The 129,166-nt window shown below is 45.7% G+C and overlaps 3 protein-coding genes and 1 long non-coding RNA gene across 5 annotated transcripts in view; 2 read left to right on the plus strand and 2 right to left on the minus strand.

The window, feature by feature from the left end:
* The window catches only part of LOC125947170 (uncharacterized), a 3,123-nt gene extending 1,296 nt beyond the window's left edge, over positions 1-1,827 (plus strand). Inside the window, exon 2 of the long non-coding RNA XR_007468137.1 lies at positions 1,510-1,827. This is a non-coding gene — a long non-coding RNA (uncharacterized LOC125947170). The remainder of the gene's footprint in view (positions 1-1,509) is intronic.
* Positions 1,828-1,870: 43 nt separating this feature from the next.
* LOC119433354 (palmitoyltransferase ZDHHC3-like) lies at positions 1,871-33,754 on the minus strand. Of its 2 annotated transcripts, none has more exons than XM_037700524.2 (6): positions 33,637-33,754; positions 31,058-31,370; positions 28,763-28,984; positions 26,849-26,930; positions 15,492-15,622; positions 1,871-4,302 (listed from the first exon to the last, which is right to left on the minus strand). In XM_037700524.2, the coding sequence occupies exons 1-6, from the start codon at positions 33,654-33,656 to the stop codon at positions 4,144-4,146; spliced, it is 927 nt and encodes a 308-aa protein (XP_037556452.1). In that variant the 5' UTR covers positions 33,657-33,754; the 3' UTR covers positions 1,871-4,143. The 2 variants fall into 2 exon arrangements, with proteins under 2 accessions (XP_037556452.1, XP_037556444.1); XM_037700516.2 differs by having other exon boundaries at positions 15,492-15,649.
* Positions 33,755-52,444: 18,690 nt separating this feature from the next.
* LOC119433377 (cyclin-dependent kinase 2) lies at positions 52,445-54,303 on the minus strand. The gene has a single exon (XM_037700547.2). The coding sequence runs from the start codon at positions 54,199-54,201 to the stop codon at positions 53,287-53,289; it is 915 nt and encodes a 304-aa protein (XP_037556475.1). The 5' UTR covers positions 54,202-54,303; the 3' UTR covers positions 52,445-53,286.
* Positions 54,304-54,477: 174 nt separating this feature from the next.
* On the plus strand, positions 54,478-117,360 carry LOC119433365 (GPI ethanolamine phosphate transferase 3-like). Its single transcript, XM_037700538.2, has 11 exons — positions 54,478-55,385; positions 59,842-60,017; positions 65,548-65,716; positions 67,166-67,348; positions 68,072-68,248; positions 78,177-78,377; positions 78,894-79,018; positions 87,405-87,699; positions 90,819-91,035; positions 98,171-98,466; positions 114,154-117,360. The coding sequence occupies exons 1-11, from the start codon at positions 54,798-54,800 to the stop codon at positions 114,331-114,333; spliced, it is 2,607 nt and encodes an 868-aa protein (XP_037556466.1). The 5' UTR covers positions 54,478-54,797; the 3' UTR covers positions 114,334-117,360.
* The last annotated feature ends 11,806 nt before the right edge of the window (positions 117,361-129,166 follow it).

A 129,166-nucleotide genomic window follows, 5' to 3' on the forward strand; every position in this document is an offset into this window, starting at 1 on the left:
AAAGGTCACGCCCGCGGCGGCGAAATCGCCGGGTCGAGGGATGCAGGCCCACCTCGCATACGCTCGCACGCACACACACGTGCGGTCACTTCGCAGTCCGTCGCGGCGGAGAAGGTGCTTCCGGTTGCGGCTCGCGCAAAAATGACTAAATTTGGGGCGAAATCTCTAGGTTGTCGGCGGGGAAAATTTGTTATATCGAGGGGGTCTCCCGCTGCCACTTCGTTACGTAGGGGTCTCAAATACATGTGCTTCTATGGAGTAACGGCGGGGAATAGAAAAACTTCGTTATATCCAGGAATTCGTTATATGGAGGTTCGTTATAAGCAGGTTTAACTGTATAACGTAAATTGCCGGAGTCGTGAATATCCGCACTATAACCAAAATAACTATTTTATTGGGATAACGGACACTCCAGGCGCATTTCTGCCATCGCTGTCACCGTGCTCTAGGTTCCGTATTCGCTTACTAAATAAATTAACAAGCACGGTATCACACGCGCACAAGCAAACATGAACACATCTCGTTCGTTGACCGCGGAAACGAACTGTCAAAACGCTCGAGTGACGAAGCGCGGTGAGCGAATTGACCTTCGTGCTATCATGCCTCTCGCTTCAACGCGACTTATAAGTGGCGAAAACACGGCGCGTGGCGGACTTTCCCCATCGCAGATTGCTTTCAAGATGGGGCCAAGGCGATCGTATCGCCAAAGTGGATCGTCACAGATTACGTCCTGCTTCGGTCCACTGAAACAGTTCCGCATTGCTTTAATGGCGAAAATTCTCTTTTTCTGTTTGCGCCAGTCCCGAACACTGCTTCGGATTCTCCGAACGCCCATGATGCGGCCCGATTTCCGTCCGTCATCACACACATGATCACTTTCCATGCGGCATCATGATGAACTCGGTACTTCATGCTGATAGAGCAGACGCAGAGAACGTGAAGACGGACGGTAGACTATTGCCTAAGCACGTGTACTGCAGCACATGGAGGAAGTTACGGTAGCTAAGCTCGAGAGTAGCTAGGCTCGACGCGTGAGAGACGGCCATTTTGAAATGCCGACGGCTATATGGTAACGCAGATTTAGGGTCGTACTCGAGTCTAAGCGCACGCAATTTTTGGACCTGTGTTAGATTAGAGTAAATACGGGATTTGTGGCTTGAAGGGTGCATTTGCCGTCTAGGTTTACTGCCGAACTTCCAGGCAGCCGCACTGTAACTGGTATTTCGTGTCCCGCAACTGCACTATTAGCGAAAAGCGTATACATAGAGCGCTATGGGAAAATTAACGGGAGTCTGAAAAGACCGTATTATATCCGGTCCTGCACTATAAGCGGTTATGTTATAAGTGGTCTATACTGTATAATGTGTCAGATGGTAAATACCATATAGACTCATGTAATGGCCATATACGCAAATTTCGACAAAATATTCTCCCCCAAATACTTTCCAGTTTGACTTATACATTGTATAAGTCAAATTTTATAAGTGGGCTTGGTGACACCGCTGGCAGACGGAAAGCAAGGCACCCCTCTCTCTATTCCTGAATTTTGAATTTCATTTTTACACACGAAAGCACAGCTATTTGTTTTTAGAGTGTCAGGAACAGCACTTCCATAAGCAACAAACAGCACTTTCAGGCCACATAGAAATGCATATGAGAGGGGAAGGTAGCTCATTCGTATATGGGCTTACAACCAAAGAGGAGAAGGTATGCAGTGCAGTTTAACTAGCTAACAGCCTGTAAAAAGCGCACACCAGTTTCAAGCAATGCCTTCCTGCCAACTGAAAAGACACCCAATAAAATCTTGAGACTTCTCAAATAAAAAAAAATGTGCCTTAGAGACTGTAATCACATACCCAAGACAATTTATAAAGAAGAAGAGTGCCCATTCAATACCAATCACAGGATCACAAGTCTAAAGTATGTGAAAGGAGCAAGAATGGCTACAAGAATCAAAAAGCCCATACAAGCAATGTCAAGCAGTGACATGGAAATACTTCTCCGCAAGCAAAAAAAAAAATGCCTATTCTCAAGTTTGTCTGCTCTGTTGGTCTTCAGCAGCTAGCACAGTCTCACATATTTAAAATGACTATAACTCACAACAGGTGCTAGATGTGCTAGCAACATGCAAATACAATAAAGCACTATGGTTAGGGTTTGGATCAGACATTTACCCCTACCTTAGCTGCATTTTTTTTTCCAAACGCGTAAAAATGTTCCACACAACTTCAGCTAATTTATAAATGGCTTTTAAGGAAGCATTTACAAGCATATTTGGCAGGTCTTTGAAGAAGTGTGTGCAAATGCCATAACAGAATGGTGGTATGTCTTCTGATGCCTACACAAGCAAAAAAAAAAAAAAAATTCAGCTTGACAGCCAAAAGAGTATAGTGCCCTGATAGTGTTGCATATGTATGTGGTGACCAGATTTTGAGCAATAAATAATGCACTTTTCAAACAACATGTACGACAGTGTGTTCTTGTGCGACGATGCTATAAAATTTTCACAGTAAAGGTGCAGAGCACATACACACATTATACAACTGATAATGTCATATCCATGACAAACTATCAATTTTGCTGTACAAGTGGCATGCAAAGTACACCATTTCATTTGTGATTTCATGCATTCTGACACTGTGTCAATACGCAAACACAGAGCATCATTACACATGCACAGGTATACAAAATCTAGGTTCTACAGCCTTAAGAATTCTTCTTGGTCATATGTGTTTCTTTACATTCACATAAAATAGCTTTCAATAATTTGCACTTTTGTCAAGTTAAAAAGCAGACCTTCAAAGACACTTTGTGCGTTTTTATGCTGCTACTACTTTAGACTGGCAAAGTGCTTTATCGTGGCATTATTCCATATAAACAATATCATACAGACATTCAACACAGCACAAGGTAACGAGCAAGCTAACAGATATCAATGGTTGCCTATGAACAAGTTTAAAACACCCAAGTTCCCAAGCCCCACGCAGGTGTGCTCCTTCTATTCACTTCATTTTGACACCACAACTGTATCGCTATGAATATTTCAGATCACGCAACATGATTTCTGCTTTCCGTAAAGCAGGCTTCTGTGAACGAGCTTCATGAATAATTCTGACCTTTTGAAACATGGGACACAAAGAATATGAAAAAAAGCTCTTCTGTTCAGCAGCAGCGCAGTTCTCAAAAAAGTAATCTTAAGTCAACACCATGAGTACTATCAAACTGCCACAAAATTTGTTCTTAAATCTCGTAAGGATTTCTACTGCAGCCTTTAGTTGATTTTAAGACCCACTGCTTAAAAATCTAAGCTGTTCAGGGGCAGTATTCTCAGAGATCACTTGCGTGGTAACCTAGCCTAACCTAACCTAACGGGGTCACTTTCATAAGATTTCGTGTGACTAGCACCAGATGCACCAGCGTACAAAGACAACAGCATTCTTGGCACTGTGCCAAGGCAGCACACTTGGGATTGTGCCAGGAACACTGTCACCCATAGACACCAACGCGTCTAGCGCAACACCTCATAAAAGTGACAGTATTCCCAAAAGTGATCTCTGCGAATACCACCCCAGGCTTAAAGGAAGAAGCAGACAATCAGATGACATGATAAAACATCTTGCAGTAAAAAGGCTAACGTCGAATGACATCAAGTATGTTACTGTTTCACAGTTTACAAGTCTAGCAGTTCATGTACTAATTTACAAATACGCAAACCTCCAATAATGTACCACATTAGTTGGGGGCACATAAACACGATTTCTGTCACTTTTCATTCACCTTAATATGCACACTTGTATTCCAGCTTCCTTCAGCCTTCGCATAACCACAAGTATTTCAACCACTCAGGCAAAGTGAAAAGGCAAGCCAACACATCATGGTGTGCCACTGTAATAATGCTTCCTATGAGTGGCACCTGGTGTGGCTCCCAGTATCTCCCCGCACAACATTTTTGTTCCTCAGTGGACTAAAGCGCTTTCACAAGGAATGGATGGTTGTCCTGAATCAAGTTTCCTCCACAAAAAGACTTAGATGCATGTCTTGCAAGACACTGGGTATGACCTAAGCCTGAATAGCAGCACTGGGTTCATAAGGAGGTGTGCAATGTTCACCACGTTTGCATTCACGTCACTTCCAGCACTGGTGCTACACAGCGTACAGGTAACCTGGAAGCAGAGGTGCATCTCCAGCAGATGTGAAGGGCGAGAACCAGGAGAGAGAGAAGCGCCCAAAGACAGCCCGCATGCTCCGCCATGGAGAGCGTTTCTGCCATCTGGCCACTTCCTTCTTCAGCTGCTCTATGCCCTGCCCAAAGAGATAGAAGCTGTGTTACATCATGAACACAATGTGTGTGTGTATGCATACCGCTTGCAAATCAGTAAATGCACACCAGCAACAACCCTCAATTTTCCTTCACCTATATAAAGCTGGGCACACCAAGTATAGGTCTCAACAATAACAAGTATGTCGATTATAATGTGGTTGTGGGTAGCCTAGTGCAAGAAAACAGGCCCTGCATTATACACACTTATGTGCCTGTAAGGTTTGTGTCATATGCCCCAAGTTATAGCCTCACTTGCCACTGCCTCCTCTTCCTGATTAATTACTTTAATTTATACTACTACAAGCTATAGCTAAACATAATTGTAACGAACGCAGTTAGAGAAATTTATGATGTAACAAAAGTTTTGTCATTGCATGTAACTCTCAAAGATGGCCTTGTATACTTTTGCCTGATGTGTAACCAAGACAAATTTAGCATCATAGCTTTAATTCGATGAAGTCTATGCACAGTATCGTCCACAGTTGAAGGGGGACACGGTGCAAGAAATTGCTACTTTCAGTGAAATAAAAAAATGCATTTCCAGTTTCTTGCAGTTTCAGGTTCCTCAACGATTCAGGGGAAGGTACCAGCAAAGTTGTAGCCACCTCTACACAGTAAATACGTAGAAATTCACATTTTTACTTGTGCTTCTGGCACCTTGGAGAAACAGGGGCTCTTGACCGCCATTTTGAAAGTGTATTCATGACTCAAGGAAAAACGCTATCAATGCCACCACCTTGCAATTAACAGGGACACTGCAATACTACTCAGTCCCCTTTTAACAAGCTTTCTAAAGATGACCCTTCTTAAGCAGTGCTCATGGATGTGAACATGAAATGCTAACAAATTCTTCAACGGACTGGCATGGGAAAGGTTGCTGAAGACTGCTGAAACAGCCACAGCCCCGGCAGTTAGAGAATGCAATGCTGGCCTAAAAGTGACACGCACACAGCATACCATTTAGAAAAGAGTTTGAAAGAGTGTGTTGTCCCCGACAAGAGTGAACTCAGCAGAGAAATCAAATCCTGCCCTCCCCCCCCCCCCCCCCCCCGCCCCAAAAAAAGAGTGGAAGCTTGAAATAATTGCAATAGAAGAATGCAGGATAGAAGAAGAAGGCCCTGCATATGTTCCAGGGTGATTTAGGGGCCACATATCAAACGCAAATAAAATAGTACACTCCTGAATCTTTGAAGTCATTTTGCTCATTTCACATCTTTTTAGGAATGTCTCAATCCACAAAACCTATCACTTCGACATTACATTCAACAAGCTCAGTTATAGAGAGCTCTCTGGAGTTAAATTTTATGCAGAATGCAACTATGAAGTCATGTTTCTAAATCTTGCTTTTCTTCTTACAGCCAAACTGAATTTTTACATTCAAGGTACAAACGCAAATGTAGCAATCATATATGTATGCAAGAAAGTCAAACTGCCTAATAATTTTGACACATTAGGCTTTGTTAGACACCAGTCCTTTACATACTGTTATAATAATAACACTTTTGAAATTCATATTAAACTAGAGCAGTGATATCTAGTGCATAGCCTTATATCATTGCAGTAAATGAACTGCCCAGTTTTCAGTGATATCGAATGAATGTTTTCAAAGTTTATTATCTTGGGCCACATCCCCCATTAGTTAGTATTTCTGAATTGCGACATGAAGGCTTGCAGACTATTTTTTCAAACATATATGTCTGTGATGCTTTGTATCACCTGTATTTCCACGTAAATTTGAAATGTTCCATTTTTACTGGCTTTATAGAAAGCTATGTGTTCCTTTTAATGGTGAACCATACTGCGCATCATATGCACAACACAATATCAATCTCTGCAAAAAGACATTTTCTTTCCATAAGACGAAAAAAGAAAAAGGTAAAGCCTATTTCAGACACATTCCATTGTGTAACCCCATATTTCGACATTAGAAGGCTATCAGTGTGACACAAGGATATTGTTACGTGAACGAAGAATTAAGTACAGGAGACTATTTACAAGTATATTTACAAAAGATAGCTGCAGCGCTGGCCAGATCAGCCGATAGCTCGAGAGCCCAGAGCAGTTCGTCTTCTTCGTCTAGGCGCCCGCGCGCCTCGTCGCCCGCGCGCAAGCCGTGCCGTCGTGAGGTGGTGGCAGGAGTCTCCGCAGATCTCGGGCACCTCTAGTGCTTCGATGCGGATTCTGGCGTTGTTGAGCCAGTTCCGTAGCCAGCACTCCACGCGATGACACCTTCCTTGCTCAGACGGCTTCTCGCTTCCGAAGGCATAAATAGCGAGCTTCTCCTCTCCTGTGACGCGAAGATTGAGGCGCCGGGAAACTTCCTGTCGTATGAATATTCTCTGGCTGCCACCGTCGAGCAGCATTCTCACCAGAGCACTCTTGTGCTGGCCTTCCGCATACGCTCGCCCGTCTGTAGAAGCACACGGGTCGCTCCCCGTGTAGGTCCCACCTGTAGCGACGATTGCACTGTTGTCTCTGCTGGTGCAGCATCTTCTAATGAGGGAGGTTTCGTCAGTCTTTGATTGAATTCACAGACGCCTGTTGCATGTGTGGGGATGCGCGACTCTCACGCGTCCCCTGATGTTGTTTTCCCCGCATGTCTCCTGTAGTCCGGCTTCTCTGCGTGGCTAAGCCCGGCGGTGGTTGCGGCGCGTTGCGAGAGATGGCGCTAGTGTCGCGATGCTAACGCCACCGAACGGCGGGGTCACTTGGAAGAAAAAGGTCGGAGGCGCTCTCTCTTTGGCTGGGGATCGGCGGCCAACACGCACGAACGCTTCGCGCGACCGTCGCGCGAGGCTAAGAGCAGGACACCGGTATGGACGAACACGGATCGTTCGAGCGCGCCACCGTTCGCGTGACTGTACACGTGAACGACTAGGCGACGGTGTCATGGCATGGGGCGAACGTATTCGCTCGCTATCGGGTTGCAGTGAGTCGGACATCCTTGATTTGTCGCGCGCCCATGTGTATGTTCTATTGGTTGTAATTCGGCTAGTATGTATTAGTGTATGAAAGGTGCAATAAATGCCCTTTTGATTGTCTGCACTACTGCGTTGTCGTTCCTTTGGCCCAAGAGCACATGTGTGAGACCCCACATCTGGCTGCCCAACGTGGACCTCTTGGGGCATCGGACGATAATTTTAACAGCTTTGCTCGGTTCGAGATGTTTCAACCGAAGCGCAGTCCTAGCGTGGATTTTGATCGCTAGTGTCGGCGGTGTGCTTTCTTGAGCGAGGCGACGGTTGCTGTAGCGTGTTTGAACTTTTCAACATGCTAAGCCTTTTCGCGAGTGTTTTGAAGTACACTCGTCGGTACGAGAGCCACGTGGTCTGCATCCTGGGAGAGCGAGGCCTAGCGCCCGCAGGAGCATTGGCAAGCCTGAAGCAAGTGAGTACGGAAGCCTCGTGGGTGGTCCGAATTTCTTATGTAAATAGCTTCTTCTATATCTTTGACTTCGGAAGTCGAGGCTCAGGGAGCCGGGTGGCCGAGGGCCACGGGTGCCGCTACGGGCTGACTGGTATTGCGGCCTGGCACCAGGCGCTCCGACACCGTCTGGGACGGTGGGCGCCGTCAACTCGGATGCTGTGTGCACCGAGCGGAGTAGGACCACCTCACAGAGCTAACGTCTCTTCGCGGCTGCCTGTTCTTGTGCCCATTTTGGGTGTTGTTGTTTTTTTGGATGCCGGTTGTCAAAGTAGCGACGCATTAGGCCTAAGGCTTTACAAAGCCGCCTATCGCACGTTGAGGGAAACAACTTGATGGACTGTGGTGTTGAGGTGTCGCACATTGCTTCCCTCATTATTTTGCCTCACACGAATGGAAATTACTCGTTCGACTCAAGAAAGCAAGCTTTGTTCACGTGAACTTAGCATCTGCAATGCCATCCGAAATTTCGCTAGCCGAATTGAACATCGTACCACGCGGGCGATGCATATGCTGAATTCCTCTCCCTTGCACTACTTTAGTGTTTGTCGAGTGCGTTGAGTGTACGCAGCGTGAGCGGAGTCACCCCTGGTTTGCTGTCACCTGCACATCGTCAGCGCTGCTGCCCCGGACTACAATCGAGCTACCCCAGGCGATGCAGATGCCTGTGGCCAGTTCGTCCGGCTCACTACCCTCGGCGGCTAGGAAAAGAGCCGGCAGTCACCAACGGTTACAGCAGCTCTCGCCGGCAGGGCGCGTCGGCACGAGCGACGCTTGCTCGGGCCGACTTCTGCGTCGCCGTTTCCGGAGTCCTGGGCTGGAGTCGTGCCATCGAATCTACAGACGTGGTGCTGTGACCAACGGACGTCAGCGCTGAACCCCAGAGTCAATGTCGGCTCGCACGTTGTGGATAACGCGTGGACATTTACTCGGCGGCGCCACTGTCGCATGTGCTAACTTTAGTTCGCGACGCGCGCGTTGATAGGCCTTGTGACATGTTTCGCCAGCGTGTGTAGTGATTTAAGGTTGGGGGGATGTGGGGATGCGCGACTCTCACGCGTCCCCTGATGTTGTTTTCCCCGCATGTCTCCTGTAGTCCGGCTTCTCTGCGTGGCTAAGCCCGGCGGTAGTTGCGGCGCGTTGCGAGAGATGGCGCTAGTGTCGCGATGCTAACACCACCGAACGGTGGGGTCACTTGGGAGAAAAAGGTCGGAGGCGCTCTCTCTTTGGCTGGGGATCGGCGGGCAACATGCACGAACGCTTGTCGCGTGCGCCGGCCCGCTTCGCGCGACCGTCGCGCGAGGCTAAGAGCAGGACACCCGTATGGACGAACACAGATCGTTTGAGCACGCCACCGTTCGCGTGACTGTACGCAAGAACGACTAGGCGACGGTGTCATGGCATGGGGCGAACGTATTCGCTCGCTATCGGGTCGCGGTGAGTCGGACATCCTTGATTTGTCGCGCGCCCATCTGAATGTTCTATTGGTTGTAATTCGGCTAGTATGTATTAGTGTATGAAAGGTGCAATAAATGCCCTTTTGATTGTCTGCACTACTGCGTTGTCGTTCCTTTGTCCCAAGAGCACATGTGTGAGACCCCACACATGTCGTCCAGAGAATTTAGCGCACTTCAGCCACCTTGCAGTTCTGCACTCAGCGGCCCAGTGCTTCTTTTTCGCACACTTGTAACAGCACCGCTCCCTTGACATCACCTCCTTCTTCTTGTCTATGCTTACAGGGGCGACACAGTTCGCTGGTTGATGTCCTTCTGCATCACAAAATGCGCATTGCGCTTCTACACTGGTTACGGTGAGAACAGACGCTGATGGGTTATGAAGACGAACGTCCCCTTTGCTCGGTGCTTTCTGTTTGCTAGCGGCGTCCTCCACATGGCGTAATGCACTCTGGGTTCTCTCTCTGCTCTCAACTTCCCCTCTCATGAAATCCAGGAAACCGAGAAGCTCGTTTTCGGGCGTTTCAGGTGAGGCGGCCTTCCGTTGGAAATACGCCAAGCAAAGTTCACTTGGGATGCTTTTACGAAGGACTGTGAGAAGCAGCGTGCCGTATGTGCTCGACAACACTCCCAGCGCCTCTAGACTTCGGACTCCGGAGCGGATTTCATCGTAGAGGGCCCTCAGCCTTTCGATGTCACGCAGATTGTGCACTGGGCGGACGTCGAGCAAACGCAACATGTGGTCCTCAATTATGACGTCCTCTTTCCCAAATCTCTCGATGAGGGTCTTCACCGCGATGTCGTAATTTCGATCGCTGATCGACAACCCTTCTATAGCAGCGGCGGCTTTTCCGGTTAGGTAGCTCGTTAAGTACTGGAACTTGGCTATTGCAGGCAGGGTGCTGTTCTTGTGAATAGTTGATTCGAATTGATTCCAGAATTTCTGCCACGAGCGCAGATCTCCGCTGAATTTTGCTATCTCCAATTTCGGTAATTTGGTTGTTGCTGATGGTGGCTGGAACACCGCGGCTGGGACGGAACCAATGTGGTGTGCTTCCTGCTCTGACGTGTTGCCTGTCACTGACAGAGTTGTTGACCTGCTCTCGTTCGCTGTATGACTTTTGAGAGCTCTCTTGAGCTTTGTTTTGAGGAAGCATATCTTCTCCGTGTATGCAGCGCAAGCTTCTAATTCTGCATCTAATTCTTGCAGATCTATCTTCTTTTCGATGCTCTCGTTTACGGATTTTAACTGCTCTGCCTGTATAAGAAGAAGGTCGAGGTGTTCCTCAAGCTCACCGACTTGGATGGTTGGCGATTGCAGTGGTTCGCTGGCCGCTGCGATGATCTTGTCGATTGCTTGTCGCAGGGCGGCCTGCTTCTTCTGCAGTCGTTCCATGGCGCTTTTGATGTCAGCAGGCGAAGTAATCCCGGGTTTCGGCACCAAAATGTGATGAATACTCGCGCCGATGGACTGAATCTAATCACTGTCGCCTTTGAACGACTGCTAACTTTGCTGCGCGTTAACTTAAGTGGACGGCGTTGGCCGTGTGCGCAGGAGCCACGAAGGAAGAAGTTCACTCTTTGGGATCCGTTTCGAGACTGGTTTATTTGCAGTAGTAAAAGACTAGAGTGGGGAAAGGAAAGAGGAAAGAGAGAAGTAAAGAACAAAGTAAAAGGGCGTGAGTCAGGCACATGCAGTACCGTGGAGAGGGTGCAGTGGCCACGATCGGGTCGGTGACACGTGGCACCGTGGTAAACACGATTATTTGCTCGGACGGTGTCGTTAATGGCCCCCTTGGCTCTCGCTTGCTTCTCGGTAGCGTCTTCGCGGTTGGCAACTTGTAATCGTTGAAGGTCTTGTTAGGCGCCCCTGCCTCCACTCTCGCTTCTCAGCAGCGTATTCACGGTTGTCATCGCAGGTCTTAACACAGGGCACGCGAGTGAGTCTCGAAAAAAGGCACGCAAACAATCTCCTTTACTGATCGGTCGTTTGGGGGCGCTGAAATTTCGCAGGCTTTCTTTAAAGGCAATTACAAGACGCTCCATCAATGGTACTTAATTGCAAACACTCCAATCAGCCACTTTTAAATGTGATCTACAACTTTCGTATTGCCACTTTCTTGGTGAAGCCAATATTTAAAAAGTTAGAAAATTAGTTTATGCTAATTAATTGACGTTGCACGCGATCCTCAATGCCACTGAGTTGGTTTGAGCCTCCTAGCACACTTTGTCGTTTTTAAAACATTGGCTACATTTAGCTGGGACACCCTGTATTTATATATATAACTCGTGACATCATATTGAACTTCAGTCTCATTAACTTCCCTCCTTTCCTCCCCATAATACCCCTGGTCCCTACAACAACAGGTGGTAAGGAATATGTCAAATAAAGGACATATCACATTAGCATATTCTAGCTGTGTATAATAAACATATGCGGCTAACATAATGTGGACCACAGTCAAGTGAAAGCATGGTCGAAAAGATGTGCAATGCAATGTGGTGCACACAGAAGTGTTAAATAAAAGCTGCTGTGGACTAGCAATGGCACTTATAGCCAAAACATAGGTGCATGACCTCTGAAGTTCAAAGCAAGCCACATCACACTACATGGAGCGAATCAGTGCAAGGCTTTCACACCAATTAAATCCCTGGCATTGAAATCCAAGCACTGACAGCCGGCGGAAAAACTATTGTAGCACCATCTTTTCTGGTTTATAGTGGTTTTCACCATGCCTGGTGATCTAGTGAAGCCAGCATGACTTGTTGGACCAGCTAGTCACTACAACTCATCAGTGCCACCACAACACCATCATTTTCTTCTTTTGTTGGAGCACACAGGTAAAGCCACAAAGTGCTGTGGTTTCGCTGTGGCAGCTGAAATGTGCACATACTCACACTGTATTTATTCACACGACATAGATTCTACTCATAGCCCTAAAGGGGCCCTGAACCACCCCATGGGCTTGGTGAAGTAACATAGTCCGCAGGTAGCATACACTGCTGTGAACCTCTCAGCCAAGTTTTGCTGTCGTACGCGGTGCGTGGAGACCACAAGCGTAGCGCGAAGTCACTTTTCTCTCAAACACTCTCTTTTCAACAGAAGCCGTGTTCCTCACTCTTTTCTGGATGCTTTATTTTAACGCGATAGCGTTAAGGGCCCTGTGTCCCAGAATATCTGGCGTCAGTGTTGGCGTGGATGTCGGTGACCGTGTCGGAGAAAATCATCCCGAACCACTCCGACCGCGCAGGCCCTCCGCGTGGCGCAAGGTGTTAGTGCAGGAGAAAATCATTCAGGACCACCCCGACTGCGCAGGCGTGGTGCAAGATGTTAGTGAACAAAAATTGAATTTCAGTCAGAAAAATGGTCAAGTACGACTTAACCACAACCTACAGACATGGTGGTGTCAGACTGTTATTTGAATGTATGAGAAAACATAATTCTGTTACGAGGAAACTCAAACACAAACCCCTTTTGCCAGCATTTCTACCCCAGGAGGCTGAAAAAAAAAAAAAACAACCTTCTTGTTTCTACCATACCAACAGCGGCGCACTCGGATATGCTACTTGCGAAAATCTTATCCAGATGGCGCTCGCATCCTCAGCAGGTCAAATAGGTGACCTGTAAAATAGCGAGGGATTGTGGGATGCGCCGTCTGCTAGCTGCTTCCTGTTCAAGTCAGTGCAGCCGCCGCCACCGCTTCGCCGTTGAATTCCATTGATGCGCTTGCAGTCCGTTCTTCTTTCTGGGGTTTTACATGCCATAACCAGTCCCGATTATGAGGCACGCCGTAGTGGAGGGCTCCAGATTAGTTTTGACCACCTGGGGTTCTTTAACATGCACTACAATGCAAGCACACGGGTGTTTTCGCATTTCGCCTCCATTGAAATGCGGCCCCCGCGGCCGGGATTAGATACCGCGAGCTCGTGCTCAGCAGCGCAACGCCTTAGCTGACTGAGCCACTTGAGCTTGCAGTCCGGCTTTGTCCCACTCGAAGATTACCCGGTTGCAGGTGCCTAGCAAAACCATCGTCGGCTGTTCAGCCGTTGGCTGCTCAAATTCAAGCGTTAAAGGTGAACGCATGTAACTACTGCCTTTCAGCAAGCCTTGCTGAGTAAGCTGTGCACAAGCATCAGAGGAATGGCTGCCACTTCCAAAACTGTAACAAGGCAGAGACCATCCGTGAACAAAAAGAAAATGAACGTACAGTGCCACTTATCAGGCGGCGATTAGCTGTGTAAGGGCCGACACGGAATGATTCCCCAAGATATTTCTTTTTCTAACATTGACTCATGCAACCAGAACTATGTCAGTACTTGCATGCACATATAGAGGTATTATGAAACGAGGCTTTACGGCGCGAATTTCAGCGGGACACAGCGAGATACATACATAGCCCTCCTTAGCTCCTTCTGCACAGATAGAGATAATGCGCAGCCGTAATATGACGGCGATACGGCCATTGTTGGAAAAAAAAAGCGAGAACGTCTAACTACGTATCACTCCAAATGAACGTAGAGTTTCGACTGAGAAATGCCGTTTACAGCGCGCAACGTTATTTTCAGTGCTAGCTGCACTGTTATAACGACGATATCGGTTTCTAGCTACGATCACAGAACAGCATGCACCGCTGTGCCATTGCCTCAGCACCCGATTTTCTAAGTAATGCTTCTATACGCTTGATAATTTATAGGATAACAATAACTTTTTCACCTGGCTGACTGACCCGCAGGCAGAGCAGTCAGTGACGGTGCGTCTAAGCAACGGCAAATGTCGTAGAGCTAAACCTGGCAGAAACAAAAAAGGCCGCCGAAACGAAAACCAGAGTTCCTTTATGAATAAAAGCGTACCCTTGCCTTTCTTGGCTCGTCATCGTTGCGCCCAGAGTGAACTGAAACCTAGAAATCAGCTGCATGAATGGTACGACATTGATGGTCGACAAAGCCGACGGAAAGCTTTGCACGACTGACAGTTGAAATCGCGTAGAAAAACACGTGCGCCAGCATGCCGCTGATGCCGCCACGTCGTCCGTCGAACCGGAAGCTGCTAGCAGACAGCGCGCCCCACAATTCCCTGCAATTGCTCGTTTTAAGGGTCACCTATTGGGACTTGGCCTGCCTAATGCGTTTTGGACACGCGCACGCGTCGGGGCAATAGCAAACAATAAAATAATAAAAAAAATGTCCTAGGGCCTTCACATTTAACATATTTAAACGACTTATATTGCCCGTGGAAAAACGTCTTCCCAGCAATGCATTTCTGTTTAAAAGTGTAGCCAACTTTAAGGGGATCGGTGTAAGCTTGGTCTTTGTAAGCTGGCTTTCCCACGTTCTATGTTGCAGTGAAACCGACTCAAAGAAAAATGCGATGCGAACGGGTCCCGATAACGCTATCGCGTTCCACTCTTCAAGGCGAAGCTTAAGCGTCCTCCAATTTTTGTAATAAAGCGGATTCCCATACGCGGCTGCTATGGAAGCTGCGATCGGCTACGTAGCATAGGTCGCAGCCACCGCGGGGTGCTGCAACGAGCCCACTGACTACGTGCACTGTAGCTCGCTGAAGACAACTACGCTTGGCTTACGTTTAGCGCGTCAAAGGCACTAAAACCGAAAGTCGTGGCGTCTACATTAATATCCAAAATTAAATTTGAACTGCACGCCACAGTGAGATTTAGAAGGTGGAGCGTTATGGCCATGCCCTCTCTGCCGTAGCCTTCGCAGTGCAAGGCAATGAAGAAGGAACGGGAGCACAGCGGAGGCAGTGCTTGATTGCCAATAACTCCGCTTCTGCTGAAAGCATTGAATACCTTTTGCGGCAAAGTATTTCTGAAATAGCCTATTTTCACATCAAATGCCTTTCTCCATGTTAATAAAAAGTGGTTCAGAGCCCCTTCGAACTTTAAATCCAAACTGCAACTCCATGTTTGCAATATTTCATGAGAGACTTAAAGAAAGAAGAAATGCACAGTAAGCGAGCAGAATTGTTTAGTAATAGCACATCAACTTGAAACATGCTTAGTGAAACATTCTTGATACATGCTTGGCCTTTTCCTGTGCACTGTCTTCATGTAAATTTCTAATAAAAGCTGACTCTGGACCATGCGGCGAATCTCACAATGCATTCTAAGTTGGATAGACTTGTAAACAAACAAGTGCGAAAGAAGCTACAACACTTAGCCCAACAGCAGCTCTACCCTTGAATGCAGTGGTTTAAAAACTGTTGACAAAGGCAGTACATTCCTAAACAAGAGAGAAAGTATTACCATTCTAAGAAGGTTAATTAATTCCCATACCGTCTCATCATTCCAAATGGCTTGCAGCTGGGACGCAAACATGACCAGGGTGAAAATGGCAAACAGCAGCGCCTCGAAGATGAGCAAGATGAGCAGGATGACCGTGACCGCTGGGGAGCCAGCTGAGCATCCTGTTGAAGCATGAGGAATCCCACGGGCTTCCAACACCAGTACCCCACAGCATTAGCCAGCGATCATAAAAAGTCTCACATTGCAGCCTACCAATATATCCGCTCACATACAGCCACATTCTCCACTAAGGGCTGACTAAATTATATTCTGCAATTAGTACATTCAAAAGAAATGTTTGTCAATGCTGAGCTCTAAAGCAAATACTGAATTTTTTTTTAAGCAAACTGAATTTTCTAGCAAAACCAAATGTATTGCACACATCACTTGCAGTCCTCGGACAGTACAATGTACCGATTCCTTTCACTCAATTTGTTCCTAACTTATCAGCCACCACTCAGGACTAGACCAGTTGATCCAGGTGATAACGCAGGCATAGCCCCACATAGAAAACTGACAGAACATGAAAAGGAAAATAAATGGAATAGAATTGTTACATTATTGCATCTCTACTTTCTACTCCTGCTTGAGCCAGGTATTCACACGACAGTTTAAACAAGCAGGCAAACTAACAAATACACATAAGTAAACACTGAACTCAAGTTTAAACGAAAGAAATAGAGAAATGTTAAAGATGAATAAAGAGATGCAAAAGCAATTAAAAAAAAAATAATGGCAACAAACAAACTGATGTATACTGTTAAGGCACCTTCATGTAGAAGTAGAAGGTTTTACTGCTGAAATTGCACAAGAGTTAACAGAAATGTTGACTTTCACATTCACAAATAAAAAACTTCCAACAATAAAGCAAACAGTGCCTTATCAAAAGTTGACACTCAAGCATTATCAAAAATACCTATTGAATGATCCAACTCGAAAAGCTTCAGACTTTTAACTACAACCTACCCAATCAAATCGTGAAAGGCACCAAACCTGTTACAGTGTACACTGTTTATAACGTAAGTTACCGGTGTCGCGAATATCCGCACTATAAGTGGTACCGCACTATAACCAAAGCAACTATTTTATTGCAATAATGGACACTCCAGGCGCATTTCTGCCGTCGCTGTCACCGTGCTCTAGGTTCCGTATTCGCTTACTAAATAAATTAACAAGCACGGTGTCACGCACGCACAAGAAAACATGAACACATCTCACTCGTTGACCGCAGAAACAAACTGTCAAAACGCTCGAGTGACGAAGCGCGGCGAGCGAATTGACTTTCGTGCTATCATGCCTCTCGCTTCAACGCGACCTATAAGCGGCGAAAACACAGCGCGCGGCGGACTTACCCCGTCGCAGATTGCTTTCAAGATAGGGCCAAGGCGATCGTATCGCCGAAGTGGATCGTCACAGATTACGTCCTGCTTCGGTCCACTGAAACAGTTCCGCATTGCTTTGCTGGCGAAAATCCTCTTCTTCTGTTTGTGCCAGTCTCGAACGCAAGTTTCTGATTCTCCGAACGCCCGTGATATGGCCCGATTTCCATCCGTCTCCGTACACATGATCACTTTCCTTTCAAATGCAGCATCACGATGAACTCGGTACTTCATGCTGATAGAGCAGACGCAGAGAACGTGAAGACAGACGGTAGACTATTGCCTAAGCACGTGTACTGCAGCTCATGGAGGAAGCTATGGCAGCTAGGCTCGACGCACGTGCGAGGCGGCCATTTTGAAATGCCGACAGCTATATGGTAACGCAGATTTTGGGTCGTACTCGATTCTAACGCGCACACAATTTTTGGACCTGTTTTATCTGAAAAAAAAGAGTGCGCATTAGGTTCGAGTAAATACAATATCTGTGGCTTGAGGGGAGTATTTGCCATCTAGGTTGACTGCCGAACTTCCAGGCACCCGCACTGTACCCGGTATTTCGTGTCCCGCAACTGCACTATTATCGAAACGCGTATACATAGAGCGCTATGGGAAAATTAATGGGAGTATAAAAAGACCGTATTATATCCAGTCCTGCACTATAAGCAGTTACGTTATAAGTGGTCTATACTGTATAATGTGTGAGATGGTAAATACCATATAGACTCGTGTAATGACCATATACAAAAATTCCGACAAAATATTCTCCCCCAAATACTTTCAAATTTGACTTATTGTATAAGTCAAATTTTATAAGTGGGCTTGGTGACACCGCTAGCAGACAGATGCTGATCCCGATTCTTTTTGTCCAGATTGCCTGGCAGGCACATTTCGCCGTAGGATCGACTGACCCTGCCTTGAAGCGGGCTTCCTCTAATGAGCATGCACCAGCTGACTTGGTCATCGCAGCATCGTCATTGAATCTTCAAGATCCGACGCCCCATGTGCATCAAGCGTATCATCGTATCAGCTCGGTGACGTCATCAGACACGGATGAATTCAAGTATAAATACCAGAGGCCGTTAGAAGAATCTTTCAGTCGGCTTGGTGACACCGCTGGCAGACGGATGCCGATCCCGATTATTTTAGATGCGAAGCAGTTTATGGTCGGGGCTATGTCACTCCCTCCCTCCATCCGCCGTGCGGCGTCCACACCCACACTCTCCCTCCTCTTCTTTTATGTATATGTATAGTATATGTACGCCAAGCTCTGGCTTCCGGAAGCCGGCTTCTGCTTCCACTTCCGGAAGCCAGCTTCCGGCTTCCGGAGAACGCTTCCGGCGTTTTGCCCGAATGATCCCCCGGTGCCTCGCCCACTCATCATCATTCACTTCGTCCTCTCATTCTCCTCCCGCAACGCCACGATGAGTGCCACGGACAGCGCCAGCGTCAACGCCAGTGTCAGCGCCGTGGACAGCACCAGAAGAGGGCTCGAGCCGCTGCCACGAAACGGCAGCAGCGACAGGCCGATCTGAAAACTAATGGGAACTTGAGTCGACCCCATGGCTGCTTCGCATACTACTCATGGTTCCCCTACGGAAAGATGGTGCAAATTTTTTTGGCCAGGTTGGTGACAAATATTTAATTTCTTCTATTAGAGACGATTCTGTCACATTGACGGTGTTGCCAAGCCCACAGTGTGCTCGGTTTATTGTGTAATTGTGTGCATGTGATCAGGTTGTTGCTACTAACTTCCGGAGATATAGAGCTAAACCCTGCTCCTTCTTCTGACTCTGAGACACATTTAAACAGTGAATTACTCAATAAAATTTTGAAAGAGGAAACAAAGACAAATAAAAGTCTTGTCGTGTTGACTACAAACTTGAAACAGGTTGAATCAATGGTCGAAGGTATTCAAACTAAGATTACCACTATTGAGCAAGAACTCTGCTGAATCGAGGAAAGCAAGCAAAAGTTTGAGAAGTGCGAGGAAGCTTGCAGGAATACTAACAAACAAGTTCTTGAGTTAACTGCAAAAGTCGAAGACCTCGAAAATAGAAGTCGTCGTAACAACATTTTAGTTTATGGCGTAAAGGAAAAACAGGGGGAGGACTCAAAAGAACTGGAGCGGAAAGTAAAAGAAGAAATCTTTAAAAACATGCTTGGTGTTGAAATCAATTCCATAGAGCGCATTCACAGAAGTGGTCACAAAGAGGCACAGCGCCCTCGTCCTATCATTTTGAGGCTCTATAATTACATAGACAAAACTAAGGTTTTGTGATCTTGCTTCAAATTGAAGGGTACGGAAATAGCCATATTGGAGGACTTTTCTAAAAAAATTCGGGATATACGTGTGAAATTATGGCGTTCTGCCACTGAAGAAGAGGACAGTGGTTCTAAAGTTTCTCTCGTTTTTGATAAGCTGAAAGTTGATGGCAAACTGTATGTATGGGACACACTTAGAAATTGTAGAGTAGAGTTGTCCCGATCCACTGCGTCTGCACAACCCGAACACTTGCCTTATCAGTCTACTCAAGGGGCCACGCGTAAGGGCACTAAGAAATGACAAGTATCTAGCAAGACGCTCCGGCTTGTTTCGCTCAATGCACGCAGTGTTCTTAATAAGGTACAGTTCCTTGAAGATATAATTTTGACTTATCAACCATACATTTCAGTGATCACAGAAACCTGGCTACATTCTGATGTGCAAAATTCTGAAATAGTGCCATCTTCCTACACACTAATCCGTATTTACCCGCTTAGATGGCATCAATAATCACGAAAGTGTACTGGTTGAAATTGAAATTTTTTGGTAAGAATATAACTTTGGGTGGTGTCTATCGTCCTCCGAATGCTCCCCCTGAATATTTAGAAGCACTATATCATTACTTGCTGCAAAATACAAATTCACGTTCAAACATCCTTATAACTGGTGATTTCAACTTACCCGGCATTAACTGGTCCAGTCTTTCTCATGACGGCAAGGATTCTAAAAATGCTGAGCCACTACTACTAACTGCATTTACCTTTTCCTTAAACCAACTGGTTTCCGAAGCTACCAGGATTTCCAGTTCTTCTTCTGTTATTGACCTTGCGTTTGTAAGCAGCTCGCTCTCAGACTGTTCTGTTAGTGTCAAAGATGGGATGTCTGATCACAAGTTGCTCGTTTTAGCGTGTCCTATTTCTGGCTCGCGATCACCAGTTAAACCTTCTGACACTTTTATCAGAGACTATATGCATGCGGATGATGATGCAGTGCTTAGCGATATAGAATCCTTGTTCCCTTATTTCAGTGAGATAAGAGACATTAATGAGTTATGGTCACGTTTTAAATACATGATATTTCACTGTGAACGCAGTTATGTGCCTCTAAAAAAGAAACGTATCAACAGGAACTACCCATGGATGAATCATGATCTGATTCATCTGAAATGCAAGATTAAACGCTGTCGTAAACGTGGTGACAAGAAACAACTTCCAAGTCTAATACACACTTTTCAGGAAAAAATGCACGCAGCAAGAACACAATTTTTTTCCTGCACTTTGTCCTCTTTCATGTTAGAACAACCCAAAAAATTCTGGTGCTATTTGTCTAAAAATAAAAACAGTATCACGGAGATAAAAACATTGGGTGTAATCACTGACGATCCCTCTATAATTTCTAAAAAATTTAACGCATTTTTTCAGTTTGTTTTTACGCTGATGGCGTCGCACGCACACATGCCATCTTATGCGCTTCTTACACCGATGCCTGAAGTAAACTTAAGCAAAGATGGTATCCTTAACCTTTTGCGTGAACTTGATTTAAAGAAATCACTCAGTCCTGACGAAATATCAAACGTTTTTCTTAACAGATATGCGATTTGGGTGGCAGACTACTTGTATAAAATATATACAACCTCGTTAGAATCTTGTGTGATACCCGATGACTGGCGCTCCGCGAGGATAGTCCCAATTCATAAGTCCGGATCTCCATTAGAATTAAACAACTACAGGCCAGTTTCCCTAACATCCACAATTTGCAAGCTGCTAGAACATAATATATTTAAGGTGGGACATGGCTTTGAAAATCAACTTCCTGATTTCTTCATGGATTTTGATGAAAATTGGCACAACTGTTTAGAATGTGTCCCTGATACTTCCATAAAAGTTTCATAGTGATACCTTGAGAACATTTTATTGAGCAGAATTTTTCTCTCGAACTTTCTGGAGGGCCCGGGGAGCTTAAAAAACATGATGAAAGGCTCGTTGAGTATTGACTGCATAGCTCAATGCGTGCTGGAGGTCCGTGACAGTCTTACTTTTTTTTTTCGCAACACAAATTTTTTAGATAGTCATTTTTCAAGTTAACTTGGCACCAAGCACACTTTCGGGGTGAACGAATAGCCACACCATAACTTTATAAAAAGTCAAGATAAAAATGCGAGACTGTCTCAACCTGCACTGTAGTCCAAGGAACGTGACAAAAAAAAAACAATCAAAATAGGCAAAACGGTAACGAAGAAATCAGCTCCAGAAACTGAGCAGAAACGCGAAAAAACTGTTTTTGAGAAAACAGCTCTCAAAGTTTCACCTTCTCTTCAGTTCTCTAAAACGCACCAAATTTGTTATCTTTGATGTGTTTTGTGATGTGGGGCTTCTTGGACATGTGGCCTCTGGTCTGCTGTGCCTTCGTTCTGCCTTTTTCATGTTCGTATGGCATTCTTTACTGCTGCTCTACAAAGAGCATGGTGCCTGGGTTTCAAACCAAGTGAGGTGCAGAACTATGTGGGCATAAATATACAGTAGTTCTAGCGTTGTACCTGCAGACTGCCTCATTGATAGCAGTCTCTAGTACAGTCAGTGAGGCACTGTTTTCTTTTGGTAGAATCGACCATGTTATTGAATGAAGGTTCTCAGCAGCATTCTGGATCATCTTCCATTGACAATGGCTATGGATGTTAGGAGAGCCACTGATAGATAGGTAGCAATGCAGCTGCTAGGTGCTTTCCAGCCTGTACTTTTGTATGATTCCTCACTTCTGCAGCCAGGTGTCTGTGCCAGCCCAAGTGGCCTAGTAAACAGAGCTCACGATGAGGTTCTCTTTATGAAGGGGTGGTATGATAGGTATTGGTAGTCGGCGTGCGATGTGCTAAGTCGCGGGTCTGAGGTGCCGATGTGCCTGGTCGCGGGTCCAAAGAATAGACGCTCGGTGAGCTCAATCGCACAGTCCGAGATGCCGACGCGCGAAATGCCTAGCCGCGGGCTCGGGGAGTCGACGCTCGTGATGCCGACGCGCGAAGTGCCTAGCCGCGGGTCTGAGGAGTCGACACTCGATGAGCGATGTGCCGAGGTGCGAAATGCCTAGCCGCAGGCTCGAGGAGTCGACGCTTGATTAGCTTAGCCGCGCAGTCCGAGGTGCCGACGCGCGAAATGCCTAGCCACAGGCTCGGGAAGTCGACGCTCGCGATGCCGACACTCGATGAGCGATGTGCCGACGCGCGAAATGCGTAGCCGCGGGCTCGAGGAGTCGACGCTCGATGTGCTTAGTAGCGCAGTCGGAGGCGCCGATGCACGAAATGCTTCGGCAAGGATCCGAGAAGTCCGCGCGCGATGTGCTTGATCGCCGAGTCGGAGACGCCTACGCGCGAAAGGCTTAGCCGCATGTCCGAGAATTCCGTGCCCAAAGCTTGGTCGCGAAGTCCGCGTCGCCGATGCTCGGAATGCCTAGCCGCGGGTCCGAGACGTCCACAAAAAGCGGGATCGGCCACGCTACTGCGATGTCTGCGTAGCACCCGTTTTAACACTCGTCGAGATTACAGAAACTGGCCAGAGCTTGCGAAGAGACCGCAACAAGCGGTGCAGACGACGCTATCGCGGAGCGAGCACCGGACCAATGGCAAACCGCGCTGGAGTCGCGTGGCGGGCGCGGCCAATCGGTGGCTCCGGCACGACCTTCAATCATTTGCTTTTTGTGTGCTTGTTTCTGTATGGAGGAGATAGCTGAAGTGGCAAATTTGAAGATGGAGAAATGCGCTTTCCAGTGAGACCAAGATGGCGGCGCTCGGCTGCGCCGTTCCTGAGATATCGTGGCTTGAAAAACGCCGTTCTTTCGCGATTTCCGCGAAATTTTTCGGTACCTTAGCTGATACAACAATTTCTTTAGAGCACTTCTACTTGGTTTTCAGTGATGATATTGCGGAATCAGATAGAATAAGAGTTATAGAAACTGAAAATTTGATTTTCAAAAAATCGATTTTTTTGCCATTTTTCGCAATGCGAAAGCCGCGTCCCCCCTTAAGGCGATTATGATACATCTAGAAAATAACCAACTGCTTCACGACAATCAGCATGACTTTAGGTCAGGTCTGTTCACTGCAACTCAGCTAGCCGAGATAACTGATGATTTATTTCGTAAATTCACTAAATGTGCAGAGTCAAATTGACAGTGTTTTTAGACTTTTCTAAAGCATTTGATGCTGTTCCTCATGATGATTCAGTAACTAAACTGCATGCTATTGGTATTGAACACAACATTGTTCGCTGGATAGCGTGCTACTTAGCTTCAAGGAAACAATACGTGTCTGTTAATGACTACATCTCTGACACACTAGATGTGCACTCGGGAGTACCACAAGGGTCGGTGCTTGGTCCACTGTTGTTTTTGGTTTATATCAATGATATCTATTTATCAGTGCAACCACCGGTGAAGATCACACTTTTATGTATAGTACTAGCATAAATCAGCATTCTGATCAAGTTAGACTAAATGATGCATTGCATTCAATCAGTGCATGGTGTGACAAATGGGGCTTGAAGCTCAATACTTCGAAAACGGCGAGCATAACATTTAGTAACAAAAAAAGCCTTTAGAATTTGCTTACACCATTAAAACTGCTTATGTTAAAACCACTCGATACATGAAGTATTTGAGGGGTGTTACACTCACGAGCAACTTAAGTTGGGAACCCCATATAGATAATCTTTGTAGTAACGCACTGAAAAAGATGGCACTTTTAAAACAGAAACTGCGTCATGCGCCACCCACCGTAAAGTTAACAGCCTACAAAGCTCTCATCAGGCCAAAACTAGAATATGCAGACCTCATCTGGAGTCCGTATCAACAATATTTAATTACAAAAATAGGAAGGGTGCAGAACTTAGCCTTGAGGTTTATCTATTCTACCTATTCGCGTCTCTTGAGCGTATCTGTCCTTCGCGATAGGGCAAAGATAAAAAAGCTCGAACATCGTAGAATGGTGTCCAGGTTAAAATTTATTAGCTTTACCATGGTCACTTTAAAATACCGCGTGAATGTTACATAACCGAGCCGTCCATGTGCTTTGACCGCACACACCACAGCAAAACAGTCAGGCAACCATTTAGTCACCTTAACCTACATCAATATTCCGTTTCCTCATGCTATTTCACTATGGAATAAATTACCAAAGGAAGCAGTTAACGCTAATACGACACAATCGTTCGTTCATCTTGTGAATAATATTTCTTTTTGATTAATACTGTACTACGGCGCAATGAAGTAAGTTAATCAATTCTCGCGTGTGTTTTATGTTAATATTAGGTAAAATCCTAAATGTAGTGTACTGTTGTGTGTGTCTGGTATATCACTGCTTTGGTCTTAAGTTGTGAACTAGAACTCTTGTTCCTGCTTCATATTTATTGTTGACCATTCTGTATTGCAAATGTTGATGGCCCTGTATTTTTCTGTTACTAGTCTTGTTTATTAAAATTCATGTAACCACTCCTGCTTGGGCCCAAATAGGGCCTGCAGTATTTGTTAATAAATAAATAAATAAATAAATAAATATGTATTAGCCACAATGCTAAATTTTTTTAGAAAGGAAAGGATCCATTTTCCTGTAAAAATGAACTAATCCACCTTAGTCGTACATACACAACTGTGTTTCATACTTGATAATATCCACTACAGCCTATACAGTAAAACCTCGATAATTCGAACTCGGTTAATTCGAAGAATTTGAGCGGTCCCGTCATTCTCAATGCAAATTCTACCGGATAATTTGAATGGCCCGCGCGGCTCTATTCGGATAATTCGAAGTTTCTGGCTAGTAGCAACGTGCGGCGGTTAGGTTAGGGCACTCCGTACAGTCGCCAATCGATTTTCCAAGCTCGTGGGGACTGAAAAATAGTCCAGAAAATTTGTTTGGCCGAAAAAAAAAAAAGTTATTAGTGTGGCTTAAAAAAAATTTCCAATAATGCCCTGCCTCATACTATGCTTGGAGGGGATCGACTTGCTCGCAGCAATGACGTCGTCTCCGTGTACAGTCGACACGAACGTCACCGCGTTGGCGATCTCCGCCAACGGAGTTGGCCATGGAGATCCAAGAAACCAGCTTCGCACCGCTTAGCTCTCGCGAAGGTACAGGAAGTAGCGCCGATCACTGAGACATGGGTCTCCGAGACACCTGCTCAGTGTACACGCCACGTTCAAAATAGCAACCGAAACTTGAGAAAAAAAAAAATACTCACTGAATTAACAAGCGTGGTGTCAGCGCGCACGAACGAGCGTGGCCGCCGCAGCGAGCGAAGGTTCGTGCGGTCTATCGCTTCAACGGAAACTGAGCGGCGAGAGCACAGCGCATACAAAAGGTCAGAGCCGTCTGGAGATCGCTTTCAAGATACGGTGCGCGCGAGAAACCGCTCCGGCGCTAAGTACGCAGTTAGAAGAGTAGAAGTCGCCCCCCCCTTCCATACCCCCACGGCCTTTCGCACGAGGGAGGAAGTCGCGTTTACGCTCCGCCGTGCGTTCGCTCTCCATGAAAGCGCGCGTGCCCCGCGCGCTGTCACTCGCACACGGCGGGCGCGCGGTGATGATTTTATCGCCCTTGGACTTTGTATGGAACCTCAGGGCGGCGACGCCAACGGCGAAAATCCGCTTGAAGCGTCCATATAATTGCTGTCACAATAAAAAAAACATCCCACAATAAATGGTTACATCGATAGTGCTGAGCGCATATACTAGGAAAAAAGAAAAAGAGCAGTACACGGAGCGTTTTGTCAGCCAAGGAAGAGCGGGCATGGCCTCCGAGACTGGAGGATTGCGCGAGCTCTCTGTTGATAGCGCGCGTTCCAATCTTGGAGGCTATACAGCGAGCCACTGGAATCCAAGCCAGTGCAAAATCCAACATGGTGGCCTCCAAGATTGGGTAGCGCGGCTTGGAAAGAGCGAGTTAGTCCGCAAAATCGAACTTTGGAGTCTTAATTCGTCTGAAAAATTGGGTGCGAAAATGCATGAACTCGATGGGAACCCTGACGGTGCATTTTTGAAGTCCGGAATATCCAGCAAGTCCAAATTTTTGGAGTCAAGCACCACCACGCCCGCTTTCGCGGCAGTTATCGATTCCGTGAACATCGTCCGCAACTTTGTTGAGTGCAGTGCGGGTGATATTTGTATGCTACGTTTTTTGAGCCAGCTGGAGAGCATGGCACTAGGAGCGGTGAACCAGCGCACCAAGTAATCCCGCATCGGTGATTACATTACAGTAATTTTTCTCGGACATGGAAAATAAAGGTGATTTCTTTTTGCGGCAAGTTCTTGCTCGTTTTCTTTTTTTTATTATTCATTTCGGTTAATTCGAAAATCCGCTTAATTCGAAGAATTTTTGCAGTCCGGCGACCTTCGAATTATCGAGGTTTTACTGTACATGTCTATAGAGTCATTTCATTTTAAGACAAATAGTTTAACTTTTGTGAAGTAATCTTCTGGTAAAAAAAAACAATAAACAGTATTTTTATTCATGTAACAGCCAAACTCTGATCATCTACACAATCTCTAAAAATAAGATTGGGCTATTAAACAAGTCTGTACGATAATACGGTAAAAACACATTGAGCTGCAAACGTTGAACATGAGCGAAAATTTATTCCACCTTACTCCACTTATTGGCTAATAACCACATTTGCTCCTCTGCTTCTGTGTTCAATGCAAAAGAAAGAATAAAAATAACTCACTGCTCCACTCACTGTTGATGCACCCAACAAAATGGTTGACCGCCAGGAAAAATGCATGGCAGGAGATCACTGCTATGTACAACTGCAACACAAGAGCAAAAATTCTGCATACATCAACCATACTCCAAGAGTGATAAAAAAATGCTTGGCCAAGTTAGTTCTGCAGAATATGCACCAAGCATTTAACTCTTTCCTCACCAGGCCATAGGAAATCAATCAATTTGCTCTACTGCTTTTTTGACACGATAATTATTGCTGTCGGGGCTCTTCCGAGAGCAACGCCATGCACTGTATGAAACAAAAACTGCTCTTTTATTTTGGACAGATTTGGCAATATTTGGTACACTGGGTGGTCTTAAAAAATAAAACCAACAGGAAGGTATCATCAAACATGGCCTGCAGTGCTTCTCACACTTTCCAAATCAAATAAAACAAAATGTACGCTTAGGCCAACTCAGCTACATAATTTCTAAATGAGAGCAGCAGTGAAGATTAAGTTAGGAGCTACTGTTGGCTTGTATCTGCTGCTTTAACGATGCCTCAAATGCCGGCACACACTCAAGAGTGTGTGTCGTTTTGATTATTATGTTCGACTAATATTGAGTATAACTTCATTCTTTTCCACAGTAGGATGCCTTTATCTATTAGCATTTCCACAGCGTATTATGAAAAATCCTTTTTGTTGTGTGAAGTTTTCCCTCACACAAGAGCACACAGTCGATTTCAGACCAACCTTCTGCAGAAGAATGGCTAACAGCCTGATCTCTTGTATGAACGTGGCCTGTGCAAATGTCCTTAACAAGTACTATACTCCGCTTCATACATCAGGTGCAACGCTGTAGAAGCTACGCAAGAAGTACGGTCACCAAAATTTATCACTCCGCGCATTCCGTCTATGCTTCACTGCTTGCCAGCGGCGTTTGCTCGTGTGAGATTGCACGTGAGGCTGCCGCGACAGGCTGCAAATAAAGAACAACGAAAAGCAAATTGATCTAAGCGTGTTAGCAGCTGCATGAGTACACGGTTTGTTTGTTTCTAAGGGTAAATTCATTTTTTTCATTCAGAGCTGAGCTTATATAAAGAACATTTCACAAACATCGGTCAATAGCCGCTGAACTATTTCTGAGGGCAAATGCAGCTACTGCAAAAAGTATCTCTAGCCTCCACAGCGTTGCACCTGATGTATGAAACATACTGTACAAAGCATGCGAAGGCCCCAGCATCAGTTTAACATGCATGACTAGGCTAGCCTGCTTACACAGAGAACCTGACCAAGCCAAAGTATGAAGAGGTTAGTGTATGTTCCCCTAACTCGACCACCACTGCTTCAAGAGCCTAAAGAGTGCAAAAAGAAACTAGATGCCTGCTTAAAGGAGTCACAACAATGCACTCCGCAGAATAGTTGCATACCTGTTTTCACATTTTTAAAGTCATGGCTTAGCCGCATTGCAAAGGTATTACTATGGGTAGTAGTTAGAAACCAGAAGCAACATCATATTTTGTATATTTCAGTTTTTTTTTTTTAGATTCAGTACTTTTAAAAAAATTACAAATTATTGTTTTCATTCCCACTTTTTGAGGTGCATCTTTGAAGTTTCACATAAAAATTCTCAAAAGGTTTCTAAGAAATTAATATTTGTATTACTTCCATTCATAACACTGATTAAGCTACAATTTTACGTATTACAGTATATGTTGCAATTGCTACACTATGAAATAAAATGATAAAACATGAAATGAAACATTAAATATTCTGGAACAGGTACTTTTCTTCTCTGTAGGTTGCCTGACTGTTAAATTCAATGCTTATGCAGCTAACAGAGATTTCTGAAAGGACTTTAGCACTTCTGAAAACTGTTCATTAAGGGCTGCCTAATTAGGCTCAACTAGCTTGCTCCTGAGGTAAGGGCTTACAGTGAAGAGGACGAAGAACTTCTGGTTGTTCTCGCCAATGCAGTTGTTGACCCAAGGGCAATGATGGTCCATCTTGCGGATGCACCGCTGGCACACGCTGCAATGGTGAGCCCGCTCGGGCTTGAGGCAGCTGCACTTGGGACACTTGTAAACTAGCCGACCCTCCCTCAGGCCCAGTTGCTCCACGGCCTCACGCGTGGCTGTGCCCCGAGGCACCGCACCCTACACAGCCACAGTCTCCGTGTAAGCAAAGTTAATATAAGCAAAAAAGAAACTTGCTAAATACACAATATCACGTACCGAAATGAATCTCTTGGCAAGATGATGACACTAAGTAAAGACTTGGATTAAAAAGTAAGAAAAAAATTTCAAGCCATATTTTGTAACAATTCATTCCATTTTCTCTTCTTCTTTCCTTTCATCTGTCAAACCGAGTGGCCAATCCAAGTGAAAACGGCAGCATGATGGAGCCCAACCAATGGCAAAGGAAGAATAGGAAAATTGAGTGAAACATTACAATATATGGCCCCTGACTGTGACAGTCTCAATCAAGAGAAATGCTGAAAATAATGAAGGAAGTTCAAATAAGCTATGCGAACAAGGATCATTACCTGTCTGTCTCATTTAAGCAATAATGTGTCATTACTCAAGCAAAAACAGTTCGTCGCACGCATGCCCAAAAAGATCAATTGATGCAAAGGACAAAAAACAAATTGTGAGAATGAGATGCATAGGCATGACCGGTGACCTAAGATACTTCACTAACAAATTCTTGTCCGTGAAACTCTGTTACACCATTTATTTTATTTCAAAATACTGCAGCCTTCTTCAAGGCTTTTTCAGGTGTGGGTACAAAATTAACTGCCATCTGCAGTAAAAACAGGAACAGTACAGAAGCAGATACTACAGAAATTAAGCCAAATATGGATTCAGTAACAAATAAATTGCAGCTCAAAGTTACAGTGCAGGCAATTCTCGGTCACATAGCACCTAAGGACATTCAAGTGAATTTAAAAACTCTGGGAATGGCAGCTGTTAAATAGAACCAAGTAGCACATTACAGTGTTCAATAGTGCACAAGGAAAAACTGTTTGAAGTTGTTAGTCTTTGCAGAGGTTGGCTTCAGGTTAAGGGTGTTACAACTTGTGGAAGACACTCTAGGATACATAAGGTATGCCACAAGAAAAAGCAGAGAAGATGAGCGAACGTGGAATGAAGATTATTTATTGATTTATTTCGCCGTTCTGCGGCAATCAAAGGCAAGTTTAAAGAGGACAAAGCAGATGGTGAAAAATCCCACACGTTTAACGTACAATTGAACACCAGTGGACAGATAGCTTCCAAGGATACTAACAAAGATTTTGTCATGCCAACCATCATTTTATACGGCACTTCACTTAACGTTTTGCCGTACTACCCCATTGTGCTCCAGTCATCTTGGCACATGTGCCAGTACAGCTCCCAGCACACTTGCTTACAGCATTGGAATGGTCTGCCAGACAGTGTGTTAGTGCTATCTACCAGAGACCAATGGGATGACAATATTCTTCCAAGCAAGCAGTGCTGGAATGGCAAGCCATCGCTGGCCCTGTGCAGAAAGCCACTGCAGCAAGCAACAGGTCACACAATGAGATAATACACTAAGTGCCTCCCGGCCAGGTAACAAACATGCCAAACAATGTAATGGTTGTAAAAAGAGATCTGTGAAAGCCAACCGCAGTGCAAACAGCAAAAGTTCTGGTGACCAGACCACCTAGCAATGCATGCTCAAAATTGCCTGCCTTAAATTAGCCGCTTACAATAAGTAGTGCTCATGCAGTTCGGAGTGTACTTCAACTCATTCCCAATGTGTGCACAACACAACACAATTAATGCAGCATTGTCTATGCAAAGTTTCTCCTTTCGCACGATCCAATGACTTGTGAGGGCTGGCATACTAATGAAAGCTAACAAAGTAAATGAGCATAGCTGCTTATTATGCCTCATTTCAGTTATTCTAAAGCATGGCTGTCAGATTTTAAAAAATGTTAAACAAAATGCATAGACCAATGCTATAAGTATTTTACCAAGGCACTTCTCCATGTGCTGATACACCACCTGCAGCATTAACAGTACAAAACATACTCAGCTGCAGACCCTTTACAATCTTCTAATGCCACTCTATACTATATATATATATATATATATATACTTTTTTTTCTTTTTCTTATCAGGTCGTCTCTAATGTCAGCCGTAGGTAAACACTGAAAAAATGAAGGCAGCAAGGGGACAGAAAAACAAGATGAAAAAACTTACTGGGTCTGTTACCATGGTGCGTACGTGCGAGAAGACAGCCAGAAAGGCCAGCAGCTCGAAGAGCAGTAAGTGAAAGGCGCCATAGTAGGTGTAGAGTGATGGCAAGAGTATAACGCCTACCACGACATACTGGGCATACAGCACCAACAGCCATGTCATGACAGCACAGATGATGCCACAGATGTCCCGAACAAACCAAAACCGCCGACCACAGCAGTGTACTCTGTCGTCTGTTGCTGGTGACACACGGTCCTGCATAGCCATTGGCAGCACAGGGCCTGCCTGTGCCACACGGTGGCTACGTCGCAATGGACTGCAGGAAAGAAAAAGCCAAAACATTGATGCTATGCCAAGTTTACCTAAACTAATATTAATTAAGCATGGAAAGTATGAAGCCCTTTTTCTTTCCTTACAGTCAATTTCCATTATAGTAGTAGTAGTAGTAGTAGTAGTAGTAGTAGTAGTAGTAGTAGTAGTAGTAGTAGTAGCTTAAGTTAGTTGGAAGGTAAACAAAAAAGAAGGGGAGGGGGGGGCAGGGGGGGGGGGGGCAATATTCACATTGCCGAACATTGATTCCCAAAGTTCGCATTATTTTACTTCCTGTTGTCAAATATATAGTAGTCCCCCTAAAAGGTGAATGTCCACATATGCCATAAGCAGATGGCTGGTTGGCTATACATGCAATTTTTTGTATACCACAAATCACTGTAATTGCACATTGTGGTCTTTTTTTTTCTTTTTTCCTTTTCCCCAACTGCACCCAAATGTTCTCACTGGAAGCATTCTTTCCATGTGGAAACACACAAGCTACAGATCTCAGTCTCACACAATTCCGCTATGATCACTGTCAAGGATTCTATATTTGCCCCAGAAGTATGTTTGTAGATTGCAGTCTAACAACCACCAGCATCAACATATACCAGAGCCAGTGAGATGTGGACACTCCACCACAGTGCACTAGCCACTGATTCTTTCCGTTTATTAGCTTTATTGGTTGATTGTGTCATTGTTCGAGGGCTACAGTTCCGAGTTGCTGCGTGTATTTAACACGAATAGACCTGCATTGCAACAGTTTGATGTCACGCTACTTCAGCTATGCTCAAAGCAGCAGCATGGCCAAACTGCATTTGTGCTTGACACAGCATTTTCCTTCCTCTGCAACATGCAGTGCATGCAACAAATCTTCTCATGCACAAAATTCACCGAAAACACCACCACAGCCCAACCAAGACTCAATACATTCATTAGCAGGGGCTCAGATTTTGTAGTACTCAAAACCAATAAACGTGACATGGAGGGCGCTGATGGCCAGCCTTGTAGATGTGCTGCCTCAGCAGCGCAACAGGCATATAATGAAGTAAGCTCTGACTGTTTTGTATCTTGCAAGCAGCCAAGTACGGTGACAGAAGCTAGAAAACGGAGCTAACGCATGAAGGTGTATACCAAGGCTTTTTGATACGTCCAGCGTCGACAAAACGCAAAGAAGCAAATTTAGCCGAACCTAGCTAGCAAGAAAACACACAGCAGACGAAGAGAAAGAGGGGTAATTTACAGTGTTTCAGTGGCGCAACAACGGGGGGGGGGGGGGGGGGGGGGGGGGGGTTACCCGGAGGCCCCCTTAACCCCTTTTCTTTCCTTGCGCATTTGAGTACTGCAACTAAGATGTAACACACGCAATCGTCTGCACACTCGCAAACTTGCGTAAAAAGCGCAGCTTTTTGCCAATTTCCCGTGAAGAAATTGACATTAGTGCTGTTTACATGGTATTGGCAAATTTGTCAACCCCCCCCCCCCCCCCCTGGCAAAGATCCTGGGTGCGCTACTGCAGTGTTTATATATTCATAAGAAAAGAAAATAGAAGTAACGGATCGTCGGCGGTGCTCTTGGACTGTCCTGTAATTCAAATGATCTATAGCTACTTGACAATTTGCGGAACGTCCCAGGGATACGAGCTTTCGCAGGGTGAGCCAAGGTAAAATATCAAGGTATACACAATATCGGCACAACTGACAATGCACCAATTCGACTATATTGCAGAGACGTCTCATGACACTTCCTATGGAAATGCTCGTGTCCAGACAGTGCATAAGTCGGCAACAAGTAATGAATCTGCGATATGATTTTCATGCAGTGCTATCACCACCTGTTTGGCCGCGCGCTGTTCTACAATTTTTATAACACTTCATTGCATCTGACAGCAGAAATAAGACAGTTTTATTTATTGACGTTATTCTTTGGTAAAACAAGGCAAACATTTTTGTTTTCTTTTTCTCGTTCCAACAAGCTAGAAAAAACTGCGTAGGAAGGAGCACGTTTCTACATGTGACCGCGACCAAACGCGCGTGTCAATCAGCACGAACATCATGTCAACGGTTACATCGTCTACGCAACAGGTAGTTAAATATATCTTAACTGAACAGATATACGTTATTTACAGCAGCCGCTATAAATAAAAGAAACATCTTAGAGGTAACAGAAACTTAAGTTTAGCTTCGCTGCCTTTTCTCGCACAACATCGACGTATAAATACTTTTTATAAGTGTAATTGAAAGATTAAGAAAAGGTCTTCCGATACGTACCAATCTATTCGCATTGCCATACCATTATTCACAGTCCTCGAATAAGAGTTCGTCGAGGAAAATTGTCAAAATCAGGATCGCAAACAAGTATTCACTAGCCGCTACTGCCTGTTTCAGCCGAACCGCCCATGATGCCCGTAATGCCATTTATACGTAACTTAAAAATGACACCATTGGTACTACATTAATATACACTAAATTAAAAGTATATCTGTGCCAACAAATACATCCAAACTAATATGTGTATGTGTTTTTCCTATCAGGGTCACAAACATGCCGGAGCCAGCTCATTGGTCAGCGCGCCAGCGCGGGTGGTTTTCAAACTTTCAAAGGTCTGTATGCGCGCATTCTATGTGCAGACTTGACGAAGCGATATGTGCGCATTGGACATCGGCGGGCTCGCCGTGCGTTTTTACAGCCACGACATGGCTACGACGTCAGGATCGCCCACTTCAGACCGTTTGTCACCGTGCCACGAACACTGCTAACGTGCCTACAGTGTGCCACTTGCGATGCTGCTTGTGCAGTGTGCCCTCACGTGCTGCTGCCGAACTCGAAGTCATCAAACTTGCCGAGCTCGCCCTGCGTCGGTACGAACCGTCTTTTAAGCTCACTAGAAACGGTTATCGAAAAGCTGGTCTCCGGGGATGGCTCCCTCAGGATAGGATAGGAATAAACTTTATTTGTCCAACGGTTATGGCTGTAGGTGCCCGGAACTAGGCTGCCAGGGGTCCATCGCCGGAGAAAAATCTTTCGAGATCCTCGGCAATGGCCTGGCCCGCTGGACGGCCCACTCCTGGTCCTCGGGTGCCTCGCTGAGTAGGGCTGCTTGCCATCTCTCAGCGAGGCGCCCCGCTTCAGAAGGTCCTGCTGTTGTCTTCCCCCTTCCTCTTGGTCCTTCTTCCTCATGGCGTTGGCACTCCCAAAGTATATGGGCCATATCAGCCCGTTCGTGCTCACACCACGGGCAGCCGGGCGACGGGTGCAGCGCGGGCCACAGGCGGTGCAGGTGGTAGGGGTTGGTGAAAGTGCCCGTCTGCAACCGCCTCAGGTCGACTGCCTGGGACCTGTCCAGCCGCCCGAGGGGTTGTGGATATTTCATACGTTCTTTCCTGTAGTGTTCAAGAACCTCTCGGTACGAAGCCGGAAACTCCTCGATATCGCGGTCGGCGTCCCCGTGGCCCCCAGCTCCGTCCAGCCGCGATTTGGGTTGTGTTGGTAACTCCTCCGCTGGGGTCCCGCACAACAACGGCGGCTGCCCTCTGGGTGATCGCATCGCGGCAGGTAAGCTGCCTCGCGACGAGATGGGCACGCTCGTTGTGGTTGGGCGGGATGCCTGTGTGTTTTCGGCCGTTAGTATTGTTGTTGTCGCGGCGGTTGTCTTTTTTAGTGCCAAGCTCTCCGACGTACGCGGGGAACCATTTGAGGGACTTGTTCGTAATCGTGTCGGACCAATGCCTCCTTTGGGCTCTGGCGTTGAGCATGCGCGCCACATCCACGGACACCCAACCTTTGGTGTGGTTCCGGATCGCTGATTTGGAGTCGCTTATGATCAGCTGGCTATCCTCCGTACCTCCATGGAGTACCGCGAGGGCTATGGCCATCTCCTCCGCTGCTTCGGCCAACGGAAGCCTCACTGATGCCGTGACTCGGATCCTTCCCTTCGTATCTACGACCGCCATGGAGAAGGCGGGCTCCGCCGCCGTCAGCCGGCCGTGTCGTTGATGTTGCCACTGTTGCTGATGTTGCCGCTGTTGCTCGTATAGTAGTAGTAGTGATGGTGCACCAGTCTTGGCATCCCGGTTCGTTTCGCGCATTTCGTTGTAGTGGCGGTGGTGGTCGTCGTCCCTCGTCGCCATCAACGTTACCGGCGGGCCGCGGGTACCTGGCTGCATCGACGAAGAGGACGCCTTCTCGTCTTCCGTGCTCCTCGAGGATTGCTACCGCCCTTCGTTTACGTCTTTGCACGTCATGCGCCGGGTGCATGTTTTTCGGCATGTTTCCGTCTGTATGGCGTCCCTGACTTCCGGTAGCAGTGTTTGCTTTAGTCCCCGCGCCTCATGATATCGAATCCCGAGCAGGTCGAGGATTCGTCTTTCCGTTTTGGTGCCCGACATCCTCTCCAGCTGCGCTATCCGCGTGTTGTGTACGCCCAGCTCAAGGAGCCTGTGGGTTGGCGTGTACTGGGGTACCCCCAGGGCGGTCTTGAACGCCCTGCGGATCGCCACGTTCAGCTTGTCGGTTTCGCTCCTGTTCCAGTCGGCTGTATCAGCCTCGTCACGTTGTGTTCCTTCATTCCTTTCCTCTTGTTCGCGACCCATCGCACGAGCTGCGTGGCAGCGGCTACTTTCTTCTGCAGTCGGGCAACCAGCTCACGGTTGGCACCGTTCTTTTCCAGCCACTAGCCGAGCACTCGCAACTTGGACACCGTCGGTATTCGGGTCCCCTCCCTCGTAGTGACGTGGACGCCCAAACGACGGGCGTCGAGCACGCCCTGCGGGAGGGGTCCTTTCTTGCCCGGTCTCTGGAGTAGGATCTCTGACTTGTCGGGTGAGCAGACGAGTCCCGTGTCTTCAAGGTGCCGCTCCACCTCCCGGACGGCCCGCTGCAGCCGGCCTTGCATTTCGCCGACGCTCGTGTTCTCCGTGGTCCACACTGTCACGTCATCTGCGTAGATCGTGTGATTGATGCTCTCTATCGCGTCGAGACGCTCCGGCAGGCCGATCATGACGAGGTTGAAAAGCATGGGGGAGAGTACGGAGCCCTGCGGTGTTCCCGCACCGCCCATTCGGACCGTTCGCGGCGTGGCCCCGTCGATCTTGACCGTCGCCTCGCGCCCATTCAGGAAGCTGCTGACATATCGGTGGAACCTCGCCCCGAGATCGAGTCGGCTGATCTTGTCCAATATGGCCATGTGCTTCACAGTGTCGAATGCGCCCTTGATGTCTAGCCCGAGCAAGGCGTGCACGTGAGTGCTCGGAGCGCTCACGACCTGTTCCTTGATCTGCAGCATGGCGTCCTGCGTGGAAAGTCCCTTCCGGAAACTGATGATGTGGGTGCCAAAGGCGTCCTGCTTCTTGAGGAGCGTCGTCACCCTGTTGAGGCAGGCATGCTCGATCACTTTCCCGACGCAGGACGTGAGGGAGATCGGCCTCATGTTTCGGATCTCTAGCGGTTTGCCCGGCTTCGGTATGAGTATAACGTCCGCGGACTTCCACTCTTGCGGAATTCGGCCCTCCTTCCAGCATGAGTTGATGTACTCGCAGAGCTTGTCGATGGCGTCGTCGTTCAGGTTCCGTAGGATTTTGTTGGTGATCCTGTCAGGATCACCCTCAGAGAAATAAAAAACTACCGAATAATAATAATAAAATTGTGCAGAGATTCCACGCACTGTCTTGCAGGGCAGGTACCTGGAAATCTGGGGCGCGATCTTGTACGCGTTCCAAAATGGAACGGAGGCGTTCCGTTCCATCGAGCCGCACACGATTGGTCAATTTGAACGTCGCGGTTGAAATTGACCAATCGTGTGCGGCTCGATGGAACGGAACGCCTCCGTTCCATATTGGAACGCGTACAAGATCGCGCCCCTCGCATGGTTTGGGGTTTCGCAAAGCGATATGGGCGATACTAGGTGAACCAACGTGTTTGCGCAAATTGAGTAGTGTGTGTGGATCGCGAGCGTACGTACGTGTCTGTGACGACAGCAGCACATTGATGACGATCGTATGGCGGCAACGGCATGATTTCTATAACCATTTTCACGGCGATCACCTGGTGACGCGTCCATCGCTTGCCTCAGCTGCCTCCGTGTTTACAATAGATGTACATGACGCCCCGGTGCGGCTCAGCAAACCTGTTTCAGCGGATATCGTAGGTGACTTGGCGGACGACGCGAAGCTTTGGCCACAGCGTCAGAAGACATGTAAGCGCTTTCGGAACTCATTACGCCTTGTCCAAATGGCGCGAGCATGCATGTGTATACTGTGCTTGTACTAAAAGCGGGGCTAGAAATGTATTCCAAGTTGTACAAACTTTCCGCGTATGAGTTAAATCACGATCAGTGTCTTTTGCTCTTCTTCCTTTATTTGCCAATCATTTTGAAGCGGTGGCTTGTTATGTTTCTGACTCCGAACGTTCATCGGTGCGGTCACTATCGTATTGTTTATTGTCTCATCAGTCAGTCAACCGTGCGCGAAAACGCGTCGACGACGTGAAAGGTACAAAAAGACTACGAACCCTCGACCTTTGGTGGGAGTCGAACCTACCACTTTTGGTGGTAATTAAGGCACTCAAACCTACGACTTCTGGTGTTAATGAAGGCGAAGGTAATTAAGGCACAGTTAACATATAGAGTGAATTAAGGCACTCAGACTCACGAGCTTGGGTGGGAGTCGAACCCTCGACCTTTGGAATTAAAAGGGATGACTAAGCGAATTAAGGGGGATGTGTACGTCATGTGTCCGTCTTTGATGCACCGGCACTTGGGCTTTCGCCTTGAAGTCGTCTTAAGGATAACACAAGACACCCTGTGATTTTTTTCTGTGCCTAATCGCTGACGGGTGTGCTCAGTTGCGATAGATTTGTTCTTGCTACGCACAAAGCTTGGAACATAGATGTTCTGTAGTTTGTAATAGCTCGTAGCGAAGACGTACTATCGCTATATTCAGTCGCTTACTCTGTGTACCGTCATGAAAGGTTCAGCTTCGAACATTCGTGTGCTGTCGGTGTAGCCCTTCACCCATGCTTCAGCGCATTTATTCAAGAGTACGGTCATTCACTTATATTCCTATACGTTGGTGATAGAGTGGGCGTAAGTTTGCGTGTGAGTTGGGGTGGATGTGTTTAGATAACGTGCGAGAAACTTACCATGACAATAAGCACGCGACTCCCTTTGTCAATATATGTATCAAGCGGTGCTCATTCTTACCGATGTTCGGGATTCCTTTCTTCGGAGGTTAGCGATACAACGCTGACGGATAAGTGAATTTTTTTTTATCCTCAAGGAGAGAGAGAGAGAAAGGAGAGGAAAGGCAGGGAGGTCAACCAAACGAGCGTCCGGTTTGCTACCCTACACTAGGTGTAAGGGAAAGGGGGAATAGAAATAGGAAAATAGGGAGAGAGTGAGTACTAAGTACACGTGGGACGATGCACAGGGACACTATAAGCGGTCTCTTAAACCGCTGCACTTCAAGTAGTGTACAAGTGCCCGAATCGCTTTTTGTGCCAGTGACGGGTGTAGCCACGGTCCGAGTATCTTGGATTCAGAGAATGGTCTCGAGTCCAGTCGGTTTAAAGTTGTCCTGAGAGAGAGGCGTTGTACGTCGTAACGAGGACAAGTACACAATAGGTGCTCGGTGGTTTCCTCGCACCTACAGGAGTCGCACATCGGGCTATCGGTCATTCCCATACGATATGAGTAGGTGTTCGTGAACACCACTCCCAGCCACAAGCGGCACAGCAAGGTTGTTTCGCCGCAGGAAAGGCTAGATGGCAGTTGTAGCCGTAGCAAGGGGTCCAACTTATACAATCGGCACTTGAACTCCAGAAAACGTGACTTTTTGCGTGAAAGTAGACGAAGTTCTCTGGCAGTGTCCGTCCTCGCCAAAGGTGTTGGACGCGTCTGGGTGTCTTCGTGGGCAGACCGGCAGCCCTGTCAGCAAAGTCGTTGCTGACGATGCCACAGTGAGCAGGAATCCACTGAAAGATTATGTTGTGCCCTGTTTCCAGAGCATGGTGATGTACTTCCCTGATGTCGGATATCATCTGCTGGTAAGTTTTGTGATGTAAGGCAGACTTTATACTGGGAAGAGCTGCCTTAGAGTAGAGCACTGCATGGGCCTGATCTTTCGGCCCGTGCCCGTTATACGAGGCCCGGGCCCGTGGTTCCAAGCCCGGGCGTTCATTACTAAGCTTAACTAGGGCCCGCGTTTGCATGACCAGGCCCGGCCTGTAATAAAAAAAATTATTTTTTTTTTACTTACAGATTTTACCGTATCTGTCAGCCTCACCTCCTCGAGATTTAATCAGCTGGAGTATACAAGTTATAAAATACCGAAATCTTTGTTTCCCCCATGGGAACATCAGTGATCCGGCCTGTGCTGTTATTTTTCCGCTGGTGCGCATGCACTTACCTTGATTTCTACGATATATGGTTCTATGATGCCTCAAGGTAGGTTGACAGCGCAAGGCCAGCAGAGGGGACAGAAGAGAGAACAGAGCGCTATCAGCGCTCTGTTCTCTCTCTCTTTCTCTCTCTCTCTCTATATATATATATATATATATATATATATATATATTGTTACGGGCAGGAAGAAGCCTACTGGTATTTACAGATGGGCTTTAATGGCCGCGCAGAGAAGCGAAAACCCAGAATCTTCTTTGTCGTCTCCCAGGGCACCAACCATGTCCTCTTCTTTCCACATTACGCACTGTGACATTGCCCCCGTCGGAAGAAGCACCTTACTGGTGCGACTCACTGGTTCCAGAAAGGAACGGTTTGAGGCGGCTGACGTGGATGACGTCAGATAGAGGTGAAGGCACGGTAGCATCCAGTGGAGACACTTCATATGTGACAGGCGTCACCTGGCGGAGGATGCGATAAGGGCCGTAGTATCGCGAAAGGAGTTTCTCTGAAAGACCGACAAGTCGAGATGGAGACCAAACTAGCACAAGAGCACCTGGTTCGTATTCGACGTCGCGGTGGCGCTGATCGTAACGGCACTTCTGACGTGTCTGTGAAGCAGAGAGACGAAGACGGGCAATCTGGCGTGCCTGGGTCGCTGTGGTTATGACATCACGAGCGTACTCTGTCGGCGAGTCGAGTGTGGTCGAAAGAAGAGTCTCGAAAGGCAAGGTTGGTTCACGGCCATATAGAAGGTAGAAGGGCGAATAACCTGCTGTGTCGTGGCACGAGGAATTGTACGCAAACGTGACAAATGGTAAAGCAGTGTCCGAGTCGCGATGATCGGAAGAAACATACATCGCGAGCATGTCAGTTATTGTCCGGTTCAGGCGTTCAGTAAGACCGTTAGTTTGAGGATGGTAGGCTGTAGTAAGCTTGTGTTTAGTATAGCACAGGATCGAAGTAAGTCGTCGATGATTTTGGCAACAAAGTATCGCCCGCGATTGGTGAGAAGTTGACGATGTGCGCCGTGGTGTAAGATAACGTCGTGAAGCAAGAAGTCAGCGACGTCTGTAGCGCAACTGGTTGGAAGGGCTCTTGTAATGACATAGCGGGTGGTATAGTCCGTAGCGACGGCAATCCACTTATTTCCGTCGTTTGATATAGGGAATGGTCCGAGAAGATCAACGCCAACGCGAAAAAAAGGGTCGGTCGGTATATCCAGAGGCTGAAGCAGACCAGCGGGATGTACAGCTGGCCATTTTCGGCGTTGACACGACTCACACGCGGCGACATAGCGACGGACGGAGCGGTTGAGACGGGGCCAGAAAAATCGTCGCCGAATTCGGTCAGAGGTCCGAGAGACGCCAAGGTGTCCAGCGGTGGGAACGTCGTGCAGTTGCTGGAGTACAGTCTGCTGAAGATGAGACGGAATGACGATTAGCAGCTCGGGCCCGCCTGGGTGCATGTTGCGGCGATACAGGGTGTCATTTTGTAGCACGAACATGTGAAGGGATGGGTCCAACGGGTCAGAGAACAGGCGTTCGATAAGCTGCCGTAACGAGTCATCGCGTCGTTGTTCAGCCCCAATATCTTTCAAGGCGGAAAGCGAGAGAACGCAGATCGGTGCGGCATCCACTAAATCGTTCGGTGCATCGACGCGGTGACGAGACAGTCAGTCGGCGTCCTGATGTAAACGACCCGACTTGTAGATTACACTGTAAGTGTATTCCTGAAGGCGTAAGGCCCAGCGACCGAGGCGTCCGGTGGGATCTTTGAGGGAAGAAAGCCAACAAAGGGCGTGGTGATCGGTTGTAACCGTAAATGGTCGACCATATATGTAAGGCCGGAACTTGCCCACAGCCCAAACGAGGGCGAGACATTCCCGCTCAGTAATCGAATAATTGCGCTCAGACGGGGAGAGGAGGCGGCTGGCGTAGGCGATAACGCGGTTGTGCCCACGTTGGCGTTGGGCTAAAATTGCGCCGATGCCGTATCCACTGGCGTCAGTGCGAATTTCTGTCGGAGCGGAGGCGTCAAAATGGGCGAGAACAGGAGGTGTGGTGAGTAGCGTGATGAGGCGCGAGAAGGCAGTCGCTTGTTCAGAGCCCCAGCAGAAAGGAACGTCTTTCTTGAGGAGGTCAGTCAGGGGACGAGCAACATGCGCGAAATTTTGCACAAACCGGCGGAAGTAAGAGCAAAGACCGATAAAACTGCGAACATCTTTGGCAGAGGTCGGTACAGGGAAATTCTGCACTGCACGAAATTTAGCGGGATCGGGGCGAATGCCTGACGAATCGACGAGATGTCCGAGCATGGTTATTTGGCGGTGACCGAAGTGGCACTTGGACGAGTTGAGCTGCAGGCCAGCGGCGCGAAAAACAGAAAGCACAGATGAAAGTCGTTCAAGATGGGCTGCAAAAGTTGGAGAGAATACGATGACGTCATCCAAGTAACACAAGCAGATGGACCATTTCAATCCACGCAAGAGCATGTCCATCATACGTTCAAAGGTCGCCGGGGCTATGCACAAGCCGAAAGGCATTGCCCTAAACTGATAGAGGCCGTCAGGTGTAACGAATGCGGTCTTCTCACGGTCCATTTCATCCACGGCAATTTGCCAATATCCGGAGAGAAGGTCTATTGATGAAAAATAAGTGGCATCGTGAAGACAGTCCAGAGCATCGTCGATCCGTGGAAGCGGGTAGACATCTTTCTTGGTGATCTGGTTTAGATGTCGATAGTCCATGCAGAATCGCCAGCTGTTGTCTTTTTTGACGAGCACAACAGGGGAAGCCCATGGACTGGAAGAGTGTTCAATAATCCCTTTGGCAAGCATTTTGTCAACTTCGCTCTGGATAACTTGTCGCTCAGAGGGCGACACCCGGTATGAGCGTCGGCGAACAGGTGCCGCATCGCCGGTATTTATACGATGCTTCACAACCGTAGTTTGACCCAAATAGCGATCGTTCAGGTCGAAAATGTCGGCGAAGGATATTGTACCCGTAAGTCACAAAAGGGAGGACGTCGTCTCAATTGGAATGATCCGACGCAACGTACATTGTGAGCATGTCACCAAGAGTGCGGTTGAACCGTTCCGTTCGACCGTTAGTCTGTGGGTGATACGCCGTAGTGGTGCGGTGAATAGTGCGGCACGCTGCCAGTAGCTCATTAATAACGTCTGACAAGAAGGCGCGGCCTCGGTCGCTGAGCAGCTCTCGCGGTGCGCCGTGCCGTAAGATGAAATGCCGTAAGATGAACGCTGCGACATCGCGAGCAGCAGCCGAAGCAAGTGCAGCAGTTTCGGCGTATCTTGTTAGATGGTCTACAGCGACAATTATCCAACGATTTCCGTTAGCAGTGCATGGAAGGGGCCCATAAAGGTCGATCCCGACTCGGTCAAAAGGACGTGCAGGACACGGTAAAGGTTGCAGTGGGCCTGTTGTATGAGTTGTCTTGCGTCGCTGACAGGCTGCACATGACCAAATGTATTTGCGCACATAAGAATACATGCCTCGCCAGTAGTACCGCTGGCGGAGCCGCTCGTACGTTTTCAGGACGCCAGCATGTGCTTGTTGTGGGTCGGCGTGGAAATACGTGCATATGTCGGAACGCAAATGGCGAGGGATGACGAGTAGCCATTTGCGACCGTCTGGCTGATAGTTCCGGCGGTACAAGATCGCATTCTGCAGCACAAAATGGGCGGCTTGGCGACGAAGGGCTCGAGGGCATGTCTCCGTTGAAGAAGTAGTTATAATGTCAATGAGAGACGCAATCCACGGATCCTTTCTCTGTTCAGAAGGCATGTCAGAAACAGTAAGCGCAGCAACCGGGCAGTCCCTGGATGCGGGTGGCGTGTCGTCGGATCGCATGGGTGACTGGGAGAGGGCATCCGCGTCAGAATGTTGACGCCCGGAGCGATAGATGACGCGAATGTCAAATTCCTGGAGTCGAAGAGCCCAACGTCCAAAACGCCCCGACGGGTCTTTCAGTGACGCAAGCCAGCACAGCGCGTGGTGGTCTGTCACAACGTCAAAGGGATGGCCATACAAGTAAGGGCGAAATTTGCTTAAAGCCCAAACTATAGCCAAACACACTTTTTCTGTGACAGAATAATTGGTTTCTGCTTTTGTGAGGGCACGACTAGCGTAGGCAACCACATATTCCGGGAAGCCAGGCTTGCGTTGCGCAAGGACGGCTCCAAGACCAACGCCGCTGGCGTCCGTGTGAACCTCGGTCGGAGCACTCGGGTCGTAGTGACGGAGAATGGGCGGTGAGGTAAGTAGACGACGCAGAATGATGAAGGCTTGTTCACATGCCGGAGTCCAATCACGAAGGTCACCAGGCCCAGCCAGGAGCTTCGTCAGAGGTGCGACGATGCAGGCAAAATTGCGCACAAAGCGACGAAAATAAGAGCAGAGACCGAACAAGACCGTCGCGTCGGCAAGCGATGTACATGAAAGAGGGACAAATACAGCAGTGTGTGGAGGAAGGTCAGTATCTGAAGCTACACATATCCTGCTAACATCAGGAACTTGCAAGTCGTGAGATGGCAAATCGCACAGAACGGAGAACTGAACCTCAGCACGTGCACAGTCAATGACGGCATGATGGCGCGACAGAAAATCCCAGCCGAGAATCACATCGTGGGAGCAACAGGTTAGCACAAAGAATTCAATAGAGAACAAAATGTCTCGAATCAGCACCCTGGCAGTACACATAACGACGGGCTGAACTTGTTGAGCGGTGGCTGTTCGAAGCGATAGTACCGAAGGCGTCATGGTCACCTTCCGTAATAAACGACAAAGCTTTTCACTAATCACGGATATGGCGGCACCTGTATCGACGAGCGCGAAAGATTTGATGCAATCCACTGACACTTCAATAACGTTAGCGGGGGAGAAGCGAGGACTTCGATTTTCCGACGACGACGCAGTTCGTGCCTCAGGAACTGCGGAAATCAGTTTTCCGCCTCAGTACTGGCACTGGGCCGACGACGCATAGGTGAGAGGGAGCGGCGGCGAGGGGAAGGCGAGCGACGAGCACCAAAGGGCTGGTACTCCGGAGCTGGGACGTCATCAGCAACGTAGACTTCCGGTGGCGGCTGATGTGGCATACGAAATGGTCGGAATCCGTAGTTGGGGGCTCGCGTGGTGCCCATGAAGGCCGGGAAACGCCGGAAACGCCGGCGGCAGAAGCGCGCTACATGTCCCGGGGTGCCGCAGGCGTAGCATATGGGGCGGTTATCAGCAGTGCGCCAAGGATTTGTATCCTGCTGTTGTGCACCGAAGAAGTGAGCCGCCGGCTGCCGAGGCAAAGGCGCAGGAGAGAACAGCGGCGGGCGAGGCGCCGAAGGCGGAGGAGAGAACACCGGTAGGCGAGGAGCCCGTGCAGCCGCCTCAGCATATACGTCAGAGGTGCGGCCACGGGAGCCACGGGAGGTTCTGACTTGCACGTTTGCAACAATCGCTGTTAGATAACACATGAAGTGTTCTCATCCATATTGGTGGCAAGTGTACACGTGTGCACGGTAGCTTATTTGCTGCGCTTATATGGCGGTTGAAAATCTGTTCCAGTTCTGGCATATTATTGCGATGGCAATTATATGGACACTCTAGTCGAATTTCTGCCGTCGTCATCGCCGTGAGGTTCCGTATAAAGTCCGAGGGCGATAAAATCGTCGCCGCGCGCTGTATGTGCGAGGGACGCGTGCTTTCATGGAGAGCGAACGCAGGGCAGAGAGCAAACGCGACGTCTTCCGTCGCGCTAAAGGCCGTGGGGGGATGGGAGGCAGGGGGGCGACGTTGCGCTGCAGCACCAACTGTGTATCATGCGACCGGGCGCAGGGGGAACTGGCGACTCAATCTCACACGCGAAACGAGGAAAGCGGGAAGGCAGCGCGGGAGGGAGGGGGTGCGGCTTCTACTCTGCCAGTAACTGCGTACTTTACGTGGCTGCGGGCGGTTGCGCGCACTGTATCTTGAAAGCGATCTGCACACGGCTCCTACCTTTGTATGCACTGTGCTTTCGCCACTCAGTTTCCGTTGAAGCGATTGACCGCAGGAACCTTAGCTCGCTACCGCAGCGCTTGCTCACGCCAGCGTTTTGACAGCGGTTGTCTGCGGTCATCGAGTGTGATCTATTCATGTTTGCTTGTGCGCGCTGACACCATGCTTGTTAATTCAGTTAGTAAGCAAATGTGTCCAAGTTTATACAGCCAATAAAACTACTATCCTTACTGCGTATAGCTCTACTAATTTGCTGTCGCAATTGATGCTTCGCCTTTCGGGCGAAACTGCGACTTTTTTTAATTTGCAAACAAGCTGGAGTAGTCATTGCTACTGAGGCGGAGCAATACGTCATTGACAGATATCTCATGTATGCTCGAATTAAATGGCGGTTATTGGCCTGCTCTTCAATTATTTTTATGTCAGCACGATGAACATATTCCACATAGAAGTGAGAGCACCGACCCGTGAAAACCGGTTGAGTAAACTGTAAAAGCGCTTTGAACCTTGCACCGAGGCCGGCTACAGCTAGACTGACTAGAACACGGCATGTGTGACGTACTACCCGCCGGGGTGGCTCAGTCAGCGAAGGCGTTGCGCTGCTGAGCACGAGGTCGCGGGATCGAATCCCGGCCGCGGCGGCCGCATTTCGATGGAGGCGAAATGCAAAAACGCCCGTGTGCTTGCATTGTAGTGCACGTTAAAGAACCCCAGGTGGTCAAAATTAATCCGGAGCCCTCCACTACGGCGTGCCTCATAATCAGAACTGGTTTGGGCACGTAAAACCCCAGAAAGAAGAGAAGTGTGACGTACTACGCGGTTGGTGCTAAACCGTTTCAGGGTCACTTTTGGTAAAAGACATTGCGACAAGAGCGTCCGTCTGGCTTGTCGCCGCAAGTCGCGTAATCGCAGTTCCATAGCTTACTCATGATTAAAAAAGCGTGAACAGATAATGCGTACGGTACGCTCAAAATCCACGTGGGCAGCACTGGATACGGCTGTACAGTTTGCTGGAGGCACAAGAGTCGAGGTTGTAGCACAATTCGGCCGTCAGCAGCAGCGAACATGACATGCAGCATTAGCAGGCTATGTTTATACCTCTGTCGAACGAATTAAGCATAGACACCAAAAGCAGAAAGCTACGAAACCGCCATCGCGGGGCGAATAAACCGGAGGCGCAGTTACATATGTAGGATGGCCATACGAAAAGCGCGCTGATGGGTATCCGAGCGGTCTTGCATGGCTGAATTTTGCCATAGCAACTTGAGTGCTACCCGCCGCGGTAGCTCAGTTAGCTAAGGCGTTGTGCTGCTGAGCACGAGGTCGCGGGATCGAATCCCGGCCGCGGCGACCGCATTTCGATGGATGCAAAAACGCCCGTGTGCTTGCATTGTAGTGCGCGTCAAAGAACCCCAGGTGGTCAAAATTAATCCGGAGCCCTCCACTACGGCGTGCCTCATAATCAGAACTTATTTTGGCGCGTAAAACCCCAGAAAGAAGAAGAACAACTTGAGTGCTGTCGCAACAAAAACGTGTCAAGAAGGGCAAACACCCAAGACAAAACCGGATGAAGCTACTGTCGCTTAATCTTAATGTATAAAAACGATATCAATGCGATAGCATATCGTACAGGGCACTCAACGACCTTCGTTTTTAGTTTCGGCGCAAAATAAAGGGCCGGTGCCGGAGGCAATGTAATCAAAGGCGGGGGTGGCGAGCCGATCCTGATACCATGCAGCGCACGATGTGTCCTCGCAATGGTTTTAATGCGATAGCATTTTACAGTTAAAACGAGGCCGCCTTATGTATGGGCTGTGTCCTCGGCGGAGCAACTGGCGAGCAGAGAGCGAAGAAATAGCGAGAGGTGTAGAGAAGCAGCGCAAGTAGAGAGGTAGATGTACAGTAGTGAGCACTGTTAGGGTGAACACCTCATTAGTATTCAAGTTGTTATAACTTCAACATACATTCTACTTCAGGGGGAAAATGTGCCGAATACGACGCCTAAAGATGATGCCGATAACATAAATAATAGCTTTCTTTATTTTGAGCTAAACATCAACTGCTATAGGCTCGTGAATACTAATGAGGTGTTCACCCTAACAGTGCTCACCACTTTACGTGACAGGAGAAGCGCGCTTCTAAAAGCTGGATTCGCACGACGGGCGGATCGCCGGTTCAGTTATTTTATGGTTCAGTCAGCGGACGAGCACGACGTGGCTCAGTGCTGCTAAATCACGCTCCACGCAAGGAAGTCGCTGGCGAGCTACTTTCGCCACGATTGGTTGCAGCTCAGTCCACGTCACACTCACAATGAAGAGAATGGGCAAGAGCGTTTTTGGACAGATATTGCAGCAGTCAAAATGATTATTCTGAATTGTGATCGGCAGGACACGGACACTACTACTGCGCTGAATCGACCAGCACGCTCGAAAAGGCAAATGCCGCGCGTCCCCAGCGGTAAAGTCACACACACACACAACACACACACACACACACACACACACACACACACACACACACACACACACACACACACACACACACACACACACACACACACACACACACACACACACACACACACACACACACACACACACACACACACACACACACACACACACACACACACACACAAATGCAATAGAGTCGCGTGGTATGCAGGTTGGCCATTCGAGAGATATTTTACGCCTAAAGACGGTCTAGCTAGTAAAATGGCCGAACTACAAACACACTGCATTACGCGCGCACACACACATAAACGTGACACAGCAAAGCAGCTAATAACGAGCAAGGGGGTAATTAAGTTTCAGTTTGCTGACTGCACCATAGAATAAAGAACCAAAACTTAAATAACAATAACAATAAAGAACTGAGTGCACCACGAGCCACCCTACTAACCTGACGAGGCAACCTAAAGTTTGCCCGCGCGGCACCTGCACCGAATGCTCCCCTGGCGGACGGATGGAAGTGCCGAAGGTCGTCGCTGGGCCAGCGCGCGCCCGTGTTCTCTACGGCGCGAGCGATCATGCCCGTTCTTATCGCGACGGCGAGCGCGACCTCATCAACCAGGAAAGGTGGCACTTAATACTGCTGTGTTGTTGATTGCCACAACAGCCTCGAAAGGTCGAAAGCCGCCCGTGAAGTCCTACAGAATTCCGGGGAGGTGGTACGAGAAGGGGACAGACAAGCGTGGATAACTGCGGTGCGCCGAGTCCATTAAGTCACGTACTTTCGCATTCGCGTGCAATATTACGGCTGCTCGATAAAAACGCAATAGCAATGTGCCTGTATTTAGCGCATGGCCGTTTGTTTTAGACGTGTCGCGTAGTTGAATCGTACAGTGACATCCGCCGTGTTAGCTTAGCGCTAAAAGCCTACGAGTAGCGCCGCTAAGCTCGACGACGCGAGCTCGATTCCCGGCCACGGCGGCCGCATTTCGATGGAGGCGAAATGCAAGAACACAGATGTTACCGTGCAATTTGATTTTTGTGCACGTTAAAGAACCCCCGGTGGTCAAATTTATTCCCGAGACCCTCCATTACAGCGTGCCTCATAATGATATCGTGGTTTTGGCACGTAAAACCCACGAATTATTTTGATTGTACTGTTCGTTCACTCGCGATCGGCAAGGACGAGCTCAAGATAATTATATCCTTTTTCCGAACGCTGCAACTTAAATTACTAGTTGTGCAGGCAACAAAAGGGGCCGCGCGTTACTTGTCTTTTGTGCGGTGGCAATCCGTATTTAATGCAAGCTGCGGTCGGTAAGCACAGATCGGAAAGCAGCTGCCCGAGACGTGCGCGTTATGTTTGTTGCTTGGCCATATGCTTTCTAGGTTCACAATATCCAAGCATGCTTTAAAGTAACTGCCACCTTGCACATTCTTCCTGCTTCACTCTTCCTGCCAAAAATCTTCGTTTCGTGCAGTAGCCGGCCATCGGTGTGAGCTTACTTTAGCTTCAGCGCGGTATTCGCCCGACGTGAAACTATAGATTTGCTTTGACGAGGCATGTATCGCTAATTCTTGCGCCCGTGCTGCTGGTCCCAAGGTAATCGCTAGTTACCGTGATCTGGGTTCATTTCGCTGAGCAGTTTGTACGAGTGATTTCTTATTACCAGTGAAAAGATACCTTTGCTCAATAATGCAATGAGTTGCCATGACTCTAACATCTGCACTGAATAAGGCATGATACACATTAAATATTTATACAGCATGATATACGGCATTATGCGCATATGTAGTACTTACATCATTAATTAATTTTATTGGCTTATTGGTACCTAAAGCATGTGTGCTTTTCTGTTCCGACAGTGCTGATGCCACTCACTGGGAGCCAAAATGAGAGCAGCCGTGTGTGCGCGCCCAGCGACCAACGAAACCAGCCGCAATCGTCACCGTATCTGCACATCTCTGCAAGCATGCATGACCGCTTTGTGACTGCACCATAGAGAAATAAAAGTGACTAAATTACTGAACTCGGTGTGTACCTCTAACTCGATGTCGTATACAATCTTGTTGGACACTTCCGACACGCACTTGGCTTTCACTGTCACATCACCGCTCACAATTTGTTCAACGTCATACACGTGTGGAAGCAGACGCTCCCGCCTTGAGCTTGCCGCCACGAAAAAAAGCTGTCGGCGTCGGCAACCGTCTTGAAACCGCACTGCAGTCTTTGCATTGCTGTTCAGCAAGCAGGCGATCTGCCGCCGTCGAAAACGGAGCACCGTGAACACGAGCAGCAAAGGAAAGCGCGGGCGAAACAATGTAAACAAAGCGGAGACTGCACCATGGCGCGACCGCACTGCTTGACATTTCCACATTGGGGTCGCTGTCAGGAGGCGCAGTAGCGCCTTATGGCAATTATTACACCTCCCCCACCGAACGCGCAAAGTGCACGTCGTCGGTTGAGGGTCACCTCTCGCACCAAGACTACGCCGCCGGCTGACCGCGAACATGCGCGAGCGTGCACTGGATTGAATTGGCTCACTGACCCTTTAGCTCATTTACCTTTATGAATGACAGGAGATGGGACGGCGCTATTCGCTATAAGATGGTGGCGACCGCCACCTGATGTTCGCCACAAATCCGCTTCGCTGTTGCCTTCGAGAGTGCGCGACGCGTCCTGAAGCAGCTTTGGAGCAGTTTATCTCATTAGAAGCATGGATGTAGCACTTAACGGAATGTAGCAGATTATAGCAATTCCACCACTGCACTCGTCTGCGGCCTGAACCGGCGATCCGTCCCATCGTGTAAATCTAGCCCAATTAAGCGATGCCGATGGATAAATGTATTCAGAACGGAAAATAGCGCGAGACACATTGTTTTCTTTTCTGAATACCATGCACCAACTAGCCCAACAACAAACTCTTTAGGAGATAAGCACATAATTATAGGAAGCCATGGTCCTATCGCATGGCTGTCTCCCATATGTGTAGCACGAGGACGACCTGTGAGCTTTTCAAGCTATGAAGAAGGCGCACAAAAACATGAAATCGTAATAGCTGCAACGATTGAAATTTAAGCATTGCACGGGCCCGGGCCGACCTGAAAGCCCGGGCCTGGCCCGTGGGCCATCTGAAGCGTTTTTTGACAGGCTCGGGCTTCAAGCCATGGGCCCGGGCGGGGCTTGGGCTCTCTCATTAAAGGGTCTAAGTCGGGCCTTCGAGCAAATGCAAAAGTTATGCATTGCATGGTTCAAGGCATTCTGTGCCAAGTTTAACTGTCACATGCAAAGAGCTGGCTCTTAGTAAACCTTAGCACAGAAAATCAGAAAACGATGAAGTTCTAACTTTTTTCTTTTCCACAAAAACGAACATTGTTTCCATGTCAGGAAAAATAAATTAAAAACCGCTCTTCAAACCATTTCCCTGTGACCACTTTTGCGATTGCAATATTGCCACTCTTGACACTATTATTTTAGCACTAAAGCATGGAGTGTCTCTTTCTACTTTTTCGTTTATTTTATGCTGTATGCTCGCGAATTTGTCAGTTTATATATGTATGTATATTCGCATGCTAAATGACCTCACAGGACCAAATCGCATGATCAAGGTAAATGCACGCGCACCAGTGGAAAACTAACGGCACAGGCAATGGGCCAGATCACTGATGTTCCCATAGGAGAAACAAAGATTTCGATCTTTTTTTGCTTGTACACTGCAGCTGCTTAGACCTCGAGAAGTTGAGGCTGACACATGCGGTATAATCTGCAAGCAACATAAAAAAAAACTGTTATTGTTTTTTTTTCTTACAGGCCGGGCCTGGTCATGCACATGTGGGCCCTGGCTAAGTTTAGTAAAAAACGCTCGGGGCCAGGCTGGGCTTGGTCATTTACGCCTAGGCCCTGGCTGGGCTCAGGCTTCATAAAGTGGGCCCCCGGGCTGAAAAATTAGGCCCGTGCAGTGCCCTTGTTCAAACAGTACATCTCAGCAAAGCAGGGATGAGCAACTGTGGGTCCCTGCAAAATAAGTGCCACATTGCTGCAGAATGACAACACACGGATAGCTAGCGCACGAAAACCTCGGCCAAGCTCAGTGAATAAAGTAATGATGAAAGGCATAATTCTGCAGGCATATGCGACTTCTATGAATAGCAGAAGCGAAAGGAAAATGCCTCCCCCTATTTGCAAACAGGAGCCCCAGCACCAATGATCCAAGCTCTACAAATCAAAATGATCTCCTCAAAGGGCTCTGGCGCTTGAGGAAACAGCCTTTTATTTACGAAAACATTTACGTAACTATGTACAAGCACACCCCACGCACTTGAAAATGAAAACATGTCATATGCAAACGGTCTGTAGCAGACACTTTTGGCGGCAATTAAAGAGAAAAGAATCTATGTGTAAAAGGGTGCTCACAGTTGCAGAACTTCACAAAATTTATAATTTAACAGCAATGTTAGCCGTCGTCTGTGTCAAACGTCAGTGAACACTTCTGTATGCACCCTTTTAAAATGTGGGATGCATCTTTATAGAGTTTGTGTAGTGGACATTAATAACACAATATCAAAAAAGTTACTCGCCAGTGGCGCTCTGCTGTCGCCCTAGACATGTTTAACCACGTGAAAACAGTGATAGCAGTAGAGCGTATCACTCACTGGCACATTATAAAAAAAGTTACTCGCCAGCGGCGCTCTGCTGTCGCCCTGTACTTGTTTAACCACGTGAAAACAGTGATAGCAGTAGAGCGTATCACTCACTGGCACATTATAAAAAAAGTTACTCGCCAGCGGCGCTCTGCTGTCGCCCTGGACTTGTTTAACCACGTGAAAACAGTGATAGCAGTCCTGCATATCACTCACTGGCACATTATACATAATAAAACTGTGCGCTCTGGCTCGCAACTTGGAGGTAATATGAAAATATAACTAAGCAGGTTAACCAGAGTTTAAAAACAAAATGCAAAAAGCGCGCATGGTCAAAAATACAGATATATGTATATATGAGAAGAAGAAAAGGGGCACCAGTATCCTTGAGCGCATGCCCTTGCGACGACGCCATGCAGGCAACTAAGTGTCACATGCTCAGTGGCCGCTGAATGGTGACATCCCGAAAGTAGCGATGACTGAGCGCCCTCTTCGCTGGTATACGGGCATCAGGGTCGGCAAGGAGTAGCTTCAGGATGAGGTCTTCTCCGTCGGCGTCTAGGCCACTGATAATGTTCACGAGCGACTGTGGCTCCCAGCGCGGGAAAGTGGCTTTGTAGTCGGGAAGGTTGGTTACGCCGGGCCAAGAGTTCTCGTCGGGTGTGCCGAGAGTGCGGAAGATACGGAAAAGCTGGTCTATTTCAGAGTCACCCGCGAAGAGTGCCTTTAGCATAAGCATTTCGGCGAAAATGCAGCCAATGCTCCAGACGTCTACCGACGTTGAGTAAAAGCGCGAGCCGAGGAGGATTTCGGGAGCCCGGTACCAGAGAGTAACCACTTCGTGTGTGTACGTGCGCAGAGGCAGCCCGAAGGCCCGTGCGAGGCCGAAGTCGGCTAACTTGATGTTACCTTCGTAATCGATTAGGAGGTTCTGCGGCTTCAGGTCCCGGTGCAAGATGCGATGAGAGTGGCAGTACGCGATGCCTTGCAACAGTTGCCACAGGTAGCTCTTCACCAGCTTCACGGCAAGTGGAGCCTTGGCCGACGCTGCTTTGTCCATGTGCTTCTTGAGGTCCTCCGTCATGTACTCGAATACGAGGTACAGCTTTTGGTCGTGGGGAACTACATCGAGAAGGCGCACAATATTTGGGTGTCGAAGTTCTTTCAGAAGGGCGATTTCTCGTATGGCAGTGCTCGGTACACCTTCGACTTCGCTATCGAGACGGATCTTCTTCAATGCAATATATCGTCCGGTGGCCCTGTCACGGGCCTTGTACACAACTCCGTAGGTTCCCTCACCAATTTTCTCGATTTTCTGGAACTTCTCATTGAGCCCATCTTCCATGAAGTCCAGGTCACTTGAATAGAATCACAAGGCTTGAGGGGGCAGCAGACTTTCGCGCGAAACTGGCGGTCTTCGCGGTCTTTGCAGTCTGCTTCTCAAGGTTGCTGCTTTCTTTAGTAAAAATGCGTCAAAGATACTTCTACAAAAATATATTTATTTAATCTAAACGCTGCTTAAAATATAATAGTGTAACGTTAAAAATATTTCAATGTATACAAGTACACAATATTTTTTTTTACTTTCTTTTAAACCTTTAGGTCTTGGAGGGAGAATTTAGGAGCGTTGGGGAGGGTCTCATCAACTCCTAGGTCAATCCAAGGCAGAGAAGCGGCCGCAAAATTGCCATAAATGAGCAGCGCACACTCGTTTGAATGGTTTCTGAACGCATGCTTCGCAACCCTGTTGTAGAAATGAAACTTCTAGCACCATCATCCCATCTTAGCAAGATAACTTCCGCATTTAGATGTGCTGTTATGGCTGCTTTCTCAAGGTGCTAAACGGTTCTGTGCAGGACTTCTGCTGGGACTGTCCGCCGGTGCAGCTGCCGCGATCATACATTCGCATGCCCTTGATTATACTCAGTGTTTGCTATAGAAATGTACCGCTCTGCAGTATTGACAGTTGCTCTAGGCGTTGCTATATGCGGTGTTTGCCTGTTTTGTTGTGGCTTCTTGCTGCAAAGGCAAGCTATCGAAGAACATAGCGAATGTTCTGACATCACAGTCTTCTACCAATCTACTGGTAAACCCACGACCCTCCCTAGCCCACCTTGCTGGTATCCGGCAAAGTTTAAGAAAGCGGTAATTTTGCTAATCGACGCCTTGAAGCTGGAGTTTGCTCTGCATGGACCCCCGTGGGATGAAAGCGAGCATTATCGGAACAAGATGCCCGTTTTCTCCGAGTTGTCTGCTAGTACCGGCGCTGAACGCACCGTGTTGCTCAAGTTTGTCGCGGATGCCCCGACTACAACAGTGCAGAGGTTGAAGGCATTGATGACTGGAGGACTGCCGACGTTTATTGACGCTGGTACTAATTTTTATCAAACTGAAGTGCGAGAAGACAACTTGATCAGTCAGATGTTCAAGATGGGCAAGAAGATTGTGTTCATGGGCGACGACGCTTGGGTCAGCCTTTTCCCTGGCAAATTCGCCCGTGCGTACGCGTACCCCTCATTTGTAGTAAAGGTAAGATATTGGCAGTTTTAGGCTGCCGCGATTAGTGTCGCGAACTTAGTGTGCAAATTGCACATCTTTGGTACCTTCGTTTTGAGTTAGACATTTTAGTGCATATTTGTCGCAGTCTATAAGTTTGGGCACAAGAGAAAATGTCATCTTGTGAAGCAGTGCCAGCGACGAATAGTTTGTGATATGTTAAATCTGTAGGCACAAACCCTTACGTTTACTTACTCAAGTTTATCGATCCATGCACAGAACCCTTTTAAAAAGTGTGAAGAGTATACCAGTGTCTGCTGGAAAGCGGCCTCACTGCTCTTTATGCGAGACATGCATTGCTTCAAACGTAAAGTGACTTCACTTGGCGCCTGCTGTGGTCAGGCCTGGTGCTCTGTCTGTATTTATAGACATCACTGTTATTAATTAGGTATTGTATTAATTTCTCCAATTAAAGCAGCATAATACATATGAAAAATAAGTGCACATACTGGACAGTTGTATTGTGCATCAGACTACTACCCATCACTGCAGAAAAACACAAGGTGCACAAGAAAGCTGGCTCACAGTCACAGCTTTCTGATGGTTCCTTTTGCCATTGGTTCCTCCTCCTGCCATATAAGCACAGTACGTAGTGTAAGAAAACTGTTATATGAAGCAGTGCTGTTTCTATGTAGCTTAACCCTTTGTAGGACCATGGGACATTGATGTCCTACTTCAATATGTGTGCAAAAACGCTTCTCAGCAGCAAATTTATCTCATGGGCCGCCTATTATCTAAAGGTTTCAACAATTCATGAGAGAATAGTTTTGGGAATGGGCACTAACTGGCAACAAGCGTGCAAAATATAGAAAATTGTTTTCATTGTTGGAATGCTTTCTGAATGTGGCATACATTTGCTTCTGAGGAAAAAGTTCTCAAAGTGCCCAATAACTTATTCCTCTTTCCTGCATTTGAATTTACATCTTGAGCTCTCAATAAGCACCCATTTTTGTATCTTGAGGTGATAGCCAGTCCGTAAAACTTGCCCCCGTGAATGCACATGCAAGAGCATGCTCATGCAAAAATGCACTGATGTCGTGGGTGTTCAACGCTCTGCTGAAAAGTGCGCTTAAACATTTGGCTTATGGCCTCTGCTGCACAACTTTGTCTGTCGTGCTTCAATCCATTAAGTGGTTGCATGTAATTTTATTGAGACCCTCGAAGGTCCGTGGGACAAATGAATCCCACTTTTTGATAAGCCATGTAGTATAAATGGATAAATACATTCCACTTTTCAAAGCGAAACGGCTTGTTGTACAGAACTAATTAATTGCAAACTACTTGTGAGCACCTCATTTACATATATGACACGCAAAATTTCAGGAGTTCTGGTTCACGAGGGAAGTGGTCGGAAAAAATTGTGTATTGAGGCTCTAGCGGGTCAATGGGATATGTACATCCCACTTTTTTAAAGACCATTTAGTGTCAGTGGGACAAATACGTCCCACTTCTTTAAAATAAACATCTTTCTGTAGAGACGTGAAACTTGTAAACTATTTCTAAGCACCTCATTTATTCATTCCATGCAAAATATTTCAAGAGCTTTGTCAAAAAATATATGCTGACCTGCAAAGGGTAACTCTGAGTTAATTTGGATAACACGTCCCCATAAATTGTTTGAAGGAACCTGTATTTGCCTCTCGAAACCCTGGAAATTGATATTAGGATTGTTTAAATAGGATGCAACAAAGTTATGTGTTTTGTCATCATCATCATCAGCCTATATTTATGACCACTGCAGGACGAAGGCCTCTGCAATCTCTAATTACCCCTGTCTTGCACTAGCTGATTCCAACTTGCGCCTGCAAATTTCCTAACTTCATCACCCCACCTAGTTTTCTGCCATCCTCGACCGCGCTTCCCTTCTCTTGGTATCCATTCTGTAACTCTAATGGTACACCGGTTATCCATCCTACGCATAACATGGCCTGCCCAGATCCATTTTTTTCTCTTAATGTCAATTAGAATATCTGCAATCCCAGTTTGCTCTCAGATCCACACCGCTCTCTTCCTGCCTCTTAATGTTAGTCCTAACATTTTCGTTCCATCGCTCTTTGTGCGGTCCTTAACTTGTTCTCGAGCTTCTTTGGTAACCTTCAAGTTTCTGCCCCATATGTTAGCACCGGTAGAACGCAATGATTGTGCACTTTTCTTTTCAACGACAGTGGTAAGCTCCAAGTCAGGATTTGGCAATGCCTGCCGTATGTACTCCAATCCAATTTTATTCTTCTGTAAGTTTCCTCCTCATGATCAGGGTCCCCTGTGAGTAATTGACCTAGATAAACGTACACCTTTACAGACTCTAGAGGCTGACTGGCGATGCTGAATTCTTGTTCCCTTACCTGGCTATTGAACATTATTTTTGTCTTCTGCATATTACTCTTCAACCCCACTCTTAAAACACTCTTATCTGTGTAGATAGTGGCAATTTTTTTTTTGTTACATGCCCCATGTATCAATTTAACAATTTTTTTCAACAGTAAAAAAATTAATAAGATTTGAAAAAATTTCTATGCTTGTATATTGACTTTTCCTTTTTGACATCATAAAGAAGGAGAAGTGGGGCGCTATAACGTAAAATGATTCCAAACTGTTTTGATTCCAAACTCCCGACATCAAATTTACGTAACCACCGACGCAAGCATCGGGCGGTGACCCGCAGCGTTGTCTGAACAACCCAATCAAACACTCTCCTCGTTTATAGGAGGTCACCTTTGTTCGCTTTCAAAACCAATAACATTGTCTACACTCAGCGGTTTTTCTTATCTAATTGGCTGACAAGAGGCAAGGAGCACGCTCTAGTGGAGAGGGTTTCGATGGGGCCGAGCCAGCACAGTGAAATAGATAACCGCATGAAGAGGGTGGTGCCGGCTTCTCCGATTGGTCCGCTTCGCCTTACTTAGCTTGCGGTGGCTGGTCGAAAATCGCGGCAGCGTGCAACGGAAGGATAAGAATGCCGCTAAAACGGATCCTCAGCAAGGAAGAGTTGGCATAGCGATGTTGTATGCATGCCGAAAGGGCTCGATAATGTTTTACTGCCACACAAAAAGGTTTATGATGCGCAAATAAATACATGCTCACCGGCAGGTGCGAGTAGCGAGGGCCTGAGCGATCGGCGGGCAGCCATCTTCTATTCCTTTCGGAACGGGGCAGTCTGTGGCTATTCAGAAAAATTTTCAGTTTTGTTCGACATGTTAATGAGTACACGTGATTCAGTTTTGTTCGACATATTCAGTTTTGTTCGACATATACAAAATTTTCAGTTTTGTTCGACATATTAATGAGTACACGTGACTTTGATGTGGTGAGTTTTCGCGGTTTCGTGAGGTCTCGTGACAGACAGGCGAAGTGGGCGTAGCCAGAAGACATCGGACCAATAGCAGAGGGCTAATGGTGAAAAGGCATCGAATCAGGAATTATTATTTTTCCTTTGTGCAGTTTAATCATACATAATCAGTGTGTACACATTATATCAGATGGAGAGCTATCGCGGTTTTCGTGACGTCACGTGACAGACAGGCAAAGTTGGGAGTGGCCCAAAAATGTTTTGACCAGTCGTGGAGGTTCATTGCAGAAATTGGAATCAAAACGGTTCGGAATCATTTTACGTTATAGCGCCCGGAGTCTGTTATCTTTATACATGGTTCAGCTAATGCTTGTATGAATGCAGCAAGTGTGAACTCATATTTGTACTAGATTTGCTAAGGATTCTGGAAGAATTTAGTCGATAAATTATACCTTAGTGGAATTGCTGCCTTGTTGTGGCGAGAACGTGGTCCTCTTCACACTTCTAAGCTCTAGCAGATGTTGTGTGACACATGGTGATTTTTCAAATTTCGTTTGTGTACCTACATCATCAAATTCAGGCATTTGTGGCAGCTTCCTTTTGGTTGCATTGCACTATCTAAGCAGCAAATACATGGTGGATGTTTCAGCAGCTTCAGCGCAACACATTCTGTATTTTTTTTTAGTTTATCTTCATTTATGTCTTAACTGTCCTGGGCACCAAAAAAAGAAGCTTAATTACAAAAAAATTATGTTCATAAAACAAAACTTTAAATGTGAATAGTAGAAGCTTTTTGTGGCAGCTATATTAGTTTACTTAGACATGTTTATCGGTATCTAATCTTTTGGTGGGGGGGGGGTGGCGGGGGGAGGGGGCACAATTAGAAAAATATATATTTCATAGTGGAACAGATTGCTTATTGCCATATTAAAATGTTATGAACAAAAATTGTTTTGTTTACAGATACTGCTGTTTCTAAACAGAGACATTGCAGGAGTAGATAAAGAATTGTGACACACAACAAAATGTTGCAAAACGATACCAAAAAAAAAAAAAAATCTTCTGTAATATATTTGAAACAGAATGTATTTCATAGGCTCTAATCTTGCATGAAGATAAAATTATTCTCCTGCTATGCTGCAGGATTTACACACCGTCGACAATGGTGTTCTCGAACACCTTTATCCGGAGCTGGACAATCCAGATGGATGGGATGTTCTGGTGGCTCACTTCCTTGGTGTGGACCACTGTGGTCATTGGCTAGGCCGGAACCATCCAGCCATGGCTGCCAAGCTCACCCAACTTGACCAGGTGATAAGGTGGGCAGGCAGTAAATAGGATTGCATTAGTATAATTCTTTTTGTATTTGTTGATGGTGCGCTAAAGTTCAAGTCTTCTGTGGCTATTTCTCTGGGGTGTTTTGCTGACCAAGCAAAAATTGCAATGGCAGGCAGCAAGTGATTTCATTGTTATTGGAAAAAAATCTGAGCTGGTCATTGTGCAGCATTGATGTTCAAAACTCTCTTCTACTTTGTTGTTTCCACCATGCCAATATGTCACTGGTTGATTTTTACACCCTGCCACTCAGACACGTCGGTGTGCAATACATTTGAAGAAAAATACCTTGACATAGGCAGTACAGGGCAGGATATGTTTCATCTCTGCATTGGCCACATTGAAGCATGCAGAATCCTGCCACTTGCATTAGTTACATTGGCATGCAGGACTATGTGTCTGATTGGGAAAGGTCACTGTGATGAGCATGCACATGTGTGCTCTTTATGCTCAAGGTGTATTAAGGAGCATGTTCTTGGGCATGTTGCTAATACACAGTAACAACTTTTTTTATCGCACAAAGAAGAACACAGGACCAGTAGCGCACCCAGGATCTGTGCCAGGGGGGGTTGACAGTTTGCCAATTCCATCTAAACAGCACTAATTTCAATTTCTTCACGGGAAATTGGCAAAAAGATGCGCTTTTTACGCAAGTTTGCGAGTGTGCAGACGATTGCGCATCTTACATCTTAGTTGCAGTACTCAAAGGCGCAAGCAAAGAAAAGGGGTTAAACAAAAGGGGGGGGGGGGCTTAAGTCGGCCTCAGGGGGGGGGGGGGGTGTTACAACCCTCCCCCCTATGCGCCACTGCACAGGACTGTAAGGAGCGTCCTCGTCATTCCTTTCAGTCCTGTGTTCTTCTTTATGCGCTAAAAAAGTTCTTACTGTGTATTAAAGCCTTTAAACGTGCCTTACAATGAATGACAGGTCACTACAGTACTGAGGGAAAAAGTGGAAAGAAGAGTATAGGACTAAGTCTTACATTAAAGCACACAAAATGAGCCTCCCATGCCAGTCTTGACACTCTTATCTGCTGCAGCTGCCAATACCAGCTGCCTTGCTTCTAGCAACCAATGAGGTGTGCCATGTCTCCGTATTGGTACTGGTATCATATAAAAATTTACTGTTGCCATTGAACAGCATCTGCAGTCTTTTATGTGAATTTGTGCATTTGAACATATCCCATGATTTGGAGAGCAGTAACCTTTGGCAAAAGTGATGGTGACACCGTGCCCAGCCCACTGTGTACAGTACAACCTCGAGAATTCAGTATCAGTTTATCCAAAATCCTGCATAACCTATTATTTCTTAGGTGCCCTAATTTCTCATGCAAATTTCACTATTTAATTTGAATGGTCATCACACCTCTATCTACCCTGATAATTTGTTAGCTCAAGCTTTGGTCTTTGAGACCCGCACTGCACGACCGGGAGTTTTTGGTGTTGATGCAGGTACTTGAAGGGTTTTAGAACACTAGTATGACTGCTAACTGCGCTAGCTTAATGCTGATGTTCATCCATGCCAGCTCTTTCATCACAAATATCGGACTGGAATGGCACGGTTTTACAGGTTGTTACTGTGGCAATGGTGAAGGCATACTTCGCTGGGCAGCTTGGCCGTGTGTGCTGAGGAGCAATCCTTAGGACGGTGCAAGTTAATGCTGACATTTCAAATTTATGAACATAAAGAAAGCAAAAACCATTAATTGTAAAAGAGAACTGTTAGCATTCCTGACAGCACATTTGTCACTGTGTAGGCACATGTCACAGTGAGAAGTGTCACCACGTCTTCTGAGTAACAATTTAGTCGCTCTAAATACATCTGCTTACTCACCGTGCTGACCATGCTGAAGCCATGGCCAGAACACGCTAGTATTATGCCAAACTATGCTCCTCATGATACATGCTTTCCTGCTGGTGACCCTCATTATATATAGTCTCTCTCATTCCTGTTTTTAAGCCAGCCTTATTTCTCGTATAGATAAAGAAGCACACATGAAGCATTGTGCAATAGTGTTATACATTTGGGGCCACTTACTGAGAATTCCTTCATGGGATGACAATTGTTTAGTATTCGAGAAGTTTGTTTTAATTAGCCTTGCCCTTAAATAAACCTATAAAAGTTCAACAAGGTCACAATCAATGCTTGACTTAAGAAAATAACATGTTACATTTGTTGCTGTCATCGACAAAATAAAATCTGCTTCACTTGTGCCGAACCAATGATTTCTCAGTTCTGTCATACTGTTTCTGTGTTCACTACATTTAGTCTAGCATGATATGCATATTTGACAAGGTGGTGCACTAATGTTGATTCTTGAATTTTTAAAACATTGTCATAATATGCACTTTGCCGCGTAAAATCTGTGCTTAGCTTTTGGCTTCGTTACATTGATAATATCTGCAACATTGTGAGTTAAGTGAGAAGGAAAAATGCAGGTTTCGTCAAGACTGGCACTCACAATGAATCTACGCTGGGTCTAAGAACTGTGAATTTACCAGAGGCTGCTCAATAAGTGGTGTAAAATAAGGGGTGAAAAAAAGAAAGAAAAAGAAAGAGAGAACATGGACTTGTGTTCAGATGGCTGCTGTTCTCTGTAGAGGCATTTATTGCTAAAGTGTGTGGTGTGCTAGGTAGGGCATTTCAAAAGTTGGAAAGGTCATGGATAATGCATGTCCTTTGCACATAACATTATTTCCTGCTACAAGGGCTGAAACAGAGGTTATGTGGCTGATTGCAAGTCCCCTATTGCCTGAAATTTCACGCAATTTTTGTGTAAAATAGCAGGGTGCGCACAGGTCCTTGAAATCCTTGAAAATCCTTGAAATTGAAAAGTATGTTTTCAAGGCCCTTGAAAGTCCTGGAATCCTTTCTTTTTTTTTCCTTGAAAACCCTCGAATTTCATGAGTTGTATAACACAGTCCAAGTTCGATTACGTGGCCTGCTTTCTATGGCAGATCATTGTGGAACTGGCAGAGAGAAGCAAGAGTCACCGGTGCTTCGTGCTGCTTTGCCTCCCGGGTTTACGCTGCTTTCTTCGGCCTGGTTAGGAACTTGAAGTGGTCAAGGCTGGACACTTCCTATATAATTTCTGTATCTCTAGTGCAATAAAGCTATCCATAGTGTTTTGAAACGTTGTTATAGTAAAAAGAATTGCTATGTAGGATGCCACTCTACATCCTTGACAAAGTTTTGACAGAGCATTGAAAGACCTTGAATACCCTTGAATTTTTTGTCTATGAGACCTGTACGAATCCTGAATAGCAAAGTTATGCCCTTTTCTTACAAGAGTATGACATCGGAGAACAGTGTATTACCAATTCACAGCACTCAGTATGTTTCATTGCCAGAAAATCAGCCCAAATCCCTCACAGTTAAGCACCGCCACGTACACTCATCACCAAAATGTAAAGGCCAGCTGTCCATTGCTGACAACGGCCAACTGGCCTTCGTGTTTTTTACAGTAGGCTGTACATTCCCTCCCATCCATGTCACTGGCTGATCATCCACTTTATTGCGGCAACAGTGCTGCCAGCTCTAAGTAGATCTCACAGTAAATACATCTGTACCCTTGAGGTGCTGCAAAACCTAAATACTTATCCCTAGATCTAGGAATTTTCGGTATTGCCTAGGGATAAAGAGCACATATATAAGGTTACGTGATTTTGAAATGTTTCAATTGTAATGCATGGTATACATCTGGTTGCCTGACATTGTGTGAAAAATAGGGGTGTGCTAATATTAGAAATATTGAATATGTATCAAATAGGCCTTTGCTATTTCATTCGTAATAAATTTGAGCACTTGCTATTCAAAGTTGTTCAATATTTGTTTCTGTTCGAAAATAATGGATAACAACGCTTATAGGTGTCTATAGGGAGTAAGACAGATGCAAGTAATGAATTTTCCTAATGATTCTGCTGCAGGGGAGTCGGGGGTTGTAGTATAGAGGCACCAGTTGCTCTGTAAACACATGGAGTCTTAATAATTTCCATTTTCCAGACATTCAATTAGGATGCCTTGGCTTTAGGTACCGTATGAATTTGTTTTCTTGATTTAGGCAAAGCAACTTAATATTTGGACAATCTCGCTGTATTTGCATCCCTTTGAAATGATGATCTCTGATGACATCCTGTGATTGTCGTAGTACGGCAGATGCGATCACATTTCAATTGTTTTTCATTTACAAGCTACTCAGTTGACCGGGCGTCCACTTCAAACGACATTACATCTATCAAATGATGTAAATAAGGCTTCCTTTTTAAAGCAAATAGCTTTCTTTGACTCTTGCGCACTTTTGTTGTGGCCAAACAGAACTTTCACCGCCTATACGAGGACATCAATGCAAAGGGCACGCACTTTCATGCAACCGAGTTGCAGCATGTGTTTGTTGCCCTTTGAGATGCACATGCTGTTGTGTGAGAGCTTTGGGACGTCCGAAGGTTTAGATGCTGTGGTGGAATGCTCGGGAAGGACAGACTGCTTCTTCTCCTGCTGCCCTTTCTACCTGCGGTTATTGCAGGGAATAAACATGGCAATTGCATTCCACTCTGGTGCTTGCGCTGCTGGAGACAACACACATAGAACGAATCTACTGATATGTTGGCTCTGCTGTCGATGGAATTATGCAGTGAAATAACAAATACTGCCTAATTATTTTCATTGCAACAGATATACGCCTTCATGCAAATCATTTCTTTAATAAAGCGAATAGCTTTCTAAAGGTGTTCGGTTATTCACTTACATTGCCAATCTTCATTGATGGTTTCTGCACGATTTTTCTGCATCAATCAGTCCTAACGCTGGCATTATGCAACCTTACGTATTAACCGAATGAACTACACACAACCTTCATAACTATACCTTTGTTTAGAAATGAGAAAATATGAGGCATTCAATTTAGTATTCACAGGTCATTTATAGTTAGTATTAGTATAGCTTAGTATTAAAAAATTAGAAACGTCTGTTTTTGTGAGCTTTACTTGACACATCTACTTGTATTTGAAGCATAAAATTTTGCACTGTGGTTGCTCTATATATCTACACTATCAACTAGGCTTTCTACATGGTACAAAGTTTTGTTGCAGTTGGCAAAGAGACATTATGTGTAATGCTGCCAATGTAAAAGTAAGTCTACGAAGAAGCTTTTATTATATTTTATTTGTGGTGAAGTTACCTCACCTGAAAAGACGCAGCATAGATTTTTTACTGACACTACCATTCTCCATGCACACGTCAACTATAGCTAATTAACAACATGATTGTTGTACCATTAATTATCAGCAGGAAAATCCTAGTGCTGTTTGCTTTTTGAGCTTTATCACCTCCTCTACTGAAAGGATGCAACATACATTTTCAATTGACATTACTTGCCATTGGCAGTGAACATTTCAAAATCATCAAAATAATCAACGTTGTAACCATTCATTGTCAGAAAATCAATTCTAGTGCTGGCTGTTTGGTGAGTTTTATCACCTCATTTTTGCTTTTTTTTCTCTGCCTTGATGTTTGCTAGATCAGTGGTTTCCAAAATTACTGAGGAGACCCTGCTCCTGGTGATGAGTGATCATGGAATGACCATTGATGGTGACCATGGTGGAGAAACAGAAGACGAAGTAGAAGCAGTCCTTTTTCTCCATGCCAAGAAACCTTTTCTGTCACCTCGGAGTAATGCAAGTTCTGTGGTAAGCGTAGGTAGCCAAGTCATAGCATACTTAATGACAACCCATGAACTTTCAGCTTAGAGAACTAGTAAACTTTATTGTGCACATGTAAATAGTCATGGCACACCTAAACATGAAGCATAATGCCCTTTCAGCTCGCCTACATTTGTTGAATGTCCAATGACTTAATAGTCATTTTTGTAATACTAAAAGCTGTTAAGTATTTATTTCATCATTTTCATGTGTTCTGTGCATGTATACCAATATTGTCAACCTTTGATATCAAGTCAGTGTGCTGCCTGCCACTGGCACCCACACACATGTATCTAACATGTCTCCAGGTGCACGAGAAGAAAGGGGCCCGATTTTTATTATTGAGCTACCGCGGCGCCGCAGTAGCTCAATGGTAAGAGCATGCGTAATGCAATGATGTGGGATCGTTTCCCACCTGCGGCCAGTTGTTTTTTCATCCACTTTCATTTCTATTAATTTATAATTTACTTAATTCAATTAGTAAGTACAAGTAATTTCCCCCTGTGTTGTCCTTGGTGTCTTTGTTTGTTGGCTTCTTATGATATGATCTCTCCAGATGTTAGATTACATGTGTGTGGGTGCCACTAAAATTCTTTGACAAACCTTTTTGTGTTTTAATAGAATACAATACTTTATTAAAAAAAGAAGTTGCATCTGCAGAAAATTGTGTAAAATGCATCTGGATCCCTAGCTTAAGGCTAGTTGGGATCCATACCAGTTATAACATTTTACAGTGGCAAAATGGGCAAAAATAATTGCAGATACATAAATACAATTTCACAGAACAGAATGCAGGCAGTTTCTGCTAGTAACTACAACAAAACCAAGAGAAAGTGCTAAGGTGTTCATTTATAGGGTACAAAAAACAGGAGAGATCGAACTCGTTGCGGAGGCTCTATCCTGCGAGCAGCTAGAAACGGCCCTGTACGTAAACGCTCGTGATGCACCTGGCTGACCGGCGGTTCTTCTTCATTACAAAATGGCTATATAATTGACCAGTTATGGTACACAAAAGTAACAAGAGCAGGCAAATGCCACACAGCAAATAATAATAATAGTAGTAGTAGTGTGTGTTTTAAAAGGCTCTCCAGGTTTAGGCATTGCAAACAGACAATTATGATTCGTACATTGCACAGTAAGGATCCACTTTGCAAACACTTAGATGAATGTACACCTTGAAAACAGCAAATATTTAAACAAAAGCCTGTGTGCCCTTCTCATAGGAGCCTCTTCCCCTGCCGGCAGAGATGTCACGTATGTGGTGCTTCCACGCCACATGAGCAATGCCTGCAGTTTGCAAATAGCCAGCAGCAGCACTGACAACTTGGGGATTCTCGTGAACTGTATTCTCGTGTACAACACCGCTTGTTTTGTTCTGCTTCACGGTCTTACTCCAATTAGCAGTTAACATGGTTCTTTCACTTGATTCTATTGCAGACGGGAATATCCAGTCCTCCTTCCATAGCCCAGATGGATCTTGTGCCCACTTTAGCAATGCTCCTTGATGTGCCCGTTCCGTATTCTAACCTCGGCTCTTTAATGCTACAAGCTTTTCCAGGCATTGAGGTGGAGCATGCTGATCCAGGGCAGCTACTTCCACTTTGGCTGAATGTTCAGCAGGTAAACAAACCAGCTCAGTGTAGACATTATCTTTTTGTCTAGGTTCTGCAGTACTTTAGCTACATTCTAGTTGCGTCTGTATCATGATGATAATTTGAAAAGGCAATATGCCATATCTGTTTACAGGCCTGCACTCGTAGCTTTCAGTTGTTGATAAGGCATAAAAACCACCTCATTACTTATCTACCTAATCACTGTACATTTTATGTATATCCAGCACTGTAATACTGAGCTGCCATGGTTGCTTATTTTGCAGTTGTGTGTTACACTTGTACAAGGAACAGTTGCACTTTAATAATGTTAGAATTAAAATTTCTGATTGGATGTTGGCTTCTGTATGCACTACAAAAACTTTAATCCCATTGCAAAAATCAATTTATAGTTCTTCTTCTGCTAGCACTTCTGTCAAGGTCCCTGCCTTAGCCTGTAAGGAGATGGACACAAGCACTTGTCTGTCATGCTTTTGTTCCTTTCTCTATCTCTCTCTTTTTTGTCCTTCTTCTGGTTTTTGCACTGTGAATCACTTGCCTGAATTGCCATCTAGCCCATTTCATTACCCTAGTTGCAAGCATAGGCTTGTTGAGGAGTAGGCCAAGTTGATGCCAATGAGCAAACATTACAAGGAAAGCATTAGGTTGTATAACAAACAAAAGCCAATGTATGCCCAAGTAGTGAGAACTGTTGTAGTGGTGGTGTCATTTCAAGAAGTAACATATTGCCCAGGTGGCGCGTTACTTGGGCAAGGTTCCCAACACTCCCCTGCATCCAGAACTGAGGATGCAGAAGCTGCGGCGGCTGTGGGACCAATGCCTTGATGGGCAAGGAAGTGCTGAAGCAGCCAGGGATTTCATCAATGCTTCCGTGGCGTTCCTGCAGGATGCAAGACATGCAGCCCATGAGGCACGTTCTGCACTTTGCATGCACAAGTAATCTTTGCAGTACATTGCGTAAATGCATATAGACACCCCACATTTATGTTTTAGATAGTTCCCTGTGGTTAACATACTCCCTGTGTCCCTGTGGTGGACATACATCCCCGAGTCCCTGTGGTCAACATACTTGTAACATTCATTAGTGTGAAATTTAAGTCCATATGCATTATTAAAACTTTCCTGTTATTGAACCATTATTTAAAGGGTCACTAAAGAAAAATAATACGCTAAGCTGTGTTAGCTGATTTCACTTTGGAAACATATCATATAGATGAACTTTGCTGAAAGTTGAGGATTAGTGTGCCATAAAACAATGTGAAAGTGAAAAGTGGTGACACCACCTAGAAGTTCTTGCATTAGCTCCCTATGACATATAAATTGTGGCCATGCCTGACCTAAACTATTTTGCTGTTCAGCAACTGAAGTGAATTACATTGCATTAGAAAATATGTGAAACATTATCCTGTTAGCCTTTCTAGTCCTGTTTCTGTGCAAGGAGAAATTAAATCCTGGAAAACATACAGAAATTTCTTTGGCATACAGTTTGAGAATCAAATTCAAGTGTAGAAATTTAGGCTTCATTTCTTCTGCTAAAAAGAAGAAAACAACGAAAAAAACAAAAGCAGGGACATTCAAAAGAGCATAAGTTAGTAGTCTAGGCTGATTCATTGTTACCTTCTGTGTACCATCAGCATAAATTAAAATGCAAGCAAGTCAAAAGCGACTAATATAACTTGTTACGTTTCCAAGTTGGCCTACATTTGTAACAGTGGTTTGATTCGGACTTCGAAGTGTACATTGCGCACTACACCGTGCTTAGAAACCGGTTACAGAATAATTAAACGTTGCCGTTCAATGTAATGACTTGTAAAAGGTGTGATCAGTTTTTCTATGCTCACATTTGAATTTATTCTTATATGGTACATTAACGTGTGTGCCTTACTTTTTATTCACACTTTCTCATTTCCAAATAGCTTCTGTTCATTTATGCTAACACAAACGCATAAAAACTGTATTCAACATACTGCAAATGGCCTGAAATGGGATTTTAAATTTTCTGGTAAATTTCTACCTTGCAAGATTTACTAATGCTATAGTTCACAGCTGTCTGAATGCTACAGTTTGTAAAAACTTGCTATTATGTAGCGTTTTGTGTACTGTTAAACAAACCTCAAAACCCTATCAGAGTCTCTTCTTTTTGCGAAAACTGGAGTAGACATTCCAATATTGTGAAATTTGGACAGTAGTTCCAATCTGTAAGATCCCCACTGGGGCATCTGCGTCAGCAGGCATTTGGTGTGCTGCGATACCACTGGACCTGAGCACACGGGGGTTGGATCCTCCCGCGCTTAACCGTGCGTGGCTTAGCTGTGTTCGGGGAAAAGGGGATCCTGGGGGTTGAGCCAATGCTGAGTGCTTGGACCTTTATGGCCCCTCGACGGAGGCAACACACCCCTTTGGCCTCCGCTTGGCGTAGATGGCACCTCCGGGTTGACCCACCCGGGGGAAATTGGTAATTGCCCTTTCCTATCCTCCTCTCCAATCTTCGTCTTTCTCTCTCACTTTTATTCTTTCCTGTCTTCTCTTCACTTCTTTTTACTTCTGATTTTCCTGGCAGCAAGGGTTAACCTTTTTTGGTACAACCAACCTTGGCTGTACATGTTTGGTTATAGCGGAAACGTACAGTGGGTGTCCGCAGGACTTGTTTTTTATAAGACTTGCGGCGTCCCCTTGTTGGGCTCCACGGTGGGCGACTGGCGTTACTGCCGAATACTGAACATTTCCTATGGATAGTTCCTTTCCAAAACTCTTTGATCGCCCTCAGAAACGAGGGTGCACCGAAGAAGTATATAAATTTTTTGGCTGGCACACTGAAAATTTCCCCTGCTATCAAGTTATTCACTCTGAGAAACCAGTAAAGACAACGAGAATGATCTTGCCTTTCCTAGTTTCCAAATGTCTAACTCAAACAATTGGCCCAGGCTATAAGGCGTCGAAACTGGCAAGTGGCAACCTCCTCTTGGAACTCCATGACAAACAGCAATATCAGAAACTTAGTGTCTTTCGGGGACATACCTGTTTCAGTGACCCCACACCGCACCATGAACACCATTCACGGTGTGATTTTCGATGATGATTTGATGGAGATGACCGAGGCTGAACTTTTGAAGAATGGAAAGAGCAAGGATGTTACCAATGTAAAACAAATCAAAATAAGCCGTGATGGGAAAGAAATCGACAATAAGCACATAATTTTCACATTTGGTTCGAGTGTGCTGCCAGAAACCATCGAGGCAGGCTATGTTAAAATCCGAGTAAGGCTGTATATCCCCAGCCCTCTCCGTTGCTTCAAATGCCAAAGATTCGGCCACAGTTCGCAGAACTGCCGAGGCCGACTGACCTGTGCTAAATGCAGTGCACACGAACATCTATCTGGCTCCTGTGAAAACGCTCTACACTGTGTAAACTGCGATGGGGAGCACGCCGCATACTCACAGTCCTGCCCATCCTAGAAAAGAGAGAAAGAAATCGGGACAATTAAGGTAAAAGAGAACCTATCATTCAAGGAAGCACGGAGGCAGGGTGTCGTATCTGCCAAAGAACAGCTTTGCTGAAGGGGCGCGTCAGGGGGCAGCGTCACAATGACCACCGGCTGCTGTCCGGCCCACGCATAGTGAGCCGGCGGCAACGCCCCCTTGGTGGCTGCAGCCAGTGCTGTGCCGCCGCCCTAGAAGAGGCCATCGACCTCCGGGCTGGTGGCCTCCAGAGTCTCATCTCTTGAGGCGAGGTCCTCAAGGCGAATACACCGCTCACAAGAGCGGGTGCCCAGCGCCTCGGAAGAGGTGATGGACTGAACTTCCAGACAAGCGGCGCATCCAACGCCTAAGGAGCGGCGGGCGTCTCTTGACCACTCCAAAAAAAGAGAAACTGTACATTACGGGGCCTGAAAAGGCCTCTGTAATCTAATTGTTCCCGAAACACACAGCACAAATCTTCTTTTCAATATGGGGACGCAAATAGTTCAATGGAATGTCAGCGGTCTTCTTCACAATCTTGATGACGTTAAAGAACTCATTCGCAAATATAGTCCCAGGGTGCTGTGTGTTCAGGAAACACACCTCAAATATACGCAAACAAATTTTCTTCCATATTATTCTATTTTTCGTAAAGATTGTGATGATGCAGTCGCGTCATCCAGCAGTGCGGCTATTATAGTCGATAGAGGTGTAGCCTGTCACGAATTAGAACTCCGTATGCCCCTAGAGGCAGTTGCTGTGCAAGTGGTGTTGTTTAATAAGCTAGTTACTATCAGCTCTGTATACATTCCTCCCAACTATCAACTGCACAAAACCGAATTTCAAAATTACGTAGATGAACTTCCTGAGCCATACATTGTGGTCGGAGATCTAAACGCACATACCGTAACACTTTGTGGTGAGACTCCCGTTGCAATGGAAGAGGGAGGGCGCTTAATAGAAAACTTCCTCTATTCATCTGGTGCATGCTTACTCAATAAGAAGGAGCCGACGTACTATAGCATTGCACACAACAGCTACTCCTCAAATTACTTAACCATAGTATCCAGTACTCTCCTGCCGTACCTCGAGTGGAGCGTTATTAAGAACCCTTATGGAAGTGACCACTTCCCGGTAGTTCCAAATCTTACAACACAGGATGAACGCGCCCCACATCTTTCACGATAGAAGGTTGACACGACAAACTGGGAACTATTCAAAGAATTTACACGTTTAGATAGGAAGGACATTGCTGGTATCAATATTGATAATGATATGTCTTACTTAGGAGGTTTTATAATAGACGCTGCCACAAAATGCATCCAACAAACGAATGGACTGTCTAATAAATGCCGCATCCCGTGGTGGAATGCAGAATGTCAAAAGGCAAGGAAAAAACGAAACAAAGCTTGGGGGCTGCTACGTGACTGCCCAACAGCCGAAAATCTCATTAATTTTAAACAAGCAAAGTCACAGGGCAGAAGAACACTTCGGCGAGCTAAGGTAGATTATTAGGAGAAGTACAAATCCAGCATTAATTTATACACTGTTGAGAGAAAGGTCTGGAACTGGGTAAATAAACTAAAAGGCTGACAGTATCACCCTCTATCCCTAGTAATTACCCAAGGAGACAGCGTGGAAAATCAGGAAGACTTTCTAGGTGAGCACTTTGAACAAATCTCGAGTGCATCAAACTACACACGCACTTTCTTGTGATTCAAAGAACACGCACAGCGACAACACCGTGAACACAAATGTGGAAGAAATGAAGTGTACCATCGCCCGTTCAGTTTAGCTGAACTTCGCGCATCTTCGAATTGTTGCAACAACTTGGCGCCAGGTAATGATCGCATCATTTATGAAATGATCAGAAACACTAAATACACTTCTGTCTCTTTTCAATGCTTTGTGGGCAGCTGGACACAGTCCATCTACTTGGAAAGAAGCTATTGTTATCCCCATACTTAAACAAGTAAGGACCCGTCTCTAGCCAGTAGTTGCAGACCAATAGCTCTAACAAGCTGTCTGTGCAAGCTATTAGAAAAACTGATAAACCGACGCTTAATTTGTTTCCTGGAAAATAATAAAATTCTAGACCCCTTCTTGTGTGGTTTCCGAGAAGGTAGATCGACAACAGACCACCTCGTTCGCATCGAGACCAACTTCAGGAATGTCTTTATACATAAACAGTTCCTTCTTTCAGTATTTCTCGACCTAGAGAAGGCGTACGATACGACATGGCGTTTAGGTATCCTTCGGGACCTCTCCGCAATGGGTGTCCGTGGCAACATGTTGAACACAATCGAAAGCTATCTCTCTGACCGCACGTTTCGTGTAAGAGTGGGCAACAGTTTATCTAGAACATTCATGCAAGAGACCGGTGTGCCGCAGGTCGGCGTGCTTAGTTGCACACTCTTTGTCGTAAAAATGAATTCATACAGTCATTCCACGCACCATGTTTTACTCTGTATAGGTCGACAATGTGCAATATTGCTATCTGCGAATGCCAGGTCCAGCTTGGCCTAAACAAATTATCTAGATGGGCAGATGAAAACAGGTTTAAAGTGAACACGCAGAAAAGTACTTGCATGCTTTTCTCCAAGAAGAGAGGCGCAACGCCAATCCCTAGTATTTTTATCAATGGAGATGAACTCACTGTCAGCAGTGAACATAAATTCTTAGGTATTATCTTCGATTCAAAACTAACGTTTATACCCCACATCAAATATCTCAGGACGAAATGCATGAAAAGAATGAACCTCCTAAAACTTCTGTCCCACACCACATGGGGTAGTAACAGGAAGTGCATATTGGAGCTGTACAAAAGCCTTATACGTACACGTTTAGACTATGGTGCCGTGGGGTACCACTCTGCCGCACCTTGCCCGTTGAAGATGCTGGATTCGATTCATCATTTAGGTATCCGCCTGGCCGCAGGTGCTTAGCCACCACAGGTGCTTTCAGGACAAGTCCTGTACAAAGCCTCTACGCAGAATCAAACGAGTGGTCACTTACCTTGCAAAGGTCATACTCTAGCTTTGCATATTTTCTGAAGGTACACTCAAACCCTGAACATGCGTGTTACGCTACTATAAATGATATGACTTCCACCACACTGTTTCGTAACCAACCCACAGCAAAGGAGCCCTTCTGACTGCGTGTGAGGAAGCTCAGTGATGAAATGGGTGTCCCACTTTTAGAACCTCATCTAAAAGCCCCAGCAAGGCTCTTACCACCGTGGCAGTGGCAGCTCATTAAATGTGACATGTCATTTGTTCATGTTACAAAGCACGCTCCAGAGGCACACATCCGAATGCACTTCTTAGAACTGCAGTTAAACTACTCAGGCCCGGAATTTTATACTGACGCATCAAAGTCCCATGCTGGCGTGTCTTTTTCAGCGGTTGATCCATCTTCCTCAGAATGTGATGTTTTGCACCCGGAAACAAATATCTTTTCCGCGGAGGCATACGCTGTAATGTCGTCTGTTAAATGCATCAGGAAAACTAACCTGATGCAAAATTAACTCTGCAAAATTAACTCTGAGTGTAGTAAGGTCCTTTATGTCACTCCGTAAACACAACCCTGTACTCAATTAACTTTATTCATTTCTGTGCACTGCGTACATACCTAACCAGCTTGTTGTGATCTGCTGGGTGCCTGGCCACAGAGGCATCGAAGGGAACATGCTGGCAGACCAGGTAGCCACATCTCTTACAGCAAAAACGAGCAACACTTTCATATCTGTCCCTGTGACAGACTTGAAGCCTTTGCTCCGCAGAAACATTAGGACATACTGGCAGCAAATGTGGGACACTGAAACGTCGAATAAGCTTCCGTTAATTAAGCCTCAGTTGGGTAATTGGCGACCAACAACAAAAATACGGCGAACTGAAGTAATTCTTTGTCGAATTAGGATAGGCCATACCTATGGGACCCACTCTTACTTGCTGTCTGGTGCTGTACTTCCCATCTGTGCTAAATGTGGAGAGACCCTGACCGTCCTACATGTCCTGGTGGAGTGCCGCGAATCAGAATCTGAAAGAAAAAAAGCACTTTCCTCTAGTTTACAGACAGAACCTTCCTCTTCATCCAGCAATGTTCCTTCATGTGGACTCATTTTTCAGCAGCATATCACTTTTAAACTATTTACGGGATGTTGATTCACTACAAGTTCTACGCCCGATAAATTTGTAGCATGGCCTCTCAACAGAGGCTACTGCTGCGAGACTAGCATTTGTATGGCACGTGCCTCCAAAGCCTTGCACACGAGGTTCCTGATGAGGCAGTAGTGCCACTGGAATTTACATATTTTAGAAAATCATCCTTTCAAAACATGTTCTACGTTTCACAGGACAGTCTAAAGCCGTTGTCACAATTTTAATACATTTATGTTTTGCGCACTGTACAGCGACTCTACTTTTAGGCCTAAATACAGCCATGTTCCATCATTACTTTCCACTTCACTGTTCTATTAAATATTCATAATCACTTGCATGGTGCTCTTTGACCAGACCTAGCCCTTGCGCCATTAAACACAACATATCATCATCATCATCATCATCATCATCATCATCCAATCTGCAAGATGGTTTTCTTATCTAGATAACAAAAAGGTGTATTTCTTTAGGAAACACATCTGATGCCGATAGTTGTGCATAGATAAGGACATTCACAGGGGTGTCTAGATTACATCTATTATAATCAACGAAGGTTACTTTTTATATGATATACCAAAATAACTCCATGCATTGAAATCAAGCTCATTTTTCCAGTGAACCCCTTTGTTTCAGCATGAAAAAAATCTTAACAGATACCAAGTGGAAAACACGCCTTAGGCAATAGCCATGATGTTCTGTCGTCATAATTTTATGCCATACATACATACAGGACATTTTAAATAGAAATAAACTAAATTCACTTTATTGCACAGAGTGACAAAATATACAGAGAGATTTACTGTGAGAGAAAAGCTGAAAGGTCACCCGGAACTACTATATTCTAGCCTGCTACTAGTGTTGGGGAAGGGCAAAACATAGTTCATGAAACATATGGCAGGGATCATGGAAGTTATGCTTGCTCGACGCCAACATGCTAAAACTGAGGCCGAACAGAGCAGCTTGTATGTCGCTCTTCATTGCTTCCTTTTTATTCAGAACAAAATGGTGCAGCATGTATTGTATACAACAGATTACCGATGACAGTAGATGAACTTGGGAAAATTTCAGCGAAATCAGAGGTGGTGGTTTTCTTTTTTTGATTACTACTCAAAATCTGCCAAATTTCCAGTGTTTTGTGTTTCTCCAAATTTGCCACTGAAATTCGAAACAGCAGTATAAAAGTGAAAGTTATGTATTTTGCAGTGCATTTAGAAGGCAGCAATATATGCACAGAATCCCAATGAAAATTTTGGTTTTAACCCTTTCACTGCCGGATTTTTTTTTCTGACTCCTCCTCACCCCCTGCCGGGTATTTTTTTTTTTTTTTTCATGTTGGTTCAGTGGAAATTTCATGCTAGTAATGCACCATGATACTCCACAGGACATGTAAAGATATTCATCAGCAGTTCTTGAATTTCTTCGTCCGTCAAAGCACGGACGCACGTGGCGCGCTGACTCGCCATGGCTGCTGCGCTCTGCCGAGACGAAGCGACGTGGGTGTAAATACGTGCGCTCCATCTGTTGTCTAAAATTTAATTTACAAGTTCTGTGTGTTTAGGTGACCTCTCCATAGATGGTGGGACATGAACGCAATTTTTTTTTTTTTTTTTTGCACGAGTTGTCTTGGGAGTGGCAGGGAGTGAGTTTAAAAAGCAACACGAGTTTACTCGAGAGTAGCAGGGGGTGCGCGTGGGTGGTTTCACGAGTTTTCTCGGTAGTGGCAGGTAAAGGGTTAAGGTACTTAAAAATTAAGAAAAAAAGGGGCCATTTTCAGGCTTTTCACTCAAACAACGTTCTGTTTACTGTGCTATACCGTTACACAAAGGACAAAAGGAGGGTGACACACATGTGTGCAAACTTTCAACTGTTTATTATTCGCTAGCGCACGTCAAATATGTGCACGGTAGGGTGACTGATAGTAAATAGACAACATGAAATGAAAGACAAAAATGAAAGTTATCTATGCACATCTGATTTTACAATGACAAATATGGCTTGGTCTAACGCTCGTCTATGAATTTAAAACTGTTTCTCCCAGCGCCACAGAAGGTGTCCTAATGTGGTTGCTAATGGGCTAACGTGCTTTTTAAGATCGGCAGCGAACCTTATTTCTTGCTAATAATGACCTGGGGAAACCACGTTAGCACACCTTTTGTGGCGCTGGGAGAAACAGCTTTTAAATTCATAGACTAGTGTTAGATCAAGCCATATTTGTCATTGTGAAATCATATGTCCATAGAGTACTATCAACCAAAAGAGTTTATGGACCAAGGGATCTGACAAAAAGCTGAATATCTCCGCAGCCTCAGAACGCAGCCTGGTATTCCCATTTCCAGCCTCTACTGGTATATGCGAACAACATTGTGATGTATGGTTTTACTGGCTCCTTTTAAAGGCTGCTTGGATATTTAGAGTTTTCTGAGATCCCGTGGTGTGTAAACTTTTTTGGTCAATAGTACATTCATTTTTGTCTTTCATTTCATGTTTTCTATTTACTATCAGTCACCCTATCGTGCATATATTTGACGTGCGCTAGTGAATAATAAACAGTTGAAAGTGTTTTTGTCCTTTCTGTAACAGTGTAGCTCAGTAAACAGAATGATGTCATACCAACTAGCTCCTGTCGGAGCCTTATCAAACAACATATTTGTTACTTTTTGTTGATGTTGTCACTTTGTGCAATAAATTTTGATTTGTTTCAGATTACGGTGTTCTCTATGTACTGTATCAAACTTACGAAGTTGTTGAACATTATTTTTTCTCTTTCACATTCTTTAAGAGTCGTGATGTTATGCTGTTGCTATAAGCTACGTTTTTCACCTTGTCTCAGTGACAATTTTCTTTTTTTTTTTTTTATGCTGAAACAAAGGGGTTTGCTGGAAAAACGAAGCTCTGTTCCAATTTAGGGAGTGATTCTGGTATGTCATATAAAAAATTTCGGGACAGCCTAATAGTTGAAACACCTCTGTGACTATCCTTATCTGAACACGCACAAAGAAGATAATAATTGTTGACGTTTGGTGTTCTGAGCTTTGGTATGGAATGTGGAGGAGGCTGTAATGGATGCCTCCAGATTAATTTTGCCACCTGACACCTTTTAACCGTTGCCAGACTATATAGTACAAAGGTGTTTTTGCACTATGCTCCCATTGGAGGGCAACTACCATAGCCATAATTGCCTGTTTTATGTGCTAAAGAAAAGTCTGTCTTTATGCTTTAGGTCTGGGCCACGTTTGACATCCCTCGTATGTATACCGGCTTAGCAATGGCTGTACTTGGATCGCTGTTGCTGCTATGCTGCTGCTGTTATCAGCTTGGAGAAGGAAGTGCTTCTGGTGTACTGAAGAGCCCTACAAGTGTTTGTGCTGTTTGTTGGCTCCTTATGCCCTTCTCCAACAGCTTTGCTGTAGCTGAACACAAGGTTAGTGATTTTATAAATTTCATATGTGCAGGAGATGCTATTTTAGTACTTTAGGGGAAGTATTGCCATTAGTAAGGTTGCATGACATGTAACAGAGCAATCTTAGGAAATCAGGATTGAGAGACGACTGGTTTTAGAATTTGTGAAAAAAAATGAACTTGTATGTATGTGGCACTCTTAGATGCCAGAAGAAGAAAGCTAACAGGTCACATACCAAAGTGTTATGAAAGAAGGTGTGAAAATTTTTCTACTTTCCACTCTGCATCTTAGCCACCATTCCTGCAGTTGTGGCAATGTACTGAGGTCATTGTTTTGGAGTTTCGAAAATTCATTTTTTTTTTTTTCACTTCTGTGAAAACTATCATACATCCTTTTTCTTCAGTGTGGTTCTTCAGTAAGGGAAAGAAAATTTTTTAATTCTACAGTGAGGGCAACACAGAGTAGAAAAAAAAAATTAACATTGATGATGCAGTTGTTCAACCGGATATTGCAAAGCATGCACTATAATTGTTACAGGTGGTTCTGTACCTCTTTCAAACATTGCTGGTGGCATCCATCTTCTTCAAGGGCCCTGTCACATTGAGCACTAGTCGGACCCGTGCCTTGACTTTGTGCCTGGTGGGCATACTAACAGCTACAAGGTATGCATTGGACACCGTAGTTCAGCTGCAGTGTTTGATAAAACATCTTCACAGTAGCATGAATGTAGTGTTTCTTGACCCTTTGGAGTGCTTGTCAAAACTCAGAATGGAAAAAAAAAATAAGTTAAGAAAATGCCACTTTTATTGCATACCTGAATAGATTTTAGATTCCAAATATAATATGTAACTACAGTCAAAACTCATTATAATGAAGTTGCATCTGGCATGAAAATACCTTCATTATATTTATATTCGTTATAAGCATATATTCATTATGCATCTATATCGATGAAGAGCATTTTAGGTTTACATTGTTATGTCTGATAAATTTTCATACCCATGATCAATATATCAATGTTCGACTGTACTAAATTCACTTTATTGTGATGATACAGAGAGAGAGTGAAAAGAACAAGGTGCCATGTATAATGTGCTACAGGTATTTTGTAACCAGATACCGAGAACTAGTTGACCACATACCAAGAACTGGCACGTGAGAAACCTGAGAAAGCTCGTCTTAACTGCTACCCATGCTATGCTGTTCCCCGAAATGATGCTCCATAGGCAAAGGGCCAGCAGGCACTGATCAATCTGGAGTCCTCTGTGCTCATACGAAAATGTGCGAGTGATGCATTGCACATATTTACTCATACCAGATGACCCTAAAGGTCCAGACAGCAATGGCCATGCTGCATTCTGATAGTGTCCTCCGCTGTGTCAGATTTTACGGAAGCTGCCCAACCATTGGTCGAGTATACGAGAGGCAGCAATTGTTTTCGCTGCCAGGGCTTAACTGCTTTCAACCCCCCTGCCTCGCATTGCCATCCTACAAGGTCTTTGACCTTTCTCTCTCTCACTTTTTAATTGGAACATTAAAAAATTAAATTCTGGGGCTTTACGTGCCAAAACCACGAGTTGATTATGAGGCACACCGTAGTGAGGCACACTTAGACCACCCGGGGTTCTTTAACGTGCACCCAATGCACGGTACACAGTATTGCGACCCGGGGTCGATGGGCGAGAGACAGAGTCTTGAAGCAGACGAAGAGGAGACGAAAGCTTTATACAATATGTACAGATATAGCGGGTAATGGCAGGTCATAGCTGGTAATAGCTGGTAATAGCAGTTAATACCAGTAAGACCTCACCAGACCGACGGGGCGGCTGGTGGCGACTCTCTGCTCACAAAAAGCCGGTTCTGCCTTAAATCCCTTTTTGGGCTCCTCGTCGGCAGGAACGAGGTGGGGCGGAGAGCTAACGTCACCCGCATCGCATCCTTCTTTCCAGGGGGGAAGGCCTGGTGCAGCTTGAAGTTAACCGCGTCTAATTGATTCATCGCAGCAAATGCTGGGTGCCTCTTGAAGTCCCCCCATGTCGAATTCTTGATTCGTCGCGCAGAAGTGGGAGCTCCCGTCGCCTCGATGATAAGCATTTAGTACAGCACAACAGCACCCCCGCCGCCAGACAATGCATCCAGAAGTCGAGCTGTCCGACAGAGCTCGGAAGATTGGATGCGCCGGTTGAGCGACGTCGTCGATGGTTTGGAGGTACAGGCTCTGCCGCTTTTCCCGCCGGTGGTCTTTCTTGATGCTCGGTCTATAGAATGTCCACTGGAACGACCGAGAATCAACAACGCCAAACCGCTCCAGCCAAAGCAAGCACCCTCCGAATGCTCCTCAAACTCGCCAGATCAAAATCACTGAACAAAGCATTTTCTGAGTACTGGCTATACTAAACAAAACAAAACAACAACAACAAAAAATGTTCCCGAACAACACGAGACACGTATCCGGGAGAAATTTGAGATACGGACCTTTTTTCCTTTTAATTGTCAATGCGTGAGTGTTAATCAAATCAGAATTGCTTCGCAAGCAATTCTTAACTGTAATGTGAGCAGGTTGGCAAAGATGAAGGTTGCCGCAGATGACTTAATTTTGCCCCCGAAAGCCATACACGCAAACGCGGAGTGCTTCTGATCTGTGTGCTTGGGCGCCACTTCTAAAAAGTACGGAACGACATCCGACTGTAACCGTATACCCAAATAGCCCTCCGCTTAGTGCTTTCTAAATGCACTCGGCGAAACGAGTACCACATTTTTAAAGCACATAAGCGGTCCTAAAATTAAGAAACAAATACTAAAGCACCCATGAATGACATAAAAACAAAGGTGAATCAAAATTCGACACTGACACAAATAATGCGTAGGACACATAAAAAAATTAACAATCAAAATTAAGCATTTAGGCTCTGCGTAGCCTAAATGCAACTACAACAAACAAATGAAAACACTGACTCGAGCGTTCAGCAATCAGGTGTCAGTAAAAAATGATTAACAAACTAAAAAATGTTGGTGTCTCGCGAAAAGAAAGGACCAGAGCATAAAACAATGCGCTCTTCTTGAGATCTCAACCCTTTTATACGTTCAACACGCAACTCAACCTTATAAAAAAAAATTGAATACTAATAAGACAAATAACAGAATGGGCTTTCAAAGTGCTATGTTCTTCATCGCTAGGTGTTCGCAAACATGTCGTTTGAGACGTGCTCGAGAGGGTCTCCCTCTCGGGTCTATGCGTAGTCAAGTCGCGACACAAGAAGAAAACTGAGCTGCAAGCACCGGCGACTTTCGACCCACGGCCTCCAAATACTGGGAGAGCGGTGCATTCATGGACCCGTGTGCGCGCTGTCCCTTTGTCCGCTAGGCACTTGTCTTTCTTTCCCCCAGGAAGGGAGCGGCCATTGAAGCAGACTTTCGAGCATACCCGACGCTTCGCTACGTTCCTCTGCTTACAATTCTTTGACATCGCTGAGAACCGGTGGCATTTGCGGCGTCTGAATTTCCGCGAAATTCTTTCTTTACAGGTGCGCGTCACACCTATTATAGATCTCAGCAGCCGCCTAACTTTCGGATTCAGCCTACTCCGATTTTTCCCAATGTGTTGGCGGTTAGTGCGCTTCACCCGGCTCATATTGCCGCCCGAGTCCGACTTTCTCAGCTTGTGCCTTCGTCGTTTGCCCTTGGCGCGGCTCGCAAAGCTCGTGGTCTCGGCACTCGTACTCGCAGGTGCCCTGCCTTCTCATCGCAACGACATAGCTTTGTGCGGCAAAACCAAGCTAGGCTCGTGGTCGTCGCTAGATGTCTGTGCCTCTGATAAAACATGACTGCATCCGACGCCATCTGAGCTAGCCAGTTCGCCTTGCAGTCTCTCATCGACAGGCTTCACCTTGTCGCTACCTCGGCCTTCGCAGTCGGCCTCAAAATCAAAATGACTCAACATCATCAAAATCACCCAACAGAGCCATCTTTGCCTCATCGTAGTCCCGATTGTCTTCATCAAGCAGGTGTTCCAGAACGCACGAGAGACTATAAGGAAGCAACAGGATCAACCGCTCGGACCAGAGGTCCCGGTTGACACCTTCTTCTTCGCAAACTTTTTCGAGGTCCGCAAGAAAAGCAACAATGCTCTCGCCTGCCTTGAAATTGTGGAGATGGTATCGCGCTGTGCGCCATATCCATGTCTGAATTTCTCGACCGCGCTCTCGCTTTGCCCTTTCCTCGGGACTTAAGTGCTCCTTTGCTTATAACTCGTGCCTCTCACACCTTTCGCGTTCCTTTGCCTCTAGCTTTCGCTCCACAATCATCTCCCAAGCCTCGTCAGCTTCCTTGATCGTCACCTCCTCTGATCGCATCACGTCGACAATCGCTTTCCTTGCCTTTTTGGAGCTGGAGGAAATACCCAAGTCCTCGCAAATTTGAAGGAGGTGCTGAACTTGGAATTCCTCCATCGCGATCTCGTTCCTCGTGTTGCTTGCCCACTAAATTTACCCTTACTTCAAACTAAAATGCACTGTTTAAAGAAGGTAAATGCATAAACCATATTCTACCAAAAAACAAAACACTCTCCTGACATCTTTTTGTGCTAGAGAGGTCTGGCAACATGAAATGCAAACATCGGGCACTCACCCAGCCAAAGTGGTTGACGCCGGTCGGTCTGGTAGCTGCCATCGAGCAGTGTAGCAGGCGTCTTCGGTCCTCGTATCTCACAGCTTGCCCTCCGCTGTTGAGATACTGGTTCGCCAATCCCACAGCTGTCATCCACTATTGCGACCCGGGGTCGATGGGCGAGAGACGGAGTCTTGAAGGAGACAAAGAGGAGACGAAAGCTTTACAGATATGTACAGATATAGCAGGTAATAGCAGGTCATAGCTGGTAATACAGTTAAACCTGCTTATAACGAACCTCCATATAACGAATTCCTGGATATAACGAAGTTTTTCTATTCCCCGCCGTTACTCCATAGAAGCACATGTATTTGAGACCTCTACGCAACGAAGTGGCAGCGGGAGACCCCCTCGATATAACGAATTTTCCCCGCCGACAACCTAGAGATTTTGCCCCAAATTTTGTCATTTTTGCGTGAGCAGCAACCAGAAGCACCTTCTCCGCCGCGACGGAATGCGAAGCAAGCGCACATCTGCGTGCGTGCAAGCGTGTGCGTGCGTGCGAGCGTGTGCGAGGCGGGCCTGCATCCCTCGACCCGGCGATCTTGCCGCCGCGGGCGTGACCTTTTCCCCTCCCTTCATTCAAACCTGATCCTGCCGCTTGCTGCAGCTGGCCTAGCCTGCCAAGCAGGTACTCTCCTTTTCCAGTTGATGTTGCCGACGTGCTGGCAGACGCTGTGACACATCACACTCGATGAGCGCGCACACGCGCTGTCAAACGCTAGCGGCGTGTGGAAGTGCCGCTGCAGAAGCGAGTGAAGTGACCTTCGTGCTGTTGTCTATCGCTTCAATGCAAACTGAGCGCCAAGAACACACAGCACGCACAAAGCTACGAGCCGCTGACGCACCTACACTGCCTAGACTTTGCCCCAACGCAGATCGCTTTCAAGATACGGCCCGCGCCACCACGCGCCGCCATGCAGTACGCAGTTGATGCCAGAGTACAGTACCACGGCCGCTTTTTTGTTATCCAGCGGTCGTGACAGTACAATGCCGCCCGCTACCCCCCCCCCTCGCTCCCTCACAGGTGCCTCGAGCGCAACGGAAGAAGGCACGCTTCCTCCCTGCTTTTCGTTAGTGCACGCGCAAGATTTAGATGCGGTCGTCGGCTCCCCTTGCACGTCACTCGCACATACAGCATACGGCGCGCGGTGACTGCGTTATTGCCCTTGGACTTTATAAGGAACATCTATGAGCCAAAACCAATTTTAAGGCCACAACGCGTCATAGACACCATCTTTAGGTAGCAAATACGGATCTCAAGGGCCATACTTTTGCTGGCGGAAACCGAAAATACGTCATAGTTGTCGCCCCCAGCACTTTGGGCGGCCGATGCCATCGTCAAGCCACCAAACATGAAAAGTCAAAATGGCCGCTCGGGCTGGCGCGGGGTGGCAGTTCGCAACGTAAGATGCGGGAACGGTCCCACAGTTGCGACGCAACAGCGGGGTTACCAATGCATTGGGTTCTATGGGAGCTGTGCCAGAACCGGCCGAAAACGACGTAACAGCTGGGAAAACGCAGCACCCAGGAACGTAACAGCGGGGTTCTACTGTAACACTATACGATGCTACGATGCCATCGTGACGCTCGCTCTTGGTTTCCGATGCCTTGCGCTTGTGCGAAACGACACGCGCCCACGCATCCAGTACCTGGTGTGACATTCCAAGGATGAGTGCTTCGACAAAAACGGAAAACGGGTACGCGTTACAATTGAGAGCGCTTTAGAATCGAGTAAATACGGTAGGTGTTACTTTTTCGTGCAGAACCTGGATATAACGAAATTCTTTTTATAACGAAGTTTTTGCGAATTTTTAATTTCATTATATCCAGGTTTAACTGTAGCTGGTAATAGCAGTAAGAATGCACCAGACCGACGCGGCGGCTGGTGGCAACTCTGTGCTCACAAAAAGCTGGTGCTGCCTTAAATTCCTTTTTGGGCTCCTTGTCGGCAGGAACGAGGCGGGGCGGAGAGCTGACATCACCCGCGTCGCATCCTTCTTTCCAGGGGGGAAGGCCTGGTGCAGCTTGAAGTCAACCGCGTCTAATTGATTCATCGCAGCAAATGCTGGGTGCTTCTTGAAGTCCCCCCACGTTGAATTCTTGATTCGTCGCGCAGAATTGGGAGCTCCCGTTGCCTCGATGATAGGCACGTAGTATTGCACAACAACAGGCATTTTTGCACTTCACCCCCATCGAAATGCGGTCACCGTGACTGGGATTCTATCCCGCACCCTCGGGCATAGCCATTACGCCACCACGGCGGGTTATTGGAGGTATATGGGGGTACTTAAACGCGTGGGGGCCCTCCTCAGGTAAGAATTTAAGTGGTGGCCTATAAAACTTATTGTCCATGAGCCAACATCTGCACTGTTTGTCTGGTCAATTTGTAGCTTGGCAGTCCTGAGAATTATCTCTCTTGTAGCTCTCGTTCCTGGGCGTAGCCATGACAGGTGGTGAATGTGTGCTGTTGTCCTCTGAAAAAATTTCTTTGTACAAGTAACACCTATCCTCAGCACTGAGAGGGCTAAAGGAAAGCTGAAGCAATTCAGAATGTTACAGATAATGCTTCTTTTGGTTTTGGTAAAGTGAAGATAATGGTACAAAAATAGCTTCAGTTTTTTTGCTCACATTATGCCGGTGGTTCTGTGACAGTTGTCTAGAGTTATTAAAGATGAGGGATTTGAGATAAAATGAGGCCAAATGGGATGCAGCCTCCTTTGATCCAGTACCAATGTCACCATGCACCTCTCCTAGAATGAAATAGAAGCTACAGTACCCTTGAATTGAAAGGAAATGGCATTGTTCCTCAAGCTGACTCGCACAAAAAAATCCCCCCCCCCCCCCCTTTTCTTAACTGTGCCACCTATGCAAACTTAGCTTTATGTTCTAAGTTTCACAATTCATGGTTCCAAACATTATTTTTAATTATTCATAATACTTTCTGGCTAGCAGCCTAGCCTTCCTCAAGCTTTGGAAGCATTGGCAGCAATAGTATTTACAAGACGCTTTCTGGTCTGGTGTCAGAAACCCAGATGGCTCCTTTTGTTTTTTCTGAAATCAAGGCTGTCTGTTTGAATTCTCATAACTCACATGACATAAATTTTCATATCTTCTATCTTTTCCAATCTCCCTGTATTGTCTTATCTTTCTCACCAGTTGCCTTCACAGCCACTGCATTTTCACCTTGGGTCATGGTTTCGGGATGTGTTAATGGGGGATGCATTGTACACAGCAAAAAGAACACTTAAGGTTAAGAGACCTAGATGGGCATGTTGGTTGCTGGCTTGATGGAACATAATTATATAATTAACGGCACATTTGAGGGCGGGACACAAAAAGAATGCATGTTGGACAATCGCCGATCCTCCGTGCATTCCTTCTGTGTCCCGTCCTCAGACGGGCCGTTATAACCATGTTCCATCAAACACTTAAGGAATTATCAAATCACCTGGTGATCATCTGTAGGGTCACGGTTTGTTGTTCATATCCTTTTTTAAGTGTAATGGGTCAAGCTACACATCAAATGAAAAATCGTAATTATCAACCACGTGGGCTCTTCCATCAATCCTTGCTCGCACACCTCCGAAAGCACTCAGTTTTTGTATTTTTACCTGTATAATTTCTTGGGTTGGAAAAAAAAAAATTGTAGACTGCAGCATGGTTGAAGAGGACTGAAGATAATGAGAGAGAGAGAGAGAGACTGTTTTTTCACCCTTGCTGGCAACAACCAGTACTCAAATGACTAGGCTTTTGAAAAATCTCCTATACTACCATTGTATAAGTTAGTCTTGCTTATTTGACAAGCACCATTTGGCTAAAATAAATAATCGCTTAGCTGCTTGTATATGTTCAAGTTCTCCCACTATAAGGGTTTCTACATTGCCACTTGTAGCCAAAAGCACATTGTCTAATTCATCACTGAGGATACAAGAAAAATCAAGGCGATGTTTAATTGTACTGTGTTGTATACTATCTTTGGATATGACAGAGTAGCAGTAGCTGCCTTTATTTTGCTGTTATTTCTTCAGAGCCAATGCATCAATCTTTCACGCTCTTTGGCCATTATTGGGCCCTTGCGCCATAGAACCTCACATCATTATCGTCATCATATATATTTCAGCAGAACAAGTGGTGCCACCCATTTTTTAACTGTGCAAATTATTTTAATCATCAGAAGAGGAGCCTTTTATCAAAGCAGGTATGGTAGCCAGTGATCCCAAGGAATACAACGAACCCTAACAACCTCAGAATCCAGTAAAAGCACTAGAATTACTCTCATCATCTTAATTTTTCTACTGAAGGCTCATTCGAGTTTGTTATAAATCTACATGGGGGGGGGACAGAGCTTTCAGCTCTCGTTGAATGGACCTCTGTGTGCAGGCTGTCAGCGCTGTTCTGGCGCTGTCGGGAAGAGCACCTAGGTCAGCCATGTGAGGAGAGCCTGCTACAGAAAAGCCCCTCGGAGCCTCAGTCATGGGGCCTGGAGCGAGTGCTGGCAGCAAGTGGCGGCACCATACTGCTGACTTGGTGTGCTTGGCCACCACGAGCTTCTGCTGGCCTCGCTGGTGCTTTGGCAAGGGTGGGCCTGATGGCGGCCACTGGTGCCTTGCTGGCACACTGGTTTGTCCAGCTCAAACCACCAGCCACCATCCAGAATGTGCTTGGCTCTCACCAGGTACACTTCACTCTTCAACCATGGCCGTGGGGAAGGACAGTACAGATAGACAAACTCTACATTGTCACCAGCACATGGGGGCATCCTAATAATCTCACATGTCGAGAGGTGATAACACTGATATTATTCCCCACTGATCTATTGTAAATAAAATGGGAAAAAAGCGGTGGAAAGAATGCAAACGACGCAACAACGACGGTGCGTCGAGCAGACGACAGCTACTCAGCCCGTGAGCTCGCCTCAGCCAATGAGCGCTGCCGAAGCAACCGAAGCCAACGTTTATTGGCCGGAGATTCAGATCAAGGCGACGGCAGCGCTGCCTCAATTTTCACGTTTTTTGCTTCACCCTCGGCGCTTGCAGAGGCGTCCGCTGGACCCACTCCCCCATTCTAGTACACTCTAGTAACGACGCACGTGGTTGAAAGGTTTCATTTTCACTCAAGTGTGCGCTGCCTGCGCTTTCACATTTCAGTAGTTTCGTTATCGCGTAGTGCTGCGCTGGTTTTGCTGGCTTGCAAAACTCACACAAACTGCAAGTAGCAGAGAATTCCACGTTCATGTGATGATGCAGGATGCCTGAACGGTCCATGCCACTAGGCCGAAAGCAGCTGTAGCGGCAAATCCAGCACTCTGTCTTGGCTCGGTTTCTCCAAGGCCACGCATTTGCGTTTCGCGCAAAAGATGGTACTGGCGTCTGTCGGGCGCTCTTTTCCTCACCGACGGCAGTAAAGGGCAGGGATGGCATATGCAACGTCATCACTCCCCCACTCGGGGGCGGTCAATTTGAATTGCGCTAAATGTATGCGGACCCTTCAGATGCAATTTTCTCTTGAACTAAGTCTTTTCTTGGCACGAAACAAGCGCTGCGAAGTTTCTGGATTGGTATTTTAACAGTCCACATTTACTTAATATTTGCCTTTAAGCATGGTTGTCCATTCCTGTTATTACGAGATCAATAGGGGCCCTCACCTTCAGATAACACCAGCATGTAGTTGGTTCTGATGCTCGGAGCACTTGTGACATCTGGTAACATCAAAGGAAGAAATTTACCTCTCTGTATTCTCTTGTTCCATGGTCACAATGTTTCCATGTGTATAAGCAACTTTTGTTTGTAGCAAGACACAAATGCATGGAAAGGCGGGGCTGCTCATGACCAATACTTATTATGAATGACACGTGGTGCCATGTCATGTTAGTGTGCAGAATTGTGTGCAGCACATTGTTTCACAATGTACACATGTAGCACAGGCATTTTTACATGCTCATGATGCATGCATATACTATAGATAGGGTACCATGTATTTGGTGTTTGTCATTGGTAAAATTCCACAAATGTTCTTTCGAGTTTGTTTTCTGACAAAAATTATGTTTTTCAGTTAATGTTTTTCTAACTTTCAAATTATTTGAAATTTGGTTTTTAATTTTGTTGCATTGGTGAATCAGATGTCATACAGAAGAATAGTGCCCATACAGAAGCGCACCAGGAATACCAAAACCAGTTTTAACAATGAAAAATAAATAGTATATGAGCCAGGCACAAGCACATTCATTTAAATGCACTGCTGTGTCTTACAACAGGCATTACAGCTTGTTCTAATAAACACATACATATTTAACAAAGTTGGCATCACTGATCCCAGTGTGTTTGTTTTGATTGGCCGGATGTAGCATAGACAATGGCTTCTCGATAATGGCACTCTATAATAGTAGGAGTAAAAGCATGAATGTGCAGCTAGAGAGAACCTGCCAGTGTAGAGCAGTAGACACCCGTGCTCTCCCACTGCCATGGAAAAAAAAGAGGGTGAAAAAATAGAGAAAGACGAAAGGTTAATAAAACGAGACACAATGAAAATAGGACAAGTGAGGGAAAAAAAAGAAAAAGAAAGGAATGGAAAGGGACATAACTATGTATACTAAAAAAAAAAGTACAAGAGGAGCAAGTAATATAAATAAGTAAATAAGCAATCTGTAAATAAACGGATGCACATAATGTGCGTGTAAACAGACAGACAGACAAACAGTTAAATATATACGATATACGTATGAAATTGCAGGGGACAGTGTAGCGTTGCCAGTCTTTTGTTTGTGCTACATTCGAGGCGGGCACTGGTTCTTGTGAGTCCTAACTGCTGCTGGAGGGCACTGGTCACACACAAGCAATGCGTAAGCTGTGTACAATGGCTAAGAATATCAATGTTTTTGTAACTTTGACCCCCATCTATAAATAATTCTGCACCTAAAGAATGAAAAAATAAAGGAGCAGTTGGCTCCTTTTATGCTTTTCTTGGGCTCATTGTCTGTTGGCTTCGCATCATCGTCATCATTATCATCAGCCTATATTTTATGTCCACTGCAGGACGAAGGCCTCTCCTTGCGATCTCCACTTACCCCTGTCTTGCGCTAGCCTATTCCAACTTGCGCCTGCAAATTTCCTAACTTCATCATCCCATCTGGTTTTCTGCCGACCTCGACTGCGCTTCCCTTCTCTTGGTATCCATTCTGTAACCCTAATGGTCCACCGGTTATCCATCCTACGCATTACATGGCCTGCCCAGCTCCATTTCTTGCGCTTAATGTCAACTAGAATATCGGCTATCCCCATTTGTTCTCTGATCCATATCGCTCTCTTCCTGTCTCTTAACGTTACGCCTAACATTTTTCGTTCCATCGCTCTTTGTGCACAAAAAGCACAAAGAGCGATGGCTTCGCATAGTTGTTACTAAAAATCGAGCCCTTTGGTTCCTCCAATTCTCCTAACTGAGTCCTATAAAGTTGGCATCTATAGGTAGTGCCTGTAGCTGGGGGCTACATCACGAAATTACCGTACTGTATGCTTCAGAATCACCTTAAAACATTTATGGCATTACATTACATGTATCATGAATGGCATAACATGTATCAAATAATGCAAATAAGCATTTTTATTTTACCAAATGAACTTGGTGTAGCCTTTCTATGTACTTAGATTGTGTTGGTGTAAAAAAATATTTCTTATTCAATTCAATATTCACAGGTAGTTTTTTTTTACAAATATGTACTTTCGTGTACGATTTGATAGAAAAGTTTTTGTTTTAAAATATATTAATGACTGTCACAAGCTCTTTTGTCTCCTTTCTCAGGAGCTTCTTCCAAACACAGCAATGGTGATGAGCATAGCTTTGGCGCTGCTCGGCTGGGCTGTGCCCCACTCACTCACGGGGAATGTGAGTCTGCTGCCTGCATCTGCCTTGCTGTTCCTTTTGACTGTGGCTGGTGAAAGCTATGCAGTACCACTTTGCCTGATGGTTGCTGCTCTGTGGGGACTTTCACACCTGTGGTCCTCGCTGCCTCCAACAGGTAAATGTACCTTACAGATGCATTTGAGTACAATGAGTAGACAAAAAGTGCGTGAAACGGTGTGTTGGTACCGATTCATGGCAAAAAACAGCGCAATAATAACGAGACAAGAAAGACAAGACAGGACAAGCAGTCATCTGAAATATTCAAACTTGCCATCAGTGTATTTCCCAGAGTAATCCGGGACCTTCAGTCACCATACTACAGTGGAATCTCGATGATACGAATCTCACGGGGTCACGAAAAATATTCGTATTAGCCGAAATTCGTATCATCGAAACACAATTAAAACTAGCTAAATTGAGGGGGGACGCGGGGATCAGATCGCGAAAATCGCGAGAAAAATCTATTTTTGAAAACCAGGCGTTTGGCTATCTGCAACGCCTAATCTACGTGGCATCAAAATGGTTTGGCTGAAAACGCACTGAAAGTGCCCGAAAAAGTTTAATTCGTCAGTGCGCAGGGCGAGAAAACAGCTTTAAATTGCGCAAAATCACTGCAGTTCACGGAGCCATATCTCGTATTTCCCGCCACCGAGCGCCGCCATCTTGGTATCGTTCGAAAGCTCAAAGTTTCGCCGTTCCGCTTCTTAATTTGTCCATCGTCGCCAACTTGTAACAAACGCACAAACACCAAAGAAGCGCGGGTCTGCTATAGGTAATCTCACGGGCCCTCTGATAAAAGCGGGCCTCCGATTGGCTGCCGTGCTGAAAGGCGTATCTCCATTGGTTGCTGCTGTGGCAGGGGCAAGATGGCAACTGCAGTTGTCTGCTTCGTAAACCACACCGGCGTCTTCACTTGACACACAGAATTCGGATTACTGAGAACTCCCAGGTTAGTGATGGATCGTCGCACGTTGGCGAATAAACTTTGGACGAAGCACGCCTTCGGAATACGGAAGCGCTCCTACGGCAAGAAAAATACGGCGATTAGCGGGAGAAGCGGAGGAGCACCCGACTGAACGAGCGCAACCTTGCACCGTGGATTACGTGTCGCGCTATCTTGCACCGTGTGACTCCAGCAGCAAAACCCACAATCGCCCTGTGCCATCGGCACCGATAACGCAGCCGACGGAAAACGCGCCAACGGAGGCTCTCGCGCCTCGGCGTACGGCCGCGCGAATCAGCTGAATCAGCTGAGATCGTATCTCGGTAGACATAGCTCGCTGCGACTAGGCAAAATGGCGCAAAAAAGAACGCGGCCCGAAGCACGGCAGCCACTCCGCCCGATGGCACGCGGAAAAGGAGGAAAAGCACAAAAGCAACAAAAGCTCCACCGCTTCGAACTCTTCGCGCCCATTCGCGGCCTTCGCGCTGTCTGGCGTCGCGTCCGCGCCTCCGCACCAAAAGAGAAAGGGAGAAAGCGCGTGACTGCGCGCTGTTCTCTTTTGCGGCCGTCGGTGGGGCGGCATTTATTCATATCAACCGACGCGGGTCGAAAATCGATTCGTAACAACCTTTTCTAGCACGTTGCAAAGTAATGGGGCTCGGCTGGGACTGCAGAAAAATTCGTATCACCCGGAAATTCGTATTAGCCGTAATCGTATCATCGAGGTTCCACTGTATTATGTTACCTAGGATACCTTGTCACAGTGCATGATGATGCATTTAATTCTCTCTTTGGCATTGGCCTAGTGTATATAAATAACACTGTTGTGGCATTTTGCTGCATCGAGTCAAACTCCTTCTGCACTTAGACACGCCTATTAAATATTTTCTTGAGAATCCTTGCAGATGTCGTGCTCATCAGCGTTGATCATTCTGCCGCTCATGGTGCAAGTAATATTGCTTGTACAAGACCACAGAGTGTAGCTTCATTGTTGATGTTCACAATATCTTTAAAAAAGGTGCTGCAGAAAATTACTCAGGAAACGGCACCCTTGCAGAATCTAGATTATCTATGCTTATGACTGCCATTCCTCCTTTTGCCTTTTTATTCTTAGTTTTCCTTTATTCAGTCACTTGATGGATTCTGCACATTTGACCTTTGACCTGTCCTGCTTCCCACCTGCTAAAATAAAATTTAAAAAATTTTAACTTGGTGTTCTGTGCAGGCAGACAGTCTTCACCCATGAAGACGAAATGGAATGCAGGGTTTTGCTGAGCACTTTTTCTTGCCACTACTGCACTTACCTTAACTAGAAACACTGCACTCATATCTGCTCAAATCAAGAGGATAGCACAGGTGTGTGTATAGATAAGCTAAGCTCGAATTACCTCCCACATACTCGTTCTTAGGATTAAAAGTAATGGAAGGCATCGCACATAGAAATATGTAGGCCTCCAGCTGTTACAGTCTGATGGAATTCAATTAGCAGAAAAATTTAATCAAAGTCCACTGTAGTTATGTAGTCATACCTTTGACAGTTAAGAAAATGTAGTAGGTGGCATCCAAGAGAGGAAAAACAGAGCCTTGGATGTATTCTGCACTTAGCTTCTACTGGAAAATGTACTCTTGGGCCCTCCCTTTCTTCCCTGAGCACTAAAAAATAAAGTAGGTTGGTTTCTCTGAGGTGTCTTGCCTTGTCATCATTTGCTAAACCATAGATACACCCACTGTAATGCTTATTATCTCCCCTCACACAGAACAAAAGAGTGAAAGGAATTTCTAATGGTTCCTGCTTTTCCATGGCACAAACAGGCTGTATTGTATTAAATGTTGAAGGATGAAGCTGCTACATGAGGGAAACCTTGTCATCCTTAATAGTGGGGTGCGTGAAATATGGTGTTCAGTAATTTAAGCCTTATTCAGATGTGCAGCAGAAAGAAATCTATGAACACATAGATAAACTGGCGTGCGGGGAACATGCCTGGGTTTCTCTCTCCTTGCAACCAGAAGTTGCCACTTATCTTCCATCTGGTTCTTGTGGCAGTCCTTGTGACATTTCTCACTTTGCATGCGGTCCTAGAAATGTGTTTACTGATGGTGGAGCATGACAACTTTCCGCTTTTTCTTTAGTGTTCTTGGAGAAAGACAAGCTTTGTGTTAGATTTTTTATGAGTAATTTTATAGGCATGCTAAAGGCAAACACTGTATAGTGTGTCCCAGCTAATGTTAGGCAATATGTTAAGAGAAAAAAAAATATTTAAAAAACAGGGTACAAGATATGATTTTTTGGCCTACAGTGTTTGGTCGTCAGAGGTCTGACAACCGAACACCGTAGGTCTTATAATCGTGTCTTGCTCCGTGACTTTTTACATTTTCCCCTTTGAACAGCTTGGCTACCATTAGATGGGGCACATAGTATAGTTCTCGGTGTTTGAGGGAGAACTTCAAGTAAATATTAAATGCAGTACAGCATATATTGAGAGATGATTTTTTTTTTCTTTTTTTTTTCACCAACACATCATTTTTGGCAGAAGACATAAAAATTTATGCATTAATCATTCATTTATAATTCACTAAAAACTTTAGATTAACAACTTTGGGGCACATGTACTAATTGCAAAATTGTAACCAACTATTATGCAATGCAGAACCATTTTCTGGAGATCCTGTAACTTGTACCAGTTTCAGTACTGCAGACTAATGCTGTATGAAAAAATGTTGACTGGAACAGCACTGCATATTTTTAGTGCACATATTTATGAACTGCGTGGTGCTAGTTAGTCTCAGGATTTCTAGAAAATTGGTGCACTTTGTGTACTAGCTGGCTTTTATTTTACAATTACGATATATTCCCTGAAGTTAATTCAAATGATAGTGTAAAGTTAGTTTATTATTACAATTTAGATTAGTTTATGATGTCTGTCACTGGAAACGATGTTTGATAAATATTTGTCTGCAGGCTCATAATTATGGTGAGGACACTGCCCAGGAGATACAAGAACCAACTTTGTTAATGCATGTTGCGGCTGATAATTCCCTGAATTATTTGGTGCATTTTTTTTTTTTCATCAACATGAGGGCACTTAAGAGATTAAGCAAGGTAAGCCAAATGTCAGCTTTTGTGACTGTGCAAGGATTTGCACAGTGCCTGCAAGCAACAATTAGGTGCTCAGTAGTTTAACTTAGAGTGCATAAAGCAACACTTTGTATCATACAAATCCAATAAATGCCTCTTTTTATGTCTGCCTTTTGGTGTTAGTGCTATTTCATTTATTATTTTGTGTTGTAGTTATTTGGTTGCACAGAAATAGTAGATTTTGACTATTCCAGATAACTTTTGTTAAGACAACCTTTGGGTAAGATTAACAGATTCACAGTTCCATATAGTGCAACTTCTCTATGGGAATCTACTGTATATTCAGGTTTTCTGACATTTCCCAATAACTTTTTTGACTACTCATTTCAGTAAAATTACATATTATTCTTTTGGTTGATGCTTTTTTGTATACTTCATTGAAATTTCACTAATATTTTTAAAAACATTTAGTTGTTGAATAATTCTTGGCTTCAATGGAATTGAAGCCAAGTGATTACCACCAGTGATTAAACTAGTTTAATGTATAACAGTACATGTTATGAAATATATTTTAGAAGTAAAACCAAATTTAAACATCAGTGAAAATGAGCGCATTTCTTGTAATAAGAAAAAAGTTAATCTCTGCTGCACTGCATTTAATGCTCACTTAAGGTCATTCTTGAAACACATGCTATAAAACTAGTTTAGTAGATTAGATTTCTGTGACTCTCGTGTTTGTTTTCTTGGAAATGATTATAATTAGTGGAAGGGGGGAAATTCCGGTTGAAGGCTGAACCATTTTTTGTTGATTGCACACAAACTGCAGCAGAAATGGTGTTATTGATCGACGTGCTAGGTTTCATGTTTGTACGTTTTGTTCCTGCTTCAACAGGAATATCTTGTAAATCTAGTGACTGTAGGAAGCAGAATTATGACTTTGACCAATTTTTTTTTACAAAAATTGTTGAAAGGTCGAGTATCAAGTTTACAGCTCTATAACTCAGCAATAAAAACTATATAACAATTCTGTAAACTGCACCGAAAAATAAACCTTAAGTGTACAAAATTTATGTATTATACACTGCTATAATATATATCCCTAAATTATGAGTAGGACTTTTGCGCGACCCTCGTAAACAATAGACAGTTTTAGTTACACGTACGTAGAGGCTTTGCGTACGTAGAGCTTCTACGTGCAAGCAGTGCGCATGCGCAGAACGTAGCGGCCGCGCGCTGGTCTCACGGACGTACGTGAGATTCGATTTTTTACGTGCGTTTCTTGCGCACGTAGACAGCTTCGCGCGGAGGTTTCGCGAGATCACGAACAAGCGATAGCGTGCTGAGCGCGTGCAGATGGCTTGCATGGAAACACGGCGACAGGATGACTGGTCATCTATTTCATTCCATGTCAACGATGACAGAAGTAACGCTTGCACAACACACTTCCGGGCATTGCGGAGACGATGACCGGCACGCGTCAATGCACATCACTGGCTTCGCTGAAATACTCATCTTGAATTGAATTGTTCATATTTCCCGATAGATGTAGCTACGTGGTGCGTCGCGTACGTGTAGCTAAAAGCGTCTCAGATGGCGTGCACGTAAGGTACGTAGACTGTTCACGTTTGCGTACGTGAAGTCTCCACGTACGTGTAACTAAAACTGTCTATTATAACAATTTTACATAAGCTGTAAATTAATATATCAAATTGATCTGCTTGAGATGTTCTAACATACATAACTTATGAAACTGTGATATATGTCTGTTTTTGGTGCAGGGTTGTGGACTTGTAAACTTTGGTGCTCCAACTTTTCTTAAACTTGCCAGTTTTTGGGAATTTTTGTAGGAAATTCCAGGCCTTAAATCAAAATCGGTCCAGCATTTGTCTCATAAAAACATGTCTACATTTTACATATATTTGAATAGGAAAATTGGAGTATGCCTCGAGCTAAAGCTTCCACTTAAAGGGATACGGACACAAAATCTGAAAATTTTACGAAAATGCTTAAAATGAATCCTCAGTCCTCAGTGTGTGATTACACCGAAAAGAAGTAGTCACTTAGCTCATTTTTGAGCTGATGGCTTTATTTTTGGCGTTTTTGTGAGCGCGCACCTCGCCGCCCAACCCGCGGGAGTTGGAAGGCGTGACATCACGACACCCTCGTCGGATAGCCAGCCGGCCGGCCGCGGTCATTCGAAGAGCGCCGACACCGCCATCGCGAGCATGGATTCGAGTTCCGGTGCGTCTACCAGCGATGAGTACACGTCTGAAGACGAGGACCATTCCAACTTGGCAAGAAATATTACCGCTTACGGTTATGAGCCTTCCGCGTCAAGCGACGAAGAAGAGCAGGCGGCCGTGGAAGTGCCGGTCAGGTTTTCGCGAACCGTAGTGCGAAGATTTCGCTCTGCACCAGACACTTATGCAAGAATTATTGGTGATTTCCTGGTGTAAATTTTCGGCAGTGGCGTAATCGTGTTGCTGCCGAAGGTTTACACCAGCAGCGAAGTAGAATACACTTGGTTACTGCAATATTAGCTGTTTTTGTCTGTTTGAGCTCTGCACCACCAGGTGACAGCACCATACAGGCTGCTCATGTTTACGGTTCCGCCCGAATGCCCCAACGCCCGCGTTTACCCGATTACCGGACAAGCTAAAGCTCTCTATAGGCAGGTATTCAAAGTTTACGCACCTTCTCGTCTCTGGGAAACATGTGCGACGGCGTGTCACGACCGACGATGCTGTTGTAACAGCAATGTCTGGGCATTTCCTTCTGCCACGACGACCACGGGAAGCCTCATGTAACGCACTACCTGCGTGGAACGCCGACGGGGATAGTGTTTCAGATGGACCACGTGCGAAAATCGCCGAAAGGGGTTAAACAAACGCTGCAAGGGACCGACACCCCTGGAAACACTGCGACAGCTGTGGCCGACCTTGGCCGCGGGTGGGTGTTATGACGTCAAATTTCAGCTTATGCCGGCGGCCGCTTGGAGGCAAGGTGCAACAAAAAAAATAGCAAAAAAAAGATGTTTCTCGTTCTTTTTTTCAAAGCAGCTTGTTGTATTCGTCATTTTCAACAGTTCAACTTTTGTTCCGACGCAAAAAGCCACCCGCCAACTTTTGTGTCCGTACCCCTTTAACTTTTTTGTCTGGAAGCCAGTTTATATGTGGCATGCAAGCACCAAACATTCACTTCTCTCTCTCTCTCTTTTTTTTTTTTTTGTAGATGTGTGGGGACCATTGCTGTGCTGGTTGCTGGTGGGCCAGCTGGGCTTCTTTGGCACAGGCCATCAGACGAGCTTCTCAACAATCCATTGGAAAGCGGCATTTGTGGGTGCATCCATCGATCAGCCACCCATGACCCTGGGTGCAGTAAAAGTGCTGCTGAACACCTTTGCTGGCCCATTAGTGGCAGGTGCCAGCCTGCCCGCCATGCAAAGCGCACTTCGGGCACAAAGCATGTCTTCTACCACGAAGAAAGTTATGCCATTTGTTGCTTACTGTACACTGCTTCTGCTGCAGGTAAGATGCACCTTCTTCATGTAGTATACTGTCATGTAAACCACCTGAAAGCCAACATAGATCTAATTTGAACTTGCTTGTGCGTACTCAGTAAACAAACAGTGCCTGAATTGAGATGTTAGACAGATGACAAAGAGGGAACAAAAAGATATCCTTGTGTTTGTTATTTGTTTAACATTCTGTTGTAAGCAAACTTTCTTTCATTTGCCTAAAAAGGGTGTTGACGTTTTTAGGGGCTTCTTGGCACAACAGTGTACATGTTGTGGTCACAAAATCATGTTGCTGGAAATATCATTCTGCACGAACCAGGATGGTGTTTTGTCTACCCATCTGTACAAATCTTCAGAGCATGAAAGGGCATGGAAACCGGTGTACACCTTTTAAGGTACCATGAACAGTCTCGCACCTCATGTGGTGGGCAGGCAAGTGTCCAGAAGAGTGGCTGGCATTTCTGTTACCCAGTCTTGGGCAGAGAAATGGTGTGCACTCTCACACACTCGTTTCCCTAAGCTCTAGTACCTGCACCCTCCTAGCCTCTGCAGGTCTTTATGGAGATGCATGAGTATGAGAAGCCCTACATCACAGCAGCAGTTTTTGGGGGGTTCTGTGTCTGCTTTTGCTAAGTGGTTGCATGCGCCGGCTTGCATAGGGTTCCTTAAATCAGTCGGAGTACTTGCACATATGTTAGCTGCCTAGTGATGCTGGTGGGTAATAAATCACAGTTTCTCACTACTGTCTCAGAGAAAGTGTAGTTGAAAAACTCACAACATCAAAGCCTGTACAGGATTCTCTTAACTCTTTCGTTACCGCTGAAGATATGCAAGATATACTGTGAAAACATGAAATTGTAGCCTGATCACTGGTGTTTTGAATGGAGGTATAGCAGTAATAATTGCTCAGAAAATTTTTGAGAATTCTTATGTGAAATTTCAAAGAAGCACCTGATGGAGCATGAATGAAAGTAATAATTAGCTATTTTTAGTATATGTACTGAGGGTAAAAAAAAATCTGAAATATACAAAATATGCACCAGATTCCTAGTTCCTAACTTAAATCAGATCACAGAAAAAAAATTATGAAGATCTGTTGGCGTCAATACTTGCCATAGCTCATGCTGTGCGGGAAAGCGCTAGCTTCGCAAATGTGAAAACGTGTAAGTTCCTATTCTACAGGGAGCATTTGATTTTACTCATTGCAGCAGGAACGTGGTTAATTTCTTACTGCATTCTTTAAGCTCGTGAAGCAATGGTTGTCAGGTCAGGGAGCATGCAGAAGCCTCCTCATGTACTTGATTATTGCATTCAATCAGCTTTTCTGTGCAAGCAAGATGGTCTATAGTCGGGTACAACTTTAGAAGACAGGAGGAGGCCCCGCCCAGTTGACCGAAGCGCAGCAGCCAATTCCTCCGCGACTTAAGAAATAGTCCCGCTCAAAAAATTGTGACTGCTTCTAAAACGCGTATTTGTTGGCATAAATAAGCTTTGTGTATCTTGACGAGTGGTTTGGTAAAACTATCATGATGGAAATGCTACCGCACATGCCGGATCGCGCGAGAAAAATAACTCCGTGCCTTCTACAACGCTGTGCGTCGTCTGCTACGGAGCAAGATCGACGGCACCGGGCGTAGTAGTCGCTGGCTTAATAGCATAAGATTCATATATACTTTTTGTGTGTTTGCACAACCTTATTTTCTTAATGTGTTGGGTTTATTTTTAATTAATATTTTTTTCTTTTTTTTTTGCGGTTGCGAACCTGCGATCTCGTGAGTTCGCGCACGATCGCGCGTGGCATTCCGTGCCAGTTTTCAGCCATGGAGCCCAGCGAGGTGACATCGGAACGCGATCCTTTGTTGCTGAACGAGCCTTGTGTCGCCTCGATGACCACACCACCAAGGAGCCTCGGCAAGAACAAGAGCGGCCACATCCTGAACAGCGATTCACGCAACATCATCTTCCACTGCTACACGTTTTGGCGTAACAGGCAGCCTGAACGCAGCGTGGAGGACACGAGCAAGTTTGTCGCCGACATGCTCGGTGTCAGCTAAAGGACTGTGTTCAGGGTGAGGGAGGAGTTAAAGCTTCGCATTTTTCGGGTGGCAAACTGACCACTCCCTCGCGAAAGCGCCCACGCAATGCGGAGAAGAGAAGACGCAGCGCAAAGTTTGACAGCTTCACGTTGTGCGCGCTGAGGTCATGTGTGCACAATTTCTTTCGCCGCAACGAGATACCGACGGTCGAGAAGATAACTACCGAGTTTCCCCATCACTAAGGCGGTGTACTGTGCGTCGCCTGCTTGCCGAGATCGGCTTCAAGCACGAAAAGAGAAGCCGCAACTCGCTGCTTATCGACCGGGATGACATCACCAATTGGCGGAATCGCTACCTCCGTGACGTGGAGCGCTACCGGGCGGAAGGCTGAAAGATCTTCTACCTGGACTAGACATGGGTTGACGGCGGGACACACTCGGTCGATCGTGTGGACAGACACCGTGGTGCAGAAGCGCGGACGCCTGTTCGCTCGAGCAAATGGCCTGACGACGGGTCTAAAACAACCTTCTGGGAAAGGTCAGCGCCTGATCGTGACGCACATCGGCAGCGAGGATGGTTTCGTCGACGGCTGCTTGGATGTATTCAGAGGCCAAAAGACAGGCGACTACCACGAAGAAATGGATGGCAATCGCTTTGAGGGCTGGTTCAATGACGTTCTGCAGAAGTTGCCAGCTGGTAGCGTCATTGTTTTAGGCAATGCACCTTACCATAGCCGGCGAGAAGAGAAATTGCCGACGACGGCCTGGAAGAAGGAAAAAATACAGGAGTGGCTCACAAGCAAGAACATCACCTACGGTGAAAGGATGATAAAGAAGCAGCTGCTTGAGCTGGTGGCATCTGTAAAGTCACGCTTTCTGAGCTACATCGTAGACAACACAGCTATGAGGGCCGGTTGCATTGTACTCAGGCTCCCGCCGTACCACTGCGAATATAATCCCATTGAGCTTGTGTGGGCCAAGGTCAAAAATGGCATCGCTGCGGACAACAGAGACTTCAAGCTGTCCACGGTTGACGTCATCTTGAGGGAGAAAATCAAGCAGGTAATGGCGGAAGACTGGAGGAAGAGCATTCAGCATGTGATGGACTTGGAGGCAAAGTTCAGACTTTACACGTCTGGGAGTGAGCACATTCAACCCATCATCATCCAGCTGGGTGAAGATGACACTGAAGAAAGCGACTCCGACTGCGAGCTGTCTGGCATTGAGCCACTCGACGAAGCATAAAGGCTTCTTATTAACAAAAGAACAGCCCTTATTAGGGCTATCAAAATTTTGCCGGTGGGTTCGCAACAGCCAACCATCCATTCCGTGACCTCTCAAATAAATAAGCAGTTCCATTTATGGCATATTCCTTATAATAGAAGCTCAATTCTGATAAGCAACGTCCTGCACACATTGTGCTCGATTTAAGAAGTGGCATAGAAACACATTTAAATGCTGGCATATCTGAATTGAAACACTATTGTTAACCCTGGTTATCGTTGGCGGGCTCAAAATGCTCATTCGGGCAGCCACCGTCGAGTTTGACACGCCCCATAATGAAATAGCAGTAGTCAGAGCACGCTTTATGGTTCTGTTAGCCAGTCTGCACTGGAAATCAGTCATGTCATAGTGAGTGGTGGTGAAATAGCAGCAGACAACACGAAACTGACAGCCACTGTCAGCAGCTTGAATGCCAAAGCACATTCATGGGGTTGCATTGTTTATTTTTTTATCTGGCTCACACAAGTAATGCGAATAAGAGAATAAATATAAGACATCATTAGCTTAGTGAGGCCCAAAATGCTCATTCAGGCAGCCACCCTCGAGTTTGACGCGCCCCATAGTGAAATAGCAGAAGTCAGAGCACGCTTTATGGTTCTGTTAGCAGTCTGCACTGGTAATCAGTCATGTCATAGTGAGTGGTGGTGAAATAGCAGCAGACAACACGAAACTGACAGCCACTGTCAGCAGCTTGAATGCCAAAGCACATTCATGTGGCTGCAATGTTTATTTTGTTATCTGGCTCACACAAGTAATGCGAATAAGAGAACAAATATAAGACATCATTAGCTTAGTGAGGCCCAAAATGCTCATTCAGGCAGCCACCGTCGAGTTTGACGCGCCCCATAGTGAAATAGCAAGAGTCGGAGCACGCTTTATGGCTCCGTTAGCAGTCTGCACTGAAAATTGAAGTGTTGTCATAGCCAATTTTCAATTTATTAATCTGACTCGAGCAAGTAATGCGTATGCAAGCACAATTATTGTGATTAATTTTGCTAGCATTTTTTTGTCATATTTACGTACCGGAAAAATGCTCAGTAATGTTGAACGTGTTTTAGTGAGTCACTTTGTTCATTACAAGCCGTAGGCAAAGTGACGGACAGATTCAGACAGTGGTATTGGGGAAGTAATAAATGGTGAAAGTTGCAAAAGCTCTCACAGCATTGCTTTGCTGGACTCCATCCACTAGAAAACTGCATTTGTAATGATGAAAGCGTCAAGAGAGGAAATGATACCCCACTGCACAATGTTATATATGTGTACCACCACATGTGACGGGCAGCAAAACCATCTGTTTATTAAGACTGAATGCAACAACATATCAAGGTGCTGTTTCACAATATGACACCTTTTCATGTGCACTTCTGGCAAGCTACCGTATGCAATGATGCATAAACACATTAACAGGGGTAAGAGACGAAGTAACTGTGCAAGCCATGTGATGCTTTTAACATTTTGTATCTGTCAATGTTTCTGTTGTCACAGCTGATAGAACTTTCTTTGGTGCAAGTTGGTTAATCACGTTGCGGCAACAGCACAAGAACCCCAGGTGGTCCAAATTTCCGGAGTCCCCCACTACGGCGTGCCTCATAATCAGAACTGGTTTTGGCACGTAAAACCCCATAATTTAATTTAATTTCAAGAAGCAAGGTCAGAATAGTAGGAGAAAACAAAGCAAGGTGACAGACTGAGGAGGCAAGGTAGACAAGAGAGAATGGCTTTAATGACATCGAAGAGGCCAGCCCTGCTATTCACTGGACTTGGTGCTTTGAATGAGACGAGTTAATGGAATTGTAAAGAAAGTCGTGGCTGCAGCATGCTTACAAGAACAAAAGCAAAGATAAAAGAATAGAAATAGGAATAAATACATACACGCACGGAAGAACTCACATATTCACACACATGAACACAAACGCGAGCACGAAAACTAAGATCTAAAATACAAAAAAGGGCAAAATAACAAATATACATAAACGCACAAGAAAACACGCACACACATTTAACGCAGACGCGAGTAGAACTATTAGGAGTCAGTTCACAAGCAGCTGTGCCTACTCTGTCGTACTTTTTTTTAATGTACATATTGGCTCTGTTGCCTTCACTGTCATAGGAATTTTTTAGTAGCGACATATCACGACAAGGCGCAAAGCTGTGTTGTGGGAAAGCAAGTCGAGCGCTGGCAGCACAGCTTATGCACGATTGTGTCACAGCAGGCTTTCTACAGCTGGCGCGTGCAGTGAGCGAAGAGTTCTAAGCTACACAGCGACGCGAATTCATGTCAAGCTCCCTTGCAACGACACCAGTGTATCAGTCATAATTTTATATTAGCATTCAGGCTGGCATTAAGGAAACAAACACTGCTGCCAAACGCCTGACCGTTAACAATCCAATGACATTCGCTCAAGCAGCGCGTGTTAGTCACTGATTGTTAGCATTGGTGGAAAGCAATCAATCGACGGTGCTACACAACACTCGAACGACGCTGCTAGACGCTCGGCTATCTTATCACACTGCTGCCAACGATCGGTCGTTTGCATGCTGAGCTGGCAGCAACGAATCTTTACGTTGGAGGTTGCTTTCATAATACTCTTCTGTTGAGAAACTCGCAGGTTGGTTTCATCCGCGCACGCTTTTCTCATTTATCCTGATAATGGTTTTGCTCCATCACTTCACCACGTCCGACGAGAAACGCAGGGGCACAGTACACAAACACACCCGCCGCTCACAGTAGGCACCAGACTTTGGCGAACTCTCGTCGTCGTAACTTCACTTAGGAGCAAAAGAAAACACCACGGAACAAACACGTACGATGTTTCTTTGCAGCGGTATGTCGCCGCGGGATCCTGTTTCCACACGAAGCGCAGCGCAGCGTCACCGATGTTCGCTGCAATCTTTCTTCGCCGGCTCACGGCTCAGAACAAACGCACGCGGCACAAATTGTGCATCGTAAGTTCACAATAATATTTCCGGCATGACAGACCACCACAAACAATTCGAATTCACTCTGACGAAGGGAGACGCACAGAGCTGACGCGACTCGGCCCAGTTCGAAGCGAGGGCGGCCATGTTAGGCATGTTCTCCGTCGGCGGGGACACCGGCCGTCCGGCTCATGACGTCACCTGAAGTGCGCGCCTATTGGTGCCGGCTCGTATGCATCTGCCTTTGAGGGGCAAATGCCGCTGTCTTCTAAAGTTGTATCCGACTATAGTGTGTGTTCAACTGGCATTGGAGCCTCCACATGCTTTGTTCAGTTCCTGTACAGTGCTATACAATAATGTGGAGTGTTGCACAATATTGTACAGTAATGAATAAGGGCGCTTGCACAGGTGGTGTTCAAAGTGTAAGAGATTAGACAACTAGTCAAGCTTTGGTCGAAGGATTGTCTGAAATCGACTGTGTGCTCGTGTGTGAGTGATCACCCCACACAATGGGAAGGATTACTTGTAATAATTCGTACACATGCTATTGACGTGCTGATAGATAAAAGCAAATCACGGTGGGAAAAATAGAGTCGCACTTGATATTAGTCGAACACAATTATCAAAATAACACACGCTCGTGAGTTAGAACAGCCTATATGTCGGAGTGGAAAATCGACAACCCATGATAAGCTTCTGGGTCTCCACTGCTGCTGTCACTTGAAAATTATGTTGTACACTCAACCAAAGCACGAATTGTGCATCTTTTTATTCAGGAAGTGCTAAGAACACTGGTGGCTAATTTCGACGATACTTCCAGTCAGTTTTACTTTTCCTGACTCCCAAATCTGCCAAAAATTGTCAAATCTGACAAATAGTTAAAGTTCATTCATCATTTCAGATGGTGCACAATGTTGCTTGTAGAATTCCTACAGAAATGGTTAACAATGTGTAGAAAAACTGTTGATCAGATTTATCGATTTATGTAGGTGCAGTAACGGAAGAATTGAACTTAGCCTAGCTTTCATTCTAAAAGGAAGTTGAGTGATATTTTTAATCATCTGCAAGCAAAAGCTTTCTGATGCAGAAACTTTCGCAGGTAGCTATAGTTTGTCTTTTTGCAGCATATGGCACATAGTACTGTGTTGATGTGAAATTCAGCACTATTTGATAACTGTATGACGAAGCTGCTAGACAATCAAGCCAAGGAAAGCATAGGGGAAAGTAACTGCATTTTTAAAATTTAGGTCTAGAATTAATGAGGAAAAGATAAATGAAAGTGGGAAAAAAAAGATGCCACGAGTGAGAGCCAAACCCACAACTTTCCGCATAACATGTGCGATACTTTATGTACAGCAGCTACAACGCGGCTGTCCCCCATTCACTTCTTTGTGTATTTGTGTATGTGTACTAAGTTTAGTTTTGCTAATGTTAGCCAATCACTACCATGGCGATGGATATTGTGGGGTCTCACACATGCTCTTGGGACAAAGGAACGACAACACAGTAGTGCAAACAATCACAAGGGCATTTATTGCGCTTTTCATACACCAATGCACACTAGCCGAATTACAACCGAACATTCACATGGGCGCGCGACAAATCAAGGAAGTCCGACTCACCGCGACCCGACAGCGAGCGAATATGTTCGCCCCATGCTGTCACACCATCGCCTAGTCGTTCACGTGTGCGGTCACGCGAATGGTGGCGCGTTCGAACGATCCGTGTTCGTCCGTACCGGTGTCTTGCTCTTAGCCTCGCGAGGCGGTCCCGCAAAGCGGGCCGGCGCACGCGCTATGCGTTCGTGTGTGTTGGTCGCCGATCCCAAGCCAAAGAGAGAGCGCCTTCGACCTTTTTCTCCCAAGTCACCCCGCCGTTCGGTGGCGTTAGCATCGCGACACTCGCGCCATCTCTCGCATTGCGCTGCAACCACTACAACCACTGCCGGCACTTAGCCACGCGGTGAAGCCGGATTACAGGAGATGCGTGAGAGTCTCGCATCCCCACAATATGGAGCATTCTTTCAACTGCAAGTGTCACATAGTATGTAATCCTCAAAGCAGTCATCTTCTCGCTCAACACTGTTTGATAAAATTTTGAACACTCTCAGTTGATTGACTTTCACTTGTGCTGTTTGTTCTGAAAAAGTGTAGCTGACTACAACTTTGGCGAGAGCATGCACAAAGCCTTGTGGTGGTGCAGAATTAATGAGCCCCACTCTGCTTTGACACTGTGGGCACTCTGGTGGATGCGAAAGGCATTCATGCTCCAAAATCAGGTTAGCACCTGCGACTGCTGCAGCACGACAAGGCCTCACTGCTTGCTATGCCTTAAGTTACTGTGGGCTGCACTTTTATTGGAAGACAGTGCATGCCAGTTGCTATAATATTTTTTATACAAACCTTTGGGCACTTGAAGTTTTAGAGTGGAGCACTCAGCATACAGCATCCCAGGGCCCGTAATGCTGTTTAAACATGGTTTATAAATATGGTCCTTTGTTCTCGGGTATTATGTCTTTATAAAATTTGGAAGGTAAAAATCTGGTGTTATTTTTGAAGAGGAAAACCTGAGAGAAATTAGGTTTTTGTTGTCAGCCCAAAGGTCAGGATTTTTATAATAACTTTCACTAATGAATAACACAGGCAGTGCACTCCTTTTGGGCACGTATGTTTTATTTAGCCAAGCATAAGCACTGACAGGAACATATAATGACAAAGAGAGCTGCTCGCAAGGCTTGTGAAGAACTAGTCTATGCAAATCCTCGCTATCAGGCATTTTTTACTTTTTCAAGAAACCATATAAACAAAAAAACAATGCAAATATTTTTGGCGAACGCCTCTTTACTTTGTTGTCTGTACTTTTTTTTTTATCAAAGGAAAACAGACATGCAAATAATAGTGCACACGAGCATGCTTCTTAAGAGGCGTGATGCATTTCCTTATCTTACTAGCATTGTTAACGTACATTGCCATGCGCATTTTGAGCATTTTTCTGTCCATCCTAGACCTGTCAGGCCTTTTGTCCTTGTCGTCCTGTTTTACTGTTTCGCTTTATACACTTTTGCAACAAAATTAATAATATACCAACTAGTCCAATCTGCTACCCTGCCTTGAATGTACCTTAGTTGAGGCAACGTCTTCTCAGCATCATAGCTACCGTTCACAATGCAGAATAATGTCAGTGCTGCGTTTGCTTCCTGGCGCATCACTGTCATTATTATGTGCATGACGTGTTGGAACTGTGATGTAACGTTCCATATTCGTATTCATGTACTAACCATGTCTACTAAAAGGGCAACAAGCTTGCATTCACTCAAGGCCAGCAGGCGCTGAATGTATTACAAAAGCTGGTTATTGCTTGAGTATTGAGCGAAAAGGAAGCATATATAATATTCATGTACGAATAATAATATGACAGCTGTCTTGACCACTTGCACACACAAGTCGGGCAGTGTTCACTGGTTTTGTGATGCCCGCATTTATTCTTACCCTTCACGAAAGGGCGAAACTTCGGGGAGAAATTGGGTTTAACCAGATTGTCGTGAAGCTTGTTCGGGGTGCAAAAATGAAGAATTATCGAGTTTCATCCCAAAACGAAGGACCCTATTTATAAATTCATCAGTGTTTCTGTGGATAGTATTTTGTATGCTAAAATGTACTAGATACGATTTTATGTGATGAAATTTAAAAAAAAGCTGGGATGAAATTTATAAGGAAGGGGTAGTAAACTCTACTGGGGTGCACTGATCTGGGAGGCACCTTATTTCATTGCCTTGATGTCTGACAAATTAAGCACTCCTATTTCGTTTAGTAAGGTCGAGTGCATAAATTATTTTTGATAATTTGACAGCTATTGAGTGGATTATCTTATAGCTGTGTCTTGCTTTTGATATACTTCTGTCATTGTTGTACTTGTTTCTAATAGATGCTACTTGTGTGCAGGTTGTGAAAGTTGTCTTGAAATTACTGTCGATTTCCGTTAATTCGACCCTCACAGGACCGACGAAAAACAAGATGCAGAAAAAACGTGAAACACACGTGCACGTAAAACCCCATAATTTAATTTTTTTTAACATAACTTCGACAGGAGGAGACGTGTGTGTGTTGACTGTCTCTTAAGTTCCGCCAAGACATGCTGCCACTAAAGGGGTCCACTAAAGGTGTCCACTAAAGGTGTCCACTAAAGGGGTCCACTAAAGGGGTCCACTAAAGGGTTCCACTAAAGGGGTCACCATAGGGGTCAGGCACGTGCATGCTTACTGGTCAAGTTTGAATCATCTGGCGAACGCCAATTGCAGGATTGAAATAAGGAAAGTTTGTCCCATATAAATGCATGGGTGCTGGCCAGGACCTTTGGTCTGGATAGAAATAACCAAAAAATAAAATTAACCAGAGTCGAATTAACAAAAGTCTACTGTACATTCAGATTGAGTAATGCTAAACACTTTCAAAAATGGCTTGAAAACAAGGCAGTAAGAATCTTAGTGAACTTCACCGAAATAAACAAGAAAAGTACTTGCACCAAGGAACGTTCAGACATTGATTTTCTAGCAGCCATGTATCAGGTGGTTACTTTAGGGTAGCATCAGCCTAGTGGCCAGGAGTTGAACCACTTTGATCCCCATAGAGGGCCCAGGCAGATAGAGGGGCGGAGAACAAAATCGAAACTTTATTTACACGGATAGAAGAGAAGACAACTCAAAGGGCTGCTTGAAAGCAAAGGCTTTCAACCAAGAAAGGTGTCGGCATTTATATTCTTTCAGAAAAACCCTCACCCTCAAAAGAGGGCAGCTGCAGAGCTGCAGCACAGTGTGCTGGAGCACACGCTTGGTCTCTCTGCCATGCCAAAGCTTGCGAGCAACCCCACCCCTGTGCTGGTGCATAGGGTCCAGCGTCAAGCATAGCTTATGGGATGCATGCCTGAGCCTGCCTTCCCGTACACTGTGCATCTAAGGGGAGGGAAGACATTTTCTACTATGACCAAACATCGCACACTGACACCTTCATGCATGGATACAACTGTTCATGTTCATAGTTGGGAATAGAGGGTTTTGGCATTTTGAAGCACTCTAAGTGTCTTTAGTGTCCGTGCAATTAGTTTGGAGATCATTTGGTGTTATTCTGGCTCCATCCCACAAACATTGGCAGTTTGAGCTAGCTGTATTGTGTTCATACTCCAATAGCCAAATTATCAAGTCAAGCTGTTTACGAACAGCTTTTAGCCAATGATGTCCACCAGAATTCTTGTATTTCTGGAAATAAATATGTATGTATGTAAATATATATGTGTTAAGGAGAGAGCATGATGGAGGCAAGACAAGTTTTCAGTTTGCCTTTCTTTGTACTTCATTATTTGGTATTACAGTTGAAACTTGTTATAACGAAGTCTCATCCAGCACGAGAATACCTTTTTTATTTTATTTATTTTATTATACAGTCGAACCCGGGTACAGTTAAACCTGCTTATAACGAACCTCCATATAACGAATTCCTGGATATAACAAAGTTTTTCTATTCGCCGCCGTTACTCCATAGAAGCACATGTATTTGAGACCTCTACGTAACGAAGTGGCAGCGGGAGACTCGCTCGAAATAACGAATTTTCCCCGCTGACAACCTAGAGATTTCGCCCCAAATTTTGTCATTTTTGCACGAGCAGCAACCGGAAGCACCTTATCCGCCGCGACGAAATACGAAGCGAGCGTACGTGTGCGTGTGTGCGAGCGTGTGTGAGACGGGCCTGCATCCTTCGACCCGGCGATCTTGCCGCCGCAGGCGTGACCTTTCCCCCTCTCTTCATTCAAACCTGATCCTGCCGCTTGCTGCAGCTGGCCTAGCCTGCCAAGCCGGTACTCCCCTTTTCCAGTTGATGTTGCCGACGCGCTGGCAGATGCTGTAACACATCACACTCGATGAGCGCGAACACGCGCTGTCAAACGCTGGCGGCGTGTGGAAGCGCCGCTGCAGAAGCGAGCAAAGTGACCTTCGTGCTGTTGTCTATCGCTTCAACGTAAACTGAGTGCTGAGAACACACAGCACGCACAAAGCTACGAGCCGCCGAAGCACCTACACTGCCTAGACTCTGCCCCAGCGCAGATCGCTTTCAAGATACGGCCCTCGCAACCCGCCGCGCAGTACGCAGTTGATGCCAGAGTACAGTACGCCACCCACTTTCCCTCCCCCCTCGCTCCCTCGCCGGTGCCTCGAGTGCAACGGAAGAAGGCGCGCTTCCTCCCTGCTTTTCTTTCTTGCGCGCGCGAGATTTTAGACGCCGTTGTCAGCTCCCCTCGCACGTTTTCACTCGCACATACAGCATACAGTGCGCGGCGACTGCGTTATTGCCCTTGGACTTTATAAGGAACATCTATGAGCCAAAACCAATTTTAGGGCCACAAAGCGTCATAGACACCATCTTTAGATAGCAAATACGAATCTCAAGGGCCATACTTTTGCTGGCGGAAACCGAAAATACGTCATAGTTGTCACCCCCAGCACTTTGGGCGGCCGATGCCATCGTCAAGCCACCAAACATGAAAAGTCAAAATGGCCGCTCGGGCTGGCGCGGGGTGGCAGTTCGCAACGTACGATGCGGGAATGGTCCCACAGTTGCGACGCAACAGCGGGGTTACCAATGCATTGGGTTCTATGGGAGCTGTGCCGGGACTGGCCGAAAACGACGTAACAGCCGGGAAAACGCAGCACCTGGGAACGTAACAGCGGGGTTCTACTGTAGCACTATATGACGCTACGACGCCATCGTGACGCTCGCTCTTCATTTCCGATGCCTCGCGCTTGTGCGAAACGACACGCGTCCACGCATCCAGTACCATAGTGTGACATTCCAAGGATGAGTGCTTCGAAGAAAACGGAAAATGGGTGCGCATTACAATCGAGGGCGCGTTAGAATTGAGTAAATATGGTAGGTGTTTCTTTTTTAAATTTTCGTGCCGAACCTGCATATAACGAAATCCTCTCTATAACAAAGTTTTTCAGGAATTTGTCAATTTCCTTATATCCAGGTTTAACTGTATACCGAATCTGAAGGGGATCACAAAAAAGTTCGATATACTATAGGTAATTCGATATGTAAAATAATAGCCCCTGGGGCAAATGGTGGCTTACCGATTGGTGCATCCGAGAGTCGCTAAGTTACTGCACACAACTCAGCAAGAAAAAAAAAAAAGCAAGCACACTTTATATATGTGCAAAACAAAATTGCTGATCCTGGTTTGCTTCTTCTTCTGTAAAATGAAGTTGAAGACGCTCGTCTCGATCTTGTCAAGACTGTCGAGGTGTGAAACGCTCGACAGTCTCGAATGTGCCTTCCATATTGCTACAGACATGACGAAGCATGTCAAATGCTGATGCCATTTCAGCTTTACACAGAATGTTGTGGTGGTTCTTGAACCTGTGCAGCCAAGCAGTGCTGTCGCTGAAGTTTTCCTCGTCAAGTGCGGCAGCAAACCTCTTGGTCTAGCCATTAGCATGGGGCCATCCTCCAAAATGTTTTTCGCACGAATCTCCAGGAACCACGCATAAAGTCATTCATCAATTTTCTCGTGGGCAGGAGCGCACACATGGCAGGCTCCCAATCTTGTTTGGTCAGCGGCTTGTAGCTTTATCTTCACCTTGTTCTTCAGAAGCGTGCACAATGTGCTCCGCAGAATGCCAAGTTCATCTGCTACCGTGGACTTCATCTCGCCTGCCTCAACACGTTGCATCACTTTCAACTTCATTGTAAAGTCCAAGTTTATTCCTTTCTTTACACTTGCAGCGGCCATCGCTTGTGGAAAACGACACCACGCATATGCACTCAACTCGCACGATGACGCCACAAAGATTGGAAGAAGAAATGTTGACATTCAAGGCAGCACGTGGGCTAGCCGAACAGTGCGATGGAGCTCAACTGATGGCACACAGGAGGCGTGCAAGCAGCATAAAGCGGGAAAAAAAGAAAAAAAAAAAAGTTACATTGGCGTGTCACTTACTGAACACGGGTGATGCACAATTGTCTTTAGAGACGCTTGCGCATGCTAGAGACTTTTCTCTAGGCGGTGTTGCTTTGCCGCGCGCTCAGCGCACTCCTCCATACCTTCCCCGGTGCATGATTCTCTTATCTAATTCCAGGCACCAGAAGACCTCAAAGTGCACAAAGAAGTGCACTTTCAGGTCTTCGGCGTGGCGCCGCGTTCGATATATCGAATGTGCTGGTGAACGGGCGTTCATATACGCGTGCACCAGCCCTATACATTTGCATGGGATTTTCAAGGGGATTTTACAGCTGGTCGATATACACAATAATTCGTTATATGTGGGTTCGATATATCCGGGTTTGACTATACCTCAAGGGCCCCGGCCGGGCATTACATGAGCCGTGGGTGGTGATGTGGCGGTACAAACAGTTCATGAAGAATGGTACGTTTTGATGGCAGTTCTAAAATGGGAGTGGTCACTCATCAAGGCAGCATAGCTGTATAGATTGTTCTAGTCTTGGGTTGTGTGTAGAAAAAAGGAGGGCTGAAAAGTTTTTGTGTGGGCACATTGAGCATGCTATATCTGTTGAGCACATTGTTGTATCCAATATTCGTTATAGGCATACTATCTTCATTCTGGGCTGATATCAATGAGAAACATTTTAGATTTACTTGGTTATATCTGTAATCGTTATATTGAGGTTCGACTGTGTATTTACCATTTAGAATGTAACCTGCAAAATAACAAAGCACAGAATTTCTTGCTTGCCAGCTGCACTTGTATAAATTCAATATACATATTTTTGTATGCTGTGTACTTAATGTTAATCACTTGATAAGAACTGCAAGAGCGCAGAAAGCTGCAGTATGTTTCAAACTGTACACAAGCCCAAAGATGAAATCTTAGCTTCTAAAACAAACAAACGTCAGTTATACATAATACTGGCACTGTAGTGAGAGAACCATGGCATCAACTCTGCCACAAATCTTCACTAGCATAGGTCACTATACATGTCAGATTATTCATAACTTCCATTGCTAGGAACTAAAAGTTTGATCAGCCAAACATTTAAGTTGCTGTTTGATTTGTATTTGAACTTGCAACAGTAATGATGTTGTCAACTGACTTTTCAAACTTGGTTAGTGTGAACCGATATTCAGACGGTCAGAGAAGTCAAATATATTCACGAAAACATTTCATGGGCATGTGCTTCTGGGGAGGTCATGTTGACATCCACATGCAAATTTGCAAATTGCTCCAGAAAAGTAAGTCTTGTGACTGTATTTGCATGCAGCTTTTCCCCTCTGAATAGGATGTAGATAGTACAATCAGAGGAAAAGAGCTTGTGAGGAACTGTAGATGTATAAAATTACCAAGGTTGTTGAATCTGTTTGTTTTCTTTATTGCTGCAACAAATAGTCATTGTGCTTAGTTTTTAGTTATGTGAAGCATCAAATAAAGTTCTTGTTTTCTGCATGCATTTCAGGTCTGCAGCACAATGGCGTCATGCTTGCTTCTGCGTCGTCACCTAATGGTGTGGACTATATTCGCACCACGACTTGTTTTTCAAGTGTTGTCAGCATTTTTCAGCATTGTGGCAGTCTTTATTGGTTGGGTGACGTCACGAAGGATAATGTCAAGAACACAAGTTTTTCATATAGATTGATCTATGTCATTAGCAGTGCTGTGCTAGGCTCTAAATATTTCTAGGTTGACTCAACAGTAGGCTCTAATGCCTTCATAAAGAAGCCATTAGATTTGAGAAATGGAAAATCAACGTACCGTGTCCTAGTGTTGGGAAGTCAGTGCCTGTGGAGAGGAATCGAAAGTGGCATGAGGTGCTTAGGTTGCATGGTTTCTCCAAGTCACATCACACTGAGAAACCTCATCTTTGAGGCAACACTTCACTCCCTGTACAAATACTTCTTGTACACATTCCAATGAGAACAGTAATACTGCCTGTATTTAGTGTTCTTTTACTTGGCTCAGTATTTTTCGCTGCCTTCATGTTTCTTTCAGACTAACTAGTCCGTTGCGTGAGTTTACTGTCATTGTAGAGTGCCCAGTATTGTATTACTTCTTTTGGCCTGCTGGGGACAAAAAACATTGAAACAGCGTCTGGTGGCACTTGACATATGATGCTTCGGACGAGACATCATGTGATTTGTAGAGTTCACTTTTTATTAATATAAATTAATTCTTATAAAATGAAGCTGACTGACATTCATATGCAATTTGTTCAGTGCTGCAGCTCTCTGTGTCTGATGTGAGTTTCGAAGGTCAGCCACAGTTTTGCTGAAGATAGTCTAAAATATTAAGATGTAAAATATCATTACATGCTTGTTGTTGCCTTGTATTAAAACATTGCACAGACTTATGTTTTATTCTTTTATTACTCATATTTTTCTTTTGACTTATAGACCAATCCTCCCTGCCGCAATGTTGTTGCTTTAGGCTCCCCTCATTACTTCCCTTTAAAACATACGAGGTATGTTCAAAAAGAAACTAAACTTTTGTTATAACACCTTTACTGCTTATGGTACAACATTTTAAGTGCTTTCCCCTTCAAAGTAGTCCTCTCTACTGGCAATGCACTCTTCCCATCTTTTCTTCAATTTTTGGAAAGCCTCCTGGAACGCACTTTCTGGAATGGCGCGCTGGTCTCTTCTTGCATTGTCCTGGATCTCCTCTACGGTTTGGAAACGACGTACTTTCAAGGTGGTTTTCAGCTTGGGGAATAGAAAAAAGTCTGCTGGGAGCTAGGTCCGGAGAATATGGTTGGTGGGGCACAACAATAGTGTGGTGTTTCGCTAAGTAGCTGCGGACAAAAAGCGATGCGTGAGCTGGGGCATTGTCATGGTGCAACATCCAACGCTGATTTTCCCACAATTCAGGCCTCTTACAGCACACAGAATCTCTCAAACGTGCTAGGATTCCCTGGTAAACTTCTTTGTTTACCGTCTGACCATGTGGCACAAATTCCTGATGGACAATGCCTTTGCAGTCAAAAAACAACCAACATCACCTTAATTTTTGACCGACTCATGCGTGCTTTTTTTGGATGAGGAGGACCTTTGGCCACCCACTGCGATGACTGCACTTTCGTTTCAACATCATAGCTTTGAACCCTTGTCTCATCGCCTGTTATGATGTTCTTAAGAAAGTTTTCATCATCATTGGCAGCAGTGAGCAGTTCCTGGCTGATTTCAACACGGGTCTGCTTCTGTTCGTCAGTCAACAACGGCACGAATTTTGCACTGACATGACGCATCCCATGTTTGTCACTCAAAATTTCATGACATGATCCTACTCTGATACCCACTTCGTCAGCGACTTCTTGAACAGTCAAACGACGATTTCCACGAATCACAGTTCGAACTCTCTCGACGTGGTCATCATCTGTGGATGTGGGAGGTCGTCCAGGCTTGGGATCGTCACCGACTGACATTCTTCCGTCTTCAAAACACTTCAACCAATCATAGCACCGTGTGTGACTCGTACAGTCCTCCCCGTATGCTTGGCTAAGCAACTGAAATGTCTCTGTGAAAGTTTTCCCAAGTTTGTAGCAGAACTTCACACACACACGCTGTTCTTCCAATTCCTTCATTGTCATTTTGGCACCAATCCGAAGAACAGCTTGTTCATGTGCTCACTTCAGCGGCTGTAGCTCGCCAACTAACGATCAGAGCGAAACGCGGCAAATGGCAGTTTGTTGTCTAAACCTGCCGCTACATGCGCTCAGTAGCCGCAGCGTGCTCCCTTTGCCGGTTGGCGCGCTATTTCAAAAGTTCGGTTTCTTTTTGAACACACCTCGTAAATTAATATTGACTGGCAAACACCAATATGTCTCTCATCTTGTTATGTCTAAGCACGTTCGCTGGTTTTTTAAATTTCGCTAGTATAAAAGAATTCGGTTCATCTCCAAGTAGTATGTTTTACATTTCTCTTAGAGGTCTGGTCTCTGCTGTTTTTTTAAAACTCTGTTTACCTTCTTTTTTCATGTCAAAAGAGTGAAGCTTGTTGCTAATTGCATCTAAGTATGGTTGCCCATTGTTATATAGTAAATGTTAAGCACTGCCGGAATGTCAACATACTACATTGCCATGTGTGCTTTTTCTTTTCTGATAGTCAAGCCCACATATAACAATCCCACTTAGAGCACACTTTCGGCTACTCTGAACGGTTTCTGAACTGCAGCCAAAATGTTTCGCTAGAAGTCTATCGGAGAGCGGTCCACTTATAACAATCCCGTGTCCTGTTCATTTCAATTACAACGAATCGAACGATCCATAGTGCGCAGCGTCTCGACGAACCGAGGTAGGGCACCTCCAAAGTGAATGCCACACGATGCAGTCAACCATTGCAGCGCAGCACTTCTCTTGTCAATCGCGGGCCCTGCCGACTATGGGCGAATGTGGGAAGGTATTGTTAGTGATGTCGGTGTGTGGGGTCTTTAATAATGCGCTTGTTCGGGAGGTGCAACAACTACTGGATATGGGTGCTTCCTGTGATGACTGGGATGGCCAGGAAACCAGTGAACTTCAAACTACGCCCTCAGCCTGCCCAAGCATTTTGTATGGGGCAGGGGTTTGACTTAAGACCACTTCGACAGCCTGATAAACTTCGAGTGCCAATGTCAGGTAGACACTATACTTACACAGACCTTAATCACCAATTTCTTCCAGTAAGAGCACACGAGGAATAAGGATTATAAACAGGGATAAGGTGCCTCAGAAAGGCTGGCCAACGTTTCGATAGGAGGACCTATCTTCGTCGTGTGCATCATTGTTGAAATAAAGTGTCTCTTCTGCATCTTGTTTAATTCATTGTCTGTAGTTTTGGGAAAGTTCAAATATATCACGAACTTCTAATATAGCAAACAGATTTTGTGCATTGAAGGTGTTTGTTGTATCTGGGTGCGAATGTATCTGTACACAAACTAGGCCACTAGTTACATAGGTATTGAAGACACTTGTGAAGCCTAGGCAAAAAAAAAAAAAAATTACTGCAATTGATAGCATAGGTGAGGACATGCTGGTCATCTTGTGTCATTTGCTTGTTGCACAAATACATTTTCTCACATCTCAAAATTCTTGTACTGTGTTCTTTTTTTGCATCCACATTTGTAGTTCCATCTGCTACTCTTTTTTTTTCTGTGTATAGCAGATACATTGGGACATGTAATTTATCCCTTCAGACAAAGATTAATTGTACTTGCTGTAAATTTAGATTTGTCACGTCTCTTGTATCTTAAGCATGATTAAAAACACAGTACCTGAGCAGACTGAAAACCTTTGAATTTTTATTGAGCTTTATTGGTGGTCACAAATGTTGACTCTATGCCTTAAACTCTGAAAACTAGTCCAGATGTGGGAACAAACTTGGCTGTTTCACATGCAGTGTACCTAAAAAACACCCAGCCATTTCACAAACTTGCTTGATAGTGGACTCATTATTATCAAATACACAGTGGTAGTAAGAGAGTCCACATACTAGCACTGCCAGTAACACCCCAGACGCCTAACTTCCAGCATATATTTTCTAATACGTTGCACTTTTTAACCGGTTCTGCCATAGAAGTACAAGCGTTTTTGTTGAATGCATCATATTTTAACCACCATTATGTTTTTTGCATTTGCGAGTCTGGGGCGTGTAGGATTGTAGACACAATGCCGCGAGAGTTCAAGAAAGCTTAAAAGCCCTGTAGTTGTAGTAACTTATAGCTAGGAAACGTTTACATCTTGTACTTCAGCTTTCTCAGCTAGGGGCTAATTTCATCGGTTGAAGGCCTTTCAAAGGTACAGTATTACTTTCAATTTGTTTTTCCTCTCAAAGGCCAACTGCAACGAAATTTCACTTTGGCTTAAATAGGTTATAAATGTGTAGTATACGTTGTTGAAGGCACTTTGGGAAATCTGCAAGGCTGATTATTGCATAATTTTTTTTTGTCTGCTTAATACCAACTGTAGGTGACGTCAGCTAATCTCGGTAGTCATGTCACAAAGCCGCACGTCCTGCATCATGCATGTCACTTTCAACACAGGCACCCTCGCACACATCCTGATGGAGTGCACGTCACTCAAATCCCCTATACCCCCCATCCCCCCTCCGTCCCCCACTACCCCACCCCATGAGCGATGGGAGGCCTTGCAGTCCAGCCCCGCCCTGTCGATCCAGCTTGCGCTGGCAGCTAGGGGCCAGGAGCTGCTGGCCGTATATGGGTCCCGAAACCAGGGAACCACCCCGTCCGTCGTCTCAGAAGACGCCGTCATTTGAGCTCAATAAATGTTTTTTCGCTCTCTTCAGCGAGTGGCAGTGGCGGCATTTTTTCTTTTTAGTTTCAGTGTCACAAACACTTATTCTTGCTAGATTTTCATGATGCATCCACTCGTACTTGAAACGTAAAATTTTGCACGGAGGCTGCTCTATAGTATCTGCATTATCTGAAACTAGGCTTTTTATTTGGCCCAAAATTTTGTTACCGTTGGCCTTTCGGCTATATGGTGCTTGCATGAAGTGTTTCCTATAGGCATTTTCTTAAATTTTTTTGTGCGCAAACAAACAGGGACGAAGAAAAATGAGACACAAGGACGAGCGCTTTCCTTGTGTCTCCTTTTTCTTCGTCCCTGTTTGTTTGCGCACAAAAATTTAAGAAAATGAATCTGTTCCAACTAGGCCGACTCGCAGTTATGCTTCCTATAGGGAGTCTTTTGGAGGCAGTGGTTGTTTCTTATTTCGAACAAACCTAGTTCACTGTGCAAGGATAGTAGGTAGACATTACCTTATCACTGTTCTTATTTATGGTTAATGCTAAATTAAAAGTTTTTCTCTGATTTCCTTGGATATTTTCACCATACTTGCAAATTTCTCAATTTGCATTTGGTTTGCATGTTGTGTTGGGTGAAAAGGAACATAAGGTCTGCTCCTGGCGTTTTCTGGTGAACTGAAAATGAAATTAAGAATAGAAGGAAAGACAGTTTTCTCTACAAATGATGCCAAGTCTACTGAACATGTACTATTGTGCTCAGTATGAGCTACAGGGCGTGACCGCCTTGCGTTTTAGCTCATACTGAGCGCGATAGTACAATGATGAACAGTGTGAAAGGAAACACCAACTTTGTTTGTATGCAATACTACTTGGGATGTGTGAATTTGAATTCGACATATTAAAGGGGCCATGACACCAAATTTTCAAACTTGAATAGTTTAATGTTAACCCTTATGCGTCCCACATCAAGGTGGCAAAATATGAGCGAATTAGCTGTGGTAGAAAATGCCTATTGGAATGTTATGCTGTAGTTGAAGTGTATAGCAGTTTGGCAACACTGACAGGTGATGTAGTGAAGTACGCCCTCCGATGTTGATGTGCGCAGTGTAGGTGTGGTTTCCTTTTCCTGGGCAGTCGGCCCAAGATAGTTTTTGCAGTTCTCTTGTTTGTGCTGTTTTTATCACGCGAGTGAAATAATTGCGGGTGCAATGCAGTAATGACGCCCTTGCTGCGCCATTTTCTGCCAGAGCATACATGTTCTTGGAATGATTTGGAGTGGGCGACAAAGCAGTGGGCCCTGCACATGGAGAAAGATGGCCCTGCGCTTCTCGACATCACACAAGACAGGCCAAAATGGTGGCCACTGTCAGTAGGAGGGGCTTAGAGGCAGTAATTTCTAATTTGAATTTCGGGTTAAAATGTGTGCTAAAAGCCCAGTCTACTCTACCGTAATGACCCCTTTCTACTCTCACTTACAATGATAAACTGGATGACCATGGTCTTTAATATATAACAGGAAGCTTTCACATTGCACATGCTAGTATAGTTGCACTGAGCATACTTATGTAGGGCGTAGGTGTTTGGCCACTATTTTGCCACACCCTGTAATAGGTGGCGCCTGTTAATTCGGCGGCACTTGTTACAATATGGCTTTTCGGAGGCAATTTGGGTGTTCCCTTCGATATTGCCATGGGCAGAAAATCTGGAACTATGTTCTAGTTCCATCTGGCAAACGTCGCTCTCGTGCATAAACGATGGTCAGTAAGCTAGCAAGCTTTGCAGTTGAGTGCGGCATCTGCTTGTTAAAGGACATCAATGCATGCCTTAATGTAATTTTTTTGTACTTCAGTGACTTGGCATGCTGGTACACGTTATCACTTGTGCTAAATTTTATCTATTGTATTAGCCAAATGCGCCTTTAGAAATGAAACGTGCAAGGATGGCGTGCGTCCATGTCAAGCAAGTGTGTTTCTCATCTTGAACTGTTTGTGGAGACTTTCTAGGATACATTGATCCCTGAAATGGGGTTGTTAATGCTATCGGTCTGCTGCATAATAGTTTGCATTGAGTGAGGCATTTACAGTGTCCATTGAAGGATTTGCCCCAATCACCCATACTTACAAACGACTTCCCCACAATGTTTGTTACATTTCCAACATGAGCTCCCTGGGTGTTGGCGGATTGCCCCATGACTGTTCTGAGTGTGCGCGAGCATTGGCTAGAAAGCAATAACAGAAAGGCGATACATGTGCTATCTGCTCGAGCGCATCACTACTCCAACATCATTTCTGGTGTCCCGAAGGAAAGATGTGTGTGGTTAATGCCAGAAAATAGTTTTATTGCAATAGAAATTATATGGACACTCCAGGTGTATTTTTGCCCCGCCATGATGTTCCGTATAAAGTCCAAGGGCGATAGCACCGTCGTCGTGCGCCGCATGCTGTAGGTGCGAGTGAAAGCGCGTGAGTGGAGCCGACAATCGCGGTTCAAATCGCGCGCACAAGGGAGGGCGGCGTTGTACTCCGGCAGCAACTGATCATTGCACGGCCGCGCGCGCCCTATCTTGAAAGCGATCTGCGTTTGTGGCTGAGTCTAGCGGCTCATACCTTTGTGCGTGCTGCGTTCTCGCCGCTCAGTTTGCGTTGAAGCGATACACAACACGAAGGTCACTTAGCTCGCTGCTGCAGCGGCGCTTCCTCACGCCAGCGCGTTTTGACAGCGAGCACGTGTTCGCGGTCATCGAGTATATGTTCATGTTTGTCTGTGTGCGCCGAGACCGTGCTAGTTAATTTAGATAGTAAGCGAATGTTTGCAAGTTTATGCGGCCGAAAAAACTACTACCCTTCAAATTACCCTTGAATCTAGCACTCGAATTTTTAGGAGTACAGTTGATTTTCGTTAATTTGACTCCAGCTAGTTCAGTTTTTCACTCAAGCCCAAACCGCATGAGAGCGATTTTGTCGAGCGACGGCTTCGAGCGACGAAACGGGCCGTCGCACGAACAGATCGCTCGTTCTCGTCGCTCGGTTCTGGAAATCTAGAATTCGTCGCTCGTACCTGGAAGTGCTATGAGCGACTCGCCAATAGCGCGAAGCCGGAACGGGATGTACATCAGTCATATCTCAGACAACGCAAATGCATCCTCAGTAAGCCTCTGGAATGTTGGCATCAGAACATTCGTACATCCTAATGATGTCCAGCGCTAATCCTAAACTGGCTTCTGATCAAGCCCATTTGTCCGTTCCAAGTCGATACTCAGAACATAACAGGTAGTACATAATTGGAGGACCATTTTAGGATGATGTCAGGACGTGTCCCAAGGCACTACTGTTTGACACTGTAATTAGAAGGCAATTCATTATTTACAAATTGGGTTAATATATGCATGACACAACTTGGAACCGATATTGTAGGGCTCCGTTTTGATGTTTGCGCGCTTTCATGTGCTCTGAAATCTGAGAAATTTCCTTTGTTTCTTTTCACCATTACAAAGCATTTCCGTATCAAACGAACTACCTCAGGTGCAGCACCACCTATGCACTTACAAAGCCTACGAAATCTGCTTTTATTGCGATAGCAATTATATAGACACTCCAAAGCAGATTTCTGCCGTCGGCGTCATCGTCGCCGTTGCCGTGAGGTTCCGTATGACGTCAATGGAGATGAAATCGTCGCCGCGCGCCGCCGAACGCTGTATGTGCGAGTGAAAGGGCGCGAGGGACGCGCTCTTTCACGGGGAGTGAGCCCACGGCGGAGAACAAACGCGCGTTCTGCGCCGTGCTTCCTTAAGGGCTGCAGCAGCTGGCGTCTCTTTCCTCCTTTACAATCACCATATATGTAGAGCAAACGCGCCTTCTTCCGACGCGCGAAAGGCCGGGGGGGGGGGGGGGGGGAAAGGGAGCTGACGTTTAGCTGCGGCACCCAGTGCCTATTTATATCAGAGGCTCCGGCAACAGTCAGCAACGCCGCACGCATTTTGTGCGAACGCTGGCAAAACGCCGACAGCGTCGACATTAGTTCTGCGTGTTGCCGGTGCTGCATGTCCAAGTTTATACAGCTGATCAAGCTATTATCATTACTCCGTATAGCTCTCGACAAATTTGCTATCGCAATTGATGCTTCGCCTTTCAGGTGAAACTGCGACCACTTTTTCTACTTCAAGAGAACCGTCGGTGGAAGGTGCGCTTTGGACACCACTACCGATAATAATAATAATAATAATAATAATAATAATAATAATAATAATAATAATAATAATAATAATAATAATAATAATAATAATAATAATAATAATGTTTAAAGCAAAAATAATCTACAAATAAACGTTATTTTTGTTATTTTTTGCAGTGTGCCATTTCTATTTCGTTTTTGGTTATACCAGGATCCTTCAATACTTTCTTCTGGTCATGAAAGACGTTCAGGTGTCATGAAACTCCCGCCGAAGTTTCATATAGGGACAAAAGCTGCCACCAGAGGCGCCGCCGTGAGTAGAAGGGCACCGATCTGCCGCGCTTGGAAGGGCAGTCGCGCGTTCGCGTGAATGTTTGCCATGAAAAACACCTCGCCCACATTTTTATTTCACTGTGTCCGCTAAATGAACATAGCAGTGCTTAGTCTTGACGAAATAAGATAGCATGCGAGTTGTTTATTAATTCAAGTCAATTACTTCAAGGCTGCCCGTCAAGTGTTGCAATTTCGCTTGTGCTCGTACCTATACCTACGTTTCTTGATTCCTGTGTAGGTGATTAAAATCGGGCTTAAATTATACAGTGCGCCATGACTAAGCCTAGCTGACCCACAGATTAGCGTTGCTTGCGCAAGTTATGGTGCGCCCTACTGCGCGCTGGCGGTCCGCAGCGCTTATTCTCCTGTTAATTGCCTGTTTATTCTGGGGCATCGCGAAGCTGCCAATGGGAATTTCGCGCGCAGAACAGGTACGTCTGAATAAAGTCATCTTGGCACTAATTGCAGCAGCAGCTGTGAACTGCGCAGGCTCGATATAGACAATATGTGCGGTTTCTATGCGAAAGTTCTTGCATTTACGCATACAAATTTAAACATGATCCGTTCAAACCTGCACGAGTGTATTTTTTTTTTCATCCATTCACATTTAATGTCGCAGTGACCATCAGTTCAAGGTTGGCGTTTCACTTAATTAGTCGACTGAAAACACCCCCCCCCCCCCCCCCCCCGAGCTCTTTTTATAAAAATACCAGCCCAGATTGAAACCAGCTCGGAGCTTGCAACGTCATTAGGTCATTCAAGACTACATTTACCGATCAAACTGAATAAGTATATTATTTTTTGCATGTTTCTCTTGTTTGTCTTTATACTCAGTTTTTTCAATCCAATTAGAACCTATTTTTTTGTATTATGTTTTCTGCCTAACAGAAAACAAGCTTGCGCAGGTCTTTGTGGATAGCATTTTGACTTGTGCTAACCACGCTACCCCTTGCAGAACAGTATCTACTTAGTACAAGGGCGGAATGGAAGGCATGGTATACGATTATTAGGGAGTAATTACTAGGAAGCGTCAAGAATGCAAAAGTGCCGCAAGCACTAATACACATATGGTTTCAATTAAGATTGCGTTTGATAGACTGGCAGAAAAAGTTGGTGGAATGAGACAAAACACCAGGAAAAATAATTTGTCACTGCTTTCATCTCTCCTGTGGCTGGACAGGATGAACGAGCACCAGCACGAAATAGTCTGTTCCTTTCGCGTGTAAAAAAATGCAAACAGCACTTAATAAAAAAAAAGTGCACAACTTCAGCCGTAGTGCGTACAAAATGTGTTGCGCAGCCAACACTGGCCGAGGAAGTACGGTCGTCCAGCAGGATGTCTTCAACAATGTTCATGTAGACATTGGCACAGGCTATATGTATTGTCCACGGTGCACACTTCTAGGTGCTCGTCCACAATTTGCAGAAGGCAAAGTAGCTGGTCTGATGGCACTTCCAAAAATCCCCTAGTCTTTATTTCGGTCAGTGCACTTGGCTTTCGGGAGGTGCTCCTCAGTGTTTGGAGGCAGTCCTTGCAGCTTATTTTAGCAAACTTTCTTGCAATCTAGCCACCAAGGTAGTCCAAAATGCAGTCCTTCGTTGACTCTGGACGATTGATATCTTGCATGCACACAGCCGGTTCCAGTAGTATATCGTCCAAAATAACTGCCAGGGTACCAATCTGAAACACAAATACCTTGCTCTATCACTCAGTGAATTACATGAGTGTGAAATTTTAAGCACCAGAAAGCATAACAGATCTTCACTGCATTTAAAACGATCCGTGTATGCCCATTAGCATCAAATGGTTAGACAATCATTATCACATTTCTATACAGTGCACAGCTACTCTGCAAGTTGTTTTGGTGTGTGTTATTAAAAGGTTTACCTGGTTAGCAATATGTTCTTTATGCTGAAAGAGATCTTGCATTTTTAAGAGTGGGCGTGGCCCATCTTCATTTTAGTCAGCGCTATCACTTTTTCGTTTGGATCATTAAGCAAAAAGTAAGCACGTTCATTGCAAATGCCGCGCTTCAAGTAAACCTCTAAAACACAAACACTATCGCGATTTAACAAAAAAAAAAAAAAACACACACACACACACATCAGGAATGGGGGCTTACCGCACTGAATTCGTGGACTTCATGTTTGCCTTCATGATGCACTGATCTATAATGAGCATCTCGCGGCCCGATAGCTTCTGAATGGTTTCCTGCATGCCACGTTTTTCATTTGCCTGCGCCTCCACTTTTGCGAGCTTCCGCTGACACGAATGAAGTTGTTGCTTCACACTGCGAAGTTGGGCCTTCACCCTTTGAAGCTCTGAGGCAAAGCAAACGGCGTGCTCAGTTAGGTACTCTGCATCAGCACCGCCAAGGCGATTCACAGTTCGTACTTCATCTGCAAAGAGTGACCAAGAACGAATATCGTAATGAGAGTGATGCCAGTTTGCCTGCGTAGTGAGCAAGTAGCATACTGCAAAGGTGTGCACCAGACTTACCGTGAATTTCTTGTTCGGCTGCATCGGTGACGTCTGCAGTTGCGACGGCCGCTACTTCGGCTTCAGCGCAGTTTGAAGATACCGCTCGCAGCCTTCTTGCAGGTGGGCGCCGTTTCGGTGCATGCGAACGTTCTTTGGGTTAGACAAGTACACACATACGCCTGGGAAAATCCTCGGAATGGCGTCTTCTACCAGTTTGGGTCGATCGCGTGGCAGTGACACAACGTTTCCATTCACTGTGCACACGTCCGCACGAATAATGTCTCCGGCATCAATATGTTTTTCGCACACGCGAAAGCACTTCGATTCAAACGAGAACCCAGCAGTCTCTTGTCGCGGGATTGCTCGCTTCCACCTGTCGCGAAGTTCCGGGTTCGCTAGTAAACAGAATAGGGAGACTTTTTCGTCGACGCTCTTGTATCCGGAGCGGCAGCCTGGCTCACAACAAATGTTAGGAATCACTGCTATGGTGAATTACGAAGTGTCGATGTCACTACATGGAGAGACACGTTCAGGCGAAACAAAAAACAAACCCGCTCAACAGCACGCCGCGCCGACACTCCGCTTTCCGGCGGCAGCCGCCGCCTTTCCCAACACGGATCTCGCCCCGGTGTCTTCTATGTGGATGTCGCGGGTCCTTCCCCCTCTGGCTACTTTTCGGCTGCCGTGATCCACGAGGGAAACACGATTGATGGCCTCTCCTTTCGGGCCTCTACTTAAACTCAGGCGGAGGAGGTGGCCATTGCCTTGGCGGCCTCCCACCCCAACGTAAGGGTCATCATCTCGGACTCGCGCTCTGCCTGCTCCCGATACCTTGCCGGTTCCGTCTCGCCCTTCGCGGCTCACCTACTCCGGGCCGCCTCCTGGCGTTTCGTACCTCACCCCGTCCGACTTGTCTGGTCCCCGGGACACGAGGGTCTTCCTGGTAACGAGGCCGCCGATGCGGCCGCCCGCGCGCTTCTTCCCCGGGCCGTTACCCCTTCTCCCCCCTCGCCTGATCCTGCAACCCAGTTTCTCACATCGTTTCGAGAAATCTTGGCCTATTACCGCGATGGTCGTCGGCTTTTTCCGGCCCCGGTCCGGGGTTTGTGTAAGGCCGATGAACGAACCCTGCGCCGCTTACAGACCAACACCCTGTTGTGTCCTGCCGTGGCTCGCCATTTTTTGCCTAATACAAGTGGGCACTGTCGCCATTGTGGGGTCCTGGCCGACACCTACCACATGGTTGCAGCATGCCCCTCTTTCTCTCTTCCTCTCTCCCCCCCTTTTCCCGTTCCCACACGAGAGGCCTGGGAGGAGACCCTGCTCAGCTGCTCTACCTTGTGCGCCCAGCGCGCCCTGGTAGCGCGTGCCCGAGCGGCGGCCATCTCCAATGGTATCCCGGACTAGGGAGTCCACTTAGGTGTCCCCCCTTCGGGGGTCAACTCTTGTATTTTCCTAAAATAAATGTTTTCACCACCACCACCGCCGCCGCCACCGCCGCCGCCTTCCCCGTCGCCCTTCTAGCGACGCCAGCGCCGCGGCGCCGCAACTGCGGGCGCTATTGACCCTTTTCGCGGAGCAGTTTGCTTTAGAGAAACGAGATGGCGCTCACGGCGGCGCGCCATACCTCTCCTCAGCGACCGCGCATGAATACGAAACCATTACCGCTTCTACCTTGCTTCTGTGTGATCAGCTGTCGGAAATGCAATTGAGTTTTCGCTAACACACTGTGCTCCAATCATGGTAGATCGAATCATGTGGATTGAAGACGTGTGCAATAGTTGGCTGCAAAAATAGTGACTGGCATGTTAAGGAATAAAATGAATCTGTGTGGCCAAGTTCACGGACCGCTGCTGCAACTGTTCGAACATGTTACTTCGGGATGTACGGCTTTCCTCGAGGATACAGAAATTTGCTCATCCGCCAGCCTTGTATCGCTAACCTTCAAAGAAAGGGCTTCATGCCCAGAACGTCGGCAAGAGTGAGTACCACTCGTTAAACAATGACAAAGGGAGTAGCGCCGCTTCCTGTCATAGTAAGTTTCGCGCACGTTATCTATACACATCAATCCCGGCCACGGCGGCTGCATTTCGATGGGGGCGAAATGCGAAAACACCCGTGTACTTAGGTTTAAGTGCATGTTAAAGAACCCCAGGTGGTCCAAATTTCCGGAGTCCCCCACTACGGCGTGCCTCATAATCAGATCATGGTTTTGGCACGTATAACCCCATCATTAATTAATTATTATCTATACACATCTGTCCCAAATGGCAGGAAAACTTAAGCCCATTCTATCGCCGACGTATCAAGAATAAGTGAATGGACGCATACTTATATATAAACGCACTGTGTACGCACAATAAATGACGGACTACACCTATGGCGCACGAATGGTCGAAGCTGAATGTTTCGTGACGGTCCACAAGAGTAACCGAGTTACTAGCTGTAATATATATTTGCTACAAGGTATTACAATGTACAATACAGCTACGTTTCAAGCCTTGTGCGCAGCAAGAACAAATATATAGGAACTGAGCACACCCGCTAGCGCTTAGGCAGAAACTGACAAGCCACTGCTTCAAAATATTTGCCGAATATAGAACAAAAAGCAAAACACACTAATCCTGACTGAATTTATAATCGGAAAGCTTGGAATATATATTTAGCCCCGCTTTTAGAACAAGCACCATATACGCTGCTTGCGCCGTTCGGACATAGCTTAATCAGCTCCGAAAGCGCTTTTGCGTGTTCTCTGAAGCTGTGATTAAAGCTTCTTGTCGTCCACCTAGTCACGGTCTACAATATCTCCGAAAACAGAGGTTTTCGAAGCCGCGCCGGCGTCATACACTTCCATTGTAAACAAGGAGGCAACGGAGGCAGTTGAGGCAAGCAATGGATGCGTCACCACGTGATCAAACATGGCAGCGCCCACGGGATCTCCGCGAAAAGGGTCAATATGAAGCTCTCCCATAGCGTTACGCGGGAGTTTCATGACCAGGAGAAAAGTGTTGAAGGACCCTGGTTATACTCAATTTCATTCGGGCAAGCATGAAGTTCCCAAATAAACACACAATTGGAAGCACCATCCTGAGAATATCCTGCTGAGGATGTCGCTCAGATATATGTCAAGTTATAGGTTCGCGATAAGTTCAGCAGTAGAAGTGTTTAAAATTCATCGTGGGCATGGTGCTGTGGACGTCCTCAGTACGTCCATAAGAACTAGGACGTTCGGATCTGTTCGGGACA

The sequence above is a fragment of the Dermacentor silvarum genome, chromosome 1 (genome assembly GCF_013339745.2).
Source record: "Dermacentor silvarum isolate Dsil-2018 chromosome 1, BIME_Dsil_1.4, whole genome shotgun sequence".
NCBI classification, from domain to species: Eukaryota; Metazoa; Arthropoda; class Arachnida; order Ixodida; family Ixodidae; genus Dermacentor; species Dermacentor silvarum.

Bases quoted from the DNA above. Each gene is read 5' to 3' on its own strand.
- LOC119433354 (XM_037700516.2), bottom strand. From the start codon at position 33,656: ATGGCAATGCGAATAGATTG. The intron at 31,371-33,636 runs GTACGTATCGGA...TCTTTCCTGCAG, and splicing joins ATGGCAATGCGAATAGATTG to TCCATTGCGACGTAGCCACC. The intron at 26,931-28,762 runs GTAAGCCCTTAC...CTTGTGTTGCAG, and splicing joins AGTTCTTCGTCCTCTTCACT to TTGTACATAGCAGTGATCTC.
- LOC119433377 (XM_037700547.2), bottom strand. From the start codon at position 54,201: ATGGAAGATGGGCTCAATGAGAAGTTCCAGAAAATCGAGAAAATTGGT.
- LOC119433365 (XM_037700538.2), top strand. From the start codon at position 54,798: ATGTACCGCTCTGCAGTATTGACAGTTGCTCTAGGCGTTGCTATATGC. The intron at 65,717-67,165 runs GTAAGCGTAGGT...ATTCTATTGCAG, and splicing joins GGAGTAATGCAAGTTCTGTG to ACGGGAATATCCAGTCCTCC. The intron at 78,378-78,893 runs GTTAGTGATTTT...TAATTGTTACAG, and splicing joins TTGCTGTAGCTGAACACAAG to GTGGTTCTGTACCTCTTTCA.